Source organism: Equus przewalskii, chromosome 20, assembly GCF_037783145.1.
Source record: "Equus przewalskii isolate Varuska chromosome 20, EquPr2, whole genome shotgun sequence".
Classification (NCBI taxonomy): domain Eukaryota; kingdom Metazoa; phylum Chordata; class Mammalia; order Perissodactyla; family Equidae; genus Equus; species Equus przewalskii.
In genome coordinates, this window is record NC_091850.1 from 3,055,975 (window position 1) to 3,169,781 (window position 113,807).

General features: G+C 57.5%; 4 protein-coding genes across 21 annotated transcripts in view; 1 reads left to right on the forward strand and 3 right to left on the reverse strand.

Moving 5' to 3' along the window:
- Positions 1-174, reverse strand: part of LRRC25 (leucine rich repeat containing 25) — a 4,084-nt gene extending 3,910 nt beyond the window's left edge. Inside the window, exon 1 of the mRNA XM_070586616.1 lies at positions 34-174. The gene's annotated coding sequence lies outside the window, so the exon portion shown is untranslated. The remainder of the gene's footprint in view (positions 1-33) is intronic.
- A 5,332-nt stretch (positions 175-5,506) lies between these two features.
- SSBP4 (single stranded DNA binding protein 4) lies at positions 5,507-26,959 on the forward strand. Of its 17 annotated transcripts, none has more exons than XM_070586626.1 (18): positions 11,406-11,751; positions 19,388-19,460; positions 19,792-19,853; positions 19,939-20,023; positions 23,245-23,334; positions 23,784-23,849; positions 24,080-24,139; positions 24,226-24,295; positions 24,467-24,534; positions 24,616-24,683; positions 24,994-25,039; positions 25,134-25,169; positions 25,267-25,321; positions 25,409-25,479; positions 25,572-25,650; positions 25,988-26,016; positions 26,149-26,256; positions 26,623-26,959. In XM_070586626.1, the coding sequence occupies exons 1-18, from the start codon at positions 11,693-11,695 to the stop codon at positions 26,650-26,652; spliced, it is 1,155 nt and encodes a 384-aa protein (XP_070442727.1). In that variant the 5' UTR covers positions 11,406-11,692; the 3' UTR covers positions 26,653-26,959. The 17 variants fall into 17 exon arrangements, with proteins under 17 accessions (XP_070442734.1, XP_070442735.1, XP_070442727.1 ...); XM_070586623.1 differs by having other exon boundaries at positions 11,422-11,751; positions 26,149-26,372; XM_070586631.1 differs by lacking the exon at positions 11,406-11,751 and adding an exon at positions 11,843-11,938.
- A 230-nt stretch (positions 26,960-27,189) lies between these two features.
- On the reverse strand, positions 27,190-35,051 carry ISYNA1 (inositol-3-phosphate synthase 1). Of its 2 annotated transcripts, XM_070586620.1 has the most exons (12): positions 33,223-35,051; positions 32,848-32,967; positions 30,034-30,162; positions 29,726-29,887; positions 29,252-29,384; positions 28,966-29,159; positions 28,691-28,840; positions 28,394-28,609; positions 28,116-28,280; positions 27,914-28,027; positions 27,623-27,840; positions 27,190-27,489 (listed from the first exon to the last, which is right to left on the reverse strand). In XM_070586620.1, exons 3-12 carry the CDS (start codon positions 30,151-30,153, stop codon positions 27,288-27,290), a joined length of 1,674 nt encoding a protein of 557 aa, XP_070442721.1. In that variant the 5' UTR covers positions 30,154-30,162; positions 32,848-32,967; positions 33,223-35,051; the 3' UTR covers positions 27,190-27,287. The 2 variants fall into 2 exon arrangements, with proteins under 2 accessions (XP_070442721.1, XP_070442720.1); XM_070586619.1 differs by lacking the exons at positions 32,848-32,967; positions 33,223-35,051 and adding an exon at positions 30,269-30,393.
- Positions 33,486-105,688, reverse strand: ELL (elongation factor for RNA polymerase II). Its single transcript, XM_070586618.1, has 12 exons — positions 105,488-105,688; positions 61,083-61,130; positions 54,389-54,510; positions 53,878-54,041; positions 50,964-51,229; positions 47,584-47,708; positions 42,399-42,495; positions 40,644-41,118; positions 37,915-37,981; positions 37,548-37,719; positions 36,383-36,427; positions 33,486-35,683 (listed from the first exon to the last, which is right to left on the reverse strand). Exons 1-12 carry the CDS (start codon positions 105,620-105,622, stop codon positions 35,567-35,569), a joined length of 1,833 nt encoding a protein of 610 aa, XP_070442719.1. The 5' UTR covers positions 105,623-105,688; the 3' UTR covers positions 33,486-35,566.
- Between the last annotated feature and the right edge of the window lie 8,119 nt (positions 105,689-113,807).

The following is a 113,807-nucleotide window of genomic DNA, read 5'->3' on the forward strand; positions in this document are numbered from 1 at the left end:
GGCTGCCGCGCGGAGGGACTGCTGGGGGCTCACCTGGACGCGGGGGCCGGAGCGGCGGGCACCCTCCGCGGATCAGACCCGCTGTGCTCCCTGCCGTCCCTCAGGCTCTGCACCCAGCGACTCGGAGGGAAGAGGAACTGGTGTCCGGGCGGGGTGCAGAGGGGAAGAATGAAGAAGACAGAGACCCGCCCCCTTGCAAGACCTCAAGGCCCAGAATTCTCAGGGGAGGAGGAGGGGCGGCCCGCTTCCCTCTTGCTGGAACCCAATGACTCCATGTCCCCATTAATACCCCCAACTGACAGCTACCTCATCAACTAGCTTCCTGGTCCCAGCGCAGTTGACTCCCAACCCATGCATTCATTTATTCATTCAACAAACATCACCCATGCCGGGCCCCTAGGAGACCCCAGCCCTGCCAGGTTCTCCAGCAGCACCCACCCAGTATTGGGAGGAGACAGACCTGGACACAGACCTCTCCAGCCCCACGGTGTCAGGGCAGGCTACAGGGAGGGACAGGGTCCTGGAAGGCTTCCTGGCGGATGAGGCATTAGAATTGGGGCTTCAACATATGAGTAGGAGTTTGCCAAGGCTTCCTAAAACCTGCCTTTGACTCTCCGAGCTCCTAGCCTCTCCCACAGACTCAGGGCTCTCGCTCATGCACAATGATGCCTCCATGCTAAAGGAGGGTGGGCAGAGGGCTCCCTGGGGGAGGGGACGTTAAGTCTGGGGTTGGCAGGCAGAAACAAGTGCGTTACAGATTTCAGGCAGCAGGCGCAGCAGGGGCAAAGTCCTTGCATCTTGAGAAAGCATGGCCGGCTGGCGTCTGGGGGTGAGGAACGTAGGGAGGAGGCCCGAGTCCCAGAGGGGCACGGAGGCCTGAGTCAGACTCGAAGGATGGTGACACACGTGAGATTGAGGAGGGAGTGGGCAGGGGTGGGCTGGGAGAGGGTCTCAGCCTGGGCCTGGCAGCAGACAGACCAGGCTCAAATCCGTTTCAGCCCCTGACTCACCACTCTGTGCCTCAGTTTCCACATCTCTAAAATGTGGTAAACCCCGTGAGGCTTCTCCCGGACTCTGGGAGGCTGGAGTCCACCCCCTCACGCGTTCCCCTGTCCTCAGGCTCCGCCCCTTTCCGTCTCCAATCGCAGAGGAATGGCTCAAAAACCCAAAGGTTTTGAATGGGACTTTGCAGAAAGAGCTGCAAATGGTGTTTCAACACACCCACAGAGTCACTCCTACCAGGGAACTGCAAATCACGACTCGAGATATCGTCTGTTTTCACCTATCAGATTGGCAAAAATTCAAAAGTGTGATGACACCCCGTGCTGGCCCGGCTGTGGGGAAACAGGCAGCCCCGTGCGTCGCCGGGGGAGCATGCGTGGTGCAGCCTGCCGGAAGGCACCCTGGGTCTGGGATTGGGAACACGTGTGCCCACCGCCCCGCATCCCACTCCTGGGACTCCCTCGAAGACTTGCATGTTTGCAGAAAGACGTGGGGGCGAACTGATGAGCGGATAGAGAAAGTGCGGTCCATCCATACAGCAGAATATCGTTCAGCCTCATAAAGGACGGAAGCCCTGACCCGCGCTGCATCGTGGACAAAACCTCGCGCTGAGTGAGAGAAGCTGACACGAAAGGCCACGTAGTGCATGATCCCATTTACAGGAAACGTCCAGAACAGGCGAATCCACACAGACAGAAAGCAGACTGGTGGTTGCCAGGGGCTGGGGAGGGGCTGCTCATGGGGATGGGGTTTCCTTTTGGGGTATGGGAATGTTCTGGAACTAGATAGGGGTGATGGTTGCACAACACTGTGAATGTACTAAAAATCACTGAATTGTTCACTTTAAAATGGCTATAATGGTAAATTTTATGTTAAGTGCATTTTGCACAATAAAAAAAAAGAAGGCTAAAAGGAGACACGGGTATGAGATAATTCATTGTAGCATTGTTTGTTTGTTCGTTTGTTTGTGAGGAAGATTGGCCCTGAGCTAACATCCGTGCCCATCATCCTCTGTTTTATGTGGCATGCTGCCACAGCGTGAATTGACGAGCGGTGCTAGGTCCACACCCGGGATCCGAACCTGTGAACGCCAGGCCGCCAAAGTGGAGTGCACAAATTTAACCACTATGCCACTGGGCCAGGCCCTAGTGTAGCGTTTTTTGTTATATGAAAAAAAAAATTGGCAACGACCTCAGGGGCTGGCTAGATCAATAACAGTTCGTCCATCCTGGGGGTGCTGCAGAGTCATGAAAATGAAATTATAGACCTCTACAAACCAATAAGGAAAGACTCATTCATTTCCTCCACAAACCTTTATAAGCGCGTACTGTGTGCCAGGCCCTGGCCCAGGAGCTGTGGATACAGCTGTGAACAAAATAGACGAAAGTGCTTGCTCTGGCTGGTTCCGTGCAGCAGAGGCGACATGCGGGGTCCATCAGGAAAACCCATAGCAGGTGGTGGGGAGGATGCAGAGAAAAATAAAGGCGGGAAACGAGTAGGGAGGGCAGCAACTTTTTATTTATTTATTTATTTATTTATTTTGAGGAAGGTTAGCCCTGAGCTAACATTCACCGCCAATCCTCCTCTTTTTTTTTTTTTTTTTTTTACTGAGGAAGACTGGCCCTGAGCTAACATCCGTGCCCATCTTCCTCTACTTTATATGTGGGACGCCTGCCACAGCATGGCTTGACAAGTGGTGCATAGGTCTGCACCCAGGATCCGATCCGGTGAACCCTGGGCCACCAAAGTGGAATGTGAGAATTTAACCACTGCACCTCTGGGCCAGCCCCAGCAACTTTTTAATGGAATGATCAATGGAGCCCCTTACTGAGAAGGATAAGAGGGCTTATTGAGTAAGGAGGTAGGGGAAGGGCATCCAGGGCTGGAACAGCCTGTGCAAAGGCCCTGAGGTGGGAGCCAGCCTGGGTGAGGGCAGATGTCTCCAAGAGAAAATGTTAAGTGAAAAAAGCAAAAAACTTTCTAGATTTTATATGCCTAAGGAAACTTTGGATGGAACAGAAAAAACAAATACCTGTGGTTACCTCTTAGTAGCAGGCAGATGGGAGGGAGAACTGCACCGTATATGTTTTAATATTTCTTATTTTAGGATCCTACTGCACTGTGTGAATGCAAATCCTATTCAACACATTCGACAGGCACACACAAGACACTCAGGCTCTCAGGACCAGAGGGACAGAGGGGCACCAGCTGGTTTCAGGCTTGGTGCGGGTTGACATCTCCCCCACCCCCCAGTGCTGGGGCCTCTTAGCCTAGGAGGAAATGAGGAAATGAGGAACCACTGACACCCTGGCTGTGGGGGGCGGTGGGGGGTGTGGCAAGGCAAGCTTGGGGGCTGGGATAGGAGCTCTGGAGGTGAGTCTGGGGAACCTGAGAGGCCTGCACTATGGAACATCGGGAGGACCTGGAGTTCAGGAGGCTCAGGGGGTCTGGAAGTTCCTGGCCTCTGGGGGCCTGGGGGCTGGAGCACGCTGGCAGTTTGATAGGCCTGGTCTGGGAGCCTGGGCTCTGCGCCTCCTGCTGCAGCCACAGCTGACCATGCCCTAGCCTGCAGGAAGGGGCGCAGCTCTGGGCTCTGTGGGCTCCCACACTGGCTGAGGGGATCCAGAAGCTTCTGGACAGCACATCTCTATACTCCCTCTCCTGCCCGCCTGACATACGCTGAGCAAGTCCTGGCCTGAGTACCAGGCAGGGCCAGCCTGTCCGCACAGAGACCTCCAGACCCTCAGAGACACCTGGAGACCTTCCGAAACCCCCAGAGATATCCGGAAAAACTTGGAGATCCCCGAGACCCCAGAGACCCTCACAGACACCAAGAGAACTTCAGAGACTCTCGGAGCCCCCCAAAGGCGAAGACAGATATGCAGGGCATTCTCTGGGACAACCCAGCCCCAGGGCCACCAATCTGTGACCCCTGGATCCAGCCACATTGGCCCAACACCATCTGATGCCTGGTACCCACCCTGTGCCGGGCCCTGAGCTCAGGAGCCCCTAGACCAGGGAGCTGGAGCAAGGTCAAGCGTCCGACGTCCCTGTCCCGGGGGCTCCCCAGCCACCTCTGACATCCCTGGCCCAGCCCCCTCCCGGCTTCCTGCCATCTCCATTCTCTTGAGACGGCCTTTGAGACCCAGCACTCTCCCTACCTGCTGCTCTGGGAGTCCCGTCTCCCCAGGGGAGGGCGAGGGCAGGAGGCCAGGCCGCCCAACCCAGCACAGAGGCCGTTTGCCGGGTCTGGGTATCTTGAGGCGTCTGCGGGGCTCTTGGAGCCGGTGCGTCAGGACTGGAGGCCGGTGTGACGGCAAAGGGCTAGGCCGGGGTAGGGAAGCTGACTTAGGGGCAAACCCAGAAAGTGGGCAGACATCGCGACCGCAGACCTCTGTGCATTAATTCAGCAAATCATGACTGAGGTCCGCTCAGCCACTCCACCGCTGTGGGACCCAGGGCCAGCAGCTTAACCTCTCTGTGTCGCACCTTCCTTCTTTGTAGAAGGAGGACAGTAAAAACCACCGTGTAGGGTGGCTGTGAAGGGCTGGGGAGACAGACGTGAACGTGAGGACGTGCCTGGCGGCTGGGGACACACGTGACCAATACATCGGCTGAGCGTCCTATGGGGGAGGGGGGAAATGGGCAAATGATGGTCCTTCGATGCACAAAAATCGAATTCAGAAGGTAAAGCTTGATTTTTAATGATGTGGAAAGACCTTATTTGAGGTCACGTGGCCACGTTGGTTATAGTAAAATTGGTGAAGCCACTGAATGCCTTTGGGAGGGGCGGGCGCACAAAACGTGTCGCTGAGACGTCTGCGGTCAGCAAGCTCCAGCGCCTTCCACCCGCCGGCTCGGCACACTTTGCTGAGAGCAGCTCTGGCCGCCCGAGGCCACGCCGCGGGCCCCGGCTCTCCGGCCTGCAGCCCTCGACCGCAGGCGGAAGGAGAGGCGATCGCGGCGCGTCCGCCCGCAGGGCCCTCGGGTCCCAGCGCAGAGCCTGCTCGCTGGCGCCCCCTGCAGGCTCCTTCTCTCTCCTCACCGACCGGGGCTCCTGGGGTGACCTCCCAAACAGCCATGCTCTTGAATTCGGTCGTAGGGTCTACTTCTTGGGAACCCCAAAGTAAGATAAGTGGAGCGATACAAAGGGATACTATACAGCAGTTAGATTTTTTAAAGCATTTTAAGTAATTACAAATAGCAGCGGCCAGGCACTGGCTATTGAATTAGTATTAAGCAATGTCATCTCTACCATAGCTTCTTGCGATAGGAACTGGGATCACCTCCCACTTCACACAAGGGCAACTGAGGCACGGTGTGTTTGAGGAGCTCGCCCAAGGCTCCATGGCAGCCGCGCGTCAGCCCCGAATCCGCGTGCGTGACCATTGGGCCACACTGTGCTCGGAGGCCAGCCCCGCGCGCGCCCCCGCCGCCGGGGCCCGGGTCACGCCGACTTGACCTGACTTCGCGGCGGTGATTGCCTGGGGGTGGGGCTAAGGAGGGTACTTAGCTTTATTTTACTTTATTTTTGGTAAGATTTCGTTCGTTCCACAAATATTTGCTGAGTGCCTACTGGATGCCTGGGATTTGGAGAGCCCGACGGGGTGGTTCGCAGTTTTGAAAAGGTTTAGTGAAAGAAGGCTCCTCGAGAAGAAAAAAAACACCACAAAAACTGGGGAAAAAAGATATTCAGGTAAGAGTTCAAAATGAGAACAAGGTTTTTGCGGGCGTGGGAGAACTGGGTGATTTTTTTCCGTATTTTCCTTCTTCTTTGCCAAGAAATAATTCAATACATAAGTGCGGAAATATACATTTGGAAGCCGACTTGGGGGCATGGGCGAGGTCAAGAGAGGGGGACCACATTCCGAGCCTGAAACTCGGGGTCTCCAGAGCGGCTCCTAAAGGGGCGCCGGGGCGGGGCCTGCGGGCCCTCAGGAGTCGGACCTGCGCGTCTCTGCTCCCCTCGTGTGGCCGTGCTCGGGACTGCAGGCCCCGGTGGCCTTGGCTACACCGGGTTGGGGGTGGGGTGGGGAGTGGGGTCCTGACAGTCTGTGTGCCCTCAGGCTGAGACTCCAAGGACATTGGAGGTCTCAGACCCCAGCACAAAGGGGACATTGGGAATTTTTAGTTCATTTGTTCAGCAACAAGCATTTATTGCTTGCCTACTGTATGCCAAGCCTTGTTCTAAGCTCTAGGGAAGCAGCACTGAGCAAAACGTTCAAATTCCCTGCCCTGGTGGAACTCATGGACCACTGGGGACTGGGGCAATCAACGCATGAAAACAGGATTTTCAGGAGAATCCAACAGGGCAATGTGACCCAGAAGTTTGGGGGCCTTTCTGAGGAGACATCGCTGGAGCTGAGGCCTGAGGACAAGGAGAAGCCCGCCATGGGGAAGGGCTGGGGGAAGGGTGTCCCAGGCAGGAACAACAGCCTGTGTAAAGGCCCTGAGGTGGGAATGCTCTGGGTGCATGCAAAAGGATCATGGCCAAGAAGGGCTCAGTTTCCAGTGCTTAGCAAGCATCCACTCCCCAGTGTTGTTATTAAGCTGAAGGCAGGAAAAGACCCTTCCCCCTCTACCAGCCAGAGTAGGACCTTAGGGTGCCATGGAAACTCTGTCCTCCACCACAAGAAGAGAGGCTGGCGCTCTGGAGGACGTGAGGGAGGGACATTGCCAGTGCACCCCAAAGTGGGACCTGGTGCCTCCACTCTCTGCTGTGTGTCGTTGGGCGAGTTGCTTCCCTGCCCTGAGCCTCAGTTTTACCTGCAGAACTTTCTCTGTAGCTATTGGCTCCCTCTCTCCCATTCCTCCCTTCCCTGTCCTCCCCAGGCCTGAGGTTTCCTCAGAATGCTTTCAGTTTCCCAGAGTGAGTATCCCAGGCCCAGACTGGGTGCTGGGGCACTCCAGTGGGTGGGGTGCTGCCTCCAGGGCGCCCATGGGACTCTCTCCGTGCCTCTCGAGCCTCAGTTTCCCCATCCTGTAACATGGGGAGAAGTTCTGGCTCCTTCGTGAGGCTGCTGGGAGAATCCCACGGGGTGGTCGGGTCTGGAGCTGGGCGGCCAGCTCCTCAGCACGCGTCTCACTGCAGCTCGGGCGCAGGGCGCAGGGGCGGGGACGTGACCGGCGGGCAGTGGAGCCGCTGAAGGCGCTGGGAGCGCGGCAGGGTACTGGCCGGGGTTGGGTTGCGCTTGGCGGCCGGTGGATGCGGGGCTGGTGTGGGAAGCTAGCCGTTCCGCCGCCGCTCCTCCGCCCAGTCCTCCTGGGTCCCTGCTCTCGCTGGGAGTTCCTCACGGCTCTGCCGAGGTTCAGGCGGTTCCCGTTCAGGGCTACACGGCGGACTCGGCACAGCCGGGCTTTAAAGCCAGGCCCAGATCCTCCATCCGGGGACTTCCGCCTCCAGGTGATCGGTTTGGGGGTATAATCCCCATTTCAGAAACCCGAGACTCCAATGGGTTGCTGGCTCTGCAAGGAGGCCAGCCTGTTTGAACGACCCTCTGCCCCCGCCCCTTCGCCCCCAGCACCCAGGGGCTGGGGCCCGGGCTCCTCCCACCTGGCCTGGGCTGGAACCCCACCCGCGCCCCAGCTGCCCGGGTGCTCGCCAGCTGCTGTGGCTTCTCCCCTCCCGGTGTTGTTTGGGTTTTAATTTTTGTGTTGCAGTTAGAAAATTACCCATAATTACAGCTTCGGAGAGGAGCCGCCTCTGGGTGCGGGGCCTGCCCCCAGCTCTGGCCGCCTCGCACAAGGCTGCCGAGGGGCTGGCTGTCGAGGGGCTGCAGGGGCCGCCCGGCCCTGGCCCCTCCCAAAGCGCCCCACTTAAATGAGGAGGGAGGGACTGCCTCCACCTCCTGTGGAGACGGAAAGCCATCTTTAGGAAAACCCAGAACAGCCTCCCCCACAACTCCTGCACCATTTTCGTGGGCACCCACCACGGTGTCCCGGGAAAGGGCCGATCCGCCGGGAGGCAGAGGCTGCCCACAGACGACTTGGTGCATTATTTTCTCTTAACAATGACAGGTCCCACGTGCTGAACCGATAATCTGGGGGAGATGGCTAGGGAAGGCGAGGAGAAGGCGGAGGGAGAGGAGAAGGAGAAAGAGTAGGGGGAGCAGGAGAAGGAGCTATTGGGACCAAAGGCGAAGGAGGAGCCAGAATAGGCCGGGCCTGGAGCCAGAGAAAGAGCTCCGGGCGGCAGGAAGAGCCAGCGCAAAGGCCGGGAGGTGAGCCTGAGAGGGTGGGTCTGAAGAATGCAAGGGCAGGAAGGGAGTGAGTGAGGGGAGGCACAGCCCCTCCTCCAGGCAGCTCTTCTGCCCTACAAGCAGAGCCTGCTTCGGGCTCCCCCAGGCGTCTCCCCCGGCCCCACGGGCTTGGGGTTTGCGGGGCATGGGCAGTCCCAAAGAGGACGAGCCCCAGCTCAGAGCTGTAGTCCCCGCGCAGCCACATGGGGGCGACCGGAAGCCGGCGAAGGCGTCGCAGATCCGGAATCCAGCCTTAGCCCTCCTCGCTTGCCCCCGCCCCCCAACACACACACCCAGGCCCCTCAATCAATTACCAGGACTGCCCTGGCCCACGACCCTTGTCTACACGGGCCTCTCCCTGGGGCAACCGCCCTGCCTCCTCCACGCCAACCAGATCTACCTGGCCGCCCCATGTAGCTTCTTCTTAGAGTCCCGACGCGGATCTCGTCCCTTGTGGCTCCACACCGTCCCATGGCTCCCTATTGCTCTTAGAACAAATCCCAACCCGTACCCGCCAGGAGTGGTCTGGCCCCTCTACCCTCCTAGCCATCATCTCCCTGCTCCAGCCACACTGCCCTCCTCACTCTGCCTCAAATACCTTAACTGTGTGCCCACCTCAGGGCCTTTACACTTGGGTGACTGCAGTCTGAACATTCTGCTTGCAGATCTTTCGGATCCACCCTTCCCCTTATTAAGCAATTTTCCTTTCCCCCCATGCCCCACCCTCATATGGCTGGGGGCGTTCTCTCTGTGGGTTCTCCTCCTGCAGGGCGGGCGCCCGGGTTGGAAGTGCGCGCTGCTCGGTTTCCCCGGACGCCGCGTGGGGCCCAGAGCTCGCTCTTCTCGGACTTCCCGCCGACGCCGAGGCTGTGTTTGGAGATCCGTCCCGGTTACCATGAGAACCGCGCTCGTCGCTCCCACCCGCTTCGCCTCCCCCCTTCGCAGCTCGCGGGGCAGCGGGCGCCTCTGCGTCCCGCCCTCCCTCTCTCCGCCTCCGCCCTCCTCCGGGAGCCCGGCAGACCCTGCTGTCGCTCCGTCCTCTCCACCGGCGACTCCTCCCTCTGCCCAGCACGTGGCACTCTCTGAAATTATCCTACTGATTCGCCAGCTTTTGACGGTCCGCCTTCCCCATCAGACCCCCTGCTCCACAAGCGGTAACAACGTCCCCGGAGCCCCGCACACGGCGGGCGCTCAGTGTTTGTGGAGAGAATGAAGACTCACATCGACTCAAGGAAGCGCGGCTCAGAGAGGGCAAGGGACCCGCCCAGGGCACACAGAATCCCGGGGAGCATTGGGAGATAAATGGGGGGCGCCTGGAGTGGCGGGAGAAATAGCTGCAGGGCCCGGGAGTCACAGCTGTCACCAATACGCTGTGTGACTTGGGTTGAGTCACACCTTCTCTGCCTCGTTGGCAGTAGGCGCTGGAGAGCAGCGGTGGGAGCAGGTATTACGATGAGGGTGTCCTTGACGCCCCCACCCCCCGACGGCCCGCGGGGCACGGGGCAGACGTCAGCTCGAGGCCCGAGGCAAGCGTGCCGGCCGCGCCCCCACCCGAGCGCCGCGGGGGCCGGGGAGGCCCGCGGGAGAGGAAGCTGGGGGAGGGGACGGCCGCCTGGACAGGAAGTGGGAAGGGCTGGCTTCCCCCCCGTCCCCGGCCGGGGCCCCTCGGGATGGAGGCGGGGCTGAGGCCAGCCCGGCCCTTCCCTTCCTCTTCGCCTGTCTGGAACCCCAGCCGCTCCCGACTTCCAGCCGGCCGGAAGGCCTGGGGAAAGGGGGACTTGTACTGGGGGTGCGGCCTCTAGGAGAGAGGCGTGATGGGGGGGTCTGCCGGCTGCGAGAGGGGGCGCTTGCATCAAGACACAACGACACAGGAAACCTGAGCCCACAACCACACAACACAGGAGCCCGCAATCCACCCACGCGCGAAGGCACACGCACATTCACACACTTGTGCACACAGCCTGGCGCTGCGCCACTCGGTCCTGCAGAACCGCCACGGACACACAACCACTTCCGCAGAGCCACGGACAGTTGCAGGACGGCGACCGTTCACTCGGTGCCTGCCAACCCCCCACGCACAACAACGCACACGTGCACTCACATAGGAACCGCGTGTTTACACACACAGAAACACACTCGCGGTCGTGCAGAGGAGGTGGGGGCACACCCCTGGGGGCAGAAGGGCCCTAGGATGGGGAATGGGGTACTCACTGCCTGTACCCGATACCTGCAGAGGGGCAATTAAAGGTTTCAATGCACCCCAATTACAGTTGGCAACACTGAGTCTGAGAAACCGAGCGAGCGGGAATGACTCAGTCAGTCAACAAACAGTCGCCGCCAGTTCCAACTGTTGACACAGGGTGTGACTATGGGGCAGTGCAGGGCGGCTCCCAGGGTGTGGCCTGAGTACCCCAAGGAGCTTCTTGTGTATTGTGTGTCTGTGTGGTGTGTTTGGCTGTGGGTGTCCAGAGGATGTGTGAGTGTGACGCTGTCATCTGTGGCTCCGTGACTCCCCGGGTCCGTGTGTGGAGCCCCGGGGAGGCTGTGACAGTGTGCCCAGGGTGACCGCGAGTAGCTGCGTAGGCTCTTTCCACGGCTGTCAGAAGCTGTAGCATAGCTGCGCCTATGCGTGTCTCTGTGCGGCTCTGTGCCGCTGCCAGTGGTGGTCTGTGGGTTTTGCTGTGACAGCCACTATTTGAGCTGTGTATCCTGTGTATGACAACGTGTCCCCGCTCCAGCTGTGTGTGTGGCGGTTCCACCCGTGCTGTGTGTGGGTAGCTCTGCGGAGTGATACGCCCAGTGTGACTGCCTGTAGCTTTATGGAATTGTCACAGTGGTTCCAGTAGCTGGGCGGACTTATGTGTGCAGAGTCCTGTGCCTAAGGTGTAGCTGCAACGAAGTGTGTGGCTGTGTACCTGGATGCACCATTTAGGTGGCTGGTCCTATCTGGGGCGTGTGTGTGTGGCCGTGATCAGCTGTGTCCCGCTGTGTGACCCTGGTGGCCATCCCCACTCGTGCCCTGCGTGTATGTACCCGTCCCCGCGCCGCCTCCCCCGCGGGAGCACTGCGCGTGCGCGCCCGGCCCACGATCCCGGCGGCGGGACCCACCCGCGCGCCCGCCATCGCCCCTTTAAGAGCGGCGCCCGCGGGCGGCGGGGAGGCGGCGGGCGGGGGCGCGCGCGGCGGGAGGAGGGGGCGCGCGCTTCCCGGAACAGCCCGCGCAGAGGAAAGAGAGGAAGAAAATAAAACCCGCGGCCGGAGCCGAAGCTGGAGCTGCCGCCGCCGCCGCCTCGGCCGTCTGGAGCTCCCCCGCGCGGACGATGCCCGCGGCGCCCGAGCGGGGCTCGGGGCGGTGAGGCCCGGGGCGCGGGGTAGCTATGGCGACCGCGAGCGCGGCCCGCGGCGCCGCCTGACAGGTGTGGGCCCCGGCGGCGGCGGCGGCGCGGAGCAGCATGTACGCCAAGGGGGGCAAGGGCTCGGCTGTGCCCTCCGACAGCCAGGCCCGCGAGAAGTGAGTCGGGGGGCCCGGGCCGGGGGCGGGGCTCGGCGGCCGCGCGGCTTCCGTGGGTCCCAACGCCGGCGGGCACCGCGCCGGGCACGTGGGTGCGGGGTGCAGGACGCGCGGTGCCCGAGCGCGCTCGAGGGGTCGCGAGATTTGCGGGGGCGCGCGAGACCAGAGGGGCGCGAGGCGTCGCGAGGTATGTGGGAGCGCGCTCGAACCGAGGGGCGTGAGGGGCTTAAGGGGGTGCGACATTTGAGGGGGCGCACGAGAGTCAGAGGGCGTGAGGAGCGCAAGGAGTCGTGAGGCTCGAGGGGGCGCGCGAGACCCGAGAGGTTGTGTTCAAGGGGCGCGAGATTTGAGGGGGCGCGCGAGACTCGGGCGGCGTGAGAGACCTGAGCGGCTCGAGGGTCGCGAGATTTGCGGGGGCGCGCGAGACTCGAGGGCGCGAGATTTCAGGGGGCGCGCGAGATCCGAGGGGACTCGAGGGTCGCGAGACCTCCCCGACGGTCGTGGTCCCCGCGGTTCTCCGCGTTCTCCAGGGAAGTTTCCCAGGCCGGCGAGCCTGGAGCCTCGGGGGACCCCCTGCGCCTGGGGAAGAGCTAGAGAGGGGAGAGGAGGGCCTGAGGGACGCCGGCCCCACCCTCGCGAGGCCACCTGTCCCGCCGGCCGGGGCAGTGGGGAGCGGGGCGGGGCCCCCACTTGCTCTGGGCCTGGCGCTGGCGGGGGGCGGCTGATGCTCTCCGGCCGCCGGGGGCACAGGTACCTAGTTCCCAGAGCGGGCGGCGCTCCAAGCCGAGCCGGCAGCCTGAAACCCGGCCGACCCGCTTGCCTTGCGGCACTGCCTCTTCCCTGCTCCTTGGCTTTGGGGGAGGGGGCCCCGTCTCCTAGGCTCGCTTACCTTTCCTGAGGAGAGCAGACATAACAGCGCCATCTCTTAGCTTTGAGGAGCATTTGAAAGGTGCTTGGAGCTGTGAGCGTCCCACAGCAAGGGCAGCGAAGGGCTTGCAGTATTGTTGGTGTCGAGGGAGAAAGGCCTGCCACAGGCAAGGCTTCCGATGGCTGATAGCAGTGGTTGATTCGCAGGATCCTAGAAGTCGAGCCACGTCGGGTGGCCTGGGGTGGGAAACCGGCTGCTGGAGCAGAGAGGAGCCTGGGTCATCGGGGAGAGATCCCATGATGACCTCCCTTGAGGGCCAGGACGGGGGTGAGGACGTGAACTTCTGGGCAGTGAAAGGAGCCTTGGACGTGGGCTGAGTGCCCCCCTCTGCTGTCCCGCCTCTTCTGTTTGGGCTGACAGCAGGACCCCTGGCTCTGCTCCACAAGGTCGTGTGTCCATTCTCTACCCAGCCTCGCGGTCATCTTAGAGAAAAGATCCTTGTGGCCGGAAGGTACTAGGCAGATGACTGCTCCTCCAGCCCATTTTTGTCCACCCGCAAGGTTATGAGGTTGGGCCCCATTCCCCAGCACCATTAAGCAGGAAGACTTTTAAAAACCGGCACTAACTCCTGTCCAGGTTGGAAGCAGGGAGTATCTGGCATGGCCACCCCATCCCTGGGGATCCTTGCATTTCCCTGGCCATCCTTGTGCCCTGGCTGCTGGGTCTGCGGGCTACCACTCTCTCAGTGGGAATTGTTCACTTGTTCAGCAGACGTGGTAGGCTGTGTCCTGGGGTGCGGATGTCCCGTTAGGCAGGCTGCAGCCCTAAAGAAGCCCACATCCCAGCAGGGAGGGAGGTGTCGAGTCATCCAGCAAGCCAACGGGACGCTCTTGGGATGTCATGTGAAGAAAGCAAAGTGGGAGAGTGGGAGATTGGGTGACAGTGAAGTGTGAGGGGTGTCAGGTGTACAGAAACCTGGAGGAAGAGCAGGCAGCTGAGGGCACAGCAAGTGCAAAGGCCCTGGGGTGAGGCCAGGCCAAGGAGCTGGGGCTGGAGACCTGGAGCCGCAGATCGGAGAAGGGAAAGGGCACTCCAGCTCCTGTGTGGCGCGGGGCTTATGGGGGTTGGGAGTAGAGGGCCAGGAGGGCCTGGGGGAGGTGGGCACAGTTACTGGGGGAGAGAGTGGGTGATGGCAGTTCAGGTGGTGGTCATGGAGATAAGAGAAGGGAGGGAATAATAGGTGTGAGCCATGGGCAGGGGCTGGGGGGTGTCTGGAATTGAGTTTGGAGAAATTCTGATTCTTTGAACTTGGCCTCAGCTCTTGGCCAGGGCTGGAAGAGAGGGTTATCGGAATCCCTGGCCCCTTCCCCCATCGGCCCCTTTCCCTGGCCTGCTCGGCAGAGCTTCTCAGAGGGTGCTGGGTCTGCAGACCCCTCACGTGGAGGCCGAGTTTCCATCACGCCCTCTGTTCTCCGGTCCCGTTTTTGGCCGAAGCCTTCCTGCGCGCATCTGTTTCTCGTAGAGGGTCTGTATAACTGTTGGTTTGGAGATGGGGTTCTGCTGCTGCCGAAAGTTTGGAAAACACCAGATGCTCACATCCCCCATTTCCCTGATCGGGAGGCCGGGCCCTGGAGCAGAAGCCCCGTGCTGAGGTCTCAGGTTCTGGGGCATGGGAGAGCTCTCAGAACCATGGGGGCCGAGACGCTGGAGGGGCGGCTCGGTGCTCTGAGCCTCAGTTTCCTCATCTGAAACGTGGACAAGCAGGATTCTCCTGAGGACTGGGTGAGAGGCTGCCCATGGTGCCCCTGCACAGACAGCCACCCACCGAGCCACTTCCTGTCTCTGGCCTCGGTTTCCTTCTCTGTGAGATGGGGAGAGGGGGTTACCCTGCTCAGGTCCCCGACTCTCCGGGATTGCATCTTCCTCCCCCGCTTCTGCCTCCTCCTGCCCTTCCTCTCCTTCCTTTGGGCCCCTGTCCTGAGTCCCGTGTGGCTCTCCATCTTAACATTAGGTCTGGGCCAGCCTACCCCAGAAACACATCTAGCGCCTGCTGGGTCCCTGCCCTTGGGGGCTGGCAGCGAGCACTGGTGACTGCAGAGCCCGCAGGGGAGGTCAGCGATGAGGGGGCAGGGCAGGCGAGAGGGAGGCTGAGGTCCGGTGGGCTGCCCGCGGGAAGACACAGTCTCTCCTTCTGTAAACGATAAACACTCCCAACCTCAGGGGAGCCCAGGAGCGCTTGCGTGTGGTCCTTGGTTTCCGGTTTTTTTTAATAAGGGGACGAAGGTGACTGGGGCAGTTGAAGGCCCCTTTGTCCCTTTGTATCCCTCCCTCTTTGGCCCCAGAGGCTTCCGTCCTGGACTTGGGGCGAGGTCTGGCCGTTTGCTGTGTGTGTGCACCCTGGAACACCGTGAGGGCTGCGTGGTGGGTTGAGAGCTGTGCCATGAGTGACGGCTGCGCCTGGGGCACGGCGCCTCATGCTCCCCCAGGACTGGTGTGAGAGAGCACGCTGCCCCGGGTAGGGTGGAGTGTTCACTAGCCGAGTAGGCGAGGCAGTGGATGTGTCCGGCAGTCCCTGGCTGGGCTTGCAGGTGTGGCCATGGCCTCCTTGTTCAGGGCACGCGGGTAAGCGGTTCCTGAGAAGGCATCCCCACACTGAGTCCTGGAGGCTGAGCGGAGCTGCCGGGCACAGGGGAGCCCCAGGGAAGGGCTTGAGGAGGGGCCGCTCTGGGAGGAGCCTGGAGGAGGAGGACCTGCCCAGGGGCCAGGGTGGAGCTTGAGAGTGGGGTCATCACTCAGGCCGCCAGGTGGGAGAGGGGCTGTGGGAGGAAAGCATGGAGGCTGCCGGAGGCCAGCGAGGAGGGTGGCAGAGGGGAGGGGGAAATGTGAGAGTTGGCGAGTCCCTTTGGGGCATCACTGGGATCTGGTGATGGATTAGACCGAGGCGAGGGCTGCTGCGAGGCCCTGAGTAGAGGTGAGTAGGGGTAGAGGTGAGTGGGGGTGGCTCCAGCCCCAGCAGCATTGCTCCAGGGGCTTTAAGGGGGAGGAGGGTGCGGGCAGGGAGCACTTGTTACCGTAACTCTTGGTAGTCATGGTACTTCTCGATAATGAAGGTGGAGTGCCACATTGGAGTCCAGGAGGCTCTGACATCTCATTGTGTCACCTGTTCCCTGCGCGCTCCGTGTGTGCTTCTTGCCGCGAGCAGCCCGGATCCTCCAGGTCACACATTCCTTCTGGAGGGAAGGCCTCCCTGGGGCTGCCGCACGCTCCCTTCCACCCCTGCCCTCTTGTGGGAGCCCCTCCGATGGGCAGGCTCTTTGTTCGGTAGGTCACCCCCGGGCGGGGGCAGGGGTGACGCCAGGATTTGGAGGCGATGCGGATGCAGAGCCCAGTGGCATCCCAAGCGGATGCCTTCCATGAGGGAGGGCCCTGCAGGTCCCCAAACCACCACGCCAAACGTCCAGGCTTCACAAGGCTTCACTGAAAATTAAAAAAAAAACAGCCCACAGTTCTTTCCTGAGACTTGATCCTGGCAAAAATTAAAGTACAACATTAAGAGAAATCAGCAACCTGAAAACCTTTTCTAGCTTCTTTTGCTCTTGGGATGAAATCCCAAATCCTTCACATGGAAATGATGAGTGCTGACTAGACCACCTCGGTTAATTCTCTGACGTCCCCAGGGGTGGGGGTTGGGCATTGGTTTGTTCATCCCGGGTGGCGGGGGTGCGGGGAGGCCAGGATGCCCGGCTCTGTTGCAAGGAGAGTTCCTGGCCTCCCACAGCTACATTCCAGTGGGGGCTGCAGGCAGAGAGCAGAGATGCACGTCAGATAGAGATAAGTAAGATGATAGGGCAGAACGAGGGTTGGATGTGGCAGCGAAGCCTCTGAAGGTGACATAGAGCCATGAGGGTCTCTGGGCAGATGTGCCCCAGGCTGGGGAACAGCCTGTGCAAAGGTCCTGGGGTGGAGGGTGGCCAGTGTGGGGGGGACCCTGGAGGGTGTGAGCAAGGAGTGCTGTGGGGAGTGGGGATGTAGACTCTAGGGGCTAGGAAGAGAGCAGCCCCTGGAGGGGCCCTGTCCGGACCCAGGCAAGAGGTGGTGAGCTTGGAACGGGTGTGCCATGGGGGCAGGGGAGAGGGCTCTCCGTCCACAGGGAGCTTGCTCCTGAAGTTTCCCTACTTTCAGTAAGTGCTGTGATCTCGGGACAGCTGGTGGATCCACACGCCTGCACACACCTGTGAGAGTCAAGGTCGGGTCATTTGGGGGGCGAAGGACGGGTGGGGAGGAGGAAGCTGGGGGGGTCGCACGTCAAGGCAGGGCCTTTCCCTGTCACATGGATGGTGGACCCAGAGTTCTGGGAGGCCACGCTGAGGACCCTGTGGGCAGCTGCATGAGGATGTCATCAGAGCTGGAGAGGAGAGGGCCCAGAGCAGAGCTGGGCCGGGCTAGACGGCGGAGCGGGAGAAGCGTGGGCAGGGCTGGCTCCCGGACCTGCGTCCTGGGTCACACGCCACCACCTAACAGTCAAGGGCAAGGGAGATGGAGACGGACCTGCTGGGCTGGCAGCGTCGAGCATTGGGAGACATGGTGGGATCCAAGGGCCTGTTCTTCAGGAGGCTCCCTGAGCCCTGAGGAGCACCTTCTGCCCCTGGCAGGGTCCAGAATGCCCTCCCTACCGGGTGTCCTCCCCTCCTGGGGCAGCCCACCTGGATCCTCCCACTCAACTTGCTCCCTGTCTCCAGGCCTCTCAGCGGCCCCAGCCTTCCCTGCTCCCTGCGCCCCAAGGGGGCGGGGGCCCGCCGGCCCCCTCTCAGCCTCTCCCCTCGGTCTGCTCTGGCCCCTTGGCTGTTCACATTCATGATGGACGTGGGTTTGGTGGACGCAGGCCACTTGTGAAGGCTCAGGAAGCTTCTAGAAAGGAAAGTGGTCACAGGAGTGGGTTGGACAGGTGAGCCTAGAGGCCAGGGGTCTGGGGGGCCGACTGGGCTGGAGAAGTGCAGATGCTGGTGACTGGAGACTGCTGGGTGGTGCACTGTCAGGATCGGGGGTCCTGGGTGGAGGTGCTGCCGAGGGGGGGGTGATGATGTGGCCAGTCTTGGGGGAAGCCACGCTCAGAACTGCGTGATCACCCCAGCTCCTCCCCCTCTGTGCCCTGTCCCTGTCCCTCGGGTGGCCGTCACAGCTCAAGTGGAGCGGTGTGAGCATAGACACGCATAGTCCTGAGATGGCTGCCTCCCCCAGCCCCACGGCCCCTTGTCCTTCCGTAGCACACGCTGCTTTCCATCCCGCGATGTAATGACCTTCTTTGTGTCTCTCCCCATGAGCAGTGGCTGTAGGGGGACAGGAGTCTATTCTGCTCACTGCACAAAGGGGCCCTGGGGGACGTGGAATGAATGAATGAAAGCATGGATGGATGGATGGTTGAAGTAAGGAGAGGACCCAGGGCTAGGGCAGAAGCTGGGGCGTGGGGTGGGGAGTGCCCTGGTGAGGTCTAGCTGGGCGCTGGGGGGTGGTCTGATGGGGGCTGGGATGTGCGGGTGGGGCCGCCCCTGGGGGGAAGGGAGGGAGAGGGCAGCAGCGTGAGTCAAAGCAGGGTTATTTTAGGATGGGCCTGCAGCCAGGGCAGGGCAGCCAGCTGAGTGCTGAGGCGTCTGGAAGGGCCTCCAGGGCCTTCAGTGGAGGCACAGCCTCAGGCTTGTCCTTGGGGAGCCCCCAGTCCTGGATGCAGACCCCTCTCCAGCCCACCTGACCTTGGCTGGGCAGCAGGAAGACCCAGGGGTGCCCAGAGGGGCTGGTACTGTGGAGTGGATGGCTGGGGAATGGTTGAGCCAGGGTGGCAGGGAGTTGTCCATCTGCTGGCCTGTGTGGAAGACCAACGGGGGGAGGAGATCAAGGATGGAGAGGCCTGGAAAGTAGTATACACAGGCCAGCCTCCCTGTGTGGCTGCGGAGGGCACTGCTGGTTGGAGGGTGGCCCGTGCTCTTGGGATGGGCAGTGGCCGAAGTGGCGTGTCCAGGGGTACCAGGCACAGAGGGTCTTTGGGCGAAGTGGTGCTGTCGCTCCCAAGTGGCACTGCTGGCCCTGCCTCTTCTCACCCACCCCCCGCTTGCCCAGACTTCCCTTGGGCGGCTGACATGGAGAGGTCCTGGCCACTCCTGGTGGATGGGCACTGATCCCAAGGAAGAGGATGGGATCCAGGGACACCTGGAAAGGGCAGAGGGCCCTTTTCCTTCCTCAGCAGGCAAGGCTGGGAGTGAGTGAGGTACTGGGCCCTGGCCACACAGTCCAGGGTGCCCTTGGGGAGACCCCACCCAATGCACAGCCTGGAATGATGCCCAGGAGCCCTGTCCCTGGGTAGACCTCCCTGGGCCCAAGGCTGCTCTGGGATCTGGGCATCGGCAGGATGGCCCAGAACTTGGTCCATGATGGGCTGTTGAACTAAGCAGAATTTAGCTTGGAATTAGGGGGTCCAGGACTGCTAGGAGTGCTGCCTAGAGGAGGGGCCTGCAGGCTGGGTGTTGATGGATGTGTAGGAGTTGATCAGGTGGAGCAACTGGTGAGGAGGCCACCTCCTGTGAGGGGTGGGAGAGATGAGGGGGTATTGGGGGACCGGCTGGGGGCAGCAAGTGAGGCTGGGGGTGGGTGTGATGAGGGGCTCACTGTGGGCCCCTGCCTGTCCTTTCTACCTGCCCACCCGAGGGGAGGGGCTTCAGGGCTGGCCCCAGGCCTCCTGAGAACCAGCCCCCACCTGGCCCGCCCACCCACCTGCAGGTTGGCGCTGTACGTGTATGAGTACCTGCTGCATGTCGGTGCCCAGAAGTCAGCCCAGACTTTTCTGTCCGAGGTAAGTCGGCCCAGCCCTTCTTCGCCACCCATAGCCAGGGGCCTCCCTACCCTGTTTCCCTTGGGGCTCCATTGGGGTGTTGGGTGGGAACTGAGGGCTGGGGCAGCTCAGGGCCCACAGGCTGGTATCCAGGCGTCTGTCCATCCATCTGAGGGTCTGCCACCCACTCCTCTGTCCCTCCTCTCACCTGGTCGCACCTGCTCCCAGCTCTGGTCCACTGGTCCCCTGCCCCGTGTCCCTGGGCACCGTGCTGGCCGGGGGCTGCCTTGGTGGGGAGGGTGTCAGGCAGGGCTGGGCAGCGGGCCCTCACCTGCCTTTCCTCTCCCTGCAGATCCGATGGGAGAAGAACATCACACTGGGGGAGCCCCCAGGCTTCCTGCATTCCTGGTGGTGGTGCGTGTGGGGTTGGCGTGGGCGGGCCATGGAGGGGGCCGGGTGAGGGTGCCCGGGGAAACCATCGACCCCTTGCCGCCCACAGCGTGTTCTGGGACTTGTACTGTGCCGCGCCCGACCGCAGAGAGGCTTGCGAGCACTCGAGTGAGGCCAAGGCCTTCCAGGACTACGTGAGTCCAGGGTGCGGCGTGGGCAGGGTGTGGGCTAGCCTTGGGGTTCCACCTTGGGTCTCAGCCACTTTTGGGCGGTCCCTTTGCCCTCCACTTGGCCCATGGTCACTTACCAGGTTGGGGAGGCTCCTTCTACTGCATCCAGCTACTGAGGGTCCCCACAGCCCCCACACCTTTGCAAGGCCAGCCCTTCTCTCCTCCCCTCATGTGCTGCCCCAGTGAGCCAGAGTAGACAGGGCCGCAGCTCCAGCCCCACTGCCTGTCCCCTCCCAGCGCAGCCTTTCTGAGCCTGCCCAGGTGGAGTCCCAGGGGTGGCTAAAGGCCAGCCTCCCCAGCAGTAGGCCCAGCGCTGAACACTCTTCCTGACCTTCTCAGCCACTGGGGCCGCTGACTCAATTGCTTTGGCTTCAGTTTCCCTCTGCCTTGAGTGGGGGTGAGGCCTGTCTGAAGAGGAGCCTGGGGGGGTAACGTGAATGGGGTGCCACATCTTGTCCTGGAGGAGCAGATGGCAGCCCTGCCTTTACCCTCTTTGCCCTGGCCTGTGAGACTTGGCCACCTGGCCCCTCAGGTCTTGGGCAGGCCGGGGAGGGCTTGGGGGCTCCAGGCTGTGGGCTCAAGGGGGAAGCTTCGGCTCAGCTGGCGTCCAGGGGTGGAGCAACTCAAGGGGAGTTACCCACCCCTTGTGTACCCGCTCCTACAGCTGGCCCCTTCGCGCATCCCGAACGCTCCGCCCTTCAGTGCTCCCTCATCCCCACCTCTCTCTGCGATTGGCCAGGGTTGTACACCATGCACCACCTCCCAGTGGAGGCACCCCTGCTCCCCGTTCCCCGCACGAGAGAGGAGGCCTCTGCAGGGCCAGGCTGCAGCCCGCGAGAGGTGGGGGTTCGCCATGTCCCTGAAGATGCCCCACGCACGGTCCTTGCACGTGCATGGGAGCCGGGGACACTGCTGTTCACTCCCATCGGGTCCCACTGCTCGTGTGCCGTAGGCCTGTCCCGGTCCTGCCAGAACTGGTGCCCCAGGGGTGTCTGGAGGTGTGTCGCGTGACTTCACGTGGGCTCTCTGTACCCAGTTGAGCCCCAGCGCCCTCCCTGCGCCTCTCCGGTGTCCTTTGGGCTCTCTTTGCCCTCTCCCGCTGCCCCGCCGGTGTCTAGCGGCCCCTCTGAGCGCCTCCAGGGAGGGCGGAGCATGCGGTCTCCACTTAGGCGTGAGCGCGCTTCTCGGGGGCGCGCCGGTTACCATGGCAGCGGGGCGCGTCCGGGGAGCCGGCGCGGGCACAGCGGGCTCCGGGTGCCTCGGGGACAGGGTCCCTGTGGCCGCGGGTAGAAGCCGGGTGCACATCCTGTCCTGCCGCTCTAACTGGGGCGGGGGGCGCCCTGCCCGCCTCCCCCACGCTATCGGGGCCCTCCTCTGGGCTCCCGGGCTCGACCTCGGCGTCTCCAGGAAACGCGAGCAGCCCCAGCCGGTCGTCATGGCAACGCGGGCCGGACCTGGCACCTCCGGGTGGATGATTGACGTGGGGAGTCCAGCCCCGGCCATCAGCCTAGGAGGGTGGGCCTGCCCCGGATTAACCCTTCAGGGCCGAGAGTTCTGGGATCTGTTCCCGCCCCCACACTTCGTGGTCGGAAGCCCAGCGCACAGCCACCCCCCTTCCCCCTCCCCGACCAGGAAATGCTCTGGCGCCTGCTGTGGCTCGAAAGGGGCTGCCTTCCCGCCCTCCGAATCGGGTAGGCAGCGGGCGGTGGACAGACCCAGGACTCAAGAGCTGTCCCCCTCCAGCCGCTGAGGCAGACAGCCCCGAGAGTAGCTGCTGCAGGCCATCGGGCTGTGTGGGTGGGGAGGGGGCGAAGTGGAGGCACTGGACCGGCAGGTAGCAGGGGGCTGACAGCTTAGCCTCCCCCGCAGGGGTGCTGAGCCCTGGGAATGCTGTCAGTCAAGCCTGGGGAGGTTCCGCACTTCTCCGGCTCGGGGCCTGGGCCGGAGTCCTTTAGAGGCTGACCTTTGAGAAGGAGCAGGAAGGCAGCAGGCTGCAGTCCCGCGGGGGGAGGGGCGTGTCTCACAGGCCCTGCTCTGACCTAGCCAAGGGGCCCTTTTCCCCACTTCTGTAGGGCAGGAAGCGCAGTGTGGCTGTGGGCAAAGGGCTTAACCCCTCTGTGCCCAAGTGGCTGCAGTTCCACAAATTCCTGAGTGCTCCTGTGTGCCGGCTTGTGCCAGCCCCATGGACAGCAGTGACTCAGACCATCCCCTTCCTCTTGGGGCCTGGGGAGGGAGGGGGGGATAATGCAGACAGTCACCAGTCAAGGGACCCCTAGAGAAGTGCTTTCCCCCCATCAATGCCTGCAGTGTCCTCCCCCTTTCTTGTCCTTTGATGTGTCCCCTCTGCCCTGGGAGACTAGGCTAAACCCTCCCACCCCCCAGCCCTGTGGGCCCCCAAGGCAGACAAGCCTGGAACTTGGAACCGATCAGAGGAAGTGGCCTGTTAGCCTGTGCCCCTGCCAGCTCTGGGCCTGCCACCAGCATCTGCCCCTTTGGCAGACACCGGAACTCCCCTCTCTAGCCCCTGGTCTCCCCTCATCCATCTGAAGAGAGGTTGGGGGCCTGGAGACCCTACCCAGAGTCCTGCTCTTCCTTCCCCTCCCTCCTGATGTCTATGCAGCTCCAAGGAGGGGCCCCCTGGGAGAGAAGTTCATCTTGAAGCTGCGGTTGACATTTTTCGTGTTTATTTGCGGTGTCATGTTGCGAGCCCGGAGGACTGGGGGCTGGGACGGGCCGGAGCTGCGGACCCCAGTCTCACGGGTCTGAGCTTGGGTTCAGGTGGAAAGAACAAGCCTGCGCTAGAAGGGGGAGGTGTACACTGTAGTCCTTGGTGGTTGGCATTATCAGACCCCCAGAATCTTCAGGCTTGGGACTCACTGGGGCCTGGGATCTCCAACTCCCTGGCCTCCTCCAGGGTCTCGGGGCCAGGAGAGTGTCAGGGCCTGCCCCTGCTGAAGGCCACCCATGTATCCGAGACAGTGTTAGGGTTGTTAAACCAGGTGGGAACTGGGGCAGCTGCTCTTCTGTCACCTAGAGAGACCCACAGGTGGCTTGCCATGGAGCATAGAGGGTAGGATGGCCTGGACTCTCCATCTCGTGGGGCCAGCTGCTTATGGAGGGAGGGTACACTCGGGCGGGAAGTGGCCAGACCTGGCCCTCGGCCAGTGACCTCCCTTGCCCTGCAGAGCGCTGCAGCCGCCCCCAGCCCTGTGATGGGGAGCATGGCCCCCAACGACGCATTGGCAGCCGGCCCTATGGCTCCTGGCTTCTTCCAGGTAGGGTCAGGGCTGGGGCCTTCTGTCCCTCGACCCTGGGTGACGGCAGTGGGGCCCCATGCTGGGAGAGGCCCTGAGGCCCGCAGGCTGGAGTTGGGTGGGAGGGCTGTCGGTGCGGTGGGTATGCGCTGGCGGGCTTTCGTGGGGCCGGGGCCCCGGTGCAGGAGAGGGCGGGGTCTTTGTGTGGTCGGCCGGCGCGGGCGCGGGCACATGCCAGGATGCCTGGGGCCGCCGAACGTGGCTCTCTGAGCCACGGGTCCTGTCCGTGATTCTTTCCGTAAGCCACCCCTCACCCACCTTCCCCGCACTCCCTCCTGCAGTGCAGGGGCTGGCCCACCCTCCCGCCTCCATGGCGTCCCCATCCCCGGCCAGGCTTAGCAGGGCCACAGGAAACAGCGGAGCTTCGGGTGACCTCGCTTCTCCCAACCCACGTGGTTCTGTCCTCCTAGGGCCCCCCTGGCTCCCAGCCGCCCCCCCACAACCCCAACGCCCCCATGATGGGGCCTCATATTCAGGTAAGGACCTGTGACGCCCCGCCCCCTCGCACACGCACGCCCCGCCCCCAGCCCCTCGAGCCCCCGCCCCACTGCGCTCGCAAGCACCTGGCGCCGGCTGGCTGCGGTTTGCCGGCCGGTCCTGGAGGAGGGGCCTATCCAGGCTCGCGGCCTGGGCGCAGCAGGAACGGGGTAGCTTTGGGGGATGAGCGGGTGGGGGGAGGTGCTGATCCCCGGCCCACCTCTTCCAGCCCTTCATGTCACCGCGGTTCCCAGGGGGCCCCCGGCCCACCCTGCGGATGCCGAGTCAGGTGAGAGAGGGATGAGGGGAGGGGGGACAGGAGTCGGGCCGGAGTGCGGTCACCCATACTCAGTGCTGCCACGCCCCCCTCCTCAGCCTCCTGTAGGCCTCCCCGGCTCCCAGCCCCTCATTCCTGGCGCCATGGACCCCTCCCCGCGAGCTCAGGGTGAGTAGGGAAGTCCAGCTGCTGTATCCCCTCCACCCATCAGGACGCCAGCTCCAAGCACCCCGTCCCTGGTGCTTCATGGTGCAGACCACCACCCGCCCCCCAGCCAGCGCGTGTCCACACTGGAGAGTGGTCCTGGTCTGAGTCCCCTTCTTTCTGCCCCCACCGCAGGGCATCCGAGCATGGGCTCAGTGCAGAGGGTGACGCCTCCAAGGGGCATGGCCAGCGTTGGGCCCCAGGTAAGGGTGGGGCCCAGGTGTGTGTGGGGCATCGGGGGCTTTCCCCTCTTGGGCTGCATTCACGGCCCTTTCACTTCACAGAGCTACGGAGGTAGTATGCGGCCCCCACCCAACTCACTCGCCGGCCCAGGCCTGCCCACCATGAACATGTAAGGCCCTCAGGGACCCTGGGAGTGTGTCCGTGGGACCCCCTAGCTTCACACGCCCGGTATGCTGGGGCAGACTGCGAAGCCGCCCAACAGCCGCGGATCTTGCTTACTCCACTGTTGGGTGGGGAAACTGGGGCCCAAAGGCCGGTGGTGATGGGTTGGGATCTGAAGGCTGGCGTGGAGTCCGTGCACGGTTCCCACTTCTCAGTCTAACCTGCTGCCCTGCGGGCCTGTCTGGGGGCACGGGGGGCGCAGGGGGCGCTCTGTGCCTCCCGGCCTCACTTCAGCGTCCACCCACCGACTCTTCTAGAGGCCCTGGAGTGCGCGGCCCGTGGACCAGCCCCAGTGGCAACTCGGTGAGTCTCAGGCTAGGGGGCTGGAGGCTGGGATGGGTCGGCGGTGTGTGGGGGGTAGAATGGGCGCACCGCTCACAGCTGCCCCTCTCCCCAGATCCCCTACTCCTCATCCTCCCCCGGCAGCTACTCGGTGAGTGTGGCCGAGGCTGGGCAACCAGATCCGGGGGCAGGGGTTGTGGGGCGGCAGATAGGGGCTTTTCTTACCTTCTGTCTCCCTCCGTGTGCAGGGACCCCCAGGAGGAGGTGGGCCCCCTGGAACGCCCATCATGCCCAGCCCTGGAGGTACTAGGGCCTGGGCAGGGCGTGGGGAGGGGTGTGCTTGGGAGGAGCCCTTCCGCCCCGCCCCCTCATGCGACGCCCTCTCCTCAGACTCCACCAACTCCAGCGAGAACATGTACACCATTATGAACCCCATCGGGCCGGGCGCCGGCAGGGCTAACGTGAGTGGGGTCGGGGTGGGAGCCTCGCGTGGGAGGCGGTGATCCCTGGGAGGGCTGCTGGCCTGAGTTCCACGCTGCTCCTCTGCCCGCAGTTCCCCCTGGGCCCTGGCCCCGAGGGCCCCATGGCCGCCATGAGTGCAATGGAGCCTCACCACGTGAACGGATCCCTGGGTGAGCGGGCGGCCGGGGACCCCCGCCCCGCTTTCCTTCGCGAGCCTCGTGCGCCCCCTGGCGGCCTCCCTGTGTTCGCCGTCGGGGCGTCGGGACCGCTCCCTGAACCTCGGGGTCTCCCCGGGCTGTGCTGGGGGGAGGGTCCGTAACTCAACCGTGGGGACGCCCGACTGTCAGCACCGCCCCTCATCCGGGCCCTCCCCTCGGGACCCCCAGCGGGCTGGGCGGGGGGGGGGGGGGGGGGGGGGAGAGGGGGCGCGGCCGTGGCGCAAGTTCCGAGGGGGCGGGCCTGGTGCAGGCACCTCTGAGCCGCGTGTCCGTCGTCTGTCGTCCACAGGCTCGGGCGACATGGACGGGTTGCCGAAGGTGAGGGGCCGCGCTCCTGCTGGGGTGGGGGCCGGGGCGCCTCGAACGGGGAGGTCTCGTCCGGGTGGGCCGCGCGGTGGGCAGGGCTTGGCCCGGGCGCGGGGAGTTGGCGTTGACCGCGGCCCCCCCCAGAGCTCCCCCGGCGCCGTGGCCGGCCTGAGCAACGCCCCGGGCACCCCGCGGGACGACGGCGAGATGGCGGCCGCCGGGACTTTCCTGCACCCGTTCCCGAGCGAAAGCGTAAGCGACTGCGTCGACTCCCCCCCCGCGGCGGCGTCGGGCCGGAGGGGCCTGGCAGGCAGGCCCCGGCGGGGCGGCCGGGGGGCCAGAGCAAGACCGTGACCGCGGCGGGCCAGGTGGGGGGGCGGCCGCGGCATCCTTCCCCTCTTCTCCTATTTTCTCCCCTCTCCCACCCTTGTCTCACCACCCCGCCCCCTACCCCATCCTGGGACCCGTGCCCCAGGGCGGCCTCCCCACCCATCGCTACCTGTCCCCTCCCCTCCCTATATCCGCCCTGTCCCGTCCCCCATTCTCCCCGGGGGGCGGGTCCCAGCCTAGGCCAGAGCTGAGCCCGCCCCCGCGCGCCATCCCCTCGTCTCTCCGCAGTACTCGCCCGGGATGACCATGAGCGTGTGATGGGGCAGCAGCCCCGTGCCCACTGCCGGCCTCGGCTTCTGCCCAGCGCCAAAGCCCAGGGGCTCGGGTGGTCTGCAGGGTGAGGGTCTGAGGTCACAGCCCGGTCAAGGCTTGGACGGCCGGGAGGCCCCGCACGCAGGATTCTCATTTTATTAAACTCACGAGGACCTCAGAGACACTTTTTCCTGTGTCGGCCCTCCCACCGTTTCTGTTTTGGCCTGGGGGGGCTCCTTGGGGGACCTCCTTTCCCCTGGACAGCAGGGGGTGGGCCCCATCAATAAATGTAAGGCGGTTTTGGTTTTTGGTATCTGGTCTCAGGTTTCTTGACCTTGGCCTGCGGCCACTATCTCCACCCGGGGGTCTCAGCTCTCACTTGAAGGGCAGGGATTAGGCAGAAGCCTAGGGTTTGGGAAGGTCCCTAAAGGTTGGGACAAGTTTTGAAGGGTAGGTAGGAATCTAACCAGGTGAAACAGGCAGCTAGGGCTGAGGTGGGGGGGGTGGTTAGATCGCAGGCACCAAGAACCCGGAGGCGCTACAGACGGTGCACTGGCTTTATTGTTTCGGGCTGGGCCTGGGAGGTTCGGGTCCTGAAGCGCAAGGGGGCAGGAGTCATGGGGGAGGTGTGTGGCTAGGGCTCAGGTGGTGAGCATCTGGGGTGCCTCGGCCTTTGTATGACCATTGGCATCACCGACACAGCCGTTGGGGGCAGTCGGGGCTGACCCCTTCTTGCAAGGCCCAGCATAGGCAGGGGCCACAGGCTGGCCTTGCCTGAGGCAGGGGCGCTCCATCTTGTGCTCCAGAAGCATGTGGTTCTGCGGCGGGAGCCCCACGCAGGCCCTGGGGAACGGGTTGGGGCTCAACAGTCAGACCCTGAGGCTCGTGCCCCTGCAGCCTCCAATCCCTAGGCCCAGTGCACAGCCCCTTGAGTGGACATCTGGGCCACGGTGGGGACCCCAGGGCCGGGGCGCACCTTAGGATGTTCTCGATGCAGCTGCGCTGGCGGAAGAGTGCATTGACCACGGGGCTGCCTGGTGGCACCAGCGGTGCCTTGAAGAGAAAGCTGAGCAGCGACAGCACTGGGTGGAAGCTCTGTGGCTCCGGGTCAGCGTCGGTGCAGAAGCTCACACGCTGGCACAGTTCTGTCAGCAGTACCAGATCCAGCATGATGGGTGCAGCCAGGAGAGAGTCCTGCAGGGCCAGTGGGTCAGGAGGGAGGTGGGGCTGGAGGGCAGCCCCACTCTGCCCTGGGCGAGCCCCATACCTCACATGTGTTATGCAGCACCAGCGTGTTGGTGCCGCCCATCATGAGCTCCGATGTGTACTCATCCAGTGCACGCTTGCTGTCGCCCACATAGGGCACGTACTTGATGACCACCTGGGAGGCAGCAGGAGGTCACAGGGGTCCCTGTCCGCCTCTGCCGGGAGCCCCGCCCACCCCCCCATCCCGCCCGTGCCCCACGCACGCAGTGGTTGGGCTCCTCGCCGGGTGCGTAGAGCACTGGGTTGCTCTGCACCATGTCATCCACCACACTGCTCTTGGACACCTCCTTGGAGCGGAACTGGGGCGGTGCTGACAGGTTTTGCCCATCATTGTTGCCTAGGTGGTTGTAGCTCACGATGGACATGGTCTGCAGGAACAGGGGCCTGACTGGCACTGCAGGCCTTGCAACACACAAGTCTGGTGGTGCTTGGGATCCAGACCCGCCCCTTCCCGAGTCACACATCCCCTAGTCCCACACACCTTCAGGCCGGAGCCGATAAGGAAGTCCACAAGCACGGACTTGACCTTGGTCTGGCCGGACTTGAAGTCGTCTCCGCCCACAAAGACGCGGCGCTGCCATGCGAGCTCAAGGGCACCAGGCACTAGTGTGTTCTGTGGGGACCCGTTGAGGAAGGCACAGCCTTCCAAGATGCTGGCCACGGCGAAGAGCGTGGAGGGCGACACCTCGAGGCCCAGCTGTGGGTGCAGGTGGGCCATCAGCCCAGAGAGGTCCTTGGGGGCTAGCCCCAACCCTGTGCCACCCCTGGGCACACTCACCTCGATGGTGCGCAGCAGGTTCTCAGCGGTGTCATTGAGGCCCGGGACCACTTCGCAGAAGCGCTCCGTGTTTGCTGTCCACAACACAATGACTTTGTCCAGCCCAGCCTTGGACCGGAAGTCGCAGATGTCTCTGCGGATCTGCTCCAGCTGAGGGGATGGAGGAAGGGTGAGGTTGTACAGGTCCCCCACATAACAGGGGAGCAAATAGGAATTAACAGGTGGCAGGGAGGGGGACAAGTGGCAGGGGATAAGGGACTTGGGTGGGGCCACACCTGCTGCGCTCGCGTGCCTGGGATGAGGTTGTCGGCGCGCACACTCTGGTTAGCGGCGATGAACTCGGGGATGTAGATGGAGGGGCGTGGGCGTAAGGGCTCCATGTGTGGCCACAGTTGCTCCTGCAGCCCCCAGTCCAGCACCTGCGCGCGCCGCATCGCCTCGGCCAGATTCAGCGACGATATGTCCCAGCCTAGGGGGGACCCTCAAGCTAGGCCCAGCCGGGACCCTGGGCCCCTCCAGGCCCTACCTCCCGCCCCACCCTTGGCCCAGGGCACTGCCCACCGTCGAACACGAGGTCGTTGGGCGCCACCATGGGCAGCAGTGCGCTGAAAGGCACGAACACCTCCTGGCCCTCGGCGTCCAGGCCCAGGCTAACGGTGCTCGCCTGCGTCAGCGAGCCGTAGTAGTTGGCCTCCTGGGGGGCGGCAGGCGGGGCGGGGCGAGGGGTGGGCGTGGCGTAGGCCACCAGCCGGCCATGGCCCGCACGGCACCCTCAAGCTCCGCCCTACTTTGGGGCGCCTCAGCTCTGCGATCCAAGCCCGGGCGGAAGCCGCTCCCCCTCCAGACGTCCCTCCCCGGAGCCTGCGGATACCTTAGGCTCCGCCCCCGCGAGACCCCCCCAGGAGTCCGCCGGCAGCCAGGCACCGCCCCGCAGGAACCCCGCCCCCTGTGGCCTCCCTCCTCCACGGAGCCCCGCCCCTGGAGGCCCCTCCCCCTCCCGCACGGACTCCGGCGGAGCCCCGCCCGACCCCCCACCTTGCGGCCGGTGCGCGTGGGCCAGGACAGACGCAGTCGGTTGGCCAGCACGGCGGCGGTGAGCGTGGAGCCGTTGTTCCCGCCCCAGCCGACAAGCATGACCCCGAGCCGGGGCACCTGCCGGGCGGTCCGGAAGGTGAAGCGCGTGGACGTGGGGCGCACCTGGGGAAGGGCGGCGCAATGAGTCCCGGGTCCCAGGCCCTTTCTCCCTCACTGCAGGGTCGGGGTTGCAGACGTGGGGCAATCCCCAACCCCTCACGGCTCCCCAGTTCCCCCATCCCCACGGCCCCCCTCCGTCCCTCGCCCACCTTGAGGACACCGCCCTCGCGGCTGACGCCTGTCGTCCTGTACTCGTACTGTGCCTCGATGGCCTCGGGGCCGTAGACCACGTCCGGGCTCTCGACCACGAACTCGGCTGCGGCCTTCATCGCGGCGAGCTGGGGGCGCGGGGTTAGCAGGAGGTCAGCGGGGATGCGAGAGCCGGCCGGGCAGAAGCGACTTCGGTCCCCGAGGCCCCCGGACCCCGCCCGGGGCCGCACTCACCAGCGCGGAGCGGGCTCGGACGGCGGCGGACGGCGAGTGGTCCGGACGCGCGAACTCCAGAGAAAAGAGCCGCCGCCCCGCCCCCGCCCCGCCCCTCGTCCGCCGGCGCCGGGGGGCGGGGCACGCGGGGTGAAGGGCGCGCCGGCTAGGACTCGGGTTCGAGGCCCAGCAGCCCCAAATCACAGTGGGTATCTGGTCCCCGCCCCGCCAGTCTCGGCCAGGCCAACATGTGGGCCGCAGGCCACGGCCCGCACGGCGCGCCTTGATTCACTTCGCACCTCAGTCCTTTTATTCTCACCTTACAAAAGAGGACATTAAGGCTGCAAGTGAGCTACAGGCTGCAACCACAAGGCAGGAGGTGGAACTGGGCAGGGAGGCCGGGCCTACGGGGGCCCCTGGGGAAACTGAGGCAGAGGACTAAGCCAGGATTCGGACCGGAAAACAGACACTTCTCCAGCCCAGCCTGCTCCCCCTTCCTGAGCAGTAGTGCCAGGCACTCCCACCTCCAACAGGTTCACACAGAGGGGGTTTCCCCACCTGTATCAGGAGGGCCTGGCAAGGCCAGGATGGAGAGGGGACTGTTCGGTGAGGACGGGAAGGGGTGGGCAGGGCCGAGGCCGCCAGCTGGGGAGGAACTAGGCCGGCCCAGCACGGCGCCCCCCTAGCGCCCAGTGATAAGGAGCGTGGGAACCCGGCGGGTGGGGCGGCTCCCCCAGGAACTTTCCAAAACAAGCGGCCTCCTCGGCTGGAAAGTTTCCATCACTGGAGCCGGCCCAAAAGGTGGACAGTTGGAAACGTTCATAGAAAACGTGCTCAGGGCCTGGCCTTGGGAGGCGGGGGCTCCAGCGTGGGGGAGTCCGAAGTGGACTGGGGCACCCCCAGCCAGAGGGAACGCAGAGGCAGGGCTGGGCAGTGCAGGCTGCCTGGAGGAGGTGGCTGCTGGAAGGTGTCTTGAGATATGAAGACATTTTCTATTAAGAGTAGCAAGAGCTGCCCAGGCGAAAACCCGGGCAAGTGGGTTCAGGGGCAGATGAAAAGGCAGCAACAGCAGAGGGAGGCAGGCAGTTTGGGGACCAGGGCAGACTCTCAGGACTATGGTATAATAAATATTCAGGTTTTGTCCCCAGTTCCTGGCTGGAGATTGAGTTTAGACACCAACAGCCAGTGATGGACTCAATCACACCTACCTAACAGCACCTCATCAACACTCCTGAACAGCAGGGGGGTGGTGAACACAGGGGGCCCGGTAAGGGCAGCACACCTGTAGAAGGCATGGAAGCCCCGCTCTGTTCCTCACAGCCTGCCCTCTGCGTCTCCTCCATTTGGCCGTTGAAGTGTTTTCCTGAGCACTGTGAGCCATTCCAGCTATTACCAAACGGAGGAACGAGTCATGGGAACCCCCCATATACAACTGGGTGGTCAGAAGTATGAGTGGGCAGAGACTTGTGGCTAGTGTCTGAAGTGGGGGGCAGTCATGTGGTACTGAGCCCCTTAACCTGTGAAGTCTGATGCGAGCACTGGGAATTGACATCCAGTTGGTGTCAGGGGACCGTGGAGGAAGCGTGCACCACCAGGCCACAAGTGATGTCACAGCAATGTGTGCAGAGATGAGAAAGGCCCCAAGACCCAGCGCTGGGAACTCCAGCATTCACAGGGCAGTCTGGGGGAGGTGCAGCAAGAGTGGGGGCAGGGGGGGGGGGCAGAGAGCGGGCCTAGGTGGGCTCCCTGGAGAGCAGTGCTGGGGGGCAGCTGGGAGGGACCTGGCCTCAGGTGGCTTCTATTCCTGACAGTTCGTTGGTGCTATAAAGGCAACTGTAGGGACGGCCTGGGTGTGTGACATGGGCTGAGTGTGCTGCTGGGACACCTGCCCCCACCAGACAACAAGCTCCTGAGGACAGGGCTGTCTTGATCACTGCTGAGTGCCCGTGCCCAGGTGGAGCCCGTTGCACAGGAGGCGCTGTGGGATCCAGGTGTTGACAGGATGACAATTGGAGATATTGTCCAGCAAGTGGAGCGGGTGGGCAGCCCCAAGCCCCTCGGCCATGGTACACTTCATGAGCATGGGAAGACCCTTCTGGGCCTCAGGAGGCTGGACACGTGGTGTCCTCTGCTCAGGAAGGACAATCAGGGAGCCACCTGTATCCACGGTGCACTGAAGGGGCGATGGCCACGGCACTGCCAGGTAGTGTGAGGGCTGCGGCTGAGGCTAATGGAGGACAGGGGAGGCGGGTGGGCAGGGCAAGGCTGAATCATGCAGGGTCCAAGGGAGGCAGGTTTTGGCCCTGGGCCCCAAGTGTGTGGACAAAGATGTTATCCCATGGAAACAGCAGAGCCAGGCCACCTCAGGAGCAGGGTCCACTGCTGGACCTCGCATCCTGCAGCCCTCAAATTCCTGGGCTGCCTCAGACCAAGGCCGCTAGCCAGTGCGGCTGCCAGGGAGGCTAAGGCCCACAGCCCCCGACCCCTGGACTCCTTCAATCCAGGTCTTACTCTTTGTCTGTTTTTCCTTCCTAAAATAAATGCCCACTCTCCCTGTGTCCCTAGAGGGCAGGACCTACCCCCTGCCTTTGGCTGCTCACCTGGAACACAGGGCAATGACGGCCATCCCTGCTGGTGTCTGGGCCTGAGGGGCTGCACCGGGCCTCAGTGCTGTAGCCTCATGAGGGACACAGGGGATACCCCAGTCCCTGCCTGTTGGCCTAGTTGGAATGAACAATGAATGACAGTGTGGTTACTCACCACTGTTTCCATCAGTCAGTCAAAGCCCATTTCCCCCTAAATAAGGGCACACCCCTCGCCTGTGGCCCCACTGCTGTGAGCTCCGGTGCTGTGGGAGGCTGGGGATGCCCCTGCTGGCTCAGCCCACCTTGTCCACACTGGGGTCCTGCCCCGCTCACACCCCCACCGAAGCTCCCCATTGCCTCCGCCTCCCCAGCCTCTCTGCCGTTTCCTACCTGTGATCACGGGGTCTGGCCTCCTGCCCTGTCACCTGCAGGGCCTGCCGCCACCTTGGTCAGGATAACCTCCACCTGCCAGCCTCGTTCCTGGGCAGCAGCTCTGGCAGGCTGTCCAGGACGTCTTCTCTGCCTTGTCCCAGCCCGTGCCCCACCCCTGCCCCACTCACTATGGTCACGTGGGGCCAAGTGGCCTCCTGACCCTGGCCCACCCCCCAAACTGTGACAGACACACACGCACCCAGGCAGCCTAGGCTGCTAGGTTCGGCTCAGTGACATTTATTATAGGTTGAAAAAAATCAGCATTCACCTGTTTAGTGTACAAAAAGGACACTAGGTCTTTTAAGAAAATATTAGGAAACTGAAGATGTGGATGCCTTTCAATTGGAACATTTTGGCAAAAGTGAAAAGTTCTTGTAAACACCAACTCCATGGCTCAAAATAGTTTTTCTCCACAGTACAATATTAAAAGGAAAAAAAAACACAGTATCAATAAGTTAGACCATATTTAATCAGCTAGAACTTTTGTCCATCAACCCCTAAAGCACAGAACTTTTCTTAGCTTCATAATTCCTTAAAAGGAGGAAAAAACAAGAAACAACAAGAAAACAACAACAAAAAGGAAATCAGCTGAGAGTCCCTTGAACTGGTTCCAGAGCAGAGGGCCTCCTCAGATGATCCCCACCGCGCCCGCACGGCTGGGCCAGAAGTCCCCATATGCAACCCAGTGTCCGCACCGCCCTTCCCTCACTCTCCAAACGAAAAACAAAATGACAGCTAGGGAAACATGAAGGGTCGTTTCCGGTGCTCCAGGCACCCCAGGGGGCCTGCAGAGAGAGACTTCAGGGTGAGGGGGCACTGTGCAGGTCCCCTCCACGAGGGCGCCTGCTCTTTGGGAAGCCATGAGGAGACCCCCACAGCTCTGCACAGATAACTCACTCCATGGGAGCGTTCCCGCTCTCCCTGCCTCACTACCGCTGGCAGCAGCGATGCCCCTGTGACCTCAGGGCTGCAGGCCGCAGCCACTGCACCCTCACTGGTGTTTTACTGAACATGGCCCTGAATGTGAACACACGCCTCAGCCTCCAACATGCCCTGGCAGGGCCCCTCTCTCTCACTCACACAGGCACGCACACACGCACGCATGGCCCCCTGACGCTTTGGGGGATAATAGACTAGGCACAGCGACTAAGCAGCAATTGGGGTGTCCACGGAACCCGTGACCCCCAGAACAGGAGGACCAGGTGCCTTTTCTGAGCTCACTTTCGGGGGGTGCCCCCAACCCCATCAACCCCCAGCCCCTCCCTGAGTGCAAACCCCGCAGTGGCTCTGCTAAGACAACCCCAGAACCCACAAGTGGACTGAGGGATGGAGCGAGGTCAATAGCATGGAGACCACACAGTCTCAACAGTGCGAAATGAAAAGCAGCAGCAAAGGGGAAAATTGAGAACGTCATAAACTAAAACCCGACAGCGCTGCTGCAGAGCGCAGGCTTGTAACACAGAAAAGCCCAGCGGCCCCGACAGCTGAGGGTCTGAAATAGCAGGGCAAGCCGGGAGCGCCTCGGGCTCCACTCTGGCCGGCTCCCAGCAGCTGCTCGGGGGCCAGCTGGGTTCTCCGAATAGACCTGGGAGCTGCCCCACCCAAGCCCGTAGCGCAGAGACCCCTCGGAGCAAGGGGGAGGAAGGAGAGGCAGGTGCTGCAGGGAAGGGCCTGTCCAGGCACCCAGCATGAGACCAGCAGGGGAGACGCGGCCCACCCACCACACACGGGTTCTCTCCTTGGAGCTCGCACCAACAACGCCGAACTTTCTGATGGCATCTGTAATACTGCAGAAAGGACACAGGGCGGCATCTAGACCCTAGTGTCCAGGGAGGGAGGCACAGGTTTAGAAAAAAGATGCTTTCTCTTTTGTATAAAAATAGACTCCAGTCTCATAAGCAGTAGCTAAAAGTGGCTGTCTTTGTATAAAACCAGAAAAGGCAGGCAGGCCGGCCTCCAAGTCTTCCGGCGAGAGGAAGCTGAAGCCCCTTGGGCTTCGGCCTGCAAGGAGGTGGGCTTCTTGGGGAGCCCATCCTGGGCGGGGGCTGCTCAGGAGGAGTGGGGGCCGAGACACCCCACCTGGATCTGTGACCTGTGAGCACCAGGTCTGCAGGGGCTCCCCTGAAAACCGGCGTTGCTGGCTCAGATGAACCTGTCTTCCTTGTGTTTATTTTTTTAAATAAATCTCTTTTTTCCCGTCTTTAGCTCCCCTGACCCCAGCTCCCCGCCATCCAGAAAGGTCAGCCCAGGGAGAAGAGCTGGCCTGGCCAGTGGAGCGGACCTCCTGCCCTGCGGTCTCGGGCTAGGGCCAGGCCTGCAGCTGCCGCTGGTCATACTCGGCGATGAGCCTCTTGATGTGGGCCAGCTTGCTGTGCAGGTACTCACAGCGGTGCTTCTCCTGGCTGTAGTTGGTGTTGGTCTGCAAGAGGGCGGCAGTGTGAGCACGTCTGAGTGTGGCCAGCGGTGGCTGGGAGCCCGGTGCCAACTCAAGCTGCCCTGTGTGGAGCCCCTGGCCCAACTGGCCACCTGGCTTTTGCTCCCCCTGCTTACAGGCACCCCAGCCCCACCCTGGGAAACACGGTCACAGCCAGGATGAGAGTCAGAAGTGAGATTAGTCATGAAACTTCTGCACCGGGCTGGGGACTCGCTGGCAGGGAACCACGCAGGCACACGGGGCACACATGTGGTAAACCCAGAGCTCGTGGCCTTCAGGAACAAGAGCTAAGATCATGGAACCACCTCACAGGAGACCCTCAGTGAGCCTGAGGCTGGGCGTTTCTGCCAGCGCAGGGCTGAAGACAGATGGGGCCAGGCTGGGGGCGGGGACCAGCTCCTCCCCTGCACCTCGGAAGGAGCTTTGCTGGAAAGGGCCTGGGGACTGCACCCACCAAGCAGGGGGAGAGTTGAGGGGTGCAGAGGTGCCCAGTTGGGGGCTGCACGCAAGCTCAGGGACAGGCTCAGCCCTCGGCTGTAAATGGGAGGGGCAGGGGGGCGCTGCTCTGCGGACCCAAGACCTCAGCCCACGAGGCCCTTCCTCCCTCCCTGCGCAGACTTTCTGGCACTGCTCGCCTTGCCGCAGCTGCTTCTCACCCCACCCCACAAGAGCAGGGAGACTCACCTTTTTGATTTTTCGATATTCCTGCAAAATCTGCCCACGAGTAGTCTGGAAAAAACAAAAGAGAAAGCAAACAATGCCCTCGCCTGCGAGAAACCTCAACTGAGTGGCCCCTTCTCCCTGATAACCTGTGACCTGCAGGATCACCATCTGCCTCGGGACAATGGCCTCTGGGGACAATGGCCTCAGGATGGCGTGAGGGAAGCTGACGAAGTACAGAGGAGGGGCCGGCTGGGGGGCATGAACAAGGCAGGAAGCAGAGGAGGAAGCTGGGCCAGGGGAGTGAGGGGCAGGGGCCCAGCTTCAGGGTCAAAGCACGAGGCCTGTGCAGTGGGAGGGCCCGGTGGAGCCTTGGGAGGAGGCAAAGAGCGGTGGGCCGGCCTCCTTCCCTGTCCACTGTTCCAGGCCAAGCACAGAGGCCCCCGACCACCTGGGGTGCAGGGGGAGGTGAGGGACATCCACACGGCTGCAAGGAGGGAGGACGAGGATGCCCTGGGAGCTTGTTCGGCTCAGAGGCTCAGAACACTCACCGTTCCTCCAACCGTGAGCCCTCCTCTGGAAAACAAAATGGCCTTTGCCATGAGAGAGAGACCCCGATACCCCGATTAATCAGGTAACCAGCTCTGAACAGTAGGACAAGGAGGAGGCTGGTGTCCCAGGGCTAGTGACCAAGGGTGGAGGCCCTCCCCCTGCAGTGAACCACACAGGACGGCTTGGGAAGCCTGTGTGCCCTCGGCCAGAGGATGAGGGACTCCTAGTACAGGCGGGGGACCACAGGGACCCTCCATCCCCTCCCACCTCCCACTGTGGCTGTGATGGCACTGATGGGCCGTGGGATGCAGTCTGGCCCTGCCTCTCCTGGCAGGGGGCCGAAGTGTCCCCTGTGATGTGGGTAGTGGCCTCGAGAGGACCCTAGATGTTCTCACAGGTGGGGACCCCTGTGCCTCGGCCCTGTGCTCCCTGAGCCACATGGGTCACCTCCCACCTGCAGAGTTAGTCACAACTGGCCTCATTGCTGCTGAGGTGGAGCCAGGCCTCAAGCCCGCAGAGCCCCCGGGACAGGCCTGAACCATGCTGGGGGAAGGAGCAGTCAGCAGGGCCCTCGGCCCAGAACACGACGGAGCAGGTGTGCGGGTGCCAGCAGCGCCCACCGCGGGCGGGGCTCTACCTCGTACTCCTCGGAGCCCTGGGACAGCTGCCGGAGCTGGGCGTCGAGCTGCGTGAAGCGCCGTGTGATCTGCTCGATGCGGGCGTGCAGGTCGCGGTACTCACTATACTCGGCATTGAAGTCATTCTTGTAGCTCTGGCGCTGCTCTGAGGAGGAGATGGTGGCGTATTTCCTGGGGAGAGAGGGGCCGGCGGGGCTCAGGGGGCCAAAGCAGAGGCCAGAGTGCCCAAAGCATGCGGCCGGCCCACCCAGGAAGCTGCCCCGACCTCGAATAGGCTGGGCGATTGGGGACACAAATGCACCTGGAGTCAGCTCTGCCTCTGCTAACCCACAGGTGGGAGGAGCAGCCGAAAAGGGAAGTACTCACAGCAGGTAGTCGGGGGTCTCTGAGGTGGATGTGGGGACGCTTGAGCTGCTGCAGGCCCCATTTAAACCTACAAAGAGCAAATGCGGATCTGCTGAGTCCACACCTCCTGCGTCCACCAGGCAGGATCTGAACAGGTTCACGCTCCCTCGTCTGAAGGACACAGAGGGATGGCAGAGGGGGAGGCTGTGTGGAGAGGGAGCCAGGCCACCCAGGGGGAGCCAGGACACCAAAGGTGTGAGCATGGGGCAAGTGCTGTCGAGCCACCTGGGGGCCCACCCGTGGGAGAGGTGGTAAGCGAGCATATGGTGGCGGGGGCATGTGTCCCTGAACCACAGCTGTGCAGAGCACAGGGTGCCCAGGTGGTGCTGTGGACACGTTTTCAGCCAGCAACTGAAAGGACAGGTTAATTGTGGGCCAAAGCCTGGGCAACTCATCCAGAGCTGGTCCCATCCAGAGCCTTTGCTGCCTCAGCTGACCTCGTGTAAAAGGTCACCAAGCAGAAAACAGGTGACCCCTGGCTGGCCAAGTCCCTCGGCTGCCCCACTCTCCAGCCTCACAGGACGAAGATGGATGGCCACCAGAGAAGGCCCCAGCTCCTGCCCGCACCTCTCACTGCTGATGGCGTCGAGGTCCCTGTGGGTTCCCGTCCCTGGTCTGAGCCCCACCAATTCTCCTTCTTCCCCCTGGATGCCAGGCCACAGGCTCCAAGGGGAAGCCCCAGAACAGAGCCAGGCTAGAGGCACCAAGGGCCACGCCCCAGCCATCTGACAGTGGAGCTGGAGGATGTCCCTAGCCTGCCCAAACTGCAATCTAGTTTTTATCCCCTCAGGACTTTATCCAGATGGCCTCTTCCCCCAACATAGAAGTGATGTCATCACTTGGTAGCACCTGTTGGGGTCAGAGGCAATCACGGGGCAGGGCTGGGACAACAGGGCCAGACTAGAGGACAGTGCCACGCAGAAGGGTGGGTTACAATGATGCCTGTCCCTCTGCTCCAGGGACATGTGATGACCTGGAGCCTTCTGCAGCAAGTAGGGGTGTGCAGAGAACAACGCCACTGTCACACAGAGGCAGGGGTTTCCTGCTCGTGTGCCTTCACCTGGGATCAGCGGGCCTGAGCTCAGCCTGGCACACCGCAGCCCCCACCTCGGAAGAAGCCGCAGCAGCAGGATGGGGGCCTCTAGGCAGGCACCAGGGAGCTTTGCGTCCACCCATTATCATCATTTGAGCTGCCTGAGACATGCTGCTTAAGACAGATCACGTGGTGCCAGGCGGAGCTTCTGGTGCCTCAACAGATGTCCTTTTTCTTTTCCTTGGGCCATCTACTCTCCGCTTTGCCTGATCCCAAACCTCACTTTCTCACCTTTGCCTGGGGATAAGCTGCCCAGGGCTGATGCACACTGGGCTTGATCCAAAGGCGTCTGAGCCCCAGGCCTGGGGCTGGTCTGGGCAGCACCCTCCTGGCCCCACCCTATCCCCCTGCCTTACAGTGTTCCTCCTTCCCAGGGCCCCGCCAGAAGCACACACATGACGTTTCACTTCTGCCCTATGGGACAGAACATGCTGCCCGGCTGAGCCTGCTCAGGGCCTGTCTCCCCAGGCAGGACTCAGATTAGAGGGGGCACTCAGGGAACCAGGCCTCCTTCTCCCCCTTGGCCTAGCCACAGACACTGGGAAGCCTGGTGGACAGTAGGGCTGAGAGGAACTGAGGACTGACCCGGTCGGCCACATTACACCAGGACCTGTCCTCAGCCAGAGCAGGGGCTGGCATGGCCTTTCTGCGGGGCAGTGGAGCAATTCATTACAAAGACTTAAGGAGCAGCTCCACCCTGATTCAGAAATGCCCCATGCTCAGGACCCTCCTGGGGAAAGAGCCTGAAAGCTGCACGAGGTGACACGGCCAAGCTGCCCAGGCCCCACGCCGCAGCCCAGGCCCCCACATGGCAGGCACAGCTGCGCCTCTGTTGCTTCATCATGCTAATTACGTTAAGCTAGAGCCACGAGAGACATTCAGCTCAGGTTCCCAGGGCTGTAAACTAGGGGTGGCCCAGGTTCTGGGGGTGATGACCCCCATCTCCACTACCAGTCTAGCCTGTCCATATGCCTCCCCAGCAGCCCTGGCCCCGCAAAGGTCTCCCCGTTCAGTGCACAGCCCCAGCCAGCCTGGTACCCCCCTCACTGTGGCTGCCATCTCAGGTCTCTTGACTTCCGCCTTCCCCACTCACTGTGTGACCTCGTTCCAGCTCTTACCACAGGCTGTTCTACAGACAGTCTCCCACCTCCTTGTGGCCCCCACCTTCCAAACCCTTTCTCCACTGGCTGAAAAGCTTATTCCTCTGCAGCCCCCACCCCACCCTACTCCCTTCTCAGTGTCTGGGTCCATCCTGCTGCCAGAGCTGCAGCCTGCACTCATTCCTCTCCCTGTGCGCTGTCCTCTCCTGTGAGCCTCAGCCCCATCAGGTTCCAAGCCCCCAGCGCCAGCCTGGCACACAGCAGGACTGCAGGAGGCTCCGGGGCCAAGATAGCCAGGGCATTCGCAGACAATCGGATGCAAGAACACAGGGTGCAAGGGGCCCAAATGCGCAGGGTGAGGCAAAGTTGGGGCTCATGGGGTGGTACAGCCCCCTCGTACCCTGGGGAGTCAGGGTGGGCATGGGGCCGGTGCTCCAGCTCCTAGCAGTGCCCGCCTGCAGAGCCTCCTGCCCCTGGGCCTGCCTCTCGGCACCTACCCGGGACATCTGGCGGGGCTCCAAGGGGGCCAGGCACATGGTCTGGCGGCTGGGCCTGGGGCCTGTCCTCAGCCGCCCTCTCCTTGTCTTTGTGCTTCTTGGACTTCTTCTTTGACTTGCTGCGCAAGGAGCCACTGTGGGGCCTGCTGGGCTGGGCACAGTCCATCAGCAGGGGCAGGCTGAGGCGCTCAGTTGGGGCCAGGGTGGCCACATCCCCATGCTCACAGTCCCGGCCACTGTGGCCCAGATCATTGCTGACATCAGCCAGGGGGTCATGGGCCCGAGGGGGCTCCAGCCGCGGGGGCAGGTGGGAGTCTGTGCTGGGCGGCAGGCCCGGGGTAGGCAGCAGGGGCTCACGGCTGTGGGGTGTGCTCAGCTTCCCATTGACTGCGGGCTGAATTCTCTGAGTGAAGTGCGATATCCTGGGTTTCTTGTTGGCCAGGGGGTCGATGAAATCAGGAGGCTGTGGCCGTTTCTGCGAGGAAGGGAGACAATTTCAGAGGGTAGCCTGTGCCCAGAGCTACTGATGTGCTCCAGAGAGCGGATGGGCAGCAAAAGGCCAGCCCTGAGCTGAGAGAGGCCAGGCAGCCCCAGGTCTTGAGGAAAGCAAGCGCCCGCATGCAAGGCCCGCTCGGGCCACATGGTGGCGCCCGGACACCAGCCAGGCAGGGGACTCCTGGAGCTCAGCTGGGCCCAAAGGTGACAGAGCAGAGGAAGGGCAGTCAGGTCATCAGCAGGCCAGGCTCCAGCCCTTAAGGGCCATCTCTAGGGATTAGTCTAAAACAGCACTGTGCTCAGCATCTTCCCCAGACAATGGCAACAGTGAGAGAGCCCAGTCTGAGGGACACAGGGCAGCCCCACAGGCCGTGACTGTCATCCTCAGACCCCTAACTATCTGGATCCCCATGGCAACCCTGTGAAATGGAGTGAGCCACATCCCCTTTTCAAAGATGAGAAGACCGAGCCTGTGAGGCATGGCCAGACCACAGGAGGGGAGCCAGGATTGGGCCAGGTGGTCCAGGCCCAGGGGGCAGTGGTGGGGATGTGGGTGAAGTAAGGCCCTTTGGCCCCATGTTGGCCCCACAGCATAGTGTGCATGGGGGGTTTCAAGGCCATGGATGTGGACTGGGTGCCTCCAAGGCAGAGGAGGAGGAAGGAAGAGAGGGACTGGCGAGTTGGGGGCCAGGGACGTGGGACTCAGAAGTCAAAGCACACAGGTAGGCAGGGAGACAGCTTTCACCAAATAGCTTAAGCAATGGTGAGGGGGGCATGGCTGAGCTCCCCCTAGCCAGAGCCAGGCGGGAGCCACACCCCCCCGCCCCCGCCAGTGAGGCTCTCCCAAGCACCCTTCCTGACCACTGATGAAAATAGCAGCAGCCACTGCTCACGGGGACTAACTGGGCACCAGCCCGGGCCTCAGCCAGCACAACTGATTTCACGACAGCCCTGGGAGGCAGGAACCCACTGTACAGACATGAGGCTCAGGGCAGTCCAGCAGGCTGCCCTCCCTTGGCCACACCACCAAGAGGTATCCCAGGGAACCACACCCAGGCCCCAGACCCGGGACCCACCGCTTGCGGGAAGCCAGCCAGCTGGTCACTCATTGAAGAAATCTTCCCAGCTCTGAGCCAAGGGTCGAATGGGCTCCCCAGGCACCAAGGTCAGGTCATACCCACGGCTCCAGGTGAGACCCACCCTCCCTCGACACCTCCCTCACCACCACCGTGCTATCATACCCACATTGGCAGCTCCTACCTGAGGGGGTGAGGATGAGCTCCCATGCTCACCCAGAGGGCTGGCAGCAGCAGGGTCTCCAGGGAGGCCACCTGCGCTCTGTGGCTGGCACAGCTTCCTGCAAAGGAGAAGCAGAGTAGGTTGAGGGGCTCTGAAGCAGCATCCCATGGGGTGCACCCACGCCCACTGGTCTCTGCATTGACACCACGCTGACCCACCCACAACTAGTGGTTTGGGAAGGGCCCACGGGCCCGCTGAGCCACAGCAGGGCTGAGCACGATGGGTGCGTCAGGGCCTGGTGGGCAGAGAGCAGCCTGAGCACATCCCACCCCAGGTTCAGTCACAGCTGCCCTGTGGCCGCAGCCTCACTGCTGGCAGGACCACCACACTCATCTAGACCCCCGTTACCATGGACCCATGTAAAACTGACCAGAGACTCAAGGTCCATGTTGTTTCCCTAGGCAAATGAGAGACAGTGGGGTGCTGGCCCCTCCTTTCAAAAACACTGTTCATCCCAACAATAATGCTCCTTTCAGAAACTTTAGAGAATGTAGAAAAGGACTGAGATGACCTGGCCTGTGTCAGGAAGTCCTCCAGGATTCAGCACCTGCCTTCCTGGAAGTCCAGGCCACAGCACCTCCTTGAGGATGGCAGGGGTAGCCCCTGCCCTCCCACCTGAGGCCCGCTTGAACCCGAGCATAACGATGCAGCCAGAGATGAGGGAAGAGACTCCCTAACCCCTGGGCAAACAGAGGCCCTGATAGTGACCCCGGCTTGGGGTCCCTCTCCAATTTGCCTCTCATATTCCCTGAGGCTGCAAGTGTCATGGGAGCCCAGGCAGCTGGCCCCACATTGGCATGCTGCCAAGGGCCCTCCCCACCCTGCAGGAAGGCTGAGGTCTGGGGCCATATCTCCACTGCTCTAACCAGCAAAAAGCAGAGGCCACCTCCCTGACCAGTGGCTGTACTCCAGACCACTGATGTTCTCCCCTCCACGGTGGCCTGAAGCGCAAGGAGAGTCATGGGAGGAGTGCCCACAACATGCAGGCACTAGCCAGGGCAGCACAGTGCCCAAGGCAGAGCGGGTGCACTGTCCAGCCACATGCCAGCAACCAGTGCTTCCGGCTACAGATGGAAAATCAAGGACAGGTGTTTACGTGCACTCTCTTTCAAGCCCTCACTAAAAGGCATGAAAGAGACAGGGAAAAAGAGAGAGACAACATTTCTGAAAGCAGAAGTACAACTGGTGACTGTCTTACAGGATCCAAGAAAACCGAGTTCCAGGCTGCAGAGCCCCACAGGCCTGGGGGTGGGAGCCCTGGGACCTCAAAGAAGGGGCACCTGCAGGGCTGTCCCCCTGCAGCTCTGCACTGGTGCTGGTCTGCAGTGGGGCTGCAGGGAAGGGAGCCCACAGCACGTCCAGGAGTGAACGAGCACAGGCCTTCTCCAGGTGGCCGGGAAGTTGCTCGGGCCACACGCGGAAGACACGATGGACAGAGGTGTAGCCTCAGGAGAAGAAATCCCGTGGCAGCTTCGGAAGTAGCACAGCAGACTTCCTGAGGAAGCTGAGCTGCCCAGAGGCAAGTCCTGAAAGGCTGCGCCCGGGCTTCGAGGCAACCAATGTCAGATCCCAAAATAGACAGATGGGAAAATGCATTTGAAAGGAGAGAGACTATAAGGGGATGAAAACTTTAAATCCACAACAAAACACCAGCCTTAATATCCCCAGAAAGACAATGATTTCAACAGATATTTCTCCAAAGAAGATATATAAAATCCAATAAGCACTTGAAAAGATGCTCATCATCATTAGTCATTAGGGAAATCCAAATGAAAACCACAATGAGATACCACCTCATACCCACTAGAAGAAAAAAAAGAAAAACAACAAGTGTTGGTGAGGATGTGAACAAACGGGAACTTTTGCGCACTGCTGGTGGGAATGTAAAATGCTGCAGCTGCCGATGAAGAGAGTCTGGCCGTTCTTCAAAGTTACACACAGGATTACCATGTGGCTCAGCAATGCCACTCCCTGGTATGTATGGGAGAGAAGTGAAAATCTGTAGCCACACAAATCCTTGTACTAGTCACCACGGCCAAAAGGTGAAAACAACCCAGGTGTCCATCAACAGACAAAAGAATAAACAAAACGTGGTCCAACACACATGGTGGACTATTACCCAGCCATAAAAGGGAACGGAGCTCTGACCCGTGCTACAGCGTGGATGAATCTTGACAGTATCATGCTGAGTGAGAGAAGCCTGACACAAAGGGCCACGTACTCTACAATCCCATTTATGTGACACGCCCAGAGAGGCAAATCTATAGAGACAGCAGCAGATTAGTGGTTGTCAGGACCTGGAGCGACAGGGGATGGGGACTGACTGCTAACGTGGGGTTTTGTTTTGGGGTGAATCTTCTAGAAGTAAATAGAGGTGCTGGTTGTACACATTGTCAATGTACTAAATACCACTAAATTGTTCACTTTAAATGAGTGAGGGCTTAAAAGATTTCTGTTATACGAATTGGTCTCAATAAAGCTGCTATTTTTTAAAACTATCTTTAGAGAGAGTAGATTAAAACCAGCATCACTCCCATTGGAATAAGAATACGATGCTACAAAAAGTCAAGAGGAAAGATGCTTGAGAACTAGAAGTAATGGCAAAAAAGAGACAATGGGAGAAGCTGAAGAAATCTCCCAAAAATACAAAAAAAGAGTGAGAGAGAAATGACGACAGGAAGTCAACAGTGAGCAGCCCCAGGAGCACAGCCCCCAGTGGCAGCATCAGAGGAAGCGCGAGGGAGGCCAGTGAAGGCCTCTTCATGACTGCCTGGAACAGGAAGGATGGGGCGAGTTCTCAGACATGCGGGCTGCGGCACTGCCCGGGAGCACCGCCAGGCCAGCCTGTGACAGTGCAGAGGCGCACAAGGCCAGGTTGGGAGCCTCCAGGACTTCCCTGAGGCCAGGCTTCAACGTGGAGGAAAAGTTCCTTTGGATCTGCAAGTCTAGACTTGGCCAACTGCCGGTCCGTGTGACTGCCGCCCAGGCGTCAAGACGTGGCCAGCAGACCTCCCAAAGCACTTTCCTCAGAGAGACACTACGAAAGAGAGGGCAGCAGCTCCCGTGGAACCTGCAGGACCCACCCATCCATTCAAAGTGACAGGAGGCAGTAGGACAACCAGGGGGAGCTCAGGGTTAGCTGTGAAGGACAAAGGACACTGAGCAGAGAGAGCAACCACGCAGCCAAGAGGGTTACCACCAACTCCAGGGAAAGCAAGATGGGTGTGAGCTGGATGGAGACTGCGCTCAGGCTGTCCAGGCTGGGCCCTGGACACGGGCAGGTCGGGGGGACTGGGGCCAGGCATGGTCACTGAGGCCTCACCCTGCAATGGGATGCCCACAGACACTGCCTGGGCTGGGCCAGGCCTGAGCAGCTACACAGTGGGGACTAGAAGTGCTGAGGAAGCACCAAAAGAAACTCGGCTGACAATGGAGTGGGTGTCTGCCCAGAGTGAAGCCACAGGCCCGGCAGAGCCTGGGAGCATGGGTGCGTTTCACTCAGGGATGAGCTTAGAACTAGGAGGAGGGAAAGGAGGCAGCACAGCTCCTGGGGTGACAGTGGTCCCTAAGCCCGCCTGTAACAATGGCAACACCCCAAGGCCCCGTTTGTCCTTCTTGCCGTGAGGCTGCAGCTTCCAGAACTGCTCTAAATGGGGCTGTCTTCAGGGAGGAAGCAACCAAAACAAGAAGAAAAGCTGTGCAGACTGCGCTGAGGGTGACCTTCTGTGTGGGTGTGGCGTCAGGGATGTTGACTCTGACCTCGGCACACCAACCACTTGGAGATTCCAAGGGCAGAAGTACTGCCAGCATCCTGAGTGGTTTCCAGCAAGGCCGACAAAGAGGAGCACAGCGCTGGCCCAAGTGCCCTCAGGCTTGCACGAGCCCAGCAGCTCACTCAGCAGAGCGCAAGGGAGAAAATGTGAGCCTGGAACTGCACTGAGCTCCCGAGCACATGGCTCCAGGAACCACCCACCCGACACCCCTCAACCTTCAGCCCAGGCGCTGTTTCCTAACACTCCCCCACCCCCCACCACACACAAACATGCACAACGGCTGCTCACTTGGGGTCTGAGATCAAGGGGCACTTAGTGAGAGGCTGAGGAAGGAAGGATGGGAGCAGCCTCTCCAGGCCCCTGGAGTGCCCCTCGCCACCTCAGAGCACCTGGGTGGGTGCAGTAGATCATTTCAACACTGGAACCTTTGCCAAAAAATGTGTGATGGATGAAAACACCTGTAGGAGGTGACCATGCCCACCTGAGAAATGTTTAGCTGGGCAACAGAAGACCCCAGGGAGGGGACACTGGGGAAGGGGAGTCTTCTGCCGAGACCATCTCCTGTCAGCCTCCCCAAACACCCAGAAATGGCCAGCCAGAGGAGTCACCTCGGGCCAGCAGGTGAGCACTCACAGGGACGAGGAGGAACTTGAGGTTCAGCTTGAGTGGCTCAATTTAGCTATACTTTCCAGATGCAATTACTGCTTTAAACAGCTGAACTTAAAAAAATAACCTTCATAAATAGCTCCAAGGCCCTGAGAAATCACTTAAGGACTAATTAGCCTATCAGCCTGCTCTGAACAGGCTGCACTTCAGAGCCAGTACGCCCCAGGCAGGCATCGGCAGGGAGGGAAATCATTAATTGCTTGCCTGAGCCAGGTGCCTACTTAATCACTTCTCCCCAGAGCCACTGAGGCCCCTCCTGACCTCAGGTCACAATTCATCTGAGAGGGGACACGTTTAATAAACGCTGCTTAATCACGTCTGGGGGGAGTTTTATTTTGCTTTGTTTTTCTCTGCTTCACATTCTTGAGAAGTTCTTTCTAAGAAGGCAGAGGCCTTCAGCAGAAGCCTGTAGGGAGGCACCGTCTGGGGTAGAAGCTTGCTAGGAAGAAGCAGTGCAAGTGGTCTGGGTGGACTGAGGCCTTCTGTCCCAGCATTCTGGTGTTCACACCCTCTACCCCACCAACTCCCAGTGGGCCACCCAGGCAGTGGGGAAGATGGCCTGTCTCCACAGACCCCTTCATCCTGCTCGCAGGCCCCACGGCCTTCGGGACCAGATGAGGCCACCCCAGGGTCCTTGGGATGAGGTCTGCCCCAGGCCCAGGGGTGGGGGACACGCCCAGAGACAGAAGATGGGGAGGCGAGGTTACCGGATGAGCATTCGCTTCAGTAGCTGCTGGTCCCCCTCCGAGTAGCCAGGCCAGTCCTTCTGCACGTCCTTATACACACAGTCCTTCAGTGTGCATGTGCTGTCCTTGGCATTCACGTTGGCCACCTGCAAGACAGAGCCAGCATCACCTTGCAGGAAGCCCGGGAGAGGCAGACGTTCCTGAAAGCATTTGATAGGGGGAGGGGAGAAGAGACACAGAGGCACACAGGGAGACATGGAAGGAGAAAGAGGACAGCACCCCACCCCCCAGGTCCCTTGCACACCAGGGCAGTGACCCTGGGAAAAGCCAGGGTAGCTGGTCCAGACGCACACATCTTACAGGTGCTGGAGGCCAGGTTGGCTCCAAAAAGAGGGGCTACCACTGTATTCCCAAGACCCCATCACAGCCTCCTACTGCTACAGATTGAAGGTTTCTGTCATCCCAAAATTCATGTTACATCCTTTTTTTTTTTTTAAAGATTGGCACCTGGGCTAACAACTGTTGCCAATCTTTTTTTTTTTTTTCTGCTTTATCACCCCAAAGCCCCCCTGTACACAGTTGTATGTCTTAGTTGCAGGTTCTTCTAGTTGTGGGATGTGGGCCACCGCCTCAATGTGGCCTGATGAGCGGTGCCATGTCCGCGCCCAGGATCCGAACCCTGGGCCACCGCAGCAGAGTGCGCGAATTCAACCACTCGGCCACGGAGCCGGACCCTCATGTTACATCTTAAGCCCCAACATGAGTGTATTAGGAGGGGGAGCCTTTGAGAAGGATTAGTCCCCTTATAAAAGAGGCTCCAGAGATTTCCCTCACCCCCTCGCCACACGGTAACACAGCAAAAAGATGCCATCCTATGAACCAGGATTGGACGTCTCACTAGACATCCAATCTGGCGGTGCCTTGATCTTGGACTTCCCAGTCTCCAGGAACTGTGATGAGTAAACACCTGCCATTTATCAGCCACGTAGTCTATGGTATTCCGTCACAGCAGCCCCAACGAACTAAGACGTCCCATCTCAGAGCTGCCGCTCCTACGGCAGTCAGCTGAGGCTGGGGGTGCTGGGTGAAGGGTGCTGTAGGCTGAGCCCACCTTCCCTGTGACCAGCCAGCCCTGTTCCTGTTGGTTAACAAAGGCTGAGCTTGTCTCCAAGACTGTTTGCAAAGATGGATGTAAAAAGCCTCTGCCCTCAGGGTGCTTGAAGGAGCTCAGCTCCCACCCTGAAGCCGGCACCTCCCCGCCTCCCCAAGCACCCTGGTCCAGCACTTGCTTGTGCAGCTGTGTGGCTGGCACAGCAGCCACTGTTTTCACGATCACTGGGTTCTAAGGGGACTCCACGTCACAGCAGCCTCCACAGGGAGCACTTTCTAATGGATGAGTAATACTCCACTGAGTGGCTATGTGGGGATTTACTCGAACGCTTCTCCTTTGTTGGACGCTGTTGCCGATTACAGTTTCTCTGAAGCATAAACAGATGTCACTGCGTGCAGGCTTTTCCATGCTGGCGACAGTTTTCTTCGGCCAGCTTCCCAGAAGTGGGTCAAAGGCTCTGAACATTTTTATGGCTCTTGGTATGTTTTGCTAAAACGCTCTCCAGGAGAGCCACCCACCCATCAACACTCCCACCCACGGAGGACAAGCCTGCGGGTGTCTCTGAGGCCCAGCCAGGCCCAGGGACAGATGTCTGAATGCTTGGCTTTGCACGTTTTCACACAAGGAGGAGAAAAGGTGCCTTGGAGGACTGTGGTTTCATCAGAGTCCCTGGTCACTGGGGGAGGCTAGAAATGACCAGCCTGGGTGAGGCGCAGCCCGAGACCTTCCCCTTCTCCAAGCTATTGGGGTCCTGCCGCCCCCCACAATCACCGGGGAGAACAAGTTGGGTAGTCAACACAGAAGCACGAGGCAGATGGGACTGCCTGGGAGAAATGAAAGCAGGCACAGGGAGGACACTCTGCCTACAGCTGCCAGCTGCACTGTCCCCTAGGAGGCTGCCAAACCCAAGCTGAGCGGAGAAGCCAGAGCCCAGCACAGTGCCTCTCTGGTCCTGGGAAAGGGCTGGGAGCAGCAAGAGCATCTAGTGGGTTAAAAATCAGAGCAGGGAGCCCAGGCAAAACCTGTATCAGTACCCCTGGATCCTCACTCTCCAGGGAACTGAGCCCAGTGTTCCTGCCACATCTGAGACCACTCAGGGGTAAATAAAGGCATAACCACGTGCTTGGTCAGCTCTAAGTTTCACATTCTGTGTCTGAGGGGTTCATGTGTTTCATCTTCATTCTGGGCACAAATAGGGCAAGCAAGGAGGACAGGAGGGAGGGCATCTCTAAGAATGCCACACAGGGGGGCTGAGGGCCCAGCTGGACAGCAGTGCGGGCTGCAGGCACATCCAGGGGTGGGTGCGGGTCCCACCCGTGTCTTCAGTCCTGACTCATGTCTGACAACTCTGTCAAGCTCCCTCAGCCCTGCCTTGGTTTCCCCATGCTGCAGAGGGAGGCTCTGGGCAGTGCCTGGCCCAGGGGAAGTGCCTCCCATGTACCTCCCTCGAATTCCTGAGGACAAGGCTGACACGTGTGACTTTCCAAGGAAATGAGCCCCCCGGGAATGTCGTTCCTGGTTCTGGAGCTTTCTGGATGCTTTAGCAAGCCTCTTTGCCAAAAAAATTTCTGGGCCATGAAGCCACATATCTATCTTCTAATAGGCCCCAAGCCAACTCCTGAGCTCACTGGGAGAAGCGTCGATGCTCGGCCCTCACCAACACAACCTCCACACGGGGGGATGGCAGCCCAAGAGGCCAAATCTGCGTGGAGGCACCTAGTGAGCAGACATGGAAGGCCCCAAGGTCCTAGTGACGTGAGGGGCCAGCGAGCACCTCAGCCCACGGGACACAGGAGTTTCCCTAGGTAGGGGGATGGAGGAGGCACCATCCCACGACCCCAGGCATCTATCTAGGGGTGGGGCTGGGCCCCGGCCCAGATCTACATCCGTGCAGCTCCATCTTTTCTGCTTCCCATTTAGCCCTTGTCCCCACGAGAGGTGCTGCAGTCAGGCCCCAGTCACAGGCGGAAGCCGGTGGGTCCAGATGTGAAGCCCCTTCCCAGAGCTACAGCCAGTGAGCAGCAGGGGTCCACCTGACTGTTGACGCCGAGGCTGAGCTCTCACTAACTCACATATGGGTGCCCTTGGCTTCACTTGATTCTAAAAACCTCGTCTTAGATCCCCATGCTGTGCCTGCGTATTAGCAGATGGAAAGGAGGAAGGTCTTGGGCCCACCCCTGGGCCTCCAGACAGTGAGCACCAGGCTCCCCACCCACTCTTGTCCAGAGCGTCTACAGCAGCCACTTGCAGGCCACTAGACCCCACCCTCAAGCCCTGGGAAAGCACGCACCTGCTGGAGGAGGCCATCCAGTGCATCCTTGTCTGCCTGGGTCAGGCCGTCCTTCTGCAGCCGCAGCAGCAGCTCAGCCTTCCGGTAGGGCCTCAGCGCCAGGAGGTGTAGTACCCGATCACGGAAGGGCCTCTGAGACACCCCACTAACACCACTAACGCTGCTCTTCTTGATGGCACTTGCCGGGTTGATGGGGGTGGCCCGCTTCCTGGAGGGCACGGCATCTGTCGCCCCTGGGGCTGGTTTCCGAAACTGAACCTTCTTGCCTGTAAAACGAGAGCCAGGGCATCAGGGACTTAAGCGGGTGAAAGGGTGGCTGAGGTGTTCCACCACCTGGACAACACCGAGTTCCCAAGTAAGCAGACACATGGACGCCCACAGGCTTGAGACATGGAAAGTGACGGCTAACAGTCCCACGCCCCTGTCAAGCCCAAGGGGAAGATGGTTTGAGCTGCATCCAGCACAGCCTGCTTGATGGGGACCCTGGGTGGCCGAGCATACCACCTGCTGAGCACCCACAGTTCACTAGACACCTGCAGGGCCCCCAGTCTCAGAAGTGGGAGCTGCAGTAAGTAGAAGTGCATTTATAGCCTTAACTGACTTCATCACGGGCAGCCTAAATGCTGGGGACCCAAAATGCCGGACCACTATGGGGAGGAGGCTGACATTAAAAGGGGGGGGGGGGGTTGTTCCTAATAAAAAATAAAATATTTTTTAAAAAAGGGGCTGGCCCCATGGCCCAGTGGTTAAGTTCGCACGCTCTGCTTCGGCGGCCCAGGGTTTCAACAGTTCGAATCCTGGGCGCGGACATGGTACCATTCATCAAGCCATGCTGAAGCGGTATCCTGCATGCCACAACTAGAAGGACCCACAACTAAAAGTACACAACTATGTACCAGGGGGGCTTTGGGAGAAAAAGGAAAAATAAAAAATAAAATCTTTAAAAAACAAAAGGGGGGGAGGATTCCTGAAGTGCCAGAGACAGACGCCTCCAGAGCCTGCACGTCACGGCACCAAGTTGGCCCCAGGGGATCCACTGTGTTCTTTGAGGAAAAGGGAGGTGTGCACGAAGGCAGCAGGGCAGCTTGAGCAGCTGCTCTAGAGACCCTGGGGTGTGAGCAGCTCCCTAGCTGCAGCCGGAGGCACTCCTCAGGCAGAGGTCCCTGTGCTTGGAGCCCTGGGCCGCCCCTTGGTGAGCCCCCAGCACTGCTCTCCAGGGAGGGCACCTCCCCTCAGAGTTGTTAACCCCACCTGGAATGGCGTCCACCACCTGGGAACATGAGCAAAGTCAGCACTCGCCTTGAGTCCTTCAGCCAAAAAGCTCTCTCCATGACAACTTCCTTTTGCTCTTATCCTTGATATCTGATTTCTCAAATTAGCACAGGAAGAAGTGCTTTTAGAATCCTTATAGTCAGACTTCATCCCCAGAGGACCCGGCTGGTAGGCAAGAGGCCTGACAGCCGATATGCATGGCTGCGGCTTCAGAGGCCAGTAGATGAGTGTTTCTAAAAGAACCTAAATTGCTGCAAAAACTCTCATTGTACCCAAAGTAGTACAAGACAAATTTCTGAACAAGTGTTTGGCCGAAGGACCCACACACTGATTATGCGTATGAATATCCACAGTCGCATCTTTAGGTGAGAACAGGAGGGCGAGAAGCATTTTTAGACTCAGGCAGGTGGCTCTCTACCCAGTGGCGGCTCATGGCCCAGGGCCCTGGCCCTGGGCACACACGGCCACATCCATGGGGACCCAGCACTGACTGGCACGACTGATGCCTGCGCTGATGTCTGGGGTTTCATTCAGAGCCAATGCCACTGCTAAGCAAGTGAAATCACATGCTGCTTTGGGGGAGTTTGAAATCCTCCTGCCTTTTCTTTCTTTTTCTTCTTTTTTTGAGGAGGATTAGCCCTGAGCTAACATCTGCAGCCAAGCCTCCTCTTTTTGCTAAGGAAGACTGGCCCTGAACTAACATCTGTGCCCATCACCCTCTACTCTATATGGGGGACACCTGCCTCAGCATGGTTTGACAAGCGGTGCTAGGTCCATGCCTGGGATCCAAACCAGCGAACCCCAGGCCCAGAGTGCGCAAACTTAACTGCTGCACCACCAGGCCAGCCCCATTCCCACCTTTTCTTAAAAAACAAAAAACCCAAAGAGCCATCAAGGTTCTGGTTTGCTGGAAGCCGTTTCACACCCCTCTCAGGCCTGACGCCCTTCTTCCCCGGCGGTGAGTTCTGATGACTCTTAAACTTGTCGGGGTCCAGGAGGCGGGAAGACTGCAGCAGGATGACGGAGCTTTCTAAATAAACAGTACTGTTCCCTCCACTTTTAATGTTTTCAGTGTCTCAACTTCACCAAAATTGTTTCCAAGCACATGCTGAGCTGCCAGAGGCTTCCCGCTGAGCAGAGAATCCACACATTTCCTTCCTGGTTGTCATACAGCAGCAGGCCGCCCGCCATGGGGTGCATCTCGCTGTCTGCACTTTGCCCCTGGCCACATGGGCCTTGCAGAGGAGCCAGCTGGGCAGATGAGGGCAGGGGTGGCAGCCAGAAGACAGACAGACAGCAGCCTTGTCTTCATGGAGCCCATTTGTCCCTGACAGGCAGAGGTCCCCAAGGCAGCACCCTGGGAGAGGGGCCCTCGGATTCAGAATTCCTGGAGTTCTGGGGCCCCTTAGTCCACCTTGGGGCTCGGAAGACAGCAGATACCACAGCCCCCAGCCGACACGGCTGGCGCAGCAGCACCTTTCTTCTTGACCCAACACTGATCCTGCTGGTTCTGCTCAGGAACCACACTTATGTCAACCCATCACTCCTGACTCCAGTCCAGGCCCTGAGTCCCTCTTGCTCCCCCCTGACAGCTGCCTGGCAGGCATGAGCTCCACGGTGGAGCCCCAGGCCCCATCCTCACCCAGGTAGCGGCCTCCGGGCTTGATGACGATGGCGCCACGGCTCCGTGTCTCCTCCTCAGCCTGCGCCATGCTCTGCCGCGCTTTCTGGTAGGAGTCATCAGTGGCACACACCGTGACTTTGTCCTGGATGCTGCCCAGGCAGTCCAGGTGGACATCCCCATGGCTGCAAGACAAGGGCCAGGAGTCGGGATGAACAACTCGGATGCTGGGGACGGTCTCGGGGCCTGTGTCCCCCACCCCCAGCTGGGAAATGGGGCTCAGTGCTGACTGGGGCAACATGGTTTCCACAGGGCATATCCTGCCCGGGAAGAAACAATGGAATGTGGGCCCCTGGGCTGGAGGCAACATGCCAGGACCTGCCCACACCCTGGACACACTGAAAAGGGCAGCGAGGCTCATTGGAGAGAAAGGGTTGCCGGGGCCAAAGGCGGTGTGCAAACGTCTGCACAGAGGGCTGGGGCAGAGGGTCTGCCCATCAGGAGACCTGGGGCAGCCAGGATGGGGCCTCACCTGGACACATACTGCTGGATGCAGTCAAAGCTGCCCTGGGGGCTGTCGCGGCCGATGTTGGAGAGGTAGAAGGAGAAGGTCCGCGCCTCCGTGGGGCAGTCGGGTTGGGGGATGGAGATGTGCTGTGTGGAGAAGGGGACATCACCGGGAGGTGCTACGGAGGGGACCTGGGGACCCTGGCCCATCCCTGCAGCATAACCCTTTGGTGGGAAAGTGTCAGCACTCTCCTTTAAAACACCTGTTTGTTTTCCTGGCAGTGACAGGACCAGCGGCCCGGGTGGCCCCATCCCCTGCCCTCAGCTATACTCAGGGTCCTCAGGTGCTGAGGGGGAGCGGGCCCAAGCCTGCTTTCTAAGCAGCAATGGCATCACAGTCTGAGGAACACAGAGCGCTCAGCACATGCCTGGAGGTAGGTACCCAACCATGATCTGGGCTGTGACTTGGTTTTCCCACCCACCAAATGGGGCACATCTGGCTGGGGACACCCTGGAAGAGGAACTGTGCTCAGCAAGATGCCCTGATCCTCGTTCTGCCTTAGTGATGCCCTCTCCGCCTCCTCCATGCTGCACACAGACTCCGCCTGAGTGTCCGTTCGCCTCACTGGCCGTGAACAAGATAGGCAAAGGCCCGTGGGGCTCTCAGGTGGGCAGCACTCACCCCCAACAAATCGAGACATGGCACGTATGTTTGGACGCTGCCTCTGCAGCCCAGTTAGGCAAAACCACAGGCCCTCCGGGAGAACCGATGGACAGCCTGGCCAGCAGACAGAAAGACAGCACTATTCCCAGCCAAGGTGCCTGGCTCAGTGCAGACAAGACAGCGTCGCACCCAAAGGCCACTGCATTCCAGGCTGACCCTCTGGCTGCTGCCTACGCTGGGTGAAGGTCTGGTGGCTGCTGAGGAAGGCGGGTGGGAGGACCCCACGATCCGGCTGCCAGCCCCTGTGCAGGGCACAGGAAGGGCATCCAGAACCCTCTGTCACCAGGGTAATAAAGTAACCCCTGGGTTTGAGTGCAGGAGCTTGTCACAGCTAGGCAGGGGGCACACGTGATCACTAAGAGGGGCAGCGTGGTGGCAGGGAGAGGCTGCCTCGCCACCTCAGCATGCAGAGTCCCGCTTCCTCTCCAGTGATGTGAGGATACCAACATACCTCCTCAGCACCGGACAGAACACGGCCAAGGCCGAATCCCCCTGTCCCCTGCCCAGCTGTCCCATGTGAGCACAGGCAGCTCAGCCTGTCGGGGCCTTGTCCCTGAGATTGAGGACATAATGGCTTGGGGCTCAGGGGTACTCTGCTGCTTCACCCTGCCCTTCAGGGTAGTATGCGGACCTACAGGGGAAGCAGCAGGCACAAGTCAGCCAAAACACTGGGCAACCCAGCATCTGGAAAATCAAACCCCAGACTGCCTCCGATGGCTCACCTCAGGCAGGAAAACACACACACATATACACATGTATATACACGAACACACATGCACACACACATGTGTGCACACACGCTATCCACAGCCTCTGCTGGAGCTGTGTGGGTGGCCCTGGGCAGCTGAGCCCTGTCCTGCCTACATGCAGCATCTCCTCATCCAGCACTCATAGCCACCCTGTGCTGCCCACTTGTCCCTTCTTGGATGTGACTTTTGATCTCAATTATAAAGCAGCTGGAAACATATCGCCCAGATGTCGAGGCTCAGGCTGTGAGGATCACCTGGGGGTTCACACTCACAGCCGGGTGCACACAGACACAGCTGCCGGAATGCAGCAGGAAGCCCATGCACCACAAAGTGAGCATAATCAAAAGGAGCTTCTCAGGGAACCGAAACCCTGCCATGGGGGCTCTTCCTCCACCCTGTCCTTGATCCTCTCCCTTAACCAATCCCAGCTCTGCGGGGACCCAGCCTCCACAGGCGCATCTTTCCCTATCAGCTCAGTGGGCAGTGCTGCCTCGAGGGCGCTGGTTCCTCGAGGGCACTGGGCTGTCACTCCTGAGAAGAGGGGAGGCAGATCCAGCCTGAGCCCATGGTGCTCATGGACCCTGGGTGTGACCCATCCCAGCCCCTGTATAGCTCTGTCTGAGGCAGACTCGACGCACCTGGGCAGGCAGGCAGGGTGGGTACACCCCAGCTCTAGCCATGAAACTAAACTCTGAAGCCATGTGGCCAGAGCCGTGACAGGCCCTGGCACACACTGGATCAAGATGAGGGGGACAACTGCCTGAGGACACAAGGATGCAGGAAGCCCCTGGGCAGGCGTGCTGGGGCCTGTCTGTAACAGCTCCAGGACGCCCCCTGCAGCCCAGCAGAGAGCTGGTGGTGAGACCAGGGCAGAGCACATGGAGGCACAGTGGGCCTGACACAGTGACCCACCCATGCTGCCAGGACACTGATGGCCCTACCTGAGCCTGCCCAGGCAGCAGCGACCATGCTTGTGGCCAGTGTCCTTCAGGATGGCTGGGGGGTGGGAGGAGACATTTGTAGGAGGGTGCAGGGGGAGAGGTTTGCTCGGAGCCTCGCATGGCAGGTTCTTGCAGCCCCAGTGCCTCTGAAGCTCCATGGCAACTCCACCACTGTGGAATCCCTTGGTTAACGGGCTGTTTCACTGCTGGATAGTGAGGCTGATTAATGGTTACCAGTCTCAGGGAAACCAGCCAGCTGGGTATGAATGGCCCAGGAATGTACTGCTTTCTCTACACCAGCAGAGAGCTTGGCACGTGTTCTGGGATGTGGCCACTTGGCTGGTGCATGTGCCTTCTGGACCGAGTCTCAGCTGCCCCACAGGGGCTGCCAGGTGACCCTCAGCTGGCCAGAGTGCAGCAGGTTTGGGAATGTCTGACATCACCCCTGACACCAGCTTACTACAGGGCAGGGGAGTTTGCTACAAAGCTAAGCCTGTGTCCGTGAGCACAGACGGGCCCAGAGCGGTACACAGGCTCATCCCATCCATCCCGGATGGTCCTGAGTGCTTCTGAGGCCTGAGGCCTGTGAGCGGTTGCAGGTTCCACTGCAGGCAGGTCAGATCCCTGCCAGAGGCCTTTCACCTCCTCCCTCTGAAATCTGTCCCACGTGGGGCCCTCCCCCCTCCCCTAGATCCACAGGGCCTTGCGTGTGGGCGGTGCAGGTGGGAGTGCTGACAGGATACACCAAGTTCCTAGTGGGGGTGGGGGTGAGCCCTGGATATTCCATCAGGGAAAAAGATGAAACAGGTGCACACAGGAACCCAAGCACCAATTGACCAGCCTCTCTGACCAGAGGGGTTTTCAGGGCATGTTTTCCTCATTATTTTCACTTTCCAGGGAACCCTCAGAACAAAATATATTCTGGATAAAGGGAGTTACTACTGTATGGCTGAACATGACTTCCAAGAGCAAAGCAGCCTCTTCCACCCAGTCAGAGGCCTCATTTCCTCAACCCAAACCCAGGGCACTTTCTAAGCACCTACTTCCCTCCAGAAAGCCGTGCTCGCCTCCCAGTGGACACTCAGAAGAGTGAGAGCCCAGCAACCCCACCCGCCTGCACACGGCGTCCCAAGGTCTCTGGCTGCTCAACCTTGGCACATGGATGGCTCTGGACTCCACAACCTCCATTTTAGATGGTTTCCAAATTGTCCCTGTTACAAACAACACAGCAACAAGCACCCTTGTGGCTTAACCTCGTCACACCCCTAATTACTCAGCTCCTAGACGCCCAGACAGACATTGCTCAAAGGCCTGTGACCAGCGCTGCCAAACCTCGTCCTGGAAAGAACTTCGGGCTCACACTGCAGCCCAAGGAAATGCTGAGATCCTGAACAAGGCTGGATGCCAACCCTACTTCTCTTTCATTTTCCATCAACTAAAGAATTGTGGGGTGTGGCTGGCTGGATGGGGATTTCTTTTCCCCTCCAGAGGCTGACGCTTCACCAGCTGTCAGGGGTTAACAACTTAGAAATGACCCCGACAGCACAGGGGCCCAGGCCGGCCAGCTCAGAGTCCAAGAGAGGGCAGAGACACGCCAGAAACAGGTGCACAGGAAAGAAACAGGTGAGCGTCTGCTCTGGCGGACCACGCTCTAGAGGCTGAACACATTATAGGTGGGACCAGGCTCTCTGGGGAACCTGGCAAAAGCTAGAGAATTGCTCCAGGGAACCAGGCAACACCAGGGCCTGGTGCACACCACCAAGGCCTGGCTCTCATGGCGCTCCCAAAATAGGCAGGAGGAGGCGGGGCCAGATCTGACCCCCACCCAGGAGGTGAGTGATGTCCTGATCCTACGCCAGCTGCACTACTCTCACATCTGAGGGGACAGGCACCAGGAGCTGAGTGCACGTTCATGACCCTCAAAGGGGACAATGTCCCCATTTCATGGGTAAGGAGGTAGAGAGAGAACTGTCCAAGGTTCCCAAGCTAAGGAGCCTACGGATGCGGTCTCAATCTTTAGTCCATCAACTTCATGGGCCTCTGGGGAGCGGGTCCCTATCGTCTTACATGGGGCCCTCAACATGGAATCAGCCTGTGCCCCTAATAAGCCTACTCTGCCCCACCCCACCGGCTTCCTGCTCCATCTCCAATGTTGTAAGTGGAGCACATAGAGCAGGGCACCCCCTCAGGAACACAAGGCCAGGCTGTGAGCAGGCCGCAGAGTGACCAAAGTGGGGGCTGCTGTACCTGCCTCCTCCCCGTCACTGGTCTGAGTGACCATGCAGACGTGGCCTGGCCAGGATAGTGACTGCCACATGCCCAGCACCAGGCCAGGCCCTTCACACCTGGCAGGGAGGAGGGGACGCACCCCATCAGTGCCCAGGAGGGGGACAAGGTCCAGAGGTCACAGGGGCAGACCTAGTGTCTGACCCTACACAGCAAACCAGGAACAGCGCCCCCTCACCACCCAGCCCCCTGCAGCCTCACACAGGCTCACACAGGGAAGAGCCTCCTGGTGAAGAATTGTGACCTGTCTTGCCTGGAGCTGAAGCACAGGGCCTCTGTGCTTAGGTACCTTCTAGAATCCCTACCACACATGAGAAAGCCCAGGAGGAAGGAAAGCAGGCAAAGCACGATCCTAAAACTAAGGTCGTGGGACCCGTCAGTCTGGAATGGATGTAGCTCTCGGGTTTTCCACAGGAACTCAGGCGACACACGGCACAGCCCAGAAGCTCACACGCTTCCATGGCTTCTGTTAGTGGCAGCGTGGTGTCTTGCTGATCAGAAAGTGTTGCTCGTGGGATAAGGAAGCACTGACGGATGAGGCCCTTTCTATGCACTGCCTTCCCTGTCTTCCTGCTGCTGAGGGCTTGTGGGCCCTAGAGGGCGCCATGAGGCCAGTCTGGCAGCAAGCCAGGCCAGCGCCACCCCCAACACTGACCTCCAATCCCTGGGAAATGTCCCAGGGAAGATAAAGGGGAGGTGGCAAAAGGGTAACAAGACCCCGATGGGGCTGATGGAGGTGCGGACATCCCAGAGGAGACAATGGTGGCAGGAGGCCTACGGCCTTTTGGGGCGGCTCGCCAACCTTGACAGGCATTGGTGTGATGGTTGGTTCAGTGTCCCCCTGGACATGCCAAAGCCCCCCGTGATGCCATGAATACTAATCTGGGTGCACCGTGCAGGTGTTCTGTAGATGTCATGACATCCATGACCAGCTGACTTTAAGTAAAGGAGGAGACCCTCAATGGTCTGGGTGGGCCTCATCCAATCAGCTGAAGGCCTTAAGAGGGAAACTGAGGTTTCCCTGAGGAGGAAGAAGCTTGCTTGCAGATGGTGATGGCGGCTCCTGCCTGCCCCACAAATTTCAAACTCACTAGCCCCACAACCATGTGAGCCAATGCCTTGCAACAAATCTCTTAGTATCTCTGTATCTGCACATGCAGACACAAGTACCTCAGTCTCTCTGGAGCACCCTGGCTGAGACGAAACCCACAGAATTCCTCTTCTGGAAGGGGCCAGCCAGCTGTCAGGTGAAAACTGACTTAGACACACATGGCAACTCTTCAGAAAAATAAAAAAGCCTTGCAATAAAAACTAGGAACAGGATATGGACAGTGTTCTCAAGAAGGGTGAGAGAAAACACACACACACATCTGAAAATTACAGGAAAGATCACTGGAGCATGGTTCTGAGGATCAGTAGGAGTTCCAAGGCATGTTTAGTGGCTGGGGGACACAGGGGTCTTAAGTCCTGGGGAGCAAGGATTATGGACAACTCATCCTTTCTTTCATTCCCCAATTTTTCTGTAAGATGGTCATTTAGAATGAAATACACTTCAGAAAAACTGGAGGTGCTGAGTTTCTATAACCCCCCCAAGTACCATCGTCCTGGGTCCACAGAGGGAGACCAATGCCACACCCCAGGGAGGCCACAGCTCGAGGCCCACTTGGGCTCTGGGGCCAGAGTTCCAAATCAGCGCAGAGATCAGGTCAGAATGGAGTTTGGGGGCCTGGGGCTCAGGTGTGCATTGGCCACGGGAAGGAAGGGATGGACTCTGAGGGGCCACTGGACAGGAGAGCTGCCCTCAGCCCACAGACAGCCTGTTGGTGCGGCCCCAGCCATGGGACGAGCCTGGGGGCATCCAGAGGCAGACCTGCGCTTGGCACAGGACCTGGCCTGACACAGAGGTAGATGGGGCCAAAACACTGTCCCCAGCCTGCTGCTGTGCTTAGCAAGCCATGATAGGCCAGAGAGGACACCAGTTCCACAATTCCAAATATGATTAAGACAAAAAAAACTCACCCCTTGACTTCCCTGAAATCGAATTGATGGTCTCAGCGAAACAGAATCCTAGAAAAAAGCAAAATGGGAAAATGTCAATCAAGATATCTGGAAATCCAAAGACTTACTTCCCAGTTACATAAGGAACAGGATAAGGACAGTGTTCTCAGGAGAGGTGAGAGAAAGCACACACATGTCTGAAAATTACAGGAAAGGTCACTGGAGCAGGGTTTTGAAGGATCAACAGGAGTTCCCTGGATGGCACAGGGCTGGCGCCGGGGGTACCTGAGAGGCAAGAGAAAAGACAGAGGCAATGGGTAGCCCTCACTGTTCTCCCAAAGCCAACATCAGCCCAGGCTATCGTGCCTCAGACACCGCCTCCGAACAGAAGTGGGATGGATGAGCACCATGGGCCAGGAGGCCCCACCACCACCTCAATACCCTGGCAGGACAGAGCCCAGCGCCTGCCCAGAAGCTCCCACGTCACAGCTTCAGAGCAGTTTGTCACTGGGCTTAGGGCAGCAGAATTTCCAAATGTCACAAGAAAAAATATACTAAAAAACTCAAAATACTTTAAGCTTCAGCTATTCAGAGATCAGCCTTCTGGCAGAATTTTAGAAAGAATGTGGATCCAGACGGAGGGTCACACTTCTCTTTCTCACCCATCTTGGGCCCGGAGCGCCCACCTTCTGTGTAGCAGATACCACCTCACGGTGTGGTCTTGGTTTGTCACCACGACCCCCTCCCTCAGTCCCCAAATCCACTTCTGCACCTACTGGCCCCCCCCAGCCTCCTCCTCACAGCAGCTGGGATCCAGGCCCTCCCACCTCCATTGGAGTCCACCACTCAGGCCTCCACTCTGGCCTCACCTGGAGCAAGGGGAGGCTCTCCTGCCTGGCTGCCACATGCCCCTCCCGGGGTGACTGCAATGGCTACTGACGTGCTCCCCACCCAGAATGTCAGGCCCACCACAGCCCTGGGTAGGTGGAGTGGCTCCATCGCATGGGGAGAACCAACCACGGGGCAAGCTGGCCTCTTGGTGCCCGTGGGCCCATCAGGGCTGTGGGTATGTGCGAAAGACACAGCTCAGCCAACTTGGACCATGCAGGCCACACACTAATCTCCCTTTGTTTATCAGGAGCCCCCTTCTGCCAAGAATCTCACAAAACTCTACCATCTGGAACAGACCTGAGAGGTCACACTGAGCACCAGCACTTACGCCCTGGGCTGTGACACCCCAGAAACCACCCACACTTCCAAAGCACAGCACCCCCTACCACCAGGCCAGCAGACAGGTGATGTCCTCCAGCCCCTGGTCCTCCTCCAGGACTGGGAACCAGCCCCTGCAGGCACAAGGGCCATCGTGTTGCTGAGATGGGGACAGGCTCAGGACCAGCTGGCCCATCCCACAGACCACAACCTGAGCAGCATCTGGGCTGCCATTCAGAGAACGTGCAGCGCAGCACCAGTCAGGGACTCGGCCTGGCTGGGCCCTTGGAGACAATGTTTAAGCGGCCTTTACTTGGAATCAGGTTACAGAGACGAGAAAGGAGACCTGCAGGTGGCCAAGGGACAGGCGAGAAGCTGCTCGGCACCATCACTCCTCAGTGAAGTGCAAACTGCATGGGGAGACACCGCACACCTCTCAGAACGGTTAAAATAAGAGAGACTGACAATACCCCAGAACCTCATCCCTCGACGGTGGGAGTGTATCGTTGTGGAAAACAGTCTGGCGGTTTCTTAAAAGGTTAAACACAGAGTTATCAAATGACCCAGCAATTCCACTCCTAGGGATAGACCCAAGAGAAATGAAAACCTGCATCTACACAAGAACTTACACACAAATGTGTAGAGCAGAGTTACTCTTAGCATTCAAAAAGGAGCAACTACCCAAATGCCCATCAACTGGTGGACAGAGAAACAACACAATACTACCGAGAAATAAAAAGAAACAAACTCCTGATGGACACAACATGGACAAACCTCGAAGCTGCTGGCTAAGGGAGAGGAGCCCAAAATGTGACACCACGTGTTATGTGATTCCACTTATGTAAGTTTCCAGAAAAAGCAAAACTCCAGAGCCAGAAAGGAGATCAGTGTGTGCCTGGGGCCGGGGTGGGCGCAGGGAGTGGCTACCGAGCTCTAGAGAACTTCCTGGGTGGAATGTTAACACTCACAGCTGCACACCTAAAATGCTAAGTCCCACGGGCTGGAAACAATCCTGCTGCAAGGTTGTGATCTGCCCTCAGGGTCACAGAAGACCTTTTCTGAAGACCTGGCTTTGAGCAATATCACCTGAACACACACAGGATTCCTGAAAAACCAGGAGAGAGGTTCCTGTCTGTCAACCATGTGTGAGTGACATAAAGTGGGTGGAAGGAACACAGTAGCAGGCACAAGAACACCATAACAAAGGCAATGATAGGTTGCCAAGCACCCCTGCCTGGCATCATTTACAAGGTCTCTATTGACATCACCTGATCATCCACACAAGGAAGGTGGGGTGCTGCCAGCGGAGGGAACAGCAGGTGCAAAGCCGAGAGGAGAGAGCACACAGGGCTTGGCTCTTGTGCCCCCAGGTCTCCCTGCCCAGACCTCCAAGCAGAGGTCAGCCCGGGCTAACTCCAGCATCGTGTGTGTCTGCCATCCACACATGGCAAGGCCTGTATCCTCCAGGGGCTTGGGGACAGGGGCCATGACAATGGTGAGGACGTGAGAGCCCATTTAGGGTAACGAGGGAGAGGAAGTGGGAGGGGTGCACCACTCCAGAAGAAAATCCACACCAGAGCAGCCCCAGTGGCGCCTGACTGACAACAAGCAGCACCCACACACACTGGTGTGCTGGGCTGCCCACCCTCTGGACCACACGCTCCCTGTGGGCCACCTAGTGAAGCATTTAATTGGCTTGGTAACTGCCAAGCACGTTACCTGAAAGATTCTTTCTTGCAATGTCACTCATCCCCCCAGGGCACTGAGAATGAGACTTTATACACTGGACAAGTAGGCCAAGGGGCTAAAAGCCCAGATTTTTCTACATGATGCTGGGAGAGCTGGCCTCAAGTGCATGTCCCCATGCAGCCTGGCTGTCATCATAGAACCAGGCTTCCAGCCACCTGGGTTCTCATGGTGTCTCTCGCCTCCAGCAGAAGGACTACGTCCTTCTTGTCAACAACAGAGCGATTCACTTGTACACACGTGGGTAACTCCCCACAGGCCACCTGTCTACAGCCATTAACAAAAACAGGCACCAAGACAAGAACCGTGTAAGTCCCACCAGCCCCTGTGCAGGTGGTGGGGCAGGGTTCCTGCCTGGTAAGATGTTAGGACAGAGGGAGGAGCAGTCCCCAGTGACCTAACACCCACTTGACGACTCAGGTATATTCTAATGGCACTTGGCCGATGCTGCCTAATAGCCGATGGTCAGTCAAGGTCATAAGCGTGTCTGCTGGCACTGGAGGGTGCACCCTCAGTGGTTAGTGTCTGGTTAGTGTCTGGGTTAGCGTCTGCTGCCTGAGCCGGCTGTGGCTCTCACCCATCAGCTCCTCCATCCCAAGGCTAACAGTCTTGATCCTTCGTGCAGACTTTTCCACATGGGGCACCTGTGGGCAAGGTGCCCACTGGCCAGTGTGATCCCCATCAGGTTTCCAAGGGGAAATAAAGGCTCCGGCCAGGCTGCATCTCCAAGGGCTGCAGGAGTCTCTGATTTTTGGGGTGTCCTGCACACTGTCAAGTGATCATCCTCCCCGTCACAAACTCCCAACTTGAAGGCCCAGCAACATTTTAATGAAACATGATAAAACTAAAATCATTACAAGAAGGTTTAAGAAAAGCGAATTTTCCAAAGAGTTCTAAAATGTAATAAAACTGCTTGTGTATCTCAATATCCACCAACGTGGCTGTCACTACGTGTTGTTTGGCTGGGGAGAGGGCCTACTTGGAATGGGGATCTGAGTCTAGAGCAAAGTAAAGGTTTTATTCGCCTACACAAAAGCTCTCAGGTATTTACTGTGAAGCAGATACACCTTATTTGAAACACTCAAAGCACATCCAGCCCTGTCACCTCTAAGAACCTACTGGAATGAAGCCTGCCACCAGCTCTCACTGGCTCTCGCCCTTACTCCAGTCAGGTTCAGAGCGGGGCAGGCTGAGGGGAACCCTAAATGCCATGGGCCCCTCTGGAAATCCCACCTGCTGAGGCTAGTCATATTGACAGACATGGTCTCAGCACCTGGAGACATGGCCCCCAGCCTCCTCCCTCCACTGTCAAATGAGGGGTGGTGGCCAGGACCACCTGGGCTTCTGCCTGCTCCAACTGGCAAACTATGGTGGACGCCAATGGGGACTCCCACTTGGAGGTCGCTGGGTGTCCACTGGGCACACTCGAGACAAACTCCAGCAAAGGCCTGCACCTGAACCCAGGGGGCGGCCTAGGTGGCCAGTGGTACCAGAAGCGATCACGGGTCTGCTCACACCAGCAGCACCACATGCCATGCAGCACAGGGAGGCCTGCTGGTCTGATGCTGGCTGTTCCTGAAGGCTCCAGGGAAACGGGCAGGGCAGCCTCGAGGCCCAGGCCATCAACTTCCAAACCCCCGTAGGCAGCACACGCTGAAAGGAGAAGATCCAAGATCCCTGAGGAACAGCATGCATGCACTGTTCCCTGACTTAGCAGCTTCCACTGCTGGTGACCCAGTGCCTCTCTGACTGGGCTACCATGGACCAAGGCACATGGCACCTGGGAACACGTCCTGCGGGCCACGAGCTGAGAGTGCGTTTTAGGCTTATTATGGCTAAACTCCACCACAAATCTCAAGTCCTTGAGGGGGTCAAACGACACACCTGAACACAAGCGGGGTGAGGATTCAGCCCCACCTGTCCACCTTCAAGGCCCACGTTACCTCCGCTGGGCGATACAAACAGTTGCAGCCTCCTTTTTTCCAAGCCCTTTGGGGACTTGCAGGCCAACCCCAGATGGACACAGCTGGTCTGCTGCAGCCACCTCTGGCCTTCTGTCCAGGGATTCTGGTGTTCAGGCTGGTGAGTCATGCCCTCTACTCCATTCAGAAGGGCTGGCCTTTCCTCCATCGGGAGGCCACACTGAGCCACCTGAGCCAAGGAAACATTCGCTGTATCAATGGAAGGACAAATGGACAGATATATGTCCATCTCATTGAATCCTTTTGGCCTCTTCATGAGGAAGCATCTAGATTAGGGCTGGATGGACGATCTGGGACTAGACATTCTGTCCACTGGCAACAACTAGGGCACCAGATAAAATGCCAACAAACAGTGGATGTGGGCAGTACCTGCAGGAGATGCCCGAGAGAAAGGGACAGCCAAGGGAGACCCAAACCACCTGACTTGCTGCCTGGAAGAAACTTCCAGACCACAGACCAGACCTGGAGGAGGCTGAGGGGGCTGGGACATGTGGACAGAGGCGCAGAGAGGAAGGGGCAATGCAGAGGGACTGCTGATGCTCATGAAGGGGGTCGCTGAGGCTCAGGGACACTCCCTGGAGTGGGGCCCCAAGCTGGGAGTCACTGGATGTACACGGCCAGCCCAGAGGCATCCTCACTGCACCCCACTCAGTAGCTAGAGCTAAACTAGGCCTTAAGGGGCTGGCCCTGTGGCTGAGTGGTTAAGTTCGCGCGTTCCGCTGCAGGCGGCTCAGTGTTTCGCAGGTTCGAATCCTGGGGGTGGACATGGCACTGCTCATCAGACCACGCTGAGGCAGCATCCCACATGCCACAACTAGAAGGACCCACAACGAAGAATATACAACTATGTACCGGGGGGCTTTGGGGAGAAAAAGGGAAAAAATAAAATCTTTAAAAAAAAAATAAATAAAAAATAAATAAACTAGGCCTTGAGCAAAGGCTTCTCTTGATGCCCATTACTAAAGAATCTCAAAGATGAGCTTCTGCAGGATCAGCTGATCGCCCACTAAGCACTCTGCCTGCCAGCAGCAGAACCGACATGCTTCAAACAGACAGTACGACCCAGCACACAGCCCTGGGAAAGCCACAACACTCAGGATGCCAAAGCCAAACCCTCAGACACTGAAGCTGTGGGAAAATGTGACCCCTGACGCAGGAGAAAAATCAGTCAATGGAAACAGACTCAGGAAGGACAGAGAGAAAGGAATTAGCAGACAAGGACTTCACTTCAGAGCAAATATTACCAATTAAAAAATGCTCAGGGGCTTAAAGGGAAACTTGAACTGGTGAGAAGAGGAATATGAGGTATCAGAAGAGAGCCACGTGCAACTCCTAGAGCTGAGAAATACATTATCTGGAATGAAAAATTCACTGGAAGCGATTAACATTAGACACTGTGAAAGAAAAGGTTAGTGAGCCTGATGATGAAGCAAGAGAAACTATCCAAAATAAATCACACAAAGAAAAAAAGTTTAGGGGCCAGCCCCATGGCCAAGTGGTTAAGTTCACGCACTCTGCTTCTGCGGCCCAGAGTTTCGTTGGTTCGAATCCTGGGCACAGACATGGCACCACTCATCAAGCCATGCTGAGGCAGCATCCTACATGCCACAGCTAGAAGGACCCACAACTAAGAATACACAACTGTGTACCGGGGGGCTTTGGGGAGCAAAAGGAAAAATAAAATCTTTAAAAAAAAATTATGGAAGAAAAAAGTTTACAAGAAAATGAACACAGCCTTGGTGAACTGTAGGACGGTGCCAAGAGGTCCAATATAAGCACAACTCAAATCCAAAGGGTGTGGTATCTGAAGAAGTAACGGCCTTAAATCCCCAAACGTGATGAACACTGTAAATCCACAGATCCAAGAAGCTCCAGCAGGAAAACAAAGAACCACGTCAAGGCACACCATAAGCAAATCAGCGTGGCCACTGATTGACAGGCCACAAACCAAGGAGCAGAGATAAGACTCCTGAGGCCAAATGTCAGAGACAAGTCAAGAGACCACGGAAGAACATCCTTAAAATACTGAGGTGGGGCTGACCCCAGGGCCGAGGAGTTAAGTTTGTGCACTCCTCTTCGGCGGCCCAGGGTTTCCCCAGTTTGGATCCTGGCACAGACCTAGCACAGCTCATCAGGCCATTCTGAGGCAGTGTCCCACAAAGCACAACCAGAAGGACCTACAACTAGAATGTACAACTATGTACTGGGGGGCTTTGGAGAGAAGAAGAGAAAAAAAAGATTGGCAACAGATGTTAGGTCAGGTGCCAATCTTAAAAAAAAAATACTGAGGGAAGAACACTGCCAACCTAGAATTCCATTACCAGTGAAGAGAAGGTGAAATAAAGACTTGTTCAGACAGACAAAGGCAGAGAGAATCTGTTCACAGCACATCTGAACTGCCAAGGAGGTTCTGGAAGTTGAGGAGGGAAGAGTGACATTAGATGGACACTGGATCTGCACAGAGGGTGAAGAGTGCCAGGCGCAGTGAACGCAAGTGTGAATATGAAGACTTTCTCTTCATTGTTAGGCTTCTGTAAAAGATAAGTGAAGGTTTAAAGGACAGACAACAACGATGAAATTCAGGATTCAGATGTGCAGCACTAAACGGGTGGTGAAGAGGCGCAAGGTCTGGGCGGGGAGGATGGATGGATTGTCCTGGGGTCCTGACACCATATGACCTGAGGCCCGAGGTTAATTGGAGAGTCACTGTCTCCTGGCGCCAAGCTGACCCTGACCTCCCTGTGCCATGGTCCTGGGGGCCTGGAGCAGCTGGACTCACACATTTGCCTGCTGTACATGCTGAACCTGTGCCCCTGACCTGGTCGGACCATGTGTCCGCCCCTGCACTTGAGGAGCACTTCCCAAGCCCTGAGGGTCCCAGGCTTGCCTCACAGAGCACGGCACACAGAACAGGACAGCTGGACACAGACAGGACACCACATGGCTGTGACTACACACGAAAGGATCGAGTGAGGGGCACAGTGCATGTGGTGAGGGAGCAGACCTGTGCCAGGGTGGGCGAGGACTGAAGCGGAGATGCTGAGGCAGGTGGCAGGGACAGCAGCCCTGGGTGAGAAGGCATGGTGCAAACAGAGGGCAGTGGTGGTGTGAGAGTGTAGGGGTTCCCCCGGAGCATGGGCCCCCCAGATGGTGAGTGTGCCAACAGCAGTGTCTTCTGAGCGAGCAGCCAGAGCCTGAATCAGAGGGGTATTCAGGGAAGGACCAGCATTGCCCTCCAGATCCAGCCAGCCTGGCCTGGACCCTGGCAGTCCGGACACCCTGGCCGTGCATGGGTTCACCTTGTGAACATGGCCCATCACTGCCTCTGGCTGGATGCTCCGTGCAGGGGCCAACAGCTCTCAGGGTCTGAGATGCACTGCTTGTTAGGGGAGCCCTGCCGCCCCGTTACCTCGTCTACATAGCAGGACAGAAGACAACATTCCAGGGCCAGGAGGGTCTGATGGACTAGCCTGGGCACTGCCCTTTTCTCAGGCACCTCAGCAGCTTTTGGGTCAGCTCCCAGACTGTGATTAGCAAGTCACTGGGTGACACAACTTCCCACAACATCCCCGAGACACAACACTGCCCATCTCCACAGCTGTCACACTTGGTACCTGCGTGGGCTGCACTTCAGGCTGGTAACATTACATGCAATGCCCCTAGTCTCCTCAGACCCGCTGAGGGGTCATGTCATTCCCACTGGAGGCTCAGAGGTCATGCCCTCCCCCAGGGCCGAGCTGCCCAGTGCAGCGCCTCCATAGCAGCAGGCACCAAGGGGGCCCTCAAGGGGCCCGACCCCCACACCGGCCCTGTCAGGCCTCTGAGTGGTAGAAGCCATCTCCCCTTAGTAGCACCCAGGGATGAAACCAGGAGCTCCTCAGGACAAGAGTCACCACTGGTGCCAGGCTTCGGCCGAGAACCCGGGGGTTGAGTGGGGGGCCTGGCGGGGTGGGCAGTGAGGAGGCCTCACCACTACAGGACGGGGCATCTGTGCCCTGCAGTCACTGGGCATCCAGGCAGCTCCCCATCTGGGGGGTATAACACAGAGGAAGAAACCAGCGTAATAAAGATGGTGATGTGTGCAGGAAAAAACGGGAGGGGGCAGGGTGGTGACAGTGAGGGAACGCTGGCCTGAGATCCCTCTCTGCTAAGCCTACACCAGGGCAGGCAAGGAGTAACCTCCGGATGGCCAGAATCCCCTGACCTCTCCCCAGGGAGACAAGCACTTCTTAGTGAAGCAACGGGAAATGGCTTACGAAATCCACCTCCAGGTCGAGCTAGCAGTTTACAGGAAGCAAGTGAAGTGGGTAAGGCATCGAGTTACACTCGCTGTTCTCAACTGGGCAATTCTGCCCCAGGGGACACTGATGATGTCTGGAGACAGTTTTGGTTGTCAAGACTTGCTTGCAGGGGTGCTCCTGGCATCTGGTGGGTGGGACCCAGGGACGGTGCCCAACACACCACAGTGCATGAGTCGGCCCCCACAGACAGGGATCCAGTCCCAGGCATCAGGGGTGCCAAGGCCCAGAAGCCTTGAGCTGATCCGCCACACGATGGGCAACATGGAATGTAGAAAACCCCATGAGAGGAGTGACTCGGCTCCTTCCACAGATGATGGCTTGAAGGGAAGAAGGATGGAGTGCTAGAAATTACCATCACTTGAAATGCATGGCACACGTTGCTCTGTGTGGATCCAACTCACCCTGCTACCACGAAGACCCTGTGAAGACAGCCAAGGGTGCCAGGGGCTGGGCCTCGGGCGCTTGCTTTCAAGGAGCAGCACAGAGGCTGTGTGCAAAAAGACCAGTCCGTCTCTGTTGACAGGCTATACTGCCATCAAAAAAGCCACGGATGAAATGAAAAGATATCCGGGATTATTTTTAAAATGCTCCAGTAAAAACAAAAAGACAAAAAAATGGGTGTCTCGGCAGGGGATGAAGCGCCATAGGGAAGAGTTGAGACTTGAGACAGACAGTCACAGAGGGGGAGGCTGGGTGATGGTTGGCGGACGATCATTATTCCCATCTCTGTCCCATCTGTGAGTGAACATCTCCATGTGAAAGGTTTAGAATAAAAAGTACACACATACAAGACCCCTGCTCTTGGTGCACAGAATGCATAAGGGGTGGAGTCAGCGTGTCATCTGGGGGAGAGGGACGGAGCTAGTGGAGGTCGAAGGAAGAGCAAGGACTGGCCTGATCCGAATACGGCTCCGAGACGCCTGCCACCAGCTGTGTGTGGGAAGGCTGCCCCTCCTGGTCCAGAAGTGTCCACTGGGAGTGGTATCAACTCCACCAGGGCAGTGTGCTTCCTGTGGTCTACAGAGCCCAACACCCTCGTAACCCAGAGGTGCTTGTGGAAAACGACAGAAGGGAAGGTGTCTGTTCCTCGTTGAAGACTCTGTCTGAGTGACTGCAAAGCACACAAGAAGCCCACGATTCTGCAGGGCTGGGACTGAACCTCTCCTGAGAAGCGTGTGGCAGGAAAGGGGGAGCTTAAGTCTCAAGAAAGGTCTAGCTGCTGACATCTTGGCACTGTCTCCCACTTTCGAGTAAAGCACAGACTGGGAAACACCTTTCAGGAATTTTCTCTGAGACTTCCTGGCTGGTTTCAAGGGGGATGCAGAGGCAGTGGAGAGTTTAGACAGTGCCTGCAACCATGAGGGACTGTTCCTGTGAACCAATGACACAGAGGAAGGCCTGGGACAAGTCCCCAGTGGGCTGATCCAGTGGGCGTGGCCAGCTCAGGGCCACGTTGGGAAACCCAGGCAGACACTCTGAGGTTCTACGCTTACTTGACGAGGTCATGGCAGAGCAGGGCGCAGGGGGGCCAGCACAGGGGCCCATAGCAGCTCCTCCCCTTGGTCAGGAGGATGGCAACACATGCATCATTACTGGATAGACAGATAAAAGCAAGAAAAAGGATTCCAAGTGGCCACGAGCCAGGTGTAAATCAGGACCCACAAAATGGCCAGCACAGCAAATGTCTCTATCTAAATTCATGGAAGAGCACAGAAAGCTTAGGCAAAGTTTTTAAGAAACATTGAGGATTACAAAAACATGCAAATCACCTGAAACTGCGGCCCTGACACCCTCCCCTGTGTTGTCTGGTCTTCTCAGATCAGCAAATAAACACAGCCAGTGTGCTGCACAGGCCACCTTCCTTTCTGCCGGAATCCTCACGTTCCCACCTGTACTCCCATCCTCCCCTCACGCCCGGACAACTCCAATCTGTTTTCTGTCCCTATGGCTGTGCCTTTTCCAGAAGCTCATAAAAATGGAAGCATACTGTATTAGTTTCCTGTGGCTATCGTAACAAATGACCACAAACCTGGTGGCTTAAAACAAGAGAAACTTCTTCTCTCTCAGTCTCCGAGGCCAGAAGTCTGAAATCAGTATTCCTGGGCTGAAGTCAAGGCGTGGTTGGCAGGGCCGTGACCCTCAGGGGCTCTAGGCCAGGATCCTTCCTTGCCTCTTCCACTTCTCCAGGCTCCAGGCATGCCCTGCCTTGGGGACACATGGCTCCTATCTCCACCCCTGTGGTTACACCACCTTCTCGTCTTCTGTCTGTGTCAACTCTCTCTCCGCCTCTCTCTTATAAGGTCGCTTATGATTACTTTTAGGGCCTACCAGGGTAAACCTCATCTGAAGATCCTTAATTTAACCCCCTTTACAAAGTCCTTTTTTTCCACATAAGGTCACATTCACAGCTTGCAGGGGTTAATATTTGGATGTCTATTGGGGGCCCTTCTCAGCAAACCACACACTTGGCATAATGCCTCTGAGAGTTATCCAGGTTGCTGTCACCACAGCTCATTCCTGTTCACTGCTGAGTGTCAGCCCGCTGTGTTATCCCACAGTTTGTCCACCCATCTGCCAACTGAGGACACTGGGGTCATTCCCAGTTTGGGGGACTAATGAATCAAGCTGCTACAGACATTCACATACAGGTTTTTGTGCAGATGTGAGCTTTCGTTTCACTTGGTGAATACCCAGGAGCACAACCACAGTGTCCCACGGTAAGAGTGTTTAACTTCGTGAGAAACCGCCAAGCCGGCCTCCAGAGCGGCGTGCCCTTCTGCGCTCCCACAGACGGAGGAGGGTTCCAGCTGCTCCCCGTCCACACCAGAGCCAGTGCCGTCAGGTTTTTTATTTTCGCCGTTCTCATGGGTGTGATCTCATGGGTGTGAGGCGGTATCTCATTGTGGTTTCAATTTGCATTTCTCTAACGACTAATGATGTGGAGAATCTTTTCATGAACTAATTTGTCATTCTTTTATCTTCTTTGGTGAAGCTGTACAAATCTCTAGCGCGTTTTTAAAAACTGGGTCATTTTCTCATTATCGCAGTTTGAGAGTTCTTTATATAATGTGGATACAAGAGCTTTACCAAATGAGTTTTGCCAAGATTCTCTCCCAGTCCATGGTTTGTCTTTTCATTCTCTTAGCGGTGTCCTTCAAAAAAGCAAAAGTTCTTAATTCTGATGAAGAGGCATTTATCAATTTTTTCTTTTATGGGGCTTGCTCTTTGGTGCCATGGCTATACCCTTTTTTAAAATAGTTCTACTTTAAGAAAGTCTTCTAAATCCTTAGCAATTTCCCTCACCTCTCCCCAAAAAGGAGCTCCAGGGAACCGCCAAGTCCAGCCCCGTCCCCGCCGTCCCCATAGAAGGATCTCTCTCAGGTTCCCACACCTGCACGTTCCCTGGATCCAACCACCCAGATGGTGTGCGGTACGCAGACATCATCTGATTTCAGACTCATGACCCCCGTGGGGTGGGGCAGGTGGTGTCCTCTTCCCCACTGACACCTGCCCCCCCCCCAAGCTGCAGCACACCATGCTCTGTGGCCCACACACCAAGGCAACCTACAAGTTGGGCCTGAGACCTCTCCCCTGCAGGGTCCCATGTCCCTCGTGTGTCAGCCAACACTCACAACCACCCCAGGTGCCCAAAGTGGTGACTCTACAGATAGGGCGCCAAGCAAGGCAGAGCACAGGGGACGTCGGTGCACAGGGAGTGCAAAAGGATCCACAGGAGCGTGCTCCTCTCAGATGTGGGTGGGCAGCATCTGAGGTGTAACTGGAGGGGGCTGGATGGACTTGCTGGGCACAGGCTCTCCAAAGAAAGTGCAGCCAAACCGAACATGATGAGAGCCAGCCTCCATCACAAAACCCACTCCCAACTTCAACTACTCAGGTATCAGGGCTCCTGATGTTACAACTGAGGAAAATGAGGTGCAGAGAGGGAAGAGGGTAGCTGGCGGTCATGGGGCAGGGCTGGGGTTCCCACACAGTTTGTACAAGGTCACCATCCCAATTGATCTTACCCCAGTTTCATAATTTATCCACTCTTTGTGAAACACACATGACCCAGTGGTAATGGGATGAAATAAACATTTGCTAAACAATTCTTCAGGTTAAAGTGCTTCTAATCCATTCCACGGAGCCCTGTTCCATCAACAGAGAATGTTCCCCTCAAGCGCTGCGCACAGCTTCCAGCAGCACATCACAGACCTGCTTCCCAGGGAGTGTGGCTGTCAGGAGCCACCAGCCCCTGCCACCTCTCTGAGCTGTGTGACCCATGCCTGCACCAGGGCCTCTTTTCAACACCTTTGTCTCATTATTATTTCATCTTTCCCATCTGCCTTTCCTCAAATAGAAAAAATAAGAAGCTGCTCTGCGTCAGTACCTGCTGCACGCCCCCAGCCTGCAGCACTGAGCTCAGCCTGCAGCGGGGCCAGGCCCACACACTGGACTCAGCCCCCGGCCCCACATGTTACCACTCCCCCACAGGGCCAGAGCAAGCCTATGCATAGCACCCCACCCACCCAGCCATGTCTGGCAGTTTGCAGCCCAGGCCCCTCCGTTCTGGCAGGAGCCAACCTCAGTGAGCCCTTGAGGAAGCCAATGGAAACACGCGGGAAATGCAGATAAACGGCCAAGAAAGCACAGGGGCACTTTGGACCAACCCTCTTCCCACATGGCCTCACCAAGAGCCTGAGTGTTGAGAGGGCTTGTTTTGCTTTTCCTTTTCATTGTTCACTAAAACTCACCAACAACAGGCACTGAAATGGGTGTCAAACTTCACTCTGCCTCAACTTGTCCTCTGCCCTTGGCCTGGGGACAACAAGACAGCAGTGACAAGGATCACTCTTACAGAGGAGGAAGCTGTGGGCCTGACCTAGGTTGCCAGGTCCTCCGGGGCACAGCCTGGGGTGCTGGCTGCCTGGATGCTCCACATTTTGGCACTGGGCTCAGCTCACATTTCTCCCATCTCATCATCTGCCTCCTGCAAAGCGCCACAAACCCATCCCAGGAGTCGGGGATACAAATCACAAAAAGCCATGGCTGAGAACTCAGCCTTCTCTTCCCTTCAGGGCGTGAGCCACCCCCCACCCCCGGCCAGCTGTGGCCTCCAGCCAACGCCCACCGCCCACACAGGGCTGCTATCTCCTGCATCACCTTCTCACACATGCAGCACCACCTGCAACCTGGGAGCTGTCAGATCAAGGACCCACTTCTCCCAGCCTGAGCACTCCCTCAGGCACATGCTCCGAATCCATGTGCCTCTCTACCCCGAGAGCGTGACAGGCTCCATCGTCAGCTCCAGGCCATGCTCAACAGCCTCCAGGACTTCCAACGCTGCCCTAGAGTAAACCCTAACTGCTCAGGGACACGGAGACCCCAGAGCACAGACACGCCACTTGCCGGCCAGGCCCTTGGGAAGGGAGACAGCCTCTGTGCAGAGGTGGCTCTTGTGCAGCCGGACAGAGAAAGCCATCTCCACCAAAGGGCCAGTTCAGAGATGCAGCCTTGGACCACAGCGTGACATCCACCTGGGATACCCCTCCCGAGAGCTCCAGAGACATCCTGGAAGTTTGGGAAAATGTCTGGATAAGCCAACCTCCCCAAGGAGCTGGGTCACCCTCTCTTGTTCTGGCAGCTCTGATATTTTGAGGAAGAAAATTCTGAAAGTCTCAAAAAGGCATCAAAATCGGGAGAAAAGATTGCCTGGGGCTTGGGTCCTGCCCACATGGCAGCTCTAGGTCCCTCAGTCTTTGGCAATGTGCTCTTGCTGACGCTGGAGGATAGGCACTGACTGGGCCCAGGGCTCAGCTGGCCTGCCCTTGAATGTGTGGAGGCGAGAGGAGAACAGAGCAAATGGGACAGATGTGTGTGAGGTGAGCATGCTGGGCAGCAAGGTCTCAGTAAGCCAATCAGCTGTGTTCCACCCACTGTCTTCCTTCTCCTACAGGAGCAGGTGGGCACTGTGCAGGGAGCTGGGCTTGGGGGCCGCTTGTGGGTTGAGGGTCAGGCTCGGAGCAGCTGGCAGGCTCAGATATGGGCCCCTAATTACTAGCTGCAGGTTTCAGGAAAGCCCTTACCCACACTGGGTCTGACACAGAGCAGGCTGCATGAGATCAGCACATTTTAAACTCTTTTTTGAGAAACAGAACCTGAGCTGGTCGAGGCTGGGCTGCACTGGACCCGCAGGGAGGCCCTGGGACCACACACCACTGTGCATCCCATAGAGCATCTCCATGATGAGGACCTGTGCAGCTGCAGGTCGCTCAGGTTTCATCACTAATAGAGCCAAGAACAGAGTGGTCCCTTCAGATCCTTGCTTGGCCTCCAAAAGGCCCAGGTGTCAGTCTTTAGGAACAACAGGATCCTCTATCACCTGGACAAACAGAATGGACCTTCCCGGAAATGGACCTTCCTGGACTTGCAGACTCTGGATGCTCAGGAGCCACAGGAGCCTAGGGTGGCAGGCCTGGCTGCCTATCCAGCTGTAATCCCACCTGCCGGCTTCAGACCTACCCTTCAAGAGACCTGTCTGCTGACACCACCCGGTGGCGAGCAGGCCCCTCTGAGCACTGATGGGCTGCCTGGAGAGAGGCAGCTGGGTGGGTATCCTCAACCTCCCTCACCCACCTTGGAGCTCTGAGAAATGTGCCCAAGGGCTCCCAGCAGGTGAGCAGCGAGAAAGGTTCGTCCCAGGTCACCTCTCTACACACGTTGGCTGCCACCTGGCTCCTGTCACACAAAAAGATCAGTCCTGTTCTTGGGTTAGGTCATGCGTAGATGTCCGCCAAGATCCACCACCTGACTGCTCCCCAGAAAGATGATCGTCCCTCAAACAGCCCAAAGAGAAACGTCACCAAACTGGGCTCTTCCCATTGAGCAGGTGGGGCAGCGATGCTGGCCTCTCTCAGAGCAGGAGCAGCATGCATTCTGCCAGCTGCTCGGCGCCCACTGGTCCTCAAGAGCCAGACCATGGGGACCTCCTGTGGACAAGGCCACATGTTTCCAGGACCAGCTTCAGGTGAATGAAGAAACTGAGGTTCATGGAAGCCAGGCACCTTGCTCAAGGCCACTAGCTCGGTGGCAGAACACACACCTGAATCCAGGAAAATCCCCAGACAAGGTGGGGCAGGCCCTCTGCTGCTTTGGGATGTATTTTTTCTCCTGACTGACTTTCCCTTCACATCAACTGGGCTCACACTGCTTCAGACACTCCTGTCACCCTCCTCAAGGTTGACCCAGGAGTCAACCAGCGTCCTCAGCTGGAGCTGCACAGGGAACTCCCTTTTCTGCAGGTCTGCTTTCGTTAATCAGTCTGCTGGAGGAGAGGCTTGTCCTGAAAGCACAAATGAGCCAGAAGTCTGACACCGTCAGCCACCTTTTTACAGAATGTTTTATCACCCATCTAAACACAAAAGCACCTGAACTTGCCTCAAAGTGATAAAATAAGCATCGTGCATCTGCCTAAAAGCTGATACACCCCAGAAACCAGGAGGCTGCTGGAGTTCTGCTGAGCAAACTGGATCCAGGTAAGAAGAGAGTGCAGATGTAAGCAAGGAGGAGTCTTCCAAGGAGTTCCAGCACAATTCTAGGAGTTTCAGAAGACTGTTTCTCAAATTCTGTAATGTCAAACAATGTCCCTGCCATGGAGAGATTTGGGGAGAGGAGCACAGGCCTGGGCAGACCTCCATTTGCTCCCGTCCCCGTCACACCAGCTGTGGCTCCCTCCTGCCATACTCCATCCAGTGCAGACCTTCTCGCCCACCCACCAACATCAAGGCCTGCACCCTTTCGGCCAGCACCATCAGCTCCTCCCAGCCTCCTTGCAGGGGGTCTCAATCTTGTACAACCATCCATCAGATCGCACCCTGCAGCCCAGGGGGCCCACACTAGCCCCCTTTACAGTACTCAAACCCAGCACTTGTGTGACCCTGTACCACTGTCCAGGGTATTCTTCCTGAGACGCATCAATCGGATCCTCAACCGAGGCCTAAGAAAGCCTTCCTGCCAGGTGTGCTCACTCGGACCCCTGATCTCTTCCCACCTGAAGGTGAATCCTAGGAGGAGGAAGTACATCTTATCACTTCAAGGCCGACAGCCTGCTGCCAGGTCACCCGAGTCAGCGCTCAGATGCTGCCTGAGTGGAGCCAAGCCAGCCCTGACCACACCATGCAGCAGACGAGGCGCCGCTTCCGAGAGCAGGGAATAAGCACCCCTGCCCGGCTCTCTCCCAGACACGATCTGGCAGTAATCCCAAACTCAGAGACAAGCTACAATAGCATGAAGGACACTCAATTACCTTGAAACCCCACATGACCTGCTGTTAAGTTTTCCCCACCTGCCCATAAGCATATGGATTCTCTCCCCCCACACACAAACGCACACCATTATATACAGATTTAGGGGCACACACTTGCTTCCCTGAACCATATGAGAGCAAGCGGCATACGTCACCTTACTTCACCCTTAAACGCTCAGCAGGTGTCCAAGGAGTAAAGGTCGTCTCTTCCGTAATCACACGGCAGTTGCCAGCTTCACTATATTCATTATTGACAGGACACCTTGCACCACTGTCCACCTTCCATGTTGCCACCTGGCTTGGTGGTGTCCTTGCATCGCTCTCCCTCCCACGTGGAGAACGGCACACAGCACAGTCTGGTCTTGTCAGCCATCTTTTATCTGCAAGTTTCTCTGCTGTTTGTTGACATTTAGGGCATTGACATTTTCAGATAACACAGGACCCCCCCCTCTTTCTTTACCAGAGCATGCCGCATTTTGAATCTGTCTAGTACGACCCATGATGCACTTCACTCTGTGTTCCAGCACTGTGCCTCGAGGTGACCATGGCCCCCTGTGGCACCCCACCCCGAGGCACTTGGGGTCTGTCTGCCCCCATGGGGCTGTTACTATGATCACCTAGGCAGGGCCACCCTGTAAAAAAGTCTGCCTTCTCCCCAAGCAGCTCAAAGCAGATGCCTATTCCCCACCTGCAGCCTAGTTTCAGCTCTGCCGTTCACAGCTTCACGCTGGTGGCTGTAAAATGCAGGTCCTGTCTCTCCCAGCCTCAGCATCCCACCATAAGCGGGAGTCCTCCCTTCTCATTCATTTACTTACAGGAGTTCCCCCTTATCCAAAGGGGATAAGACCCCTGGTGGATGTCTGAAGCCATGACAGTACCAAACCCTATGCATATTATGTTTTTTCCTATACATATAGACTCTGATAAAGTTTAATTTATAAATTAGACACAGTTAGAGAGTAACAACAATAACTAATAATAAAATAGAACAATTAGAACAGTACAGTGTAATGACAGCTGTGTAAACGTGGGCTCTCCCATAACACCCTGCTGTGCTGCATGCCCCCCTCCTCCCTGCGGCGATGTGAGCTGATGCAATGCCCACGGGATGAGATGAAGTGGGGGGAATGATGTAGGCACTGTGACGCAGTGCTAGGCTACTGCTGACCTTCTGATGATATGTCAGAAGGAGGATCATCTACTTCCAGACCCCAGTTGACCACAGGTGACTGAAACCGCGGAAAGTGAAGCTGCAGGTGAGGAGGGGCCGCTGTACTTGCTTGCCATTGGCAGCGTGCGGGTAAATCTTACGTGTCAACTTGGCTAGGCCATGGAAGCCAGGTGTTTGGTCAAATGCAAGTCCAGATGTTGCAGTAAAGGAATTTTTTAGATGAGATTAACATTTAGATCAGCAGACTTTAAATAAAGCAGATTACCCTCCATAATGTAGATGGGCCTCATCCAATCAGTTGAAGGCCTTAAGAGAAAAAAGACCAAGGTTCCCTGAAGGGAGAAGGAATTCTGCCTCCAGACTGTCAGTGGACCAGAGATACAACATCAGCTCTTCCCTGGGTCTCCAGCCTGCCAGTCTGCTCTGCAGACTTCTGACTTGCCAGCCCCCAGGATGGCATGAACCAGCTCCTTAAAATAAGTCTCTCCCCAGCACTGGTTCTGTTTCTCTGGAAAATCCTAATACACATGGACTCACGGACTGCCTTTTGCAAAAGTCGCAAATGCATTACAGTCCTTAATTATCTTGATACTCAGATTGTACCAGGCTGGCCCTGGGGCCCTTGGTGCTGCCTCCTGACCCACCCCCACCCTCGCCTGAGCCCTCACTGACATCCTGGCACCACAAGAGGCTCCAGGCTCCATCTGGCCTGCTCCAGTCATAGCCATGGGTCACCCACCTCTCTGAGGAGCCCCAGTTGGAGACTGAGACCCAGAAGCTTCCTCTTCCATGAAAGCAGCTTATAGAGGACCTCACCTGGGATAACTCCTGAAGGCCCTGAGGAAGTCCACAGGACACGGTTTGAACTTGGGGTATCCTTGAATTTGATTGGGAAGGAAAAAACAAACCTGTTTCCACTAACTGAACTTACTATTTCCTTCAGTTACAAATGCAGGAAACAAACTACCGCTATACGAGCAGCATCAGCTCAGATACACTTAAGCGCATCGAATGCTATTGTGCCAATGTCTTCAAATGCCATTTTTGCTCACTGCTACTTAGAAATTACAGCAATTAGATCTGCTGCTACATCTCATCATTTAACACATTTACGTAGTAAATTTGTTACTAGGTCACACATTCCTTTTCAATGCTTCACTTACTCTCTGGTGCATTTCCTTGGTAATTCTACGTATGCAGGCATCTAAGAAGGATCTATGCCCAGAAAGGGCCAAGGCCCCCAGCCATGACTCACTGATTTACCAGGAGCCACCTCACATTGGGCTTGGCCCCTGATGGCCCAATTGGGAAAGTGCTTATAAAGTGACTGGAGTCAAAAAAAAAAAAAGTAGCCCTAATTAATCCATTATTTCTGAACCAATATTTACTCCTGGCATCAGAAAGTTGGGGAGAGGACTCACCAGATAAGCCACATAAAGGGCTAGCTCAGGCATGGAAGGTCAGCATCCCGACTCCCACAAGAGTGCTGCTAGGGACTGACGCCCCTGGTGCCTCCAGGTGCCCACTTGGGCAGGGTGGTCTCCACAAAGCAGGGAATGCATAGCGAAGCTCCAGAGACTTTGGTTCCAATTACTTACAATGTCATTATTATATCATGAATACAGGTGCAGGCGGATGCCACAAGACATCTCATCACTGAGAGAAAACCTAGACACAGACGCCCTCTGTCCCCGGGCCCGTCGGGATCACCCCCTCCCTCCCCCCACCTGGCCCCTACCCAGGCTCTCTCTTGAGCCTTCCTTTCTCATTCCAGGCGCCTCCCCCAACCACTGCATGTTCCAGGCTGGCACATGCCGTGCTCCCTGGAGTGGCCGTCCCTTCTGCCCCATCACCCCATACCCCCAGCAGGGGGTGCCTATGCACTGGTCTCAGCTCAGCCTCCATCGGCCAGGCTGAGATGACACCGGGAAAGACTGGGACAAGGACATGCCCCCTCTCCTCTCATGATTCCTCCTAAGACCCCCTCCCACCCTCAAAATGAAAAGCAGCTCTGAGTACCTCACAGTGCAGGCCAGGCCACAAACTGACCTCGCCAGGCTGCTGCTCCTCATCCCCTGTGGTATCTGAAGCTGACAGGGACAAGCAGAGGCAAGTGCAGGCTGCCTGCTGCCTTCATCTCCCACATGGAGACCAGAGTACAAGGCGGGGGGGCGGGGGGGTGGATTGAACCAATTAAGACAAGCAATTTCTACAAACCCAGGGATTTGTCTGAGAAAGTAAAAAGTAAAGAAGCAGAAGAGAGCCAGAGGCAGCTCAGAGACCAGGGTGATGAGAAGAGGCCGTTGTCACCAGAGCTGCCCATGAGGCCACATTGGGAAGCTCTGTCCACTACCTTCTGGAAAAGAGTTTCCATACTGCAGCTCCATGGAGCTCGCCCTTGGCTCCAGGCAGGATAATGATGCCTTTGTCCCCTCCAAGCCTCAGGCTGCTGACCAGAGCAGAGAGGGCCGGGATCCCCCAAATGCAGGGCTTGGGGCTTCATCTTGAGTGAAAATGAAGACAGTTAAATGGGAGCAAGACATCCCACTCTAGAGGATGGAACAACACAAACATGGCATATTTTTCCATCTCTAACCCACCCCAGCGACCCAACGGACAGGGCAGGCTGGACAGCCATGGGTAGGGGCCCACTGGCCACCTGGTCCCTGGGAAATGCCCTCCTTCACCCTACAGCCTGGGAAAGGCCTGTTGGGTCACTGACCACTTTTCACAGCTCTTTGTCTGCTCTGGTCCCAGCACACGGATGCCCTCCAGTGGGGAAAATCCCAGAGATTGCCAACAAGTGACCTGTCCTACAAGGGCACAGTACAGTGATTTCACAGCCTCCTGTCCCAAGCAGGTAGTGAAAACCAAAAATCAATACCAGAAATCCACCCCAGGGCAGGTGGGTCCATAAAGACCAAAGGCCTCCCTGAAAACCACTCAGGTCTTTCTACCTTACTGCGGCCTGGTCCCTCCTCTCTGTCGCCTGGTACTAGAGGCCAGAAAGGAAAGTTTCTGACTCCCCATCTCTGCCCAGTGCAACTCCCTCCCACACCCCACGCCAATTACAGCACTCATTTGCCAGCATTCTGGGTGCCAGACCAGGTCACTGCATCGCCAGACACCTTCCGTGCTTTCAGAGCTGGATCAGCCCTACCCACGCCCGAGCTGGAATCTTTGCCCTCCTCTACTTTCTGAGCCAGCAGTACCAGGATGGATCCACCCAGTACCTTTAGTCAGGTGCGAGCTCAGAAGCACGTACCTGGGACTTGGAAAAGACGGTAGCAGAAGAACTATGGCAAGCCGGAAAGACCCAGGTGGCAGGCAGTGACCCGGCAGCCAACAGGACAGATGTGGCCCTACCCACTTGGGGGCCTTGGCAGGGTTTCAGAATGGACAATAGACAGAGTGACATGAGGGCACCCCCGGGGGAGCACTGAGATGAGACCAGAAGGACAGGAGGTCCACAGACCTCAGGGGAGACCAGGCCTGGGAACAGGGATCAGGGGGAGAAGGCCTCCAGAGGGGAGGGTCTTGGTCCCAAGCGCATGTCAGTCAGTGTCCTGGGCCACTGCAGGGCAGAACAGGAGCCAGTAGGGAGCAGCTGAGGGAGGAGGAAGGCGGGAGAACACCAAACAGAGAGGCTGGCCTCGCGGTTGCTGAGACAGAGCATGCAGACTGACAGGCAGTGATTGGGCTGCCTGTAGTGGCTGCCCTACTGGGCAGAGAGACAAGGGCCCTAGCCCTGGATTGAGGCAGCAGAAGCCAGGCCCCCTGCATAGCCACTTCAAGGAAGTCTGCACTGGGATAGGAAGCAGGCAGGCTGACCCTGCATGCCTCAGTTTCCCCTACACTGACTACATGCTCCACTTGGTCTTCCACAACTTCCTGGGGAGGTATGACCACTCCCTCCTTACAGAAGGGGAAACTGAGTCTCAGCTATGCCTGCACCCCATGACAAGGGAGAAGGGACTTAACCTAGCCTCACTGGGTCCCCACGCAGGCACCTTTTGGCACCACAAAGCCCAACTTCAGAATGTGCTGGCCATGAGCTGTGAGGACCGTGCTCAAGCATGTGACATAAGACGTGTGTGAAGGAAGGAGAGCTCCACTGAGCCCCCGGGGACAGGCAAGCCCCTGCCTCATCCCGAAACCACCCTGAAAGCGCTGACTCTGCAACAACACTGGCGGAGACTTGGAATGAGGCAGGAGCCTCCTGGAGCATTTTGTAATCTGGGTGCACAATGAAGCCAGAGCAACCGCCACACTCAGGAACCAGCAGTGTGTCCCAGGGGGTGCCCTGGGAGAGTGCAACCACTCAGCCACTCGTTGGGCCAGATCAGACAAGAAGGGGTCACGTGCCAAGCCTGGAGCATTTCCTCTATTTTTTGTGGGTGACAGAGCCCATCTTCCTAGGCTTGAGAATAAATAAAACCAGGTCAGATGCAAGAAACAATTTCTTAAAATGTTACTAGAAAGGCATAGTCGTTGAGGAGGGACAGTGAGGCCAGCCCAGTGATAGAAGGTGGTCCCTGCCAAGGCCTGGACTGCAGCAGGCAGCATAGTGGCCTCTTGCCATGGCTGTGACACCAAGGCTTCCAAGTGAGCGAGCATCACTTCAGCAACACAAAACGCCTAGAAGGAAAGATCAAGTCTCCCACGTTCCTGCTTATCAACCCTGGGCTATAACCATTTTATTTCGGACCTGAAATGAGATTTCAGGAGCAGCTTATGATCTGTGCCATCACAGAAGTAGACCCTGGCAGGACTCCAGGTGGCGGCCACCGCAGCCAGAGGAGAGCCAGGAGGTCCGTCTATGTAGGAAAGGAAAATACAACTGCCTTGTTGGGACTGGACATCGTGTGTATCAGCAATGAGACCACACGGTACAATCCCAGCTCCTCCTACACTTCTAGGCTAGGGACCCAGAATCAACCAGGATAAGGGGCCTGGTTAATTCTGGGGCCCTTTAAGGCCCTCCCTCACAGCCCTCGATTGGTTCAGCCTCACAACACCATCACCCTGCCCCAGGCAGGCGAGCAGGAGTCACACAACTAAGGGCCTGGGTTAAGAACAGATGTGTGCAGAAACGACAAAGCAAAAGGTGCTAAACTCCCATGGTCTAGGGCCCTCCTCCACACCATCCCAGGCCACTCAAGCCCAGCAGTGAGCTAAGCAAAAGGTGGGGGGAAGTGCTGGGCTTGCTTGAAAGCTGGGACAGTGCCCAAAGGTGACCTGGCCTCTCCTCACAGGAGATCAGAGCAGCACACCTGCTGGGCTTCCACAACAATCACCCAGCCCTAGGAGCAACCGGGAACCACGGGCTTAAGAACAGGAATGCGATGCTGGGGCCGCCCACAGCTGCTGGGAACTGAAAGCAAAACTTCTGTCTCAGGGCCCAGGAGCTGAGATCAGAAGATTCGCTTCCGCTTCAGATCTGCCATTTAAAAGCTGCGTGACCTAAGTAAGATACTGGGCCTCCGTGGCTTGGTCACATGGGACTGGTGGGCTCGCTCACTGGCTGCTGAAACAACACATGGAACAGCACAAACCAGCTCTGCCACACACATGACCTCCAGCTCCTGCCTCTAAGCTCCTGAATGCTGAAAAATAAAGCACTGCAACATTCTTTAAATAAAAACCCTGACACAAGCATGGGAGCCAGGCCTCCGGAGTCAGGGAGACCACCCTAACCAGCCATGTGGCCGTGGGTGATGAGGGACTTCAAGCCATGCTGGTCAGTTTTCTCATCTGTAAAATGGCCACCACCCAGTTCCTGTCTCTCAGGGGCTGAGGTCAGAACCTAGCGACGGAGTATCCCCAACTCCACAGGTCATAGAAGGGGTCACCGTGGCCGTGCAACCTCCCTGCATCTACTCTCCCATCAGTGCATCAGACAGGCCGCAGGAGACAAGGGCTGGGAGAAAGTACGCTCAGAGGCTCTGAGTACACGAGGAGCCCTACCAAGGATGGCTGGTGATGGTACAGGCCCTGATAAAAGGGAGCACCCGATCCCCAAATCGAGGGAACAACTAGAACCACAGAACCTTTCCCAAAACTATGGCAACGACCTCAAACAACGTTCAGCAAAGTGCTAACAAGCCAACAATAATAATGATAAGTGCTTATTTAAGCAAGACGTGACTATTAGCCATGCTTGTGTCCCCACATCTGCCATGTGTGTGGTGGGTATCACCATAAGGATGACGGCATGTTCAACATTTGACTGCACACCGCCAGACAGCACCAAGCACTCACCATGCAGATGTCCGTCTGTCAGAGATTCCTTCAACAGCTGCCCCATCGACATCTGCACTCCTACACACTGAATCCAGTTTCCTCCAAGCAGGAACTGTTGGCAGCTTCCTCCTCGAGGAACTGACTCTGACAAAGGTAGAAATGGAAAGTGCCCTTGTAGCATGGAGGGACGGAGGGACAGAGGAGGGACCAAGGACTTCCTGAGGAAGCAGCTGTGTGTCAGGGCCGACAGACGGCTCGTCCTCGTCCCTGCAGAGGTCAGCATGGCACAGGTGCCAGACTGCTTGGTGAGCCCTCATTCTGCCCAGGGCCAGGCAGCACCTCACTTGGCCCAGTGGGGCGGCCCTAACAGACCACCCCTGCTTCCCAAGGTCAGCAGCCACGGGCTCAAATGCGATACGCATGTGAACCAACTTTGGGAAACTTTGGGAGCCATACAGCAGTTAGTATTTTCCCATGTGCAAGTGTGGCTTTAGTTTTTTCACTAATGTGTTGCTGACATAAACTGAAGCAAATCCAAGACCCTGGAAAATAGCCTGAAAATACGGTCTGAGTGTTTCAAAGTCACTGGCCAGCTGAGTCCACAGTCACACTCAAGAAATGACAAGTGGCTGCTGGATGCCAACTTTACACATTTAATTCCCCAGAGCAGAGCCTATGACTAAGCCGCACTCATGGGAGACAGGATCCATAGGGACCGCCAGGACAACTTCCAGCCAACAACTTGGGCCAAAACTCACAGCGGGAGATGCAACCACGTCCCATCAGGAGCATGGTGGATCCCACCTCAGAGAAGGAACAAGCATGTTGATACGCCATCCCTACCCGTGCAGCCAGGAGATAGCACTCTGGTGGCACCCGACAAGAGAGCCACTGAGGTCAACCCGTGCTGGAGGGAACCCCATTAAAAGACAAACCAACCAACAGGGAATGTAAATGAATATGGCACAAACTGAAAAGACAGTGTAAGTGGCTAAAACATATGAGACGCCACCAGGAAAACACATGAGAGCAAGATACCGTTTTTGCCCAGCAACACCTCAAAATTAAGAAGAATCAGATAATCTGGTGTGTGAGAGAAGTGGGAAAGACACCAGGATAAGCCTGCAGAGGCAGCATGAATGGTCAGCCATGTTTAGAGAGGGACGAGGCAGGACGCACAGGGCGGCTGCTCAGAGCCAGCCCCTCCCTCAGGTCTGTGTGGGTGGGCTGAGCAGGCATCTTGGGCCAGGGGCTAGTTGCTCAGCGGAGCAGGTGAGGATGGACAGGACTTAAGGGGTGGGCCTTGCCAGGATATACATGGGGAAGAGATCCCATGCTGGGCTTCCACACACCTGGCTTCCCGCTGGTCTGTCTGACACACCTGGCTGGGGCCCAACAACTGGCCATGCCATGCAAAAGCAAAACAAAGTCAGAAACCACTGATCCAGAAAAAGGAAGGCTTAATCAAATCCACAAGCTCACAGCGAAGCCCTGGTGTGTGCTGGGCCCTCCCACACACATTCTCTCCTTGGGGAGCGTCCTGGGCTCTGGGAGCATGCCTCTCGGTGGGTAGAAGAGTGGGGAGGCAGGGAGGCCAGTGACACTGGAGAGGAGACTTCCAAAGAAAGGCCTTTGGCAGTCAAGGAGGGGGAGAGAACACGGAGGCCTGGGCAGCAGGGTTCTGGGCGCTCTGTGAGGGTGGTTTGAGCACCAGAGATGCACTATCAGGAATCAGGAATTGTGCATCGCCACCCATGAGCATCCTCCAGCAGCACCGAGCGGCAACACTGCCCAGCTGGCTGAGACAAGGGGTTTGTAATGGGTGGAAGAAGCCCCATGTTAGGCCACCAAATATCTCAGAGCTCCATGGGACAGGAAGGCCCTGAGAGTGGCCCCTATCACTGAGGCTTGATCTATCAGTACGCCGGCTAGAGATAAATGAGGACTTCAGGACAGCAAGGGGCCCAGGAAGCAGACACAGCTACCCTGGGGTGACAGGCCATGAGGACACAGGGCAGGCCCCCTTGCTGTGGGTGCAGAGAGGCTTCCGGGAGCTATGACCACAGACAGAGCTATCTATGCTGACAGAGCTTTCCGTGAGTCATGGGCGTGACAAGAGTGTGTCAGGAGGGGGTGGAGGGTATCCCAGGTGAGGTGGCGAGGGGCATAGGCCTGTGCCAACTGTAGCCCTGCTGAGGCTCCGGAGAGCAGCGGGCACGCAGGCACTCACCCCATGATGTGCAAGTGATGGCAGTGCTGCAGACAGAGCAGCCAGAACCCAGGCTGAGCTGGCCGGAGTCAATTCTGCTAACAGGGACCACCATCCCTCCCACCACGGAAAATCCTGCAATCAGGCAAATTAGGAGCAAATGTTTAAAGTTGAAAGGGCTAATGTCCCTATTAAGTATGTTCCAGTACCCCAGATATGGGACTTCCCAAAATCCCATTTTGAAGGAAGACAAATGAAGAGGCCAAGGAGGCAGCGTGGCATGGAGATGAGAAGAGCACCCAGGGGAGACACCTGCCACACCTGTCACATCACAGATCCCCAGAACAGAGGAGCAGGAACGTGGGGGGTGCAGCATGGTCAGTGTTCCGCGAGGAAAAGCTTGTCTTTTTGCTGCTGAGCCAACTTAGGGAAGAAATTTGGGGCCCATAAACGCAGAATCCAAAAGCCCGTGCCTGGGGAAGCCACTGAGCAGCCTGGCAAGGTTTGCCGATGCACAGGCATGAGCCTGGTCGTTGGCCAGGGCTCCAGGCGAATGGCCCTGAGGCTACAGTCTGGGGCGTTCCAACCACAGGTGGGCTTCAGGGGCTGGGAGCACCCTGGCGGGGAGCATTTCCCAGAACCCCACGAGGCCAAAAGCTCAATGAGAGCCATCAGCTCCCAGGCAGAGCCACTAGAGCAGCCCCTGTCACCTGTTTTGTATAGTGGCAGTTTATACCTGGTTTTACTTGGTAAAAGGGGAACCCAGCTCAAAAATAAAAGTGTTCAAATCAGTGTAGCACGCCAGGCCCAGGCCCACAATGGAGAAGGCACTGTGAGCAGCCGGTTTAGAGCGTGTCCAGCTGCACTGTCCACCCTGTGGGATGAGCCACTGCGCCAGGCAGCTCCAGAGGTGCCTTTATGGAGCTCTAGGACGGAGCACCACCATCCTGAGGCGGGAATCAGGATAACGCGTGTGAAAAGGAGGTGGCAGGGCTTTATTTTTTGGAAAAGGAATATGGCAGAGCTGGAGAACAGTGAAGGGAGCGAATCAGACACACAGGAGTGAGGAGAGCTACCCCCTACACACACACACACACAGAGGACAGTCACAGCCCCAGGCCAGGGATCTACCAAGGGAGCTGAGCTGCCCGCACCCAGATCCAGAGCAGGACCCTCACCCCTGGAGGTGAGAGAACAGCCTGTGCAGAGCAAGGTGAACGAGAGTACCACACAGGACTCGCGTCCCTCCTCGACACAGCCCGAGCACGTTCACCTGATAACGGTTCACCACGCTCCTACAGTGGGCTAACGTGGCCTCAGACACTGGGACAGGAACACACACACCTCAGGGGGCACGCTGAGTGCTAGGGACACATGGAGGAGGAGCCCTCTGAGCAGAGACAGGAAGGAATGGGGGAGGGAGAGTCCTGTGAAGACCCGGAGGAAAAGCATTTGAGGCGCAGACACAGCATGCTGTTTCCTAAAGCTCAAGCCCTGTGGTGCCACGTGGCCTGGCCACCCTCCCAGACACCTGACCTATCACCCTGACCTTGGCACTCTCAGGAAAGAGCCAGGCTTCTCCCTCTGCATGGCTTCCCAGGCCTCCTAGGGTATAGACTCCTCTCTACCACCGGCCGGGGAGCCCAGAAACTCTACTTTTCCTTTGGGTCCTGGCAAATGTTGCTTTTCTGGGGAGCCCTCCTGGCCCGCAGGTTGGATTAGAGCCCATGGGACTGTCGCTCTTCCCTCAGGACCCACACTGCCCCACACAGCACCAGGCGCTCCAGGGCTGGGACGCATGTTTGGTTACTTAAGGCCTGGCTGCAGCCTGACCAAGATCAAGGACACACGCTCTGGGCCTCAGAGTCTAGGGAGGGCGTACCAGGCGGCCACAGGGCACGGAGGACACACACACATCACATTTCAGGCCCTGCATGACAGGTGCTCGGCCACAGCACAGACAGGCTGGGGCAGCAGAGGGCTGAGGAGGGCCAGCCCCACAGGTGGGTGCAGGGTAGAAGGCTGGCCACTCTGTTGAGCGATCTGCCCACATAGGCTGACTGATGCCACTCCTGTTCTGGTTTGGTTTCCTTTTTAAAGATTTTATTTTGCCTTTTTCTCCCCAAAGCCCCCTGGTACACAGTTGTATATTTTTAGTTGTGGGTCCTTCTAGTTGTGGCATGTGGGATGCCACCTCAGCGTGGCTTGATGAGCAGTGTCATGTCCGCGCCCAGGATCCAAACCGGCCAAACCCTGCGCCGCCGAAGCGGAGAGCAAACCCAACCACTCGGCCATGGGGCCGGCCCCTGTTCTGTGTTTTAAATGCAATCTTGTGACTCTCCGGGTTACAGAAATCTCGACCCACATCTTGAGTGAAAACAATGACATGGGCTCGCTTTTCTAAATTTCCCCTAAATTTTCCACAGACTTTAGGATTCCTCCTGGACTCCTATGTGAAACTGCTGTGCACATCTGACTTCTGTCCCATTCATCCATGACTGGGGTGGAAGGGGAGCTGCCACAGAACCCTCAGGCTGGGGACTCAGTGTTCAGAGCAGCAACGCCTGTCCATCCAGCCCTGGCCAGCTTGTGGAGCTCAGCCTCTGTGTCTCCTCCCCACCTGTCAGGCCTGAGGCGAGCCCAGGACCACCCACAGGGCTAACCAATGGATTAACACGAAACATCGAAAATCAGGAGGCCCCACTTTAGACAAAGGGAGCTCTCCAGACAGTATCCTGGCCAAGGCCTGAGGCGTCTGCCCGCTCCCCACCTCTAACATGCCCTGCAGGCTGTCAGGAGAAATGCTACTTAACACTAGAACCCGCCCGCTCTGCAAAGCCCTCCACAGCTACCACCACATCCTGCCACCAACTTGTCCAGTTGGCAGGCCCTAGGGGCCCACACAGACCCTGCGGCCTTGAGCGCCCAAGGAGGAAGCTGACCTAGAGTCTGATGCCTGCACCCAGGAGACTTTTGGCCCATGGCTCTGACCAGGAGCAAAGTCCTGCCCTTCAGAGATGCCGCAGGCCTTCACTACCCTCCTGGACAGTCTCCTGGACTCTCGAGGCAGGCAGAGACCCAACAACATAACAATGGCGCCTACCCTGCAGAGGAGGAAACTGAGGCCCAGAGAGTGGTGCCACTGTACAGCCAACTGGGCCAACTCGAGCTGTCTTGCTGCACTGCCCCAGGCCTGGGCCCTGTGTCCTTCCAGTGACCTGCCTGCAACAACCCTGAGCTCACCTGCCCCCTCGGCCGTGCAACAACAGAGGGAGGCGCACACCTGCAGCATGTGGCACACTTCCTCTTGGAGGACTGAGCCTGAGGAACAGCACCAAGAAGAGGGCACGGAGGTTGAGAGCCATGTCCACTCAGATCAGCCACTCACCAAGAGTGAGCTGTGCCCAGTGGATCACACACCTTGGCCATTCCTGTCACCCAGAAGTGTCCGGGCCTCAGTGAATTCACACATCAGAGACCAAGACCAGGAAGAGGAGAAGCAGGCAGCAGGAGCTGTGTGAAGATCCCAGGACAAAGTGCAATCAGAGTCATGGCTCTGGGGCACAGACCTGGTGAGCAGCCTCTCACCCCTGGGAAGGAGGGGGTCCAAAGTCTCATGCCTCTGCAGCACAGCATCAGGTCAACTTCCACTGACAGCCTGTGAGCCTCGCCCTGCACACCACGCGCTGGCAGACCTCACTCACGGGCCCCACTCTCACAGCCCAGGCTCACCCCGGGGGGCCGTTAACCTCATCTTCTTGGAGACAGAAGTAGACCCTCCCCATAGAGATGCTACATGACAAGGATTAGAGCAGGGAGGGCCAGGGGCCAAGTATCGTAAATCCTACACTCTAGGCCAGACACCACCTCAGAATCCTTCTTAACGGAGCTTCACTTGCTGTCGGAGGAACTGGCACAGACCACTGGGTCGTGTGGCTTCACACATAGGCCCTGGACCTGTGGGACCCTATGCCCATGTAAATCAGCCTCATCCCAACCACAGAGCAGGCTGGAAACAAGCTGGACACGAGCAACCAGCACTGGCTGTCCTCAACCCAGCTGCCAGATCCACTGTGAGCTGAGCGCATTTGCTGGAACAAGCAAACATCTGTGAGTATCCAACACCAAAAATAGTGTGACCAGGGGAGGAAGGAACGCGCTCTTCTAGCTGTGACCTGCCCCTGCCTCAGACGTCTCCCGCAGTCTCCCCACCCTGGGACGTCCTCCAATGTGATCCGCCCTCGGACCTCCCCCCGCACAGTCCCCATGCCCGGCCTGCAGAGTTCAACAGTCCCAACCAATTCTGAAAAGCGAGAAACAACACTGAAAGATAAACACAGCAAAATCATGCCATTTCTGCTGACAGATCTCGGAAACCGCAGCCCCTGGGCAGAGAGGCCTGCCCGAGAAGCCCTCTCCGGGTTGTTCAGGCTGCTGGTATCTTACTCAGAATCATTGACAGACGGCACTGGTCAGTCTTTCTACATACGGCACTCATCCCAAGCTGAGAAAACTCCAGAAGTTTCATTGAGGCCCCCCAGCCCAAGGAGAGCTCACTCCTGGGTAGCAGGAGATGGCTGCTTCCCACTGTCTTCACACAAGAGACCCATCTAAAGCCACCGTCATCTGATTGCTCCTCCTACCACGAAGTGCATGTTCCAGAGACACGTGCGAACGGCTGACTCCCTACTGGGCACGATCCCCCCCCAGGAAGACGACATCGGCCCGCTGCATGCCCACAAAGCTGAGGCCAAGGGCCTTCGGCCAGAGCCCAACTCAAATGAGAGGCAGACATCTGCACTGCCAGCTCCGCCAGGTACATGCACCCTGGCCCTTCCTGCTCAGGCCTCACGCCACCTTCTTTCCAGAGTTCACCAGCAGGTCACAAACAAAAAGGACAGGCCCACTGTAAGCTATGCCAGGCTTGACACTGCCTAAGAAAAGCTCCTGGGAAACTCAGGGACTTTGCAGGTGGGGTGGGAAGCATTTTGAGCCTACATGAAATCAGGAGGGCAGTCAACCCCAGAGTGGGCACCCTCAGGTTTGAGGCTCGATTATATCTACGCTGACCATGTCATGTCAATGTGGGTCAGCCACCGTCCCCTGGGCATCCTATCAGTGAAATGAAAGGTCTTGGTCCAGCCCTGAGATGCAACAGCAAGCCATCTGCCAGGGCTTGCAGAGCTGTATACCACAGCACGGGGGCCAGTGATCTGAGGCCTGAGCTGCACCCCAGGACAGTATGTTCCCCTAACACACGGACTCCTCTTGTCACACACCCACCCCAACACTCCAGACCTCCAGCAGCCTGCAAGCTTTTTCTGGAAAGGGCCAGAGAGTCAATATCCCAGGCTTTCAGGACAAGACAGTCTCTGTTACAAAGACCTGGTTGCTAATATATCTCAAAAGCAGCCATAGATGATGTCACTGTGTTCCAATAAAACTTTATTTACAAACACAGGTGACGGGCCACATTTGCCCCTCAGGCTGTGGTTTAGCCAGTTGTTTCAGACTCTAAGGTTGACACTGAAAAACAAATGTGCTGTAACAATTCACTCTGTCGGCATCCTTATCCAATTCTGTCACCTAACACGGCAGCAAACATGTTGGAGGCCTTGGTTTGGGGGCTGGCAGCGATGGCAGTGACATTGGGCACAGCGGACAGAACTCAGTTTCCTTGGGGGCTAAAAACAAGGACCTGTGAGCTCTACCACTAATCCCATGGAGCAACAGAGCAGCAGGGAGGGGATGTGGCACAGGATGCCTGTCAGGAACTCACAAACATGGCCGGGAGGCCACAGGCGAGAGGCTCCCACCATCTATGGGCTTGCCTCTGCTCTCAGCCCCTGTGAGCCCGGCTATCCTGATTCAATTCAGTGGGCATTCTCCTTGTTGTAAGTGTTGCACTGGGACTCTTAAATCACTCCCTCCAGATGTGGAGAGAACCACCAGTTCCACAATTGGAAGCTGAATTCCCCCAAAAAGTCACTGTCTAAAAAAAGAGGAAAAGGAAAAAGGAATCTCCCGACCCACCTACCCTCCTCTGGCCAGTGGCAGGAGGTGAGGCCAGCCCGAACTCCTGGGTCCTGGCAGCACCACCCCAGCCAGAAAGGGCAGGAGGTGGGGAGGCGGCAGCAGGATGGGGCAAGGGGCAGCCCCAGGCAAGTGGGCAGCATCCACCCACCCGGTCTGGAGGAAACGCTGCTCCTCCCTCCATGCACCTTCGCAGAGGCCCCATGGCCAGGCCAAGGGAGGGGAGAGGACAACAGTGCAGCCCTGCCAACCCAGCGACCCCTAAAGGGCAGCGCCCAACCATGGGGCCTCCAGGGCGCTTCACACATAGAAGAAAGCCCATTTTCCACAAAAGTCACCTTGTGGTTCAATATGGGTCATAAAAAGCTAAACTCCCAAAAGTGGATTCCATCCCATCAGAACTCGTGGCCAGGGAAGGGCCCAGCAGCCTCAGGTGCCAGCAGGCTGGCTGGAGCCCAGACTTGCCTGTCACCCTCAGGGCTCTGGTTTTAGAGGGAGTGGAAGGCACAGAAGTCCTGCCACTGGGAGGGCCAAGAGGTGGTGAGGGCCATGGCAGAGCTCATGTCACCCCCACTTCCCCTGCCCTCAGCCCCCACTGCCTGCCCCTCCCCATATGTTCTCTAGACCACACATGCACAGTACTTACTAACTCTCCCAGCTTAGAGACCCAAGTCCTGACTGGGCAGGGCTCCTGCACCATCACTGTCATCTCTACTGGGTCTCGGGTTCTTATCCAGAGCAGGGCCACATCAGCTCTCCCTGCCCTTCCTCTCATTTGCATGTGCCCAGGTGACCCTGTTCAAGATCTTTTCTCAGGCAGACCTGAAGCAAGCCCAAGCCCACCTCAAGGGTGCCCAACATGCCCCCATTCTGCCAGGGTCAGATTCCCTGTCTCCTGAGGCCAAGCAGACCCTAACTCTCATCAGAGAGTCACATGTACCTTAATCTATTTTAAAGGCTCCAAGACCACCTCCCACTCATCAGGATGGCTACCAACAAAAAAGCAGATAATAACAAGTATTGGTGAGGCTGTGGAGAAATTGGAACCCTTGTGCACTGCTGTTGGGGTTGTAAAATGATGCGGCCACTGTGGAAAACAGTCCGGTAGTTCCTCAAAAAGTTAAACATAGAATGACTGTATGATCCAGCCACTCTACTTCTGGGTGTATATCCACAAGAACTGAAAGCAGGGACTCAAAAAGGTATTTCTACACCCATGTTTATAGCATTATTCACAGCAACCAAGAGGTGGAAACAACCCAAGTGTCCATCAACAGATGAATGGATAAACAAAATACTGCATATGATGGAATATTATTCAGCCTTAAAAAGCAGGAAAACTCTGACATGTGACAATATGGATGAACCTTGAGATTATTATGCTCAGTGAAATAATCCAGTCACAAAAGGACGAATACTGTATGATTCCAGTTATGTGAGGCCCCTAGAGGAGTCACAGTCACAGAGACAGAACATTGGACGGAGGGCGCCGGGGGGGGGGGGGGGAGTTAGTGTTTAATGGGGACAGTTTCATTTTGGGACAATGAAAAAGTTCTGGAGACAGATGGTGGTGATGGCTGCTCACCAAGGTGAACATTCTTACTGCCCCTGAACTGTACACTCACAAACGGTTAGGATGGTAAATTTTATGCTATATGTACTTTACGACAAATAAAAATTTAAAAAAAAAGAAAAAAGGCTCCAAGAGATCCCAGGTAAAGACTCCAGCTGACCGGTCTCAGCTCCCAAGGCCTCTCTGACCCCAGCCCCAGCCCCAGTGCTACCTGTCACAGGACGAGCCCCCGAGGAAAAGCATTCGTCCACACATGGAGAGAAATCCGTGTGGGGGCGAGCCGCCCACAGTGAGCCCAGGAAGGGGTTGGAGCCGTCTACACTCACGCAGGCCAGCACAACCACAGGGGCTTAGTCGGGGCTTCCGTGGATGATGACATTAACCCCAACTTCCTGCCTGGGCACCCCTTACCCCCACGCTCTCTGGCTGCCGCATCACCCCAGCCTTCCTCCCGAGGCCACTTTCTCAGATCTCACTCAGATGTCAGCAACCTCAACCTCTTCCCAGATGGTTCTGCCTGTCCCACTTCCCGAGGGTACCTCCCGCCCATCGCCTGCTGCCTCTCTCCCTCCCAGTGGTCACTGCTCATGATCATCACCACCATGCCCTCGGTCAGCCTCCCCAACAGGGATGTGGGGGCCAAGGGGTGAGGCCTGGCCAGCCTCACAAAGCCCCTATGCCCAGAACGGCACCTGGCCCACCTCAGCCCACCCACAAATGCCAAGTCAGTCTGATAAACAGGACATCGAAGCCACATGCACGTGTCCAGGTAGGAGCAGAGGTGAGCCAGGAACTCCTCAGGCCCCTTGTCCCCAAGTCCTGCTGCTCCTGCCTAGAAAGCAGCTGAGGGGTGCAAGAAAGGGCAGGGGTGGGTGGAGGTGGTCCCTAGTTACTTGGTCCTTACACACCTTTGTCAGGGTTCCACTTGCCCAGGCTGGACGACGGAGGGGACAGAAGCCCCACCTCACATCCCTGGGGAACGGTACTCTCAAGTGGAGAGGGGGTTCGGCCCCTTGAGGCTGCCCTCATGTGACTCCTCAACACCCACAAGCTTGAGCACAACCTGAAGGCAAAGATGGGGCCACCACACCTGACCCTCATGTTCTGCTGGCAGTAGCTACCAGCTTGGTGGGCTCAGAACAGTCACCCCAGGCCCAGCTGAATGTCCCTCCAGCCAGTACTTTCTGTCCCTCTTCAGCTCTGTCTGGCGTCTGGCCCCTGGCCCCTGCTCACTGCCCACTCCATCATCATGGCCAACTGAGACTCAAAGGGTGGAGAATGCAAATGCACAGGAGGGCCCATCTTCCACAACACACTCTTGGGGCCTTCCCAGCAAAAAAGTTGCTAAAGAAGCTGGGAAAAGCTATCTTTTTATTTTAAAAATAAAAATGCGGGGCTGGCCCGGTAGCACAGCAGTTAAATTTGCACGCTCCGCTTCTCGGTGGCCCGGGGTTCACTGGTTCAGATCCCGGTCGCAGACACGGCACCACTTGGCACACCATACTGTGGTCGGCGTCTCACATATAAAGTGGAGGAAGATGGGCATGGATGTTAGCTCAGGGCCAGTCTTCCTCAGCAAAAAGAGGAGGATTGGCAGCAGTTAGCTCAGGACTAATCCTCCTCCTCAAAAAAAAATAATAATAAAATAAATAAATAAATGCTTGACAGTAGAGGCAAAGCAGTAGATATTTTAAACTCTTAAGGGCTTCACTTTTTCAGGTCATTTGCAGGATGCCAACACACACACAGGGGCAGGAGCAGCCAGCATCCACATGTCTCTCCAGTGTGACCTCCGCGCACCCTGGGAGACCCCTGCTATCACAGGCTGCATCAACTGGGAAACTGAGGCTTGGGGAGAGTCAGCGGCCCAGGCCCCAAGGCTGTCAGTGGGAGCTGGCCAGAGCCAGTCTACCTGACCCTAACATGTGGCATCCTTTGAGGGAGGCGTCTCCTTGTTAGGATACCCTCCCTGAGTGTCTAAGATGGACACAGGGGCAGCAAGGTGAACAGCAAGGGGCTGATGCCCTCCACCAGGCCTGGGGTAGGTACTGAGGTAGCTGGGACGGTAGACATTTGGGGAAGCTGTCCCTGCACCAAGCCTCAGCTCCCCCATCTTAAGAATGTCGAGGAGAACACCAACAGCAAAGCAGCAGGAGGATTAACCATGGCCCTTGATTACGGGTGGCTCATTCATTTCTCAAAGGCAGCCCAGTCCCAGGGAGACTGACCTACTCCCGGGCCGCCTGTTTCAGAGCACATCTAGGAATGCTGAAGGGATGAGCAGGCACAGGGCCCTTGACCCGAGGTTCTCTGTGCTTAGGCAGCATCGCCTGTCTGCCCACGAGGCTGACTTGGGTTGATGCTGTCCCCCAGGCACCGACTCAGGGTTCAGCCCCTCTGTCCAGAGCACCCACTGTCCAGAAACTGGCCAACACCATCGCAATAAGGCTAACTTGGCATCCAACTGCCCCTGAGCAAAGACCACAATTCAAGAAGCAGAAAGAGAAAGGTTGCTGGCTTCCAGAGTCACCACATCCATTCAAAACCACCTTCAAAGTGCACTCTCAGGACACTTGAAGGAAGCTCAGGACATCCACGCCCCAGGACAAAGCAGGCAATCCAGAAGGACATGGGCTCTGCAGCCAGCATTGCTGGTGCAGCGCACGCACGTCTTCTGTCTCAACCTCAGTGATGATGATGATGATGATGCACACTGACCACAGACAGAAGGTGGCTCTCTAATTGGCCGCTGTCACCTTTCCTCCAGATCAGAGGTGACTGTCAGCGTTTCTTCAAAGCCTGCATAACCTGGCTCTCACAAACTCAGTTCAGACACAGCAGTAAAGTAAGTGGGCGAAGATGTTTCCACCACGTGGCCAGGATCAGGAAAGGCTGGAAATGTCCACCTCCCCTAACCAGGCACAAGTGGCAGCCCAAATACTTCCCACATCTGTCCCCTCGCCTACCCCTAGTGCCACCCCAGCTCAGGCCCTCAGAGCCTCCATCCCGGCCTCCCCGTCTCTGGCCCTTGACCATCCACCCCCACAGGCTACACCACATCCCTCCCGGGCCTCAATTTCAACATATAGTAGTTGTACCACTCAGCACTTGCACGCTGCTGCTCCACTCAAAGACACACAGGTATGCTAGGGGCGCCCCCCACTGCTTCAATGCCTCTGCGCAGCCCTCAGCACAAGACAGCAGATCACACACGAGGGAATCCCCAGGATCAGTGCAGCGCCTGGAATAGTGTGTGCTAGAGGAAACAGACCTGTTAGGGTCCACACTGCACAGAAGACGCAATCACTAAAAAGTAAAGCTTATGATTACAATAAAAACAGAGCCAGGGGCTGGTCCCAGTGGCACAGAGGTTAAGTTCACACATTCCACTTCTGCGGCCCGGAGTTCACTGGTTTGGATCCTGGGCACAGACCCATGCACCGGTTGTCAGGCCATGCTGCAGCAGGCATTCCACATATAAAGTAGAGGAAGATGGGCATGGATGTTAGCTCAGGACCAGTTTTCCTTAGCAAAAAGAAGAGGACTGGCGGCAGATGTTAGCTCAGGGCTAATCTTCCTCAAAAGAAAAAAAAAAACAAAAACAGGGCTGGCCCCATGGCCGAGTGGTTAAGTTCGTGCGCTCCGCTGCAGGCGGCCCAGTGTTTCGTTGGTTCGAATCCTGGGTGCAGACATGGCACTGCTCGTCAAGCCATGCTGAGGCAGCATCCCACATGCCACAACTAGAAGGACACATAATGAAGAATATACAACTATGTACCGGGGGGGCTTTGGGGAGAAAAAGGAAAAAAATAAAATCTTTAAAACAAAAACAAAAACAGAGCTAATACAGGGTCAGGGAAGAAGTGAGACTTAAGATTATATGAGGACACCACTGTGATGATGCAGTGCCTGGACACAAGACAGAGGAAGGCACAGATGTGCCAACAACAGCGACAACCCAGGCCAGTGGGAACAGGGAGTTGCTACTTTTAGGTATTTTGCAAGTTTTCTACCCTGAGCTATACTGCTTTTATGGTAAAAAGAAATAAACTTCACACATGTCCCTTTTAAACAGGAGTTCAGTGACCCCTCGAACTTCACAAACATGAGAGGCCCCCTCCCCTCTGTGGGGCTGTGGCAAGTTGCAAACATGACGGCTGACCCAGTGACTCAGCCAGGGGCCGCGTCTCAATGTGGCCAGGGAGGAACAGGGCCCAGAGGATATCATTAGTATCAGACTCCAGTGTAGCCACTTGGTGTGCAGACAGGTCTCCCCTCTGGGTGGTTAATTTGGACACCAACTTTTTCAATGAAAAATAAAGCAACAAAACAACCACATGATGTGGCTGTCTGTGTCACTCACTGCACCTACAGGCCAGAGGTTGTTTGGGGGGATTGTTCTCAAAAGCGCCCCTTTGGGCTCTGGATAACTGTGGAGCAGCCACATATGGCTGGAGATGAGATCTCAGACAACTGCAGGCCGTGCAAGTAACAGACTATGGAGAAACCATAAAGGCAGAGAGTAGGGTAGCAGGGCCCTAAAAACGAAGGACCCAGTGAGGCCAAACTCCAAAGGCACAGTACAGACTGCCAGGCCACACCAAGCAGGGCTGCTGCCATGAGAGAAGCAGATTTCTCAAAACCAGGGCCTGCTCCAGGCCCAGAGCCATGCGGAACAGGAAAAGCAATCTTGTTTTTCAAGGACTCCCCAGAGATGTCACAATTCGGGTATGATGTCAAAACTGCTTCAAGGGTAATGAACTCTGGCCTTGCTGATGAGTCAACAGAGGGTGCATTTCCGAGAGCAGCCTGCTGTTTATACACAATCACCGCGTCCAACAACACGAAGCCGGAAGCCTAGTCAAGGGTCACTGTGGCTGAGGTAGAGCTCAGCCCCTCACACACAGCCTGTCGGACCTCCTACAGACACCGCCAGTGCTCACCCTACACCCCAGGGTGCTCACCCTTTCAAAGCACCTATGAGACATATACCTTCTGGGAGGGACTCATCCCACCCAGAACCACCAAGAGCCCACCGTGAAACACACAAGCAAACTGAACCCCTATGCCCAGCGAGCAGGAGACAATGCTCCTGACACCACCCGGCAGCCCACTCCACCCGGCCCATCTAGCCCAGCCACAGCCCTTCACGGGCAGCCAAGCACAGGACCATACAACAGCACTAGAGTGCAATGCCCTGTCCCAGCTGGGAGAGTCCTTCTGGTGACTCAGCCTCCCACAGTCTCCACCCATTTCCTCACCTGAGAAATGGGAACCACTTCCCGCCACAGGGCTGACAAGCGGGAGATGAGATGAAGTAACATGCACACTTCAGGCCAGTGCTGGCAGGTGGGGCATGATCCACAAGTGTTAATTATCATCATCTTTAGGCTTTCTCAGAGGAGGGGGCACAGTACAGTCACAGCCAGCAAGTTCAGGAATTCAGCTATTCACGTCACTGACACTGGCTGGAGCGTGCAACACTGGCATTGAACTAGGAATGGAGACCATGGTGGGACTCCCTTTCATAGCTGTGTCTGGTGGCTCACGCTCCCTCCCAAATCGAGAGGCAGCCTGGGCCTGTGAGGATAACTAAGTGACCTCAGGCAGACCTCAGACACTGCCCGCAGAGCCTCAACTGCCCTCAATGCACAGTAGAAACAATAAGCTAGCCTTCCTGCCAAGGGTGTCGACACATGCCCACACAAAGGGCTTACAGAGGGCCTGGTCCACAGCCAGGAGGGGCAGTTGGCTATTACTGGCTAAGGCCAAGTGAGGTGCCCCCCCCAGGAAGGGGAGACAAGCCCACCTCCCAGGGCTTTGCAGTGGGAAGAGAAGAAAGGCTAAATTAAGGCTCCTCCTGCCACTGGTGCCGGACTGACATCCACGCAGCCGCCCCCTTAGCAGCAGGCAAGCAGCCCCTAGTGCAGCTCCAGAGCAGTCATGGAGTATTCGCTGCAGGCCTCCTCTCCCCACACATCCCTCCCCGACAGAGCCCTGCAGCGGCCTCCACACCTGGACCCAGCCTCACCTCTGCCCAAACACCCTCCCGGGCCCCTGTGTCTCAAGGCCTGTGCATGCGCCCTGCCTGGAACCCTTCCCCTTCCTGTCGTCTGGGACCCTTCACCTGGCAGATATGGGCTCTGGCACTTCCTAGAAGCGCCCTTTCACACAGTCCCATTTTATCTCCTTCCTGATACTGACCACTGACAAGTCCTTTGTGCTGATTTCTGTGCCGTCGTGTTCATTATCTGTTTCCTACCTCTAGAACGTCAACTTGTGACACTAAAGGCCTATGTTGGTCACCTGTGAATGTCCAGTACATGAACAAGGGCCCTGCACAGACCAGGCGCTCAATCAGTTTGGGCAGATGCAGGAGCCCCGGCTCCCTGTCTCCGCAAGTTCTACTCCAGTCTCCAGGAGGGGACCAGCTCTGGGTCCAGGCACCAAGTGCTGAGAGCATGGGAAGAGTCAGGGATGAGCTGAGGGCTGCACATGTGCCAAAAGGACCCCCAGGGCCCTGAGAGTAGAAGGATTCAGGGCTCAGAGAGGGCTGAGCACTAGGACCCTCAAATCCTGACAGAAGGATCCAGAATTCAGAGAAGGTCTGGCACTGGGACCCTCAAATTCTGACAGGAGCAAAATCCGGAATTCAGAGAGCATCAGGTACTGGGATCCTGGTAGCTGTGAGAAGAAGGATCTGGACTGGGTAGGGTCAGGCACCGGCCCAAGGTCCCGCACAGGCAGAGCCAGATTCAAACCTAGACAGGCTCCAATCCTCAGGCTTTTTGGGCCTCCTCCCGGGGCCCTCAACTTTTCCTGAACAATAACATGTTCCTCTCCACGGAGGAACTTATAATTCAAGAGAAGAAAAGGTCACCCAGCAACACTGCCCACCAAACCCAACGATGAAACACCCAGGTAGCTGAGGCAGGTGCCCCAGGGAAGGTCACTTCCTCAGAGTGGTGAGGGCCACTTCTCCGAGCTGGTGCGTGACGCGATCTTGGAAGGATAGGCTATGTCTACACTTCCTCTCTCATCTCTCCCAGAAGTAGCCCATCACAGGGAGACCCATGGGTGCAGCTGCCTCAGGACTCACTTGAGTTTTCACATTCAAGGAGAAACTGCATGAAGTTCGAGTCTGGACAGTGGCAGCTGCACATACTACTATGTCCTTACTTTCCACTACATTCTAGGCTGGCCACCAGGTCTGCACAAAGGCAGCTCAGACTTCAGACCCCTCTGGAGGGAGAAACCTTGGGGGACTTCTACTGGGAGCTCTCCGACAGCTAATATTACACGCTCTCTGAAGCTGCAGAGAAAGTTTCACAGGAAGTTCCTCTCCAGTCCCCTGCCACATCTGAATTTGTAAAAGCCCTTTAGCAATTAAAAAGTAAAAATAAAAACCCCCTCCACAAGCTGCCATTGGCAAACCATAACCACAGTGCTAAAGAATAGAAAACTCTCAGCGTTACTGACAGAGCTGTACGTATGAGTTTTCTTAACCAATACACTTCTCTGCTCACACAAAGGAGTTCTTCAAGTCACTTTTCCCATGCCCACCACCCAAAAGCACCCAGAGTACCCAAGCTGCCCTGATCTTAGCTCAGTCCACTACACTGCCCAACAGGGAAGACTAAATATGAAAACTGCCAAGTAACTTAAATTACCAGTCAGTTTCTGAGAAAAATGCAAGTTTGGGTTACCCCGAAAATTTAGCCCAGCCAGCCAAGTGGCCTAGAACGGCTTGGAGTAGTTCTTCAAGGGAGCCCCTCCTGGCTGAACACCACTGACGCACACAGCTGGGCTCCGCAGGGGATGAGCTTGGGTCTGCATTATACCTTCACCCTTACATGAGGAAAATCCAGCTTAGTTAGGGGATGTAACCAACACCCTAAATTAAAAATAGCAGTGTGACAGCATGAGGTGGACACACAGGCAGGCCTTCTGGACGACTGGATCAAGCGAGGGCAGCATGGCAGGGAAGATGGGGCTCCTAACGCCCAGTGACCAGGTACCAAGCTCACCTTATTTACATGACTCATGAGCACTCCCTCAGCTGTCTCTAGGAAAGCCTACCTTCCTGCAGGACAAGTCAGGATTGCTCAGGGCTGGAATTCCACAAGGAAGGGAGGCTCCACCTCCTGGCTCTACCTCCTCCACCTCTTCACCTGCAGGGGTGCCTTAGCCGCACCTAGGGGAATCCTTTCGAGAAGGTGAGACCTCCATCTTCCAAAAAAGATGAAGTCCCTGTTCTATGAAGGGGAAACTGAGACACCAGAACAGGAAGGAAATTGCCCCAAAAAGTGGGGAGAAGCACGGAAAGGGTGGGCACCGGGAAAGTAGTGGGAACAAAACAGGGGAAGAAATTCCCGGCTTAGCTAATGGTGCTGAACAAGTCCAGGGCAGGAAGAAAGCCACATTCCTTCCTAGTTAGTCTCTCTCCTCACCCGCCCACAGCGCCCCCCCACCCCCAATATACACAAACATGCGCGCACACACACACACATGCAGGGAGCCGGGCCTCCCCAAGCCTGACACCAGACCCCTCCCCACTTTCTGATTATAAAGCCCCCACTTTCCAGGCAAGGAGAAAAAGGGCCCCCAAGCCACCTCCTCTCAAGACCTGACCAGTGGGCACCTGCAACTTCTGTCCCAACACAGAGGATGCCATGATACAAACTGAAATGGGAAGGAGTAGGTTTCTGACCACGGCCCCAGATGTGCCCCAAAGCCAGGCCTGAAAGAAAATGCACAGCAGCCTTCCCCCGCACCCCAGACCAGGTGTCAGAACTGAAACACCTCAATTTCCCCCAGATGGGCCCAAACCGGCCCCGGAGAAGTCTGAGAGTCAGTGGCCAGGTATGGTGGCCAGAGCTCCCTCCCAGGTACCCACCACCAGCTCCCAGCCTGAGAAAGGCAGCATGCCAGCCACCTCCACATGCAGAGCTTCTTCCCCTAAAAACACTCCCACTCTCCAAAGGTGTCCAGTGGGAAAAGCTGTCAGTTTCCGCCCCAAACACCCCTTCCCAAGATCTGAAACTGCGCTCAACTCACGGGGCCTCACTGGGGAGCGTCAAAGACGGCCCTCAAGTGCAGACACAGCCTTCCCACACAAACAGAACAGGACCCCACAGGTGCCCCGACAGCGGTGCCCCACTGACCCACCCTGCCAGGAACCTAGACGCAAAAGCTGCTCCCCGGAGGAACAGTCACCTCACTGGCCACTTTGCCAGGGACTCAGACGGAGAAGCCCCAAGCCCCACACCTCTGGTGCCCGGATAGCGCTGCCACCCCCCGCCCCCGGCCAGGTGCACGTATCAGTTCCTGCCCCGGTGGCGGGTGAGCCGGGAAAGGCCCCGGACGCCTCCAGGTGACGACCCAGGCGCCCACCGGACCAGGCGCGCGAGTTCGGGCCCCGCGGCCGCCCCGGGCCGCCCGCCAGTGTCGCCTCTCCGCACCGAGAAGGAACGGGGTTCCGAGCGCCTCGAGCCAGACAGGTGCCCACCCGCGACGACGCGCCGGCCCAGGGACCGGCGAGCAGCACCGTGGACGCCAGACCCCGAGCCCTCAGGCCAGGACGCCGCGGCGAGGGGCGCGCGAGGCCGGCCTGCGCCCCGACGTCCCCGACGGCCGCACCGGGCCCGCGCCGCTCACCTGGCTGGCGCGGTAGCTCTCGAAGGCCCTCAGAGCACTGTCGGTGAGCTTCACGTGGAACACGGACACCTTGCTGCCGTCGCTCACTCGCCCGCACGACAGCCCGTAGCTCCGACCCTCCTTCAGCGCCGCCATCTTGCGACCATCGCTCCCCAGCACCCGCTTCCCGGCTCCGGCGCCGGCGCGCCGGCCCCGCCCCGCCCCGCCGCCCGCTGACGCGTTGCATTATTCATGAGCGCAGCTGGCCACGCCCTCTCCGGACCCGCCTAGCCTTCAGTCGCTGCCGCCAGGCCCGCCGACGTGCTGCATTACTCATGAGAAGGCCTGCATATTCTCCATAAAGCGTGGATGGCCCCGCCTCTCAAGGCCCTAGAGGTGGGCACTTCCGTGCCCGAACTCCGCCCCGACACGCGCCCCGCTCCGGGCCCCGCCTCAATATGTATTATTCAGGACCCTGACTCAGGCAGGCGCCTCGGAGCCCCGCCCCCACCGGCCGCTGACGTGATGCATTATTTATGAGGTCTCTCCAAGTCTTCCGTCTTTGGCATCTGTTGAGAGCCGCAGCGAGGGCGTGGAGGGGGCGGGGCCGGCCGGAAACACGTGTGGGGGCGGGGCCAGGGGCTGGCCGGGCGGTGGGCGTGACTATGCAAACCGAGCGCGCGTTGGACTCTGGGTTGGGCTGGTGGGACTTCCCTGGTGACCGGATGGGATTCCCCACCAGGATTGTTGAGAGATTAGGGGGCCCAGTAAACTTTGCTCACGATAAGAGAAGACTTTTAATAGAATAAATCCTACATCCCGACAGGCCCTGTCCAGCTCCCCCATTTTTAAAAAAACTTTTTTTTTTAGATTGGCACCTGAGCTAACAACTGTTGCCAATCTTTTTTTTTTCTTTTTCTTCCCAAATCCCCCCAGTACATAGTTGTATATTTTAGTTCTGGGTCCTTCTAGTTGTGGCATGTGGGACGCTGCCCCAGCGTGGCCTGACCAGCGGTGCCATGTCCACGCCCAGGATCCGAACCAGCAAAATCCTGGGCCTCGGAAGCGGAGCGCGTGAACTTAACCCCTCCGCCCCGGCGCCAGCCCCTAAAAAAACATTTTACAAATCATAAAATTAACCTATTTAAAGTGTACAATTCAGAGGCATTTAGCACATTCACGATGTCGTCCAAGCACCACCTCTATCTACTTCCAGAATATTTTCATCACCCCTAAAGGAAACCCCGTTACCCATTAAGGGGTCACTCCCCATCCTCCTCCCCAGCACCTGGCAACCACTAACCTAACTTTCTGTGTCTATGGATTTGCTTCTTCTGGACATTTCATATCACAGTCATACAATATGTGACCTTTTGTGACTGGCTTCTGTGACAATGAATAAAGAAACCCTCATTTAAATGGGAGTGGGGGGGATGGGCTGGCCCCGTGGCCGAGAGGTTAAGTTCCCGCTCTCGCGCTCTGCTGCAGGGGGTCCAGTGTCTCCTTGGTTCGAATCCCGGGTGTGGACATGGCACTACTCATCAAACCACGCTGAGGCGGCGTCCCACGTGCCACAACTAGAAGGACCCACAACGAAGAATATACAACTATGTACCAGGGGGGCTTTGGGGAGAAAAAGGAAAAAAATAAAATCTTTAAAATAAATAAATAAATAAAATAAAATAAAATAAAATAGGAAGCCCTGAAGGGGGAGCTCTCACACACCACTCCTTGCCCTCTGCAGATGGACCTTTCTTCCCCAAAAGCAGCAGCTTACTTTAAGGAAGGTTTTCTCCTCAACCAGCAACAGCCCAGCCAATGAGAAACCACCACACTCAGCCAATGAGAAGTTCAAATTCTCACTCTCTTCTGATGGAGGTTTCCTTCAAAACAGCCCTTCCCAACTCCCCTCTTTTTCACTATAAAAGAATGCTCTTCTCCTTTGTTCTCCTGACTTGCCCCTAGCTCACCATGGTTTATATGTCCTGACTTGCAATTCCTTCCCTATTCCAGAATAAACTCACTTGTTGCTAAAATAACTGGCTTATTTTTAAAGGTCAACACTTGTTTCACTCAGCTGATGTTTTCAAGGTTCATCATCTATGTTATAGCATGTATCAGAGCTTCATTCTTTTTTATGACTGAATAATATTCCATTGTGTGCATGGACCACGTTTTATCCATTCATCCATCGATGGACATTTGGGTTCTTTCCAGTTTTTCACTATTATGAACAGTGCTGCTGTGAACATTCACATACAAGTCTTTGTGTGGACAATGTTTTCCTTCTTTTGGGTCTATACCTAGGAATGAAATTGCTAGGCCACATGGTAACTCTATGTTTTACCTTTTGAGGAAGTGCCAGACCATTTTTCCACAGGAACTGCGCCATTTTATCAATCTCTCATTTTATAGGTGGGGAAACTGAGGCTGAAGACCAGTGCTAGCTTGCCCAGACAAACTCCTCCTGGGCTCCCAGGTCTCCTACCCTGCAGAAAGCTCTTGAGTTGTTTTCTTTCTCGCTTTATCCTAATTACAGACGGTGGTCACAGGATGAAGATTTTGAGGTGAGAGAGGAAGGTGAAGTTCGGTGACCTCCTTATGCCTCTACCCAGGTGATCTTGTTAGCTCTGCCCACTGCTGCCAGGTTGGCACTGCCAGCCATTCACCCCTTGACCATGAACTGCTGACCCCACAGGGACTGCTAGATTCCTTGCAAACTCTTCCGGTACCTGTCATTAATATCTCCATTTACAAATGGAGAAACTTGGCTTACAGGGGTGAGGCAGCACGTGGGGGCAGTCACCCTGCCAGTAAGTGGGCTAGCGGGAACTTGAACTTGGATCTTTCTGACCCAGAGCCCTCCTGATTAGCCTTCACCCTACCTCTGGTACCTAGGTCCCTTTCTCTATAGTTCCTCATTGAACACCCCTCGCACAGGGCCTAGTACGGAGTAGGTGCTCAGCAAATATGTGTTGAATGAATAAATGATCTCATTTAATCTTCACAACACAGCTATCAGCCCATTTCTGTTTGTGTTTTTTTTGAGGAAGATTAGCCCTGAGCTAACATCTGCTGCCAATCCTCCTCTTTTTGCTGAGGAAGACTGGCCCTGAGCTAGCATCCATGCCCATCTTCCTCCACTTTATATGTGGGATGCCTACCACAGCATGGCTTGCCAAGTGGTGCCATGTCCACACCCAGGATCCAAACCGGTGAACCCTGGGCTGCCAAAGCGGAATGTGTGCACTTAACCGCTGTGCCACTGGGCCAGCCCCATATCAGCCCATTTCATGGATGAGGACAACGAGGCCCAGAGAGACAGCAAGGTCTCATGTGCTGCTGCAGAGATCCCAACGCCAGCCTGTCTGAGCCCAGAGCTCCTCCACCCCTCCCCTGGGATCAGTTCACCTTACAGGGAAGATACCAGCACTTGCTCAGACACACTGACCCGTTTGCCCACTGTCTGTGCCCAGCTGTTTATTTGGGAAGCTAGGTCAGATAAACATTGGACTAGGCAGGGCTGTGCTGCCCAGAGGGGCCACAGAAGGGCAGGAAGAGGGGAGCAGGAGTGCAGGTGGTCTAGAGTAGAGGATGGCGAGGGTAGAGAGAGCCGGACTGCTGAATGAAGGAGAACATGGGAGGAGCCAGCTTTAAGGGCAGACTAGCTTGCTGTGCGATGTTGGGAAAGGCACTTCCCCTCTCTGAGCCGCCGTGGATTCATGAGAAACAGATAGCAGTAACAACAGGCACCCCACATCGAGTGCTTAGAACGCACCAGGCTCGGTGCTCAGGGCATGGCATCCACAACTGCCTTTTGGGGTGGATACAGTGGTTTGGACCCATCTGCTAGATGAGGAAACTGAGACTTGGAGAAGTTAAGAGAATTAGCAAGACTGCAACCATGCACTGTGCTGCTTGGTATCAAACATTTCTCCACTTTACACTTAATGTCCCAGTGCCTCCCAACAAGACCCCAGGAACAATACTGGAGGAATCATCAGGCATTGGCGTGCTCTCCAAAAGTCTCTAAGAACTAGGTGACCCAAGAAATTGGAGACCAGTTGATCACCTTGGAGTGGCCCCTTGACACATACCCCACCTGGCAAGCTCCCTGCAGAAGCTCTGGCTCTATCATGGGAACACTAACCTGAGCCTGCCCCTTACCCCGTGCATGGCCTTGGACATGACTTGCCCTCTCTGTTCCTCCGTTTGCTCATCCATAAAATAGGGACAATAACAGCATTTACCCAAGACCCTGGCCATGGACCAATGGCAAATGGCATCACCATGGAAATCATTATTATTAATGGGTTTACGATAGTTTATCTATATCATCACTTTCTGTTAGACATTTATATTGTTTGCAGTTATGGGTTTTTAAACCACAGTGGGATGAACACCCACTATTCATTAGTCAGCTATTGCTATACACATATTAGTTAGCTACTGCTGCGTAACAAAGTACCTCACACTTAGTAGCTTCAAACAACAAACATTTATTATCTCACAGTTTCTGTGAGTCAGAAGTCTGGTATGTTTTAATTGGTCCTCTGCTCAGGGTCTCATGAGGCTGCAATCAAGGTATCGACCAGGCTGCATCTGCATCCAGAGACTCCACTGAAGAAGGATCCGTGTCCAAGCTCCTTCAGGTTGTTGGCAGAACTTACTTCCTGGCAATTGTAGGACTAAGGCCCCCCATTTCTTGCTATCAGCTGGTGGCCACTCTCAGGCCCTGATCACAAAGCCCCCTCCATCTCCCTCATGGAAATCCTCCCGCACGCTGAATCCTTCCCATAATTCGAATCTCCCTGACTTCCTCTTCTGTAACCAGTGGGGTCAGGCCCACGTGGATTACCGCCATATCCTAAGGTCAGCTGTGCCCAATAACAACAGCATCATGGGAGTAGACCCACCCCATTCCCAGTCCTAAGGTGACGCAGGATGGGAAATTCCAGGAACACCTTAGAATTTCTGCAGCCCACAGCACTTAGAGCTGCATCTCTGCACATCTGTCCCACAACTTCCCACCAGAGGGGTTGCTCAGTCAGAGCGAATGGGCCTTGGGGATTTGGAAACACTGTTTTGCTGCAGAGGGCACATGAAGATCCGTAAGAGCACTCAGACTGGAGCCGGCCCCTCTGCATGGTGGGGTGGCCAGCATGCAGTCCAGGTCCCACGGCCCCATGCCTGTTCCACTGCTCCCTTAGTGGGTACCTCAGAGCCAGCAAGTCCACCTTTTGGGGTCTTGGGCCTCACCTGTACAACGGGAAAGCTCACAGCCTTCTCGGGATCGGGAGTAAAGACATCTGTTAGCAGCAGTCCCCAAGACCATCCTCAGGTTTAATGATTCAGTAGAAGGACTCACACAACTCAGAAGACCTGCTATATTCATGGCTATGGTTGATTACAGTGAAAGGAGATGGTCTAAAATGAATTCATGCATCCCTATGTTCACTGCAGCATTACGCACAATAGCCAAGGTGTGGAAGCAACCCAAGTGCCCATCAGCAGGTGAATGGGTAAGGAAGATGTGGTGTATATATATACAATGGAATACTACTCAGCCCTAAAAAAAGAAAAAATCATGCCATTTGTGACAACATGGATGAACCCTGAGGGTATTAGACCAAGTGAAATAAGTCAGACAGAGAAAGACGACACTGTATGATTTCACCCATATGTGGAAAGTGAACAAACACATGGCTAAGGCAAACAGATCAGTGGTTACCAGAGGGGAAGGGGGTGGGAGGAGGGCAAAAGGGGGAAAAGGGCACATATGTATGGTGACTGATCAAAACTAAACTATTGGTGGTGAACACAATTCAGTCTACACAGAAACTGAAATGTAATAATGTATGCATGAAATTTACACAATGATATAAGCCAATACAACCTCAATAAAATAATTAAAATAAAATCAGAAAAGGGAAAGGACGCATAAGGCAGAAACCAGGAGAAACCAGGTGCTAGCTTCCACTTTCAGATGGCGCTTCATTCTCCCAGCAACAATGTGTGACAATACGCACAGAGTATTGCCAACTCGGGAAGCTCACCTGAGCCTTGGTGTCCAGGGTTTTTCTTGGGGAGGAGGGGTCAGTCATACAGATATAGGTGACCACCCATGTGGTAGCCTCAGCCTCCAGCCCCTCCAGAGGTGGAGCTGATGCCATGTGGCCAAAGGTCCCCACCCTAAATCAGATTGTTAACATAGGCTATCTGGCATGGTCCAAGGTCTCAGGTAAACAAAGACATTCTTATCAATCAGGGCATTCCAAGGGCATAGAGATGACCTCCCAAGAGTTGATCAAGGGCCAGTCCTTTTTTGGGAATGTGCAAGATTTGGACAACTCAGGCCTGCTGAATTATTTCTTTACTGCTCCACGTGAGGTGGGGCTCCAAGTGCTCCAAACTACCATCTTGCTTCTTGAGTCAGCTGCATCATCCTCACCATGAGTAATGAAGAGAATAAGGCCTAGCATTACCCGGGAAAGGTTTGTAGTGATGGCCACGGGGATGCTTCCTCACAGGTGGCCTGTGCACTGGCTGTACCTTCTGTCCAGTTTCTAGTGTCTATTAAAACACTTCCATGCTCAGTTGACTGATGACTCCACAGCTGATCCTCTCTATGGTAATCTCCTTTCCTCTGTCCATCTGTCTGTCCACAAGCATTTATGATCACTCCTTTATGTCCTCTGCCAGTCAGGAAGGCTCCTCCAGGAGGACAAGGACGGGCCATAGAAAGAAGCTGATATAACCTGGCGGACCCTCCTCCTCCAAATGCTCACATGTGACAAAAAGTCCAGCCTGGCTCAAGCAAAAACAGTTAATGTCCTGGCTCAAAAGAATGAAGAAATGACAGGCTCCAGGCACAGCTGGCTCCAGGAGCTGAATAGGGGCACCATGACTCAGTCTCTCTCTCAGCTCTGCTCTCTGGGTGGCTTTCACTCTCAGTCAGGCCCTCTCTTTGTGGAGGCAAAGATAACCACATCAGCGCCAGGCCATCATCCCACCAGCTCAGTAGCCCCTGGAGAAGGAGAGCATCTACTTCCCCATAGCTCCAGCTGAAGCATCAGGAAAGGTTTTGATTGGCTCACTGTAGGTCACGTGACCACCTGAAAGCCAATCATTGTGGCCAGGGGGCTGCAATGCTCCAATTGGCTATGCCTTGGTGGAGCCCGGGGTTGCAGACCCACCCCTGAAGGCTGGTGGGGAACCAGCCCCATCTGTATGGAAAGGAGTAAAGATGAGTTCCACGAGGAGGAGAAACAGAGGACAGGCATTCAGGGACACTGATGGTCCCATGCTGGGTGAGACCCCAGCCTGCCCTCACCCCCAGGGGTTTGTCCTTTAAGGATGACATGAGATGGAGGCATGCAAACGTCACCCTGTTGAAGTGCTTAGGAGATACTGTGCTCACTTCTAATTTGCAGCCTGCTCCAAGCCACATCCCTTGAGGGCAAGGCCAGGATGAGTCATCGCCCAAGACGGGTACACAGGAGGCACGCAGGGGTACACAGTACACGCTTTGATGTCCTCGGAACATCCACACAGCACGACTCTGCATATGCCATGCCAGCACCTGGAGCACCCTTGCCCACCTGCTAACAGCCTCCTGTGCCTTCAGGGCAACTTCAGTGCCCCCCGGCCTGGACGCCCCACCTCCCCACCCCTGCCCTGTTCAGACCACTCAGGATGGAATGACCAAGAGGATGAACACACTAATGTTCACATTCCTGGCCCTGGCATTCAAGCCCTCTCGTCTCTTGGCCGTAACTTGCAGGGAGGTGCAGAACCGGCCAGTGGGCAGAACATGGGCCCTGGAGGCAGGCTGACCCAGGCCTAATCCTGCCTGTTGCTCCCAGGCAGTGGGACCCTGGGAAGGAGCTGTCTCTTCTCTGGGACTTGGTCTGCTCACCTAATAATGGGCACAACCAAAGCAACCTTAGAAGAAAGGAACAAAGTTGGGAGGCACACACAGCCTGACCCCAGCATTACTAAAAAGCTACAGTCTTCCGGACAGTATGGGGCCTGCCAAGGGGACACAGAGACCCTCAGCACAGAGCAGGGTCTAGAGAAGACTCATGCATGTATGGCCAGCTGACTTTTGTGTGTGTGTGTGTGTGAGGAAGATTGTCACTGACCTAACATCTGTTCCAGTCTTCCTCTATTTTGTATGTGGGACGCCACCACTGCATGGCTTGATGAGCAGTCTGTAGGTCCGTGCTCAGGATCCAAACCCATGAACCCTGGGCCGCTGAAGCAGAGTGTGCAAACTTAACCACTATGCCACCGGGCCAGCCCCTTGGCCAGGTGACTTTTGACAAAGCTACCACAGTAA

What these genes read in the sequence shown, in the direction of transcription:
- SSBP4 (XM_070586621.1), top strand. Translation starts at nt 11,693, where the DNA reads ATGTACGCCAAGGGGGGCAAGGGCTCGGCTGTGCCCTCCGACAGCCAG. An exon ending in GGCCTGCCCACCATGAACAT is followed by an intron (nt 24,684 to 24,993) that starts GTAAGGCCCTCA and finishes CGACTCTTCTAG; the next exon opens with AGGCCCTGGAGTGCGCGGCC. An exon ending in CCACGTGAACGGATCCCTGG is followed by an intron (nt 25,651 to 25,987) that starts GTGAGCGGGCGG and finishes TGTCGTCCACAG; the next exon opens with GCTCGGGCGACATGGACGGG.
- ISYNA1 (XM_070586620.1), bottom strand. Translation starts at nt 30,153, where the DNA reads ATGAAGGCCGCAGCCGAGTTCGTGGTCGAGAGCCCGGACGTGGTCTAC. An exon ending in CCACGCGCACCGGCCGCAAG is followed by an intron (nt 29,385 to 29,725) that starts GTGGGGGGTCGG and finishes GCCGCCCCCCAG; the next exon opens with GAGGCCAACTACTACGGCTC. An exon ending in TGCATCGAGAACATCCTAAG is followed by an intron (nt 27,490 to 27,622) that starts GTGCGCCCCGGC and finishes CCCGTTCCCCAG; the next exon opens with GGCCTGCGTGGGGCTCCCGC.
- ELL (XM_070586618.1), bottom strand. Translation starts at nt 105,622, where the DNA reads ATGGCGGCGCTGAAGGAGGGTCGGAGCTACGGGCTGTCGTGCGGGCGA. An exon ending in GATTTCAGGGAAGTCAAGGG is followed by an intron (nt 54,511 to 61,082) that starts GTGAGTTTTTTT and finishes TTCTCCACACAG; the next exon opens with CACATCTCCATCCCCCAACC. An exon ending in AGCCCCGCCAGATGTCCCGG is followed by an intron (nt 37,982 to 40,643) that starts GTAGGTGCCGAG and finishes TGCTCTTTGTAG; the next exon opens with GTTTAAATGGGGCCTGCAGC.